Here is a 135,721-nt window from a genome sequence, read left to right on the forward strand (position 1 = left end):
AAAACAATTTCCTCGCTGGAAGCCTGCAGGTTTTTCAAACCACTCTGGAATTTCGGATCCCCCTCAAAATCATACGAATCAAACCGAGTGTAAACGGCATCCATTCCACAGGTAGAATGTTTACTTTCATTAAGCAAAATATTTATTGAGAATATATACGTTGATACAGCATACTACAACAAATGTATCTATCACTTCCATGTTTTTCTCGTAAAAGTGACGAAGAAGAGTACAACCAATACGACAAATGTATAGACTGCACCCCCAGTGGACAATGGAAGTATGTTTCTTCAGTTTTTGTCGATATTATAATTTTTTCAGAGGAAAGTTTGAAACATGCTTATGAACGTTATCTAATAAATGTTTCGTAATGCTTATTGCGTTTGTGCAAATATATGTGTTTGGATGTGGTTAGGCCGTTGAATATGATATGATGGTGATGAAAGCCATCACCAAGAGACCATAGAATTTAGAGGTAATTATAAATGCAGCTAGAAGGTGTTTTTGAATCGTAAAAACGGAACGGCTGTATTTTAGCATGAGATTGTACGTGTTCTGCCCTCGTTGGCCCCTGAGCCATGGTAGGGTAATAGTTAGTGTCAGCCAGGCCATTGCGGGTGATATTGAGATGGGTTCAATTTATTTGTGTGTGTGTGGGTTCTGTCAGTATAGATAAACATTTGTTTTGGGTTTGGTGCATAATTTAATTCCTAGTGTGCTTGGATAGATATAGGCATGTCATGGTAACGGCCTTTCGGTAGGTGGCAGCAGTTGTAGTTCCGGTTTTCAATTGCATTTTGAACAGTAAAGTGCAGTTTCACTCCTTCTTTAACGGCCTTGGTGGGTGGCGTCAGATGTTACGGTTTTCAATTGCATTTGGAACAGTGAAGTGCGGTTTCACGCATTCAGAATTGTTTTCCTGTTATTTCAGACAGTAACGAAATTAGCGGACAATAATAATTTGCTTGACAATATGTCCTGTATCTGTTGGTCAATTCAAGTGAATGGGCAAGCAGTTTTTCATTATCTTACTGATAAAGGCAAGCTAGTTGAAAAGTGGATATTTACCATCCATATAAAAGGCGAAGTCAGGTCTGTCTGAGATCGGATCTCCCGCTTCAAATTCAATCATAGGACTCCAGTACAAAGGTATAGCATGACATGGATTTCAAGAGAGATCGGTCTAATTCATAAAAGGCAAATGGAATGGATTTGGAAAGTGGGCTGAACGGGCTTTGAAATAGGGGAGCGGGGAGAAAGAAACGCCCCAGCATTCACTAAGATATTGTCCTCATTATCACAGTAAGAAATTATTGCGGGGACAAATTGGCCTTATGAATATTGAGGGAGACTTATTTGGGCTGATTATTACTAGGCTGGTATCGGGAAGAATTTACGAGTCATCACAGTCCGAGACCAAGTCAAGACCGAGTACAAATGCAACCGAGACCGATACAAGACCTGAGACACTCAAAAAGTGGTCTCGAAACCGGCCTCGAGTACTACAGCTCTGCATGTCAGTATAATGAACGGAATGGATAAATCATTTAAGTCAGGGGTGTCAAACCAGTTCCATGGAGGGCCGAGTGTCTGCAGGTTTTTGGTTTTTCCTTTAAATTGGTTCCCAGTTCAGACCTAAACAACCAGGTGAGGGTTGAAACGAACCAATTAGTGACCTAATTAATCAAGTACAAGGTGAGAGCGAAAACCTGCAGACACTCGGCCCTCCACGGAACCGGTTTGACACCTCTGATTTAAGTGTATCCATTTGTGTTATTTCTATGCATTTAAATATCCATACCCAACCTTAGATGGAAATACTATTGAAAAAATAGGGGTATCTGAGCACATTTTACGCAAACTGTCCAAAAGAAACCTTTGTGAGAAGGTTGTGAGTATCTTCTTTAATCTCATTTAATAACCAAGATTCAAATTGATAACTTGAGAAACTTGGGTCGACCTGTTTGAAGAAATGTCCGCATAAAAGACAACAAATGTATTTAGCAAGTACCAAATTAAATATATATTTATATAATATATTACACACACATAATATACAACAAATATCTTTCTTAGGTATCCAACTATCAATATCAACCAACATGCTTACCTCAAACCTCTTCCATTTCACAATGATGGAGCCACTGTTCTCCTGGGAACTTAGAATGCTTTAGAAATGTTTCTTTTTTAACATTCCCTAGATCTATTCCTTGACACAACTACCACAGGTCAACTGAGAGATTTTTGGACTTCATGGCTTGGTTTTGGCTCTGATACGTACTTTTGAGAGATATGCAATTGTGCCACTGGTGGACTCCAATCAAGGTCTATAGACTTATCAATGATGATCAAAAGACTCCAGATGTATCTGAGCTCAATTTGGAATGTGATGACAAAGGGTCTGAATACTTAAGTACATGAGATGTTACATTTTTATCTTCAATAAATTGGCACACATTTCTCAAAGTGTTTTTGCTTTGTTATTAGGGGATTTGTGTGTAGATTGATGGCAGAACAATTATAAATTAAGTCTATGAAATCACAAAAAGTGTAGGAAGTGAAGAGGTCTGAATACTTTCCAAAGGTAATGTATATTCAGGGTTTTTTATTTCTCATGGAGAAGAGAGAGTGGGGAAAGATGAAGAGTTATTTGCTGATAGAAGAGTGGGCAGGATTGGCAGCGGTGGACTGCCAGTCCACCATAGGTCCATAGGACCTTCCTACAAATGTACTCTGCTGGATTGGTATTTTTGTGAAGAACATTATGAGGGATGTGGTTTGTTATAACCTATATGCCAAGGTTGTGGGTTCCACTACTAGAAGATAAAAGGTAATTTGAGCTTATAAGAAAAGGGAAGGTTCGTGGTAAGCTGATATTTGACACTGTGGTATGGTTGAGTGACACTGCCCATGGACAACGCCAGCTGCCAGCCACACCTCAGAGTGGCACCGTATGACCTCTGGGTCCCAGAGTGGAATCCAACATCTTCCAATATCTAAAATGATGGCCCACTGGTTGTGAAAGTCCAATCACAAGTTGTGAAAACGTTAATTTGAACAGACTTCATCTGTGGTCTGTTGATTGTATCCTTGTGTAGGTTATCTGAGAGAAAATAGCCACAGGGACATGACAGCCTTGAAACCCTTGGACAAGCCAAATATAGAACAGTGCACTTTTCGCATTCTGATCATATTCCTACAATATAAACGTCAGAAGGTTTCCCCTCAGGAACTAATTGGACTGTAAAACCAATGGTATAGCCATCTCTATCAATGGCTGTCAGTCCTGACTTATTTTGCCAGAAGACCATTGGTCATCACCATCTGTAGAAAGTCACCTAGGCTTCATCATGCACTGCCATTGGAAATTCTATTTCAAAACCTACTATAACCATATATAACCATAGATTTCCTCCTACCTAAGACAAATAAGTACACTATTGTGTATTACTTTGGAACCACTAAATAGCATAAAATATGAAAATATATTCCTAAATTATTTTAAATTAATTAAAAACTATTAATGATAACATAAATATTGAAAGTGCTATTGTGTTATTAATAAAACAATATGACACTTCAAATATTTTTCATATTATCATTAATAGACTTGGAATAAATTAGGACTATATTTGTAAGTGTACTAAAATACTACTTCCAATCATGTATTATGAATAACACATTACCAGACCACAGACTGAACATTTATTAGCGGGAAGACATGAGCACCGCTTTCATTACATCAGGAGTTTGAAAATAAAGGCCAGAAATGCATTCAGACAGACACACCAGTGCTCCAAAAGTCGAGTAGCTACTATGTTCAATTTCCATTTCCTAGGAGCCAAACACCGCATAGACAACCAGTAAAGAATGTTTGAATATAAAGTATTCAACATTCTGTCTCATTAAAGTCTTTTTTATTTCAAATGTATTATTCGTGTTGTGTCCATGGTAAAGGTCTGCTGTTTAGTCATGGGGCATTGGGTGATCTCTGTAAGAACTCTTTAAGCAGTCCGTTGGCAGGTCTGATGTCAACAATGGTTTTACCAGGAGAGGTGAAAGTCAGTTAGGCAGGTAGGGATGAACGGCGAGGCTTCCCTGACTGCATAAGGACCTGTGATCTCATTAGCTGCTTAGTGTTATTTCCCCTTCAATTGTTTGCCTGTGACAGAATTAACAAGTGGCCTCACCCCTTCTGAGAACCATGTGTCTGTGGCTGAGGTTGGTCTCAAGTTAAATTGTCACGTGGAATTTGTACTTACCCACACGTCTTGAATGCAGATCTGCCCTGAAGGCTGTGCCCTCTATTTTTCAACCATTCACATGTATTTCTGCCCTCAAGGCATGTTTAGGTAAAACCTCCCACTACCTGTTGACTTTGCTCCTAGGGCCAGGTCATGACTTTGAGACACTAGTCATATAGGCTCACCAAAACCAGAGTGATGACAGATGGCAACACAGCTCTAATACATTAACAGTATGTACAGGGCAACGTTTAATTGGTAACATACACCTTACAGCAGATGTTGACATGGGTGCAGCAAAGTGTGTTTGAAGGCCTAAACAATGTGGTAGATCAAATCCTGTAACATGTAAAACTGTGTCCACATATAAAAAGTCCACACGGGTACAATAAAACCTTATGCAAAAACAAATCAAATGGATTAACCAAATGGGGCCAGTGCAAGTAGCACTGTGGAAAATACAAAAATGTCCTGTGTTCAGAACTAGTGTTCAGAACCAGTGTCAGGTCAGCGCGCATAAAGGACCCGGGGTGTGTGTGTCCCCGGAATATACCACCAAACCCCTGAATATACCACCAAACCCCTGAAGATAACATCAAACCCCTGAAGATAACATCAAACCCCTGCACTGTATCCACAAATCTGCAGCAGCCTGGTCTTGACACCCTTCCGCTCTGTGCCCTATACTGTCCTCCAGTTAAAGCGTTCCTCTACTACATCCATATCATAACTCTTTGTCCTGCCTCCCGCGTTGGCTGCGTCACCCCCAGGGGAGGCTGAACTAACCCTGCACGTGACCCCACCGGAGGGACCAGCGGTGTGCCTCCGATGACTTGTTGGGCTGACATCACCATCCTCCAGGGAGATACGGCCTGATGGTACGGTTCTGTAGAAATGTCTGAGAGTTCTCAGGAACGTGGAACATTTCCCTAGTGGCCTGAGGCCGAAGAGGAACCAGCTTCTCCATTTGTTGATGCGGCTGGACCGTTTCTGATCTTCAGTGATGTGCGCACACAGAGAAACTTTGTGAGCGCGCCTCACTGAGGGGGCCAAGCTTTTGGCCCTCCACAGCACCCCTATTGAGGAGTAGGTGCTCATGGATAATAGCAATTACAGTGCAGCATTGAATACTACACTTTTTTAAAAATATGCCAATATATTTATTTAGTCTATATAACGTCGTAAAGTTGAAAAGTATAATGGGCTGAACATTTTGTAACGTGCATCTATTTTGAACAAGGACATCCTACAGACTGACTGGCCAAAAATGCATCTGCTCAAGTAACTGTAATGACTCCTTGACTACTTTCCTGTATCCATCCTTCCTGGCGACTTAATGCATAGTTTCAAAACACAGGCCTTGATTCTCCGTGTCCGTGGTAATCTTCATCAGCTGTCTAGTGGTGTCACATGACTGCCTCCACCCCCAAACTCACAGTTGGGAGTTGGGCTCTCCTGACCCACCACCATTTACAGCTGAGAGGTATCTATGTCGCTGTAGCTTGGTCGGGGTCAAGCTGTTTTGTTGGGAGGAGCGAGAGGATCGGGCAAAGCAGAAGGACAAGGACCTTGAACTGCTGCAGTCGTAATTCCCATCCTAAGAGAGAGAAACAAAGGGACAGAGAGGTTGAGGGGCAGTGTAACAACAGACTGTAATCCAGTAAGCATAGGTGTGGGAGGCTCAGTACAAACGAGAACAATGTGTTCAATTAGTGCATCCTTAGTGCAAACCAAGCAAGCTAACCTGTATTGCATGTGTGTGGACAGACATAAGCCACTGGTCAGCAACAAAAATATAAGGGATGTACATTGTGTGTGTCCTGTGTTGGGTTGGCCTGCAGTACACACCTCCAATGTGACGTCACTCTCCAGGCTCAGGTCTCCCCTGACAGCCTGGTTCAAGCCCTGAGCCTGACTGGGGTAGTTGTCCTCCTTGGGGCCGTTCACTGCTTCTTCCCTCTGCTTCATGAACCTCTGGTTCACAATCCTGGTGACACTGTCGTTCCTGTATGTGGGGGCAGCGGGGGGGTTTGACGGCACTCTCTCCTGGGTTTTATTAGTCGCAATGCACTTCCCCTTCTGCCCCACGGCTGTTTTCGGCTTGTCTGCCCGACCACTCATTTTGCGCAGGAACTCAGTAACTAGGCCGTAGCGGTTGGCACCAGAAGGTTTGCTGGTGGGTTTAGTGTTGTTTCCTCCACCACCCAATTCACTGTTCATTGCGCTGTGGTGAATAAGGCCTGGGCCAGCTCTGGGATGTGTAGGCTGGGCCCAGGGTGACCTAGACGGACCCCGATGGGACAGGCCCCACAGAACACGCTCCCTACTGGCCGTGGCAGAGGACGCCGTTAAGGAGTTTAAGCTAGTGGCGTTGGAGACGGTTGTGGTGATACCAGACGCGGAGGAGGAGAGAGAGGAGGAGGGGGAGATGGAAGAGGGCGAAGCGGACGCAGAGTGCCGGCGGTACAGCTTTGGGGACGTGGATCCTGACTTGGGCCTGTCTGTCCGACCTGGCAGCCTGTCCAGGGAGGTCGAGATCTGCTGAGCGCGGGCAGAAAGACGCAGAGGGGAGACTCTCACTGCACTTACGCAGTTGGGCCCGTCCGTCTGTAGGCCCACACTAACCATCTGCGGGTACAGCCGAGTCTGAGTCCCCGAGTGGGCCACGTTGACCGTCCACCCCCTGCTCACAGCCCCCCTGCCCTTCCTCCTCCCTGGCGAACTGGAGTGAACCGCCTGACGTAAGCTAGCCGTCATCTCCTTCATATCGTCGCTCAAGTTAGCGGAGAGCCTCAGACATAGTGGAGTGAGAGAGCTCCGGGATGTATTAAGCCCGGCGGAGATTACACCGGCTGTAGGACTCCTGTCTGCGTTGGTGCCGTGCCTCAGATGAGCCAGATGGAGCCGCCGCGCGGACGGGGGACTGCAGTAGACGCGGAGGACAGTCTTTTCAGGAGCAGTGTGGCTCCTTTCCAGGGACAACTGGTCTAAATCCAGATTAGGGAAGCTGAGAGGCATGATGGGGTGGTCCCACGTCTTAAAGGGATCATCTTGGTCCAGTTGAGCAGCCTCTTTGTTTAGGTAACACCAGTTCTTCGTCTTGGACCTTAATGTAGTGCGGTCTGGTATGCTTTTATTTCCTGTCTGTGAGAAAATTTAAGTATCTTCAGATTACGCACAGAAACACAGTGAAAACAGCTGTGTAAAGAAATAAATCTGATCTCCTCAATTCAAAGTCTCACTGGGCCTAGCAACACCACAGACTAGAAGCTAGCTGGTAATCTGATATTTCTGTCCATCCCCTGGCAACAGCTGAAATATTTGCTATTGGCCTTTTTCATTTAAATTTCCATAGCATTTGCCAGCAAAATAATCTTCTATACATTAAAAAGTAATCACCACAGAATGTGTGAACGCAAAGCCATATCCCAAATGTGACCACTGCCAACCTGATTTAAGTTATCATTCAACATTTCATGGAAAACCCCTGTTCGGAATAACAGAATGTGACTGGAAATGTAGCCTACTAATTGTTTTTGACCAACGACACCCAAACCACAAGCCTAGCAATTATAGTGAGTCATGAGTTTCGTGCACTTTCTTATCAAATCCCTGAGATCCACATTGCATTCTAACTTCTTCTTCCCCGAACACTGGTCTTTTTTATCACCCTCTTACTCCCCCCTTCTCTCTCAGTTTTTTATTCTCTTTCTTGCTCACTTTCTCCCACTCAAATATTCCCTCTTGGTGTCTGTAAATCAGTGGACGTACGTGCTAGTCCTGCTTTTGGCAGTAGCCCCCAGAAGAGCTTAGCCCAAATACTGTTTCCCGGCCTGATCTCATAAGGCCTGTATTGCAGGAAGGCCAGGGGGAAGCCCCTGCAGATAGAAGCCACTACTGCTGAATAACCAAACCCTTCTGAACACAATACAGGGCAGATAGACATGGGTATCTGGCAGCTGAAAGGAACCAGATATAATGGAGAGGGGAATAAAGAACAGAAAATGCCTCCCTTACCCCAGGAGCTTCCTTCTGTGACTCCCTGGGGCTGCTATGCTGCTCCGGACAGCTCTCTACACCACTCTTATCCGCTACGCCATCAATCTGAGATTTCAAGAGAAAGTGTTGGGCGGTGTTGCCTTTTCAAAATGATATATCGGATCCACGCTCTCAGTATATAAAACAGTATATACACCTCATTGTGAGGGACAATGTAGGCCTAGTAGAAATACTAACTCACGTAAAAGGACAGTCACTTCGTTGGACGAGGCCATAATGCGACAGAGGTATGATCTCACCTTGCTGATTAAGACCTTCAAGTCTGATGTCCATGAGCCTGTGGCACCTTGTCCTCCCATACAGTCCTCTGAGTCCCGCAGCACTGAGCCCAGATACTGCAACAATCCGTGTAGCATAGCTACTGTCACAGGATCTCTGCTCTGCCACAAACAAACAACGAAACTACTGTAAAACACACATACATTTAGGATACCAGGATTATTTGCTGAGAGGGATTCATTAAAACGTTCAGCTGCAGTATTTTGCGATGCATTTTCCTCTCTGTTCTCCTCCCTTTATACCTCCTCGCCCTCCAGGCCTGGTGTCTTCCTCAGACAGCCCTGGTGAAGGACCCAGAGCACCTTCAGCGTGAGCTGCATCATTGGGTCGCTGCAGCTGCCGAGGCGGTCGGACCATCCCAGTCGTTCCTTCGCTGCCGTTTGCAGGCCTCTGGCGGTTTCCTGCCTGGCTGAGGCCTCTGTGTTGGCCTGTGTGTCCCTATAAACCGGGGACGGGATGGCTGTGGGACCCCCTTCAACCCTCGGCTCCCTTCCTGCTGTCACCAGGCTTTCCACCCTGTCAATTAAAGCCAGCAGCATGGCCCTTAGAAGCTCCAGGGCCTCAGACAGGTGGCCCTGCATCAGTGTATCCAGGGGCAGAGACTGGGCTTTACCCTGCGGGTAGGACTTCACACGGGGAAGCTGGGTGGATGAGGCCGGGGAGCTGTGGCCCGTGTTTGCTGGTGACGTAAGAAGCTGGATAGCGGAGGTCACAAGGCAGGCGTGATCTCGAATGGCAAGGAGGGATTCATGTTCTTTCATGTTCAGTCCACTGGCAGCACTGATTCTTCGTGTATCACTCTGCTGGATGCTGTGGGGTTCTGGTTCCCCAGCTACAGGCCCGTCTCCAGGTGTCTGTCTGAGGGGTCCCTGCCTCTCAGACGGGGATAGGTCGTTGCAGTGTATTTTCATCGCCTCCACCTGGGGCCGGTCAGTTACGCCTCTCCTCTGTCCCTCACTCGCCCCCTCTGTAGTTTGAGTGCATTCCATTGTCACACCCCTTTCACCTTTCTCTACATCCCCAACATGGGACGCTGGTAGATCTCCTTTTACTGGCACCTCCTGCAGTGACTCTTCTTCCTCCTCTCCTACCGTTTCACTGTTCCTCATCTCACTCCTCATGTCACTCCTCATGTCACTCCTCATGTCAGTCATCTCAGCGCGGAGGCCACGGTTCTCTACCTCCAGCTCTACTATGCGACGACTAAGCAGCGTTGCTTCCTCCTCCACCAGCCGCAGGTGAACCTTGACCTCTGCTTCCCTGGTATGTGAGGACTTGGCAGTGCCCTCAGGAAACTGAGCGGCATCTACATCTCCATAGGCAGAGCGGTATTTTGCCAGCTCTTCACGCATGCTTTCGCTTTCTGATATAATCTTGGTCAGCTTCTTACACATGAGAGCTGATTCCTCCTTCGCGAAATGGAGCTGGCACTTCAGATCAGCACTGTCATCCTGAGAATCACATAAATATTAACAGTACTGCTAGTTATGTGCCAAATCCAATACTTACTGGTATTAACATATTTAAAATGTACCTGGCGAGGCAGCTTCCTCTCAACCTTACTGGTTTGTGACCTGACATTTTTCCTCTTCAGAGAACTCTAAAAACATGACAGAGAAGGGAGTATGGGTTTAAATGTCATCCAGGAATAATTCACCGTCCTTCTCTCCTCTCTCTCTTTGTTTGTCACTAGTAAACTGATATTATAATGGACATTTTATAGGACTTTTTTCTCTATTTTCTAAATGTATTTTTCATTCCTTGTACTATATATTTGCATTGGAGAGATAAAAGTGTTAAAAAGACCATCACTTGGAAAGTTCTATTAGTGAAGCACTTCCTGTACGACTCAGTGTGTTTGCTGTTTTGAGCATGATAGGAATGTCGGCTGGTGTCACAGTGTCAGCCTCTGTCTGGGCTCTGTCTGATGGCAGGCCTAAGTTAAAATGACTGAAAATAAGGTGATGGGAATTATTAATAAATATCTGCAGCCTACCTGTCAATCTGTACATTAACAAACCTTCACGCAATGAAAACATTTGAATCACCAGTATGATTCAGTATTTTGCATAGAAAGAAAAATAATGTAATGTATTGAGTAATAACACAGCTCCATAAGCAAGGCAGGAAAACAGACAGCCAAGTTGCAGTAACCCTGTGCTTGAAGTCATTTTCCTTCAATGTTGACTAGGTTCCCTGCTACTAGTCTGTACAGATTAGGTCCTTTAAGTGGATTTTCCAGTCAGGATCAGAGGGACTAGCAGCTGTCTCAGATGAGCAGACTAGGCTGGGTTGACGCCAAAACACAGAATCCTGGATTAAACTAAAGCACGTGTGGCTATTCACTGACAGTATGCCAGTATGTCAGAACCTAAACCAGGCTTTTAGATGCTGCAATACAGTACAGTCCTCCTAACCCAGATTTTTACATACTCAATAGAACCAGGGGAGGGAGGGAGAACCATTGATCTATTTTTGTCTGTCTTTCTCTCAGTAGTCTCCGGTGAGAAGAATGTCAGCTGTGCTCCCAACGTTGAGCGCACCACATGCCACACCACTCTGCCCTGGTTCTGTCTTGTAGTCAGCTGCTAGCCATGCCCTTAAACCTCAGTCCAGCACAGCCATCGGATCCAGTCAGGGTCATCTGTCATATCGCTCCAGTGTCACAGAAGAAATGATGGGGGAGTATCTGCTTAATGTGCGGCAGCTGAATGTATACAGTAGCACATGGAAAGTGCGTCTAGAATTGTGTGGGCGAGTGGAGGGCTAAGAAAGCCTCATCTGAATGGTGGTGGGTTAAACAAATTGTTTTTTGTGGATGATTTTGTGTTAAAGTAGTACCTCTCTGGCTTTCTCAATCTCTGCCTGCAGAACTTGCTTTGTCACCTCCATCTCCTGCTGCCTCTCCCGCAGCCTTTCATTCTCCCACTCCAAACGGGAGTTCTTCTGCTGCACCGACTCCAACTCATTGTGCAGGCGTAGGGACACATTCTTTGCTACCTATGAATGGACAAACATTACAAAGCACTGACTTATGACTGTATAACGGTCTACAAAACACTTGTCATTAGGGTTAAATTCTTTAGTTATTAATTAGTAGAGCATATACATTTCCATGACATTTTCTAATTTATGCTTTGATGTAATAAGGGGGATGATACACCTAGGGCAATATAGAGTCGTTGTCTCCAATAGGTTGACCCCTGACCAATGGCAACCTAGGGAAAGTCCCCAATGGGCATTTGAAATGTGTTTAGCACATTAAAAGAACCCATGTGTAACACAAACACTCATGTGAGATATTTTGGTAGGAATACATGCAAGGAGAACATCTCTATATTAGAAACATTTGAAAGACGCAAAGAGACAAGGGGAGGGGGTAGCCAAGGGTATTAAATGATCTGCAATATTACTGGTGGGCATTCTGTTACCACACACAGCTCGGCAACCTCCAACCGAGAAATGAGCCCACATACCAGGACATTTTCCACAGATCCCGGCTCGCTCAAATCACGATGAGGCTGGTGGATAATTGGGTTTGTCTTTAATGTGTCTTTAATGTTTTCGTTTTCCAAGTCCTCGTGGCTACAACAATAAATCCCAAACATTGTTTGCCGAACAAAACCAAAAACACACTCAGTCATGGATGCATTAAACATAAAGAAACATTTTGAAGCACATCTGAAGCAGATGGAACGGTAAGTGTGGCCACATAATGTAGTTAAATCAGTGAAATTACAGTCAGTGTGCATATTTCAAGGCTCAGTCGTAGGATGTGAGTAATGCAGTTTCTCTGAAACTTGCTGAAGTAATGAGGCAGTCGAATGGAATTTCATCCAGCCAGTCATTGTGTTTTTTTACATTGACTGGAATCCTAATGATTCAGTCAACCTTGCTGATTACACATCGGGGGGACTGGGGTTGGGGGCCAGTCCTGTATAATCCCTATGAACCAGGAGAATGCTGCCATTCATTCATGAGCATTCCACACACACAAACACCATGCGCGCGCACACACACACACACACACACACACACAGAGAAATGCCTCACCTTGACGTCATGCTCTAGGGAGCGGACCAGTTCCCCGTCCACCTGGCCAGTCTGGGCCACTCGGAGGCTGCGGCGCTCTGCCTTACGGAGCCGGTACTGCAGGATGCGACAGGTCTTGTTGGCCTGCTCCAGCTGCAAACGCAGCTCCTGCAGTTGGAACATCTCGTCCTCCAGGAACAGGTCACGCATCTCCAGCATCTCACAGCGCATCTCCTCCATCTCATCCTGGACAGGAAGACCAACAGTCATGGACCTCATCTCCATCATCGTCAGGCCAGGGAGGCACATCACATCCATTGTTCCAGTGCCTTAATAACAGGCCCGTGGTGGTTGAGCTTAATGACTACTGCCCAGTACACTCACTTAGGTCACTCTGAAGAGTTTAAGTGGCCCCATCGCAGTTTTCATTGCACCCCAACCAAGCAACGTGCGACCCCATTGCCACAACACTGCCCTATCTCAGTCGGACAAGAAGACACCTATGTGACGACGCAGTTCATCAACTACAGTTTGGCTTTCTATAAAACACACAAAGCTTGTCAGGAGGTGGGGAACCTGGGGCAGGACTGACAGCGTTAAGCAACCAAGCCCAGTTGGTAAGGGCAGGTGACATCACCTCCATCACACTGACCCTCCACACAGAGCAACCCCAACGGTACGTACTCAGCCCGCTCTTGTGCTCCCTGTTCAGTGGTTGGTAATTAATCTGTGGTTGGTAATTTAAATATATAACCACAGCTTTAAACAGGGAAACTAACTGCATATCTTCACTGCACTCTATCTAAACCATATTGCCCTTCTATGCACTGACAAACCATCTCATTAACACACCCTTATTATTGACCCAATCAATCAGACACACGTTTCTTACACACTTTGTCTCTCAGACACACACTCAACATATACACTCTCGCACACACACACAAATAGAGAGACAACCACACAACACGTACAAATTCACCTATGCGCATACACATTCAGTCCACACTGCAGTCACATGCAGGTCTACATTGTAAATGCTTTGTTTAGATCCTGTTAAGACATTTGTATTATAATTTTGTACATTTGGAATTTGAAGTTGTGTGGATTTTTGTTGTATGTATTCAACCAATACACTTTGAATAGTCACGTGTGTACACTAATTTATGTTGACACAGCCAATTACGGAAAGTAACCTAATCTGCTCTTCAAAAGAAAGTTGTCTACCTGCTCCGACAGCAAGTCGCGTAGTTGCCAGCGATGTTTCAACACTTTTCTATATGTGGCAATGCGCGAAATAATAGAACTCATACGTTATGACATGCCAGTTTAATAAATAATCTTACTTTCAAATATTCATTTTCAGATCTCAAATCCTCGTTTTCTCTGACTAGTTCTTCGTGTGTCTCGTCTACCAGCTCCACAGCCAGGTCAGAAAAAGCCTGTGATGCTCCGCTAAAGTTCTGCGAGGGGAGGGAAGCGAGTGAGGACTCTCCGCACCCAGGAAAGTGGTTTCCATCCCCACCAGAATGCATGAAGGAATTGTTCTGTGATATTCGTATAAAAGGGTTGCCTCCAATAGGCTTACTTTTTTCTGATACAGTGTTTTGAGCATTCACACTTGACATTTCGCTTTTGGCCTCTCTGTCTCGACCAGTCTCGCTACTCGGAGAGTCCGCAGAATGTTGGTTTCCTTCCGATGCAGTCGCAAATCCTTCCATGCTGTCAGAAATTTCTGAACTGCTGTCTGAAGTTGATAGCTTTCCTGACGCACATCCCGAGTCCTTGCTTAAATCTTCTGAAACATTGCTGGCGTCAGATAGTTTCCTCAGAGTGCTTCGATTGTTTTGGCTCTCTGTGACTGATAAAGAACACTTTCCTGTGCGCTTCGCCTTCTCTTGTTTCATTTCCCTCCCTTTACTCACGATGCGTCGGATAGTCCCAGATGACCTGGATGAGACTGGGGCATCTTTGGGTGGCGTATTGGATGTAGTTCGATTCTTCTTCATGCTAGCACCCTGCACCTTAGGTTGTCTATGTCCCCGGTGTGTCTGTTTTGGCACCTGATTATCACCATCTCTGCTGTTCATTTCTTGTCCGTTTTCTCCAGTGCAAATGTATCCCGCTTAATCAACACATACAATCAGTAATGCTTCGAGTTATGCAAATTGAGATATAACACAATTGTCACAACTTTTTGTATACGCGCAAAATCTGAAATACTAGATCGCATGGACTGGGTTTCTCTCCTCCCGCAGCTGGTGAATGTGCTGTTTCATTGCTTGACTTAGCCCGGCCGAGATTTTATTTAAGCACACCCCGCCCACCTTAACATTGGCCTATGCACTGTGGCTAATTATGGCGTGCGTGATGGTATTGCAGGCAGCTTTGAGCATCATTCGTCCTACACTAATGCTCTCCTTAGTTACCGAACAGTGGATATGAAATGTCTACACACCCCTTGTGATGAGACAAAGATAAATCATGTCAGAACTTTTTCCACCTTTAATGTGACCTATAATGTGAACAATTCAATTGAAAAACTAACTGAAATCTTTCAGGGGTAAAAATAAAAAGCAATAACCTGGTAGCATATGTGTGCACACCCTCTTATAACTGGGGATGTGGCTGTGTTCAGAATGAACCAACCATATTCAAACTCATGTTAAATAGAAGTCATTACATATGAACAAAAATATGAACAAACAAAGTTCATATTACAGTACCAGAACACACAAACAAAATTTACATTCACTCACTTAATATTTGTCAACTGTGCTCAAAGTGTGAAGTTATAAGAGCTAGGATATTATTAACAAAGGGTACCACTGTAATGATATTCTGCTGATATTTGTAGATGTTTGAGGAACAAGTAATGAAGCTATTTATTGTAGTGAATAAAATAGCAGGTATGGTTGTGCAAAGTAACATTCTAACAATGTCTAGAGGTTATTTGTAAGCAAAATAATATATAGCTTTTTCCAGAAAGTGGTAAGATCTAATGGTAGAAATTGGTGCTCTCATCCTTGAATGTAAATGTCTCTGGTGGTTTGGATATCAGTTCGTCACGCCTCGTGACAAAAGCTGTAAAACATTAATATATAAAAACAACATTGTGTAAAATCAACATCTTAAAATATATAAAATATTTATTTTGTGTGACATGTCATGCCTTTTGAACACACACAAATAAGTACGTCATTTTAATATCTGAGAAACCTGCGTTTTTATGTGGAAATTATACTTTTTTCACGGGTAGTGTTTACTAAAGCCCGTGAATAAATTGTTATACTCCCATGTTGTTTTTTTGTTAAATGACGCCCTCACGTGGCCCAAATAGATAAATACCGTTGCACCACTGCCACTTGAAGGCACTTATCAGCTACTGCTGGGCATTTCATTATTAGTGACGTGATTTATTATAGCACATATAAATAATAACCGTTAACTTAAGCCTTTTTCGGTGCCTTGTTGTCCGGGTGGCACTGTAGTCGACTCTCGTGGATTCGTGGTTCACTATTATCCAATTGGATACAATGATAGGACGCGCAATACATTCTAATGTGCTAAAATGTATCCAATCAGTTACATTTGTCCTTTACAGTCTTATTTTGTTCAACTTACTTCCCAAATAGGCCTATATGGGCCACTGTTTACTGAATGCGTGCTTTTATTAGGAAATATTGAATGTATGTACATTCTTAAGACTTCCACAAAATCGACGAATTTCTTCATATCTACTTAGAAATGAATGTAAGATAGTATACACTTGTTCTATCCATTATTTGTATGTCGTGCCCTTTACTTGCGGTCTATGATAGGACTAGAAACAGAGATTTCAATTGGCTGACTGACCTATCAGTAGCATCACCCTTGCTGTCCAATTCCGCCCCCTAGTTTTCTTGAAGTTGAATGTCCTTTTCGTTGTTGTTTATTTTCCGCAGAGCAACACGCCTGGGACCTTTAAAACACTGGTAAATCCCAATTAATACTTTTGTTTTGACTGTTGAGTTGCTAGCTGATGATTCCTAGCCATGTAAATATGTGATCCATTACCAACGAACTTATAGTGTGCGGCTGTCGCAAAGTCAAAGAGAAGCTAGGGAAGCGGGAGGCAATAGTTGGCTACGTTAACTTAACTGGATCCAGTAAGTAGCGCCTGGTTTTGCATGTCATCGTCAGAGATCGACAAGCAGTGGTACTGTAGGTCGCAAAGATTTGTAAACAGATTTTCTGATTTCTATAGTTTTAATCTTCTTTTAATTAATGTGTAACATTTTATGAATTAGCGCTTGGGACTAACGGATGAGAATTGAGTGTGTATTTTCGTTTCAAAGTTTGATTCATGGATGGAGGCTGAACCATGGATATTACCAGAGCAAGATGAGTTGTCGATGACATTACACAATTCTGCTGTCACAATGAACAGCGAGGAAGAATTCTACGATGCTGAGACAGGTCCGTGTATTCATTAGAAAATGAGTAAAACATTTTAAAAAATGGTCATGTTTGTGTGTGACTGTTTTTCAGGGAGTTTAACCTACTGTTTATATGTGATGTTTTTGTTTTCTCTCAGGCTTGGAATCAGGTGATGACTTATCTGATGTTAGTTTTAAAGATGCCCTAGTGAATGACTGTAAGGATTCATCAAACGCCATCAGACCACAAGATAATGGAGTGTGGGAGCGAAGGTAAGGATGCATCGGAGAGAGATTCTCTTCTTCATAAACTGTTCCCACATGAAGCCTGCAGCACGTTTTTATTAGGTGCGCTTGCCAAAGCGTGACTCTAGATTTCTTTTATAGTCTCATTATTAGCTGTTCCGGACAAAGGCAAAGAACAACTCTAGATTTCTCTCATTCTTCTTCTTAATTTTTTTTAAATTCAAATTCTTTCCAGAGGCATGTTGTAACTAAAAAGTAATCTTAATTGCAAGTAGGTTGTTGTAGCTTAGAACCCTAAAAGAAATGTATATGCTGTATCATCACAGTTGGTGTTCACTGTTAATCGCTTTTATGTATTGATTGTTGTTTTTGGTTCAGGAAAACCCTGCCTGCTCCAATGATCTCTAGAAGTGATTACAGTGTATGGGGCATACTGAAGAAATGTGTTGGCATGGTAAGAATGTAGACCAAAAAAACTTAGCTTTACAGATGCATCAATAATTCAGACAATAGTTATCAACAGATGTTCTGTTTTGTAACATTTAACAAGACATTAATTGAATGTTGATTGATAGTTTGTTCTTTGTTGCGTTTTCTAAAGGATCTGTCCAAGATAACGATGCCCATCGTGTTCAATGAGCCCCTGAGTTTCCTTCAGAGAATGTCAGAGTATATGCAGCACACTCATCTCATCCACAAAGCCTGCACCCTGTCAGACTCCATAGACCGCATGCAGGTAAGCCTGTTGGATACACTTACACACTCATAACTCATGTTGTACTTAATCTTACAGAGAAGTATGAAAAAGAGGCTCAAGCAATGAATAGTTTAGCTTTTCTCTTGTGTTATTTCTCTCTGCCAGGTGGTAGCTGCTTTCGCTGTTTCTTCTGTGGCATCTCAGTTGGACAGAACTGGAAAACCATTTAACCCTCTGCTGGGAGAGACCTATGAACTTACACGGTACTGTCCGCCATCTTCAAAAGATTAATCATACTGTTCCTTTTTCTGAAAACGTTTGGTTGACTTCAATTGATTTCAGATAATAGTTTAACCAGAATCTATTTGGATAATGAATTTATTGTTTAGGTGTCAGTTATACTTTTTAATTAGGTTTTTCCATCTTAGTGAGGATGAGGGGTACAGATTTATCACTGAACAAGTGAGCCACCACCCACCTATTAGTGCCTTCCATGCCCAGTCTCTGAAGCAGGAGTTTGAGTTCCACGGTTCCATCCATCCCAAACTTAAGTTCTGGGGCAAGAGTGTGGAGGCTGAGCCTAAAGGCACTATGACACTGGAGCTGCTCAAGTGAGTGTATGTTAGAAAGTGTATGTATGTTGTCTGTGTGAACTCAAATGCAATGGACAAATAAAACCTCAAATGCAATGGACAAATGTATATGTCTGGCTAAATGGACATGCCCACAAGTCAGCATAATTTACATTTCTAGAACTATGTGGCTTTACTAGAGTACTCAGTATTGAGGACACAAGCGTTTGTAAATGGTAAAAATATTATGAACATAAAATATTTTGTTCTTTTAATTAACAAGTGGTAGATTAAGGGGCTGTATATGATTGGAATGCTTACAAATTGCTTGGGCCATTTCAAACAACAAGACGATAACATTTCATAAAACATGAGCGACACACAGGCACCATTGTCAGTTACCCTATGAGATAAAACTGCATTTCTCTGTGACCAAGAGAACGTGGACTTGCTTCAATTCTGCTAAATTATTTAGTTTAGTATATTTTTATGTTTAGAACTGCAGATATCCCTAGACACCAGAGATGCAACCACCGTTGCAGGCGCTAAGGTCTTTCACATCAGTTCCTCTGAGCCAGAGCACATGTATTCTCTCCCCTGATAGGCCAGGAAATCTGAGCTGGCACTCCCAATGCAAACCACGTCACAGATTTCACACACTTCATCCTAGCTTCTCACAGACAGCATGGAGGTCAATGGGAAGACAGAGCTGCTTCAGTAAGTATGCAGGAATTGATGTTATGCCACTCGTGCAGCCCGACACTCAGGGATGTTAGTCGGAACTGGTCCAGAACTGTCGCTAAGGTCCCAAAACTGTTTAACCCATAACTGAAGTGTTATGTAATTTCTCAGATGCTCGATTATGTTCTGGTTACATATGTATTAAGACACAGGTTTCAATCTTGATCCAAGAGGGGAAAAGAGTCTGAGGGATTTTGTCAGGTCTTCACTGAAGTGGAAACGGCGGCAGATACTAGACCCTCCATTGAATGCGTGTTAAGAGACGAGATCAGAATGAAGATCTCCAAACATGCTCTTTCCAAGTTGCTTGCTGTCAAAATTGAAATGAGGAAAAAGTTTGTCAAACTTACCTGAACTGATACCTCTCGTTATCTAAAGCTGTGTCCTGACAGACCAATGTTTGATTAACATCTGTGTACTAAGCGCGCACATGGGCCTTCTTTCTCATTTCCACAACTTGGGACTTGTTTAACAACTTGTTTTGTTCCAGACATAAAGAGGCATATACATGGACAAACCCTTTCTGCTGTGTACATAACATCATCATGGGCAAGCTCTGGATTGAGCAGTACGGAACTGTGGAAATAGAAAATCACCAGTAAGACAACAAAAACCAAACCGTTGTTCTTTGTTCTCAACAAATATAATTTATTTGTAGGTAGTAGTACGTTAATCCTCTCCCCCCTGCATCTAATGACTGGTCAGCACAGGGGACAGGTGTGTGTTGAACTTCAAGCCCTGTGGCCTGTTCGGTAAAGAACTTCACAAAGTGGAGGGGCATATTCAAGATAAGAGGTAACCGACATATATAGAGTCATGCTTTATCAGCCATAATGATCGTACAATAAGGAATTTGTTATGGCATACTAATGTTAGCTTTTATTAAGCCTTCCGTCAGCACTGACATATCATTACTGCTGCTTGTTTTAAGTTGTGTCTCACTGTCGCTGGTCCTTAATGTCGTTTGGAACAGTAAGAAGAAGCGCCGTGTGCTCTATGGAAAGTGGACAGAATGTATGTACAGTGTGGATCCTAAGATGTATGAAGCCAGCAAGAATAAGGGAGATGCTAAGATAAAGACACAGGTGAGCACTTTGCAAAGTCTACACACGCCTACAACATTGTTAGGATACTTGACTTCCCAGAGTCCTGAACCTGGTGATGAGCTTGGAGGGTGCATCCTGTCAAGTTTGGCATGCTGTTTTTTGTCTTCCGTGGGACTATGACCGCGACCACACTGGGTTCAGGTAGGGTCGTCATGCAAGCTCCATGTAGTTTCTGTTCAGGCACCTCGAAAAAAATAGATGTTGTGGAGGCATGATGCAGAGGCATTGTTGGGCAGATCCCAGCTAGGTTTTCCATTATAATTTGTAATGGACTGTAGACCCTGCCAAGTGTCGAGCATAGCACTCTACAGCAGTGTTTTGAAATGACAAGTTGTTGCTAAAAGTGTTGCGTGAGTGCAGTCTGTAGTTGGCAGTAGGTTCATGCGTACAGTTTTTGTTTGCAGCAGCAATGTGCTGGAGAAGAGACTGAGGGTGGACCAGAGGTTCAAGAGACTGTTGCTGTGATACCAGGAAGTGCCTTACTATGGAGAATAGCCCCACGACCTCCAGATTCAGAACAGGTAACACACAAAGAGGGAGCCTTAAAGGACATGGTGTTTTTATTTCCTGTGTACTTAATTAACCTGGAGGCTGATCCTTGCTCACTCTGGTATAGATGTATAACTTCACCCGCTTCACCATGACTCTGAATGAGCTGGAACCTGGCATGGAGAGGCTTCTGGCCCCCACAGACTGCCGTTTGAGACCTGATATCAGAGCCATGGAGAATGGAGACCTTGGTAACGACTCGCCTTGAAATGCACACGCACTTTAACAACAACATTCAAGAATAATGTACATACATTAAGGAGCCTTTTTTCTTTTTAACTGAAAGGGGTTTTTCTGTTTTGCAGACACAGCACATGTAGAGAAGGACAGGTTAGAGGAAAAACAGAGAGTGGGACGCAAGGAACGTTCAAATGCGGAAGAAGAGTGGCTAACTAGGCGAGGATACTATGCAATCATAAGTATTTGCCTAGAAATGTGGATCTCTAAGTATTTTAATGAAGTCATTTCTCAAGCATTTTTCTGTACAATCTTTTACAGGTGGTTTCAGTTGGGATCAAACCATCACACAGGAGCCCAGGACTGGCTATACAAGGGGAAATACTTTGATAGGAATTATACTAACTGTCCTAACATTTACTGATGGGTTAAGAGGGACTAAAGGGACTGTCAGGTTTACCATCGGTGATGTCACCAGACCACCCACCCCTCACCTCTCCCCGCTGATGTGACTGTTTACCCTTATCATTTATAATGAATTGATGTAGGCCTGTTTATGTTCATTTTTAGCACTGAGGCAATTGAGAAATTAATGTCTGACAGATTGGTTTTCATTTTTTGAGTGAGAGGGGAAAATTTGAGCAACTGACAAAAAGACAATTTAAGAAACTATTCAGATTTTGATATCCTTTTACACATGTCAATCTTCTGATATCCCTGGCTTATTAACTGGAAGAATCCCATCTATTTCTGATGGTTCTATTTATTACTATTACCCATAGTTTAAAAGACTATATCCAGTACTGACAATATGTGGTGGTAGGCATTGTTCAGCATTGTTCTGGGGCCAGTTTTCCAAGTTATTTACCTGATATTTAATACAGTCTGTTTTTGAGGTAAAAAGGTGAATTCGGGACAAATGGTCACATGGATGGGGCTCACCTAATAGTCAGGTTAATTTCTATGGTAATGTATGACCTACCACTAACGCGCGCAGAGGCTGGAATTAAATTATTGGGATTTCCTCCCTCTTATAAAGATTGTGTCCACATCACATTCATTTGGTCAAGACTGATCAAGTGCTTTATTAATCTAATATCTGTGAATTAAACAGTTTAATATTCAAATATCACATGGGCAGTGGCACAGTGGTCTAAGTGACTGAGGCAAGGTTCAGCCAAGAGGGTGCGCCCAGTCCGATCAATAAAAGTCGCTGTGCATTGATACCAAAGTACTTCAGAGATAAGTTATAAAATTCAACATTGCCAATTTCACTCAAATTTGTAAGATAACCTTTTCATTTTGACTTTGGCACAAAATAAAATATGTCTAACAAAACAGTTGAGAGTTTATAATTTTCTCTAAGGAGTTTGGCATTTTGCTTGCCACTTGTGCACTTGCAACCAGCAATGCAGAAAAGCAATATCTACTGTCATATGTGGGATGAAGCCTGAGCTGCTGAAATAAGCAAGCCAATAAAGAAAATGTATTGATTGATCTAGCCGGATCTAGCTCTATTTGTAGTATACCCTGTGGATTTGGCCCATTGGATAAATAAATGAATAATTAAATAGAACGGAAAAATCATTGACTTGAATGAGGACTTGTGTTCTACCCATTCTAGTTTATGAAGGGGTTCTGTTACCCACAGATATTTTACCTGTACATGTGTTTTATGTATAAGTTCTATGCTAGCAATATTTCAGTCGGTGGCTGGTGACGTCTGTTGATGAGTGCACTGTCTGTGCATGTGTGACTATAATAATGCTGAACTAGATAAGGGTTTTGTTCATAAGTGCAAACCCATGTACATTCAAAATGTTAGGGTTCACCTACACTACTTCTGTTATTACGTGAATATTCACTGAAATGATGAGTCGTAATCCCCATAAATCCTATCGACAAAACTTGAAGTGGTTCTTTTCATTATTTTTTTCCATTAATCACTAATGGGCGTTTAGCCCCAAACATGATCACCACAAAAAAACAATTGCTGTAAAAAAGTATGATTATTTGTATGATTACTAAGTTGATTACTTAGCCTAAGGCCGCCTCCCTATTGAGATATCAAAAATCAGTTAGAGGTCTGACTTTATCACATCACATGACCATGTTTTTTTGTGATTGTTAATGGTATTTCTGACTGTACAATCGAGCAAATTAGAGATGTTAGGTGGCATGTGCAACTGAATTGCAGGGATTGCAGCAATGAGGTCTCCGAGGTAGACGTACATGTAAAAGTTGAAGATGGGGTAAAAAAAAAATCCTGGGCCTGCTGGTGTGGGAATGAAGAGACGAGTACCACCTGCCTCATGGCAGGAGGGCAAACAGTTTGTGGCATGGGTGTGAAGGGTCTCTGGTGATGCCACACACCCTACGCAGACACCGCTTGCACTTGAGGTCTACGATGGCTGGGAACTGGCCACCAGTTATGTGCTGGGTGGTTTTTACCACCCATTGCAGGGACTTCCGGTTGGCCTCGGAGCAATCACCAAACCACACTGTGGAACAGTTTGTCAGAATGCTCTCAATTATGCAGTGGTAGAGGTTCACAAGTATCTTTGAAGGGTAATGGATTATGAAGTAAAATAAATGGCTACTGTTGACAGATAATTTTTTTTAGGAAAGGGTTGTTTTTTCCAGCTACTGGGGTAAGATACACCCCCCGCCCCCCATGGGGTTTATTGCCCCCCGGGAATCAAATCCCAATAGAAGATAATGCCTTAGGGTTTAAAGGATATTTTTTTTTACCCCACTTACATTTTTCTTACACGCCATGGGGGGGTGTCTTACCCCAATGGTCGACTTGCCCCAAGTTAACCTACCATATTTACCTACGTTAAGGTATAAAAGTATACCTGGTCACGATAATTTGCAAAGAAACTATTTTAAATCAGTTGTCGACGTATAATTGTACGTTTGTATATTGTGAGTGAAAAAACTGTCTAAGTTCATTTTAATTTCGATTTTAAGTTTACTGTAAAACATAATCTATAGAAAACTGGAAGGAACTGTAAAATAGTTGTTTTCCAATTCTAATGGATGCTTATAATAACAAAAACAAAATCGTGTCTTTAAAGGAGTAGAAATGACACAATTTCTAACCAATCCTTGTCGTGCAATGGTGGTAATCAGCCAATCACAATTAAGTCTTTGAGAATAGGCTAGTATCACCCTCCTATCGGATTGTTGTTTCCGCTGCTGCATTCTGATTACAAAACCATCTGTGTATCTTCTGTTTTAAAGCTAAGTAAGTTATTGTTGTATTTTCTCTATTTGGCACTATTAGCTAAGACTGTAGCAAGTTTACGATATGTTGAATTCTGCATATTGCCATTTAACGTTAGCTGTCTCCATTGACATTGGTTGTTGAAATAGCTAGATTTACAAGCTGATTCACTGGCTAGCTAGTAAAGCAGCTAGCTGCAAGCCTGCTAATGTTTGTGTCACACACTATATTTCCCTCCTGATCTCATTATTTTCACAACACCAGATTGTCATCATGTCAGGAGCTCTGTTTCCCAGTCTGGTGTCGGGGTCCCGCGGCTCCTCGAGCAAATTTCTGGTTGAGTTTCGTGCGGGGAAGATGACAATGAAGGGCAGCACAGTGACTCCAGACAAGCGCAAGGGGCAAGTCTACGTTCAGCAGACGGATGACTCGCTTATTCATTTCTGTTGGAAGGATCGGACCTCTGGGAACGTAGATGATGTCAGTTTCACTTTACTGTTGATGCTAAAACTGTGCCTCGATATGTCTTACCCTCAGGATGTATATTGATGTTGCGAACTAACCTTTCTGTTAAATATGGATGTTCCTATTCAGGACCTTATCATCTTCCCAGATGATTGTGAGTTCAAGAGAGTCAACCAGTGCACTACCGGTCGAGTGTTTGTACTGAAGTTCAAGGCTGGATCGAAGAGGCTGTTCTTCTGGATGCAGGTGTGTATGGCAATATGATGAACATTTCTCCTGCCTCCATTCTATTTTCAGATTTTTCATGGCAACTTTTAATGATGTCTGGGAAATAACCTTTCACCAAGGGTGGGTAGAGTACTGAAAATCTGTAGGAAACATGATTTAGGAAAGTACAAACGCAAACTGAATTTTTTGTTTGAATAGGCATGTTTTCCAGAGCCCATAGGAATGCAGAATAGAAAAACTAAATAAATTGCAAAATTTAATACTGTATTTTTATTATTAATCTGTGTTGCAAATAAGATTCTTGCAAATTAAGGCCATCATACATGTTACTGGAAAAAAATCTCTCATCTTGTGTAGTAATGCTCAGTACATCTTGTCAATCAAATATTTGTTGTTAGTAAGTCAGGTCTTGGGTGGAATTACTGACTGCATTGCAACTAAGACACCTGGTTAGCAGCAATTGCTTTCAACTAAAATCTAGCTAGCTAGACTGGGTATGTTGCTGCTAACTGAAGTGCATTACTAAATAATAAAATTCAAGTCAAGCCCAATGAACCATTAATACAAATATACTAACAAGTTGTAGTGTTATTATATATTGTAGGTTAGCTAGAATATTACATTATCATTAGGATATATTACATGTCATTATACTGTAATTGTGCTTAAAAAAAATTAAGACAGCTATAATTTTGGATTTAGCTGGCTAAGTAGCCCAAACCGTTTCTCTAACCTTACCGCTAAGCACTTGCGGAGCTATGATGAGTTTTTGAAAGCATAGATGGTTGCGTCTTTGGGAATAAAAAGACAACATTTAATGATGACTGTGTTGTCTATTTTAAATTTAAATCGAAACATGTCGTGCAACTGTGGCCAGGGATTGGAATTTCCCTCGTCTGCGTCCTCCAATTGACAACTTTCCATGTCGGTGTCTGTCATTTCATTAGCTACGTATTTTTTTTGACAAACGACTGAAGACTAAATTGTTACGAAAGAGTAGATGAAATGTAACGGAGTAGAGTACGATTTATTTAAATATAAATACTTGAGTAAGAGTAAAGAGTACAGCCCCCAGAAAGTCCTGATGTTCTGGATCCAAGCATTCAGAATCTTTCTGCTTATGTTTTTGCAAAATGTTATTGCCTTAAAGAGCATTATAAATCTGCTATAGTTGTGCCACTTTTAAACTCTCTGTCCTTAAAAAAGTCCTTGAAACATGTTAGTGGGCAACTGAAGGAGTTTTTAGAAGAATGCCCTTAGTAAATTTCAGTGTGGTTTATTAAATAGGCACAGTAATACCAGGACTATCAGGAAAATGACCACGGATATCCAGGAGGCACCTGATTCTAAACCACATTGTGGATCTTTGTTGATAGCTTTTCTTAGGCATTTGACAAAAAGTGAGTAGTTTTGATGACACTGGCAAAAATAGGCACATGTATGACATAATGGCCAATTTACTTTTTTTTGGGCTTGATGGTACCACTTTACCAGTGACCAGACATTCTGGACTGCATCTTTAATTTATAATTTATTTAAAATTGATTTCTACATAATATATTGACAAAGATATATATTTTTTTTTAATGTGTGCCAATTTATTGAGAAAAAAAACTGAGTACTTCTTCAGTACTGACCCATTCTTCAGTACTTTGTTCAAGCACCTTTGACAACAGTCACAGCTTGAGTCTTCTTGGGTATAGTCTCAGTGGTAATTTACAATAAATTGTCAGACATTTTTAAATGTGTGTTTTTGTTTTGTCACAGGGTATTGTGTGTAGATTGATGGCCCCAAAAAATTATTTAATCAACTATAAATTAAACCTTTAACACAACAAAATGTGGGGAAAGTGAAGGGGTATGAATACTTTTCGAAAGGCACTGTAAAAAAGGGCTGTCATTCCTACATACACTGATGAGCCAAAACATTATGATCACTCACAGGTGAAGTGAATAACATTGATCATCTCCAAACAAGGGCACATGTCAATGCCTGGGGAGATTAGATGGTAAACAAACAATCAGTTATCGCAGTCAATGTGTTGGATGCAGGAGAAATGGGCAGGAGTAAATTCCTGAGTGACAGGGGTCAAATTGTTATGGCCCGAAAGATTGGGTCAGAGCATCTCTGAAACGACAAGGCTTGTGGAGTGCTCCCAGTTACCAGGGCTTGGTACCTACCGACAGTTGTCCGAGGAGGGACAAACCAGCAACCGGGTGTTGGGTGCCAAAGGATTGAAGGATCTGCTGCTAATGTCTTGGTGCCAGATACCACAGGACACATTCACGGTCTTGTAGAATCCATGCCTTGGCGGTTCAGCGTTGTTTTGTTGGCACGAAGAGGACCAACAGCATATTAGGCAGGTGGTCAGAATGTTTTGGCTCATCAGTGTAGTTCACGGTTCATGAATGTAAATGCACTCCAATTAAAGCTGACAATCTGTACTTTGACCTCTTAGCCATTTTTCTCATTTAAAATCCAATATGTACAGAGCCAAAACAACAGAACCTGTTGCCCTGTTCAAATACTAATGGACTGCACTGTATATGCAGATTACACCATCATCTATAGCACTGGTCCCACATTACATTGATCATTTATCATGCTGCAGGAAGCATTTATTGTTGTCCAACCTTTTTTTTTTAGCCTAGATTGGTCTTCTATTCAGTATACTAATCAGGATCTGCTACTCAGTTCAGATTGACACTTTGGGAAACAACCATTAGAGTTGTCTTCATATGGTTACTTGGGATTTCACCTTCCCCTTTTTTTGCAGAAGGTGGTAATATTATCAACAGCTGATTTGTATCAGGAAAAATTAGAATGCTAAATAACTGGGTATTTTTTGTTTTAGGAGCCCAAGAGCGACAAGGACGAGGAGTACTGTCGTAAAGTGAATGAGTATCTGAACAACCCTCCCATGCCTGGAGCCCTGGGCAGTGGAGGCAGCAGTGGCCATGAACTGTCTTCTCTAGGGGGTAAATATTATAAAAAGATGCACTGCACCATGGAGACACACACACATACACACAAAACAATGGTCCCTTGTTGTGTTGACACAGAAATATGGCTATTGTTTTTGCCAGTGCATTCTCTGGAGATGTTAGTTTCCCTCTCAGCCTCTCCACTGTGCACGATCTGTCCATCTGAATGATTTGCTTTCTTCTCCCTGTCCTAGGAGAGGGGGGACTGCAGAGTCTCCTTGGCAACATGAGTCACAACCAGCTCATGCAGCTTATTGGACCCACTGGACTGGGAGGCCTTGGTAAGTGGATGTTGTTAAGTGTACCGGGCCGCTGTCTGTACTGGCTGCCGTCTGTTTGTTTTTTTGCCCCCACGGCAATTTGCTTACAACAGCAGATAGCTGGATTAACTGGGAGACAAATCTATCCGCTCTCTATTACCATTGTGCATCTGTCTGTGCTCCCTGTCTTCCTGAATGTGTCTGTAGGTGGTCTTGGGGCTCTAGCTGGTCCGGGTCTGGCCAGCCTGCTGAGTAGTGCAGGTCCCGCAGCTGGCAACTCCTCTTCAAGGTTTTTGCGCACCGACCACATACTTACTACACAAAGTATTTGCCAACTTTTACACATTGTCCCAGATTATTAGATATACCACCCCAGTGAACTGAATGGCTATCCCCCGTCCCTCTCAGTCCATCTCAATCTCCTGCTGTCACCCCCACCTCCACCTCCGCCACCACCCGGCTGGGTTCCTCCCAGGTCCCGACCACACCCATCACCCCGTCGGCGACAAGTGCCGCGTCCCCCATGGCCTCGCCCACCACCCCCGTTGGGCCCTCCCTGGCGGCCGGGGCAGTGAGCCCCGCCCAGCCCATCCAGCTGAGTGACCTGCAGAGCATCCTGGCAACCATGAACGTACCGGCGGGCGCTCAGGGAGGTGAGCAACTTAACATTATAGAACGTCCAGCGGTTTACCTCAGAGAAACAAGTCTTAACATGTTTTACAGTAAAAAATAAATAAAAGTAAGGCCTGGCATCAGTAGACTGACGGTGAAGTTGAGAATGTAGCCGTCTGATATTTAATATGCATGACTTCTCTCTCTCCACAGTGGACCTGACCAGTGTCGTAACCCCCGAGATCATGGCGCCTATCCTGGCAAACGCTGAGGTCCAGGAGAGGCTGCTGCCCTTCCTGCCGTCAGGAGAATCCCTTCCTCAGAGCACCGACGAGCTCCACAACACACTCAGCTCCCCCCAGTTCCAGCAGGTATAGGAGCAATCCCTCCCTCTCGATCACACCGTCGTTGCTTTCAGGTCACTATTAGTGCGATAGTGAGCTTGGTCTCTGTCCGTAGCCACTGCTCGAGTGCACTCGATTTACTACTGATTGTCTAATGTAAGACGTAAAGCAGTGGTTATTTCCTACTTTTAGGCGATGAGTCTGTTCAGCAGTGCCTTGGCGTCAGGGCAGTTGGGACCTCTGATGAACCAGTTCGGCCTGCCAACGGAGGCTGTTGACGCGGCTAACAAAGGCGGTCAGTGTCCTGGTTTTAAGAGCCTTTTGTTTTCCCATTGGGTTTGTGAAAACAAGAACGTGTTCCCGTCCATGTGCAGACTTCCCTGTTTTATCTATCGTTTAGAATAACAGTTCCATTATAATGGCTCTGCTGGTTTTATGTACTTCGAGAAGTTGCAGTTTAATTGTGCTATATTCCAGACGTTGAGGCTTTTGCTAAAGCCATGGAGACGGACAGCAAGTCGGACCACGAAGATGACGACACCAAAGACAAGAAGGATGATGACGAAGATATGAGTTTAGATTAGGACTTGTGTCCGAAATCTGTTTTAATTATTGTATTTTATTTACTGGCTGTGATTTTATTTTGTGCTTAAGCTGTGGACCATTTCCCTCTGCATTTTGTCCTCAAATATTTAAAAGGCATGTATTAGCCACCTGTCCCACCTAGTGTGTTCATGTCTCAGAGCTTGATGTTTTTGTTGATACAGTAACAGTACTGACAAATGCGAGTGCTGACGTGACCTGTAGCTTGCTGAGAAATAAATACTAGTCACAGTCTTAATGGTCAGAAAATATATTTCAAAAACATTTGATAATTTAAGAAAAACAACTTTTACAAAATTGACACCATCCAAATGAGCACAGTTGGAACAGGTCTACCATTAAACATGAGGTAAATTTACCATACATTTACAAAACAGGGATATCAATTCACACCACAGTGAAATAAGTAATTCACTGAATTATGGTACAAAACATTATCCAAGATTGCTCAGAACAATAACCTTCACATAACACTTGACAGGAGATACAACAATATATTATGCAGAGTCTACAATTTTTCTTGATATTCAGAGGTAAGGTCCAACAACACCCGAAAGCAACAGGACAGTGAATTACAACAGGGAATAAGACAGATACATTGTGGTTTTAGGCACTTACTGTATGTTTAGTGGCATCATCAAACACTCGAGAAATATACAATTATTGTAAATAGGAAAAACTACATTTTAGAACATAGACAAATGTAGTGATACAAATAACGTTCACCCTAAATCCATGGAAAAAGAAAGCTTTAATTCTGAAATATTTCCTGAGAACTTAAAAGCACTGGCTCAAAGAAGATCCAGTACATTAAAACATGGTGGTGAGAGCATTATTGCCAATCCTATTGCAAATCCTGGTTGCTAGTGGATACAGGACTGAAATTATTAAAATTGTTAGTCTCTCACACACACACACACAATAAATAAAATCACTGAAATCCATCTAATTTCAGAAATTCTTAACAATTGATAGAGAACAAATATTATTCTACAGTAGAGTTAAATGGCACTCCCAAAACTCTCTAAACTCAGGCATACAATCAAGTCCAAAATCACAATCATATTAACAATTGATGTGTCATTTTCACAGTGAATTAAGCAATAGTAATATTGACACAAGCAATAAAGAGCAACGATACGAATGCCAGGCACCATTTACATGAATTCTTTTTCTGTACCTTTGGATGGAGATATACTTCAGAGCAGTTAAAATATTCAGAACGGATTTTGCAAACATTAACATCACAACAAATACAATAACATTTGTATCACATTGTACCTCATCAGGCCTCTCTTTTAAAGAGTTTTTAAGTTCAGAATTATTTCCACAGGTAAAAATAGAATAAGCAGCAACTAACTGCTGTGACATTTCTTATCAGAGTGCGGGAGTCACGTGTTTTGACTGTCCAGTCTTAGAGTTGGATTTCCTGTCTCTCTACCCCGAGTCTACCTACCCATTTAAAAAAACTGTATAAATAAAGCAGAAACACTTAAAAAACAAAATGCCATTTTCAAGCAGTTTACCCGTAGAACCTTTTTTCTGTTTAAGATTTCAGTTGGCATTTCCTCTGCATCAACTCCCAAATCCTCAATAATACCGTATCTGTCATGTTCACACCAAAATGGGAATAGCTGGTCCTGTTCTACCAACTGTCCCCTAAACCCCTACCACAAAAATGATATTCATTTCTAATGAATATTATCAGGGCCCAGTTTTTCAGAAATTATCCATATGGATTTCAGCTATTGGAAACAATGACGTAAAGAAATAAAGAGGACAAACTTTTAATGGTTAATCCAACTAGACAAAATGTCGATGCAGAAACATCCAAAGCGGCCATTTCTCTGGGCCACATCCAGGCCTGTCCTAACCCTGCTGTACCAGCCTGCGGTAGTGTGGCATGACCTTGCTGTCAGGGAGGTACAGCCCCATCTCCAAGGCAACCAGAACAGGAAACTCCAATGGAATCAACTCCCGACGGTTTATGCGAAAACGCTCCTCCAGCTTCTGCTCAACAATGGGTGTGTGTGGAGGGGAGGGGGGGAGGGGTTAAGCAGCAGGATGCAGAATTCCTTTAATAACGGCCAATGCTGTGATTATACACCTTTCAATACAGAAAGCATTTTCAACTGTACACCATACCGAAATGGTTGGAATGAGTAACATGATTCTATGCACTACTTATTTTTGTTCTGGATGAAGTAATCTTCAAGATAACTCAAACATTACATGCAAAATAAATTGACTCACATCAATCAGCTGTCGCACCTCCTGCTTCTTCAGGTCACTGCTGATCTTGGCGGCCAGCAGGACGCAGGCTGCAGACACCAGCTTCCTGTTCTGCTTGTTCAGACGACCTTGCAGCACCAGCTTCTCAAAGTACACAAAGGCCATGGCCACTGTGACAGGCTGCAAACTGCACTCTTCTCCCACTGAACGCATCTCCCGCTTTAGGCTGTCAGACAGGAAGGCAGTTATATATTACACATGAAGCTGCACAGCAGGTAAATATTCAGGATGTGCTTATATAAAGGCATGTTTAGAGACGATAGAAAAGGCGAGTTTCAGAGATCGACAGAGAAAAAAGGAAAAAGTAGGAATTGCTGATCTTGACTGGTATCTGTGCTCATGTCTGCACCTTCTTATCTTGCTGAGGGTCAGTTTGATATAGGGAAACTTCTCCTTGAACGTTTCATTCATGTCCTTTTTCAGGTCTGATGGCTTGACATACTCAATAACCGTTGCCTGGAAGACAGGGGACATTATGATACGTTATGACACAAAGATAATTGGTAGGTTTTTTTGTAATACATTTTGTCACTGTAAAAGATCATAACCGTGGACTGTCAGTGTGGCACATATCCTAGTTACTAGTCCTGTCGTAAGTTGTGTGTAACATGTAGACTGTTAAATCAATGCCCACCACATATGATGAGAATATAAGAACTCTCTTGTGTCTCCCACAAGGCCACTGTGGGTCACTGAGTAGGTAGGGATCATAATCTGACAGGTCTTCAATACCTGCAAACAAAATGTGTTCTATTAAAAACAAAAAGAGGAGACAAACAGCAATCATTGTAGAGACAATTAGCAGTGTGGTTTTCTCATTCAAGTGAAGCGGAACATACTGGGGTCCGGTCCCACTGTGCTGTTGAGTCGAGGTGGCATGGTGAAGTTCTTCTGGCCGTTGCCTCGGTAACGGGACAGCGGGGTCTGTGTTGTGCTGGGATCCTGTGCGCCACTGGTCTTAGGTCTCACCAGGGCATTTGTGGGAAAAAGGAACTGGGCGTATGATACAGTCTAAAGAGGAAAGAGATACGTTAAGAAAACGCAGGGCAGACAGGACGGGGAGACCGACGGGATCCCCTTACCTTTCCATATTGGCCTAGCTCCACCTCCAGACCCTCCAGGCCGGGGAAAAGCTCAGAGCCAACTCCAGAAGACAGCCGTTGTCTGTGAGCCTCCTGCTTTGGGTCACTGGGAGGGCAGGAAGAGATACTACTCATGTCACAATCATAAAGCCTGTCCCCATAACAACTCCTTTCCTGAGAGCGATACAGGACACACCAGAGGACGGGTGGGACATATTGTGAGAGAGACAGGCGGGCTCTAGTTGGTTTGGGCTTGGTGTCTGTACCTGAGGTGAATACTCTCTCCATAGGGCAGCACTGAGAAAACAGCACATAGAGACCGCTTGGCACAAATCAGCATGATCCTGCAGGACATAGATAGCAAGTACAGGCACACAGAACATATGCAGGGTCAGTCTACGCAAACTACAGCCAGTCACACACTAGTAAACAGATTATTTCTACAGCCAGTCACACACTAGTAAACAGATTATTACTACAGCCAGTCACACACTAGTAAACAGATTATTACTACAGCCAGTCACACACTAGTAAACAGATTATTACTACAGCCAGTCACACACTACTCAACAGGTAATTCTTCAATTGCAGAGGCATTTGTCGTTTTCTTTCATTGTTTATGAATGATAAAACATAAGTGTCCTATTCTGCATGAATTAATTATACAGTGGATATAAAAAGTCTACACACCCCTGTAAAAATGCCAGGTTCTTGTGATGTAAAAAAATTTGACAAATATAAATCATGTCAGAACTTTTTCCACCTTTAAATGTAACCTATAACATGAACAATTCAAGTGAAAAACAAACTGAAATCTTCAAGGGGGAAAAATAAAATACTCACAATAACCTGGTTGCACAAGTGTGCACACCCTTAAACTAATACTTTGTAGAAGCACCTTTTGATTTTATTACAGCACTATCTTTTGGGGTAGGAGTCTATTAGCACTTTCTAACGGACACCTGAAGGTTTTGTGCCAAAATTGCCTGGTATTTACATCTTCTTCTGCTTCATCCGGGGCCGGGTCGCGGGGGCAGCAGTCTAAGCAGGGATGCCCAGACTTCCCTCTCCCCAGACACTTCCTCCAGCTCTTCCGGGGGGACACCGAGGCGTTCCCAGGCCAGCCGGGAGACATTGTCCCTCCAGCGTGTCCTAGGTCTTCCCCGGGGTCTCCTCCCGGTGGGACGGGACCGGAACACCTTCCCAGGAAGGCGTTCCGGAGGCATCCAAAACAGATGCCCAAGCCACCTCAGCTGACCCCTCTCGATGTGGAGGAGCAGCGGCTCTACTCTGAGCTCCTCCCGGGTGACCGAGCTTCTCACCCTCTCTCTAAGGGATCACCCAGCGGAGAAAGCTCATTTCGGCCGCCTGTTCCCGGGAACTTGTCCTTTCGGTCATGACACAAAGCTCATGACCATAGGTGAGAGTAGGAACGTAGATTGACCGGTAAATCGAGAGCTTTGCCTTGCGGCTCAGCTCTTTCTTCACCACGACAGACCGATACATCGACCGCATTACTGCAGAAGCTGCACCAATCCGTCTGTCAATCTCCCGTTCCATCCTTCCCTCACTCGTGAACAAGACCCCTAGATACTTAAACTCCTCCACTTGAGGCAGGCACTCTCCACCAAACCTGAAGTGGGCAAACCACACTTTTCCGACTGAGGACCAGGGCTTGGATGTTTTTCTTTATAAGAAAAGGCTTCCGTCCTGCCACCCTACCCCATTAATATGAAGAATACGGGAGATTGTTGTCACATGTAGCACACAGCCAGTACTTGCCAGAAATTCCTACAGTTCCTTTAATGTTGCGGTAGGCCTCTTGGAAGCCTCCCTGAACAGTTTTCTTCTTGTCTTTTCATACATTTTGGAGGGACGTCCAGTTCTTGGTAATGTCTCTGTTGTGCCATATTTTCTCCACCTGATGATGACTGTCTTCACTTTGTTCCATGGTATATCTAATGCTTTGGAAATTCTTTTGTACCCTTCTCTTGACTGATATCTTTCAACAATGAGATCCCTCTGATGCTTTGGAAGCTCTCTGTGGACCATGGCTTTTGCTCTGAGATGCAACTAAGAAAATTTCAGGAAAATCCTACTAGAACAGCTGAACTTTGTGATTAATCAGTCACTTTAAATGATGGCACGTGTTTAATGACTTCTTTTTAACATGAGTTTGAATGTTTTTGGTTAATTCTGAACACAGCCACATCCCCAGTTACAAGAGGATGTGCACACTTATGCAACCAGGTTTTTGTAAGGTTTTTATTTTTCATTTTCCCCTCTCAAAGATTTCAGTTTGTTTTTCAATTGAATTGTTCACATTATAGATCACATTAAAAAGTGGAGAATTTTTTTTTTCCATAATAAAAACCTGGCATTTTCACAGGGGTGTGTAGACTTTTTATATCCACTGTATATTACAGACTCATAGAAATAAAATGGCTTTTAAATTACAGATATTAATTATACATAATTTTTACCTACAATCATATAAAAAAAGCACAACCCCAGAAAAGTTGTATTTTCTTTTACATATTTTCACGTACGGATATGTAATCTTCCCTTCAACACTACTGACAAATAAAGGAAACTTAATTTAACAAACGACACTGATATGTTATACGGCAATCATTTAGTCATCAAAAATCTACAGAAGTGCAATACCATAGTACACCCCTATCTTTAATAGCTGGTGTTGCTGTCCATCAGTCTCTTACATCAACTGGGGGGAATTTTAGCCCACTATTCATGACGGACAGGCAGACAGGATAATATTTAGAATGGACTTTGAGGCTGTTCTGTTGTAGCTTTGCTTGTGTGTTTTGGATCATTGTCCTGTTGCTAGATCCATGTTTGGTTCAGGTTCAGCTTTCTAACAAATTGCCTCACATTTTTCTCAAGAATGCTTTGGTACAATATGGAATTCATGGTTGACCAAACGCTAGCAAGATCGTCAGGCCCTGAGGAAGTAAAGCAACCTAAAGCCATATACCATGTTCCAATACCATGATAATTTATAGCTGGCATGAGGACGTTCTTTTCATAGGCAGTGTTTCATTATTATTGGCCCTTGACCTTGACTTTAACATTCAGATGTCCGGACTGAACCAAATCATACATTAGGTGTCTATAACTGGATCTGATTTGATCCAATCCGGCTGGTTGGGGATTTTGCAAATGTCTACATGGTTGATGGATGTGGGTTGAATGTTTGCTTATATATTTCTTCAACACAAAAGTCATGGGTGTTGCACAGTACTTGCCTTGGGCCTGGCTACAGAGAAATACATTAAGAGAGATAAATGGCTTTTGACAATGGTGATTGTAAAAAGAAAAATAATCCCTTTTGGTGATTTATCTAATAATGCTGACAGCTGTTTACGTGAGCAGTTTCTGAAATCAAGTGTTGTTTTATAAACCATGTTGAAAACGTTTATAGCATACGCAACAACTAGTAAGACCAGTTACTCAGCAGAGAATGGGAAAAAGTTGCAAATTCACTGTGTTCACTTAGACAAATGTTTGTTTTTTTATGTATTTGCTACATAAAATTTAGCAAATACATAACTAATTATGTATGTTACTAATTAAATGTTACTAATTAAACTGGTTGGACAATGTTATCCAAAATGTTAAAGCTAATTAAGTAGTTTATTTGGAATCGGAAGATGTTTACAAATAAATATTGTATTACATTATAACAATTATATTTCTTATTTAAAAATGCCACTGCAACTCAAGAACCACCAAAACTACAGCCATCTACAGCATCAGTACCACACCGATTAGTATAACAAATATATTAGCAAGACACAAACACTGTGGTATAACGGTAACAACGCTACTTCAATGTTAATATACACAGCAACACCTGCCAGTCTTGTGAAGTTGACAGGCGAAAATGTATTTGCTCTACATGACAAATATAGAAGAACAATGTGACCAGGGGAAAAACTAGAAACAGTTAGGCCTACAAACACAGCGTAGACAACCAACGCAGCCTGTTAGAAAACAACTCAAACTACAGAGGAGGCTCAATACATCCGTAAACTGCCACCCAGTCAGCCGGCACTTACATCCATCTACAGACAGGCACGAAGGCTACCATTCACACCAGTCAACAACAAACAGCCCAGCAGCCTCTCTTTGGAAATTGCCACATTACAGTTACAGCTTGGGCCAAGACTTGGTAAAGAAATGCTTCTCTCACCTGGGGGGTGTTATATCAATCTTAAATCCCAGGTTAGACTTCCTCCCCCTCTTAAACCATTTTAGTAATTAACCTTGTACATAATTACTTAAACAGTTGGTAGGCTTTAGATCAAATACATTTAAGCAAAGCCAGGATTATTGAGTAACTAGTCACCGTCAGAACCTTTGAATTAGAGCTGACTTTTTCATAATCTTGTACTTCCTGTGTAATGTTAATGGAGCACCAACATGGCTGTAATGACATGTATTTTAAATGCATCGTGATGCAGAACTCTCCCCAACCCTGCTTTCTAAACACGTGACTCTGGATATCACTGGACATATCACTAGACATATTGTAACACACCAGCAACATGGGACACTGTAGGTGCAGTTTGCACTCGTTCAACAAAACACATGACTCGCGTGAGAAACAAGTATGTGGTCTGGAGTACAAGACAGAGAGAGAGACCAAGAGATAAAGACAGATACAGAAAGAGAGAGAGATAAGACTGAGACAGAGAGACAAAGACAGGGAGACAAAGACTGGGAGACAAAGACAGAAACCACGAGTGCTTTATTGTTATTGAGAGAAAAATGTATATATCTACAGGACAACTCTTTGGTGCTTCGATTTTTTTTCCATGGATGACTAAATTCACTGTTGCAATCCATACCGTTCTGCTGTAAGTCATTCACCATTCAGTCCATACCGTTCTGCTGTAAGTCATTCACCATTTTACCTTGGTGCACTCCTTTGAAGAACATAAAAAATTTGAAACTTTCTATCAAAAACTGATGCAGAAAAATGTATCCATACTTTCGTTACTTCTAGACTAGATCACTGCAATGCACTTCAATTAGTGCTGCACACAGCTGCTAGAATCCTAACTAGAACAACGAAATTTTAACACATTACTCCTGTCCTAGCGTCCTTACACTGGCTGCCTGTTAGGGTTAGGGCTGATTTTAAGGTTTTACTCTTAGCATATATCAATAAATGGACTTGCTCCTACTTACCTTGCTGAAATGATCCAGTCATACATACCTACACGTAACCTACGATCGCAAGATGCAGGCCTTTTAATTATACTTAGAATTTCTAAACAAACAGCTGGCGGCAGGGCCTTTTCTCATAGAGCTCCACTACTGTGGAATGATCTGCCAATTAAGGTTAGAAATGCAAACTCAGTGCAAACTTTCAAGTGTCTACTAAAAACTCATCTCTACAGCACGGTTTATAAATAGGTGTAGCTTGGCCCGGGAGCGTGAAGGTGACCAGTAGGCTTGATACTGTCCACCCTTGCTGTCTTGCCAGGTGGGCTCTCGTCGCCACTGGGATGCCCTCCCTCCAATGCCTTTTGGGGGCGGAGTCACTGGCTTGTTGTTGACTCTCTGTTGTGCACTTGTGCAATTGGGCTATACGCTGCTGGCAATACTCAGCCCTCATTCAGGGGGGTTGCTGTTGGTGGGTGTCCCTTTGGTTAATGCCTGGCAATGTGGGTGGATTGATTTCCTGCCTGTTGGGCCCTGTCCGGGACCCCCCCCGTCTCAGTTCCAAGGTGTTACACTGCTATATTATTGTGGGGGGATATGAGGAATGCACATTCTAACTTTTCTCAGTCTCCTCCAGTTTAAAATGTTTGGAGGAGATGAGGTCCTGGTCCACACCTGCGGAGTACCTGGTTTGGGGGGACCGTTGCTGTCCCTGTCCTTGTCCACCTGGTCATACTTTTGACCTAGTCTAGAATCAAATAGACTCTGGATTTAGCCCAGAGAAATGTATTTATTATTCCAACTGGACTCTTAAATATCTAACCCGGCACTGCCAGAAGAGGACTGGTCACCCCTCTGAGCCTGGGTCCTCTCTAGGTTTCTTCCTAAAATTCAGCCTTCTTAGGGAGTTTTTCCTAGCCACTGAAATTCAACACTACTGTTGTTTGCTCCTTGGGGTTTAAGGCCGGGTGTCTCTGTAAAGCACTTTGTGACAACTGTTGTTGTAAAAAGGGCTTTATAAATAAATTTGATTGATTGAAATAAATGTGATCATTACTGATGTACCCGCAGGTCTTACAGCTAAAAGCCTTGCAGTGAGACTTACTACACTACTTAACTAATAATACACTAATTCACTACTTAACTAATAAAACACTAATGCCGTTGCAATCTTCTTTCATGTACTCATGTGGTCAGTAAAGATCCCATGGCACTTCATAGGAGTAGGGGCCCGTCGGCACTTCATAAGAGTAGGGGTGTTAACCCTAGTGTCCTGGCAAAATGTCCACACTGACCCTCATGCAATTATGGCCACCAAATTATATCAATACTGTTAAATTTCCTGTATGTGATGGAGGTGACTAAAATACCATTTAGATGTGTATTTTCCATCCCATTTTTGAGCCTAGAAGAACAATCTACTACTTAAACTCACCTGCTGCCTCTTGTGTCATACTGTCTCATACTTTTGATGAAATGGACCTTCTTGGCCACCCTTGCAGGTCCTGGAGAACCTGAAAGGTTCCGTGATCTAAGACAACATGGAGAACAGATCAAAAGAATAGTCAAATAAATGTTAACATTAGAAACTCTAATGCTAGGACCATACCTAACAGTCCGTTATTACGTTTTAGAACAGGTGAGGTCAAGTATTTATGGCAAGGAATAGAATAATACACGAGACGATGCTTTCTGGAACTACTGTGTCAGCACATACATAGTACTCGATTGGGGGGACCCATGGTAACCAAACAATTTCACTTTTACGACCAATGGCTAAAAATCCCGGAAGGCATCAACATCAACAAATGATTGTCTAAAACTTTCATTTCATTTAGCTAAAGTGCTGGACTGATTCATCGCTGTCTGCAGGACCTTAGCCTGGAATATGATTTGCTCAACAGCGCAACTGCCGTAAGACATTTTCTAATGACTTGGTTCTGTCTGTGGAGTTGACATTTCAGTAACGTAGACGAGACTACCTGTTGTATATATGCGGAAGTAGGCTAAATACAGCACCTTTAGGATATTTTCAGGCCTATCTGACTAACGTTGAACTGCCAATTGGTTACAGAAGCCAAAATCATTGATTAAAGTAACGTATAGTCAAATGAATCACTTGTTTTACCAAACTATAACAAAAATGTAACCTATGCACCTAGTTAATATTTCCCACCTTTGTCGTGTAGGCCTATCCCCCGGCACGACATTCTGAGTCTGGTGCACTGATGGGGATTTGGCACTAGGATTGAAGGTCTGAGGTCCAAAGGTGGGGGAAAGAGGGGTATCTGATGGTACTGCTGTGTCTACACCCTCAATAAACACCTCACTGCATCCCACAGCAGCATAAGAGCCCGTGTCCGTAGGCATGCTTAAATTAGGAGGCACTGGGCTCATTCGCCGGATCCGCGCCACTGTCGTAGCTGTGCCACTGGCCAAGGAGGGTGCCACATGGGGGAAGGTTCCGTAACAACTCGGTGAGACAGGAGGGTGACCAGTCGCATATACCCCGGCTGTTTCTCGACTTCGGAGCTCCGTAGCGTCCCGTTGGTTTCCATTGCTGAGATGATACAAAGGCCGTCCGTCTAGAGAGATGTTGTTTAGGAACAAAAGAGCCGCTTGTCTCCGTCGTGAATCTTTGCCTTTTCTGAGGTGTTCTTTGTGTGTTTTGGCAGTATCACCGCTTGAACACTGACGACCACAAGCAGCAGTCGCCATTCTAACATAATGGAATAATAGTACGAATTTAGAAGTGAATTTAGCCGGCAAGCACCCTCTGCAAAGTTATGTGCTGACACATCCGGTTTTCAGGGATTAAGTAATCTTCAACCGCTTTTCCGTTTACGTCTGAAACAAGATATTAGAACGTTGCTCAGGCGTTACTTTAACACCTACTACGTCAGATTAGCCGGAGGTCATCCACGCCCACCAAGATGGTTGTAGACAGCATTATGTAAACAAGTACATATTATTCGTAGATTGCCTGTGAATATTGATAAAAACAAAATGTACATGATATATATATATGGTATATAGAGAAAGTGTATACATTGTAGGTCTATGTGTGTAGGTGTGAGTATGTACACACACACACACAATGCATCATATTGGATATTATATACATTAGGCCCTTGCACTGATTTAATTTAATCAGCAAAACGTTGGATATCTTTGGAAATCTTGTACTCTAAAAATTCTAAAATATTTTCTATCATGATAAAGTACCATTTCTGGAGTTTTCATTTCTTAGAAGTTTTTTATACAGGCATCAATCCAATAGGATTCTTTTGGGCTTTTATAGTAGCATTTCTGTAGAAACCATTCATATAAGATTATTAGACTTCCCTAACATGATTTAAATCAGGAAATGAAGATCCTATAGGAAGAACATAGGCACCCTCTTTATAATGGCTTGCTATAGTGTGAAGGTTGGTGTGGAGTTTTATTGGATTGCATTGTGCTGTAGGTTTTTAAGATTGTATGACATGGGATATGAGATGGGAGCATGCAGAAAGCGGATAGAAAGTGAAGCACTTTCTGTTGAAAATGATCCTGTTTAAATGTTTACTGGTGTGGAGACAGCCTCACCTGGTCCAATCACCTGTGCCCCGGCCCAGGTGCCAGCTGCCAGCGGGGTGGTGTTTCATAATCCACTGATCTACTGGCACACAAGACAGGATTTAGCTGCTTACCACTAGGCAATCTAATCAGAACAATCTGTCACTTTAGTAGAAATATTCGATCTGTTTGTCTCTCGATCTCTGTCTCTAACACCCACCTTTAAAATATCTGCTGTATATGAATAACCTGTTATCTAGATTTCCACGTCCCACGTGTATCTTTTAGATAAGCTTGATTTTTTTACAGCTCTGGTTGCGTTTGTTAATGGAAATCCTATGTCGAAAGAATGCCTTTGTCATGAAGAAGGTAAACACATTGCTCTTTATTTTCCAAACAACAACAAAATGAAAGTCTTTGTTCTTTTCCCCCCGCATTGACCAGCAACAGTCTGGCATGGCCAGTTTAAGGCTTTTTATTCTGGTATGTGTGTTTGAGGTACAGCCCAGTGAAACCGGTTTGGTTTGATGGATGAATCCAGACACCACGGTGGTAAACCCTGGTGCTCTATGCACACTCAACAGTTAGCACCTACCAGCACCTGTTGCTTGGCTGTGTGCAGAATGGAGATAGTAAATTCATCTTGGTACTGACAGGAACAATTATTTAACCGGACAGCATTTAAGAACTAAAGCTTTGTCTTCTTTCTACAACACAATATCATATGAACCCCAAAGTACAACATACATAATACAAATGTGCACAAACACGCGCACTAACAAGCACGCACCTCATATACTAAGGCTCCCAGTTTCAACCTTGTTCCCAATTCTCAGCCATATTATTGTTCCGCGTTGTTCTAATGGAGAGTACACTCTCCATATTCAGCGTTGGGCTGATAGACACTTCTTTATTGAGCAATGGCTACCTAGATACACAAAGCACAATGTATCTTCATCACGAAGACTGAAAGATATCTAAACTACAGGGCATCCAGAGTCCACACAATTGAAAGTAAGACAAAATACTGAAATCCATGGTTCAGAAAACCTGCCCATTCCATATCCGTCCCACCACGTGTTTATTGTACTCCTGGAATGTCGTCATAATACCACATCAAGTGGAAACATAGTGTACTGAACATTCATCTCCATACATTATTTTCTATTTCTCCATTTATTTTAATTGTCCTGTGGATTTCAGACAATTTATTAAGGCTTTGAGATTACTTAAACATGCATAAATAGCTATGACAAATTATAAACAGTCGTAATATCTTCCATTATCATCTTCAGGTACTGATTCAGTAGCGCAGTAGATGGGTATGTATTAAGCAAACCCACATGACTTATATTGTTATTGGACATTATCATATTATATTAACCATAAGCTCTGTATTTAATTATACTGTCATAGGTATTCATAAATGTTTAGGTATTGTCTCTGATGGTATTTGCCTTGGCATGAAAGGACATTATTTTGAAGCACCTTCATTGAGTATGATTTCCCTCGGATTGAAAGCTAGCCACAAAGCCCCTCCTCCTTTAACTGTGGCCCTTTGCACATTCACTGATATCTAACCTCTGACCCCTGGCTCATACCCCTCCCTGTAACGTACCCCCTCATCTAAGAAATGATACTGACACCAAAATATCTATCCTGGTCGCCTGCTCAGGCCGCATCAGACACTGTGGATTTCTGTCCCCAGATGTTTCATGTGAAAACCTCAGCCCCCTTTCCCCCTCTCTTGGTGGGTGTGGCCCTGACCCTTCACAACAGCCACGGGGGCCTGAGCGAAACTGACCCCCAAGGAGCTCGTCAGCCGTTTGCCTCGGTGGGTCCTTGTCGGCTGGCTCGCAGCCGGTCGAGTGACAGCTTTGTCTGCAGTTCACACTGTGGTTTCGTATTCCATCACCTCTGTAGGTGAGCCCAGACAGCGGTACTGGATCCTTGGTGTGACCGGAGCAGCTCCCTCAAGAACCAGGATGGTTTTGCGCAGCCGGCGGTCGATGAAGTGGGCATCCCAGGCAGGATACTTCTTCCTCGGCAAGTCTATACGGATAAGCGGCCCCCCTGTCCTGGGGGCAAGGGGGGGCAGAGTGGCTTTGGCTCCTCTTTTAAGTGTCCGTACCAGGAAGACGTCTGCATTAGTCCCTCCCATTTGCTCCCGGTCTCCCCCTTTAGTTCTCTGCAAGGTTCTGGGGGGGCTGGCCACTACGTCGGGAGGAAGGGAGGAGGCTGGGGAAAGGCAAGACTCCACTGTTACCTCCTCTGGCACCCCCCACCCCCACCCTGAGATAGGACCATCAGGGTGCAGCAAGCAGTAGTAGACAAACATGAAGAAGGTGCCCAGAGCATAGCTACTGGCCACCATGCACACTACGACCAGGGCAGTGAAGTCCGAGGTCTTTGGGCCCCGATACAGGTACCAGAATGTGGTGAGCGCCACGTTCTCAACAAATACCACCACACTGTAGACGAGCATACGGCAGCGGGTGCGACCCTCCCTTACGCTGAACCAGCAGAAAACGTACACAATGCCGACCATCATGTTATAGATGATCTCTTCCCATTTGGACATGCAGAAGTCCGTTTCACCCTGAATGATCCAGAATGTCATGAGACACCAGTGGGCCACGATGAAGATGCCGAAGTAAAGCTGGAACACCGAGGCGAACAGGGCAAACGCCATCGTACGGGCCCCGATGGTGAACAGGTGCCACAGGATTTGAACAATGACTGCCTTGTAGGACATGGGCAGCTTGTCGTCCCGGGAGTCCCGCAGAACCTTCTGATAGGAGGCGATCATCCATGACAGGGAAACCAGAGAGGCCGAGGCTGAGAGGCCTGGAGGGAGAGAGACGTGGAGGTACGGAGAGACACAATATGAGAGAGAGAAATTAGGATGGAGCAGGACTGAGAGACTGAAAGAATGATGCTGATTCTAATGTAGAACAAAAGATCCCATTGTTGGTTAAGGGATGCTTTAAGGGGACTGACATTCGACATTCCTCCAGTTGGGAACACTACGCTGGAATGTGTTTCAGCTTGTCCCTTTGTTTCATATTTAGGACATGATATGGGGGCATGTATGAGGGTGACAGCACGGATGAAGGATTACCAAGGTATAGAAACAGCATTATTACAGTATGGCTTCAAGTATATAATGTGTTGACACGATTACTGAGTGGTTAGTTAAAGCAAAGGGATGTGTCAATGTAACAGGTAGGCTGTCATGGTGGATTGTTCTGGGGATTTTGGTGCTGATGCCAAAAGTGGCTCTATGGTCCGGTCAGTGTTTATACTGGGACCCACCCTGCAGCGGGAGAACCTGGCTGGCCTGGATCATGATGCTGAGCTGCAGGACCAGCTGTGGGGCGCTCTTCAGGAAGGACTCCAGCAGACGCAGCATGCTGATGTCAGCACTCTCAAACATCATGCGCCAGTAGAAGTGACGGCACTCATGGTCCCCGCGCCAGCGACTCTGCACCCCCAAGTACAGGGCATGGACATACCTGTAGAACATGAGATGAGATCAACCAGGTGGGAGGATGGGGACAGAGAAGGAAAGGCATTATATTTATTAAAATGTTATCTGCATTTTAACATCTCCGGCAAGCAAAATAGTCTCTTTAATCTGTTTCATTCACTTGCCAGCGCCATGTTATCAGGACAGATGGCTCATTGCAACCTCAGTCTAGCTTCATTCTCGCAACTGAATGTCCGACTCTGGTTTAGGAACAGTGGGTGGTCAGCTATCTTGGGAAATGATGTCCCTACGTTTTTCTGTTGTCCACTTGGGAAATATACCGGATATAATTGGTGTGTAGAAGATCTTTGCAGCAGCTGCATTTTTTTTGTAAATAACATCCTCTGATAGATATACGTAAAATGTATAATATGGAAAAGACGATGTATTTGCTAAGATTGACGGAATTTGAGTTTGAGGACAGAAATAATAAATTTCATAATGCGTGGATATTGCTTAACTGATTGAATGTTTTGAAGTGAATCATGTTCATATTAGAATCCTGCACACAGAGGCTGTTAAATAACAAACAATATATATGTGTAATTGTTTATATATAATTTTTTAATATATACATACTTTTATATATACTTCACATTTGCTATTTCCATCAATATATAAAATAAATATAAAATTCAATAAAAATGTAAAGTCAAAAAAAGAAAATCCAACTGGAGATAGCCTGGGAGCTGTCACTCCATTCGGCCAGAAAAACTGGAAATGGTTTGTCGTCTCTTGGAAGAGCGCCACTTAGTGTGAATTCGGTCTGGTTACTTCATCCTTTCCTCCAGGCTACAGAAGTGATCGCTTTGACAATATAACATGATACTTTATCATCTGGCTTCAACCTCTCTGAATGTATTGAAATACAGTGACTGTTTTTGTCATGCATCATTACCTCTGACTGCTTATGTGAAGAAGGGAAAAAAAGTATTTCTCTATGATGGTGTAACAGAAGCTATAAGTGTCTGGGTGATGTTTCAAGGCAGGACAGGACAAAACAGAGACCTACACTACAATATCTCAATGAGCCCATTGAACCAGGAAGGAGTTAGTATAACCCTTTTTGTTCTCGTTTTCTCTGCCTGGGGTCATATACACAGCACCCACAGAAATGCATGCTATGGTTATACAATACCCAGTGATTATTACTCTCCTTCAAGTGATCCAAAGCATCCTGCTATGTCATTTCTATCTCATATCATCTAAGCCGACTCAAATGTAATGACAGCTTGTTTTACTAAACCAGAAATAGCACAATCAGCCTCTACTTCTGTCTATGCCGGTTTACCTGTACCATGCATATCACTGTCAGCTCATTCCTGAATTAACACCTGAAGGTAAAACATAGTGGTAATCCTCTTTAATGCGGAGACCGGTCAGTCCTAGTGCAGCTACACACAGTGGAGCACACACACAACAGCTTTAATGGCATTACTGCTAATACCTCTTTGCCTCAGAGACTTTCAATAGACTCCCCAGGCAGGACTGTATCATACAACCCAAGCCATGATCGGCCATTAAGAATGTCAACCTTACCCATGGAGTAATCTGAAGATAAGGTGGAATAACAGAGATCTGATATTAGGGGGCAAAAAATAAGTGGCATTATGGTTGTCTATTCAATTGGTCGGCCAGAACATGAACTACTGCAAAAACCCTTTTCGAAGGGAAAGTGAAGGAGCTAAAGGTTAATTCCTCAAAGGTAATTGGCACACTGTTGCCTAGTTATGAAGAAAAAAATATCCCCCAAGTGAACAATGAGATGAAGGAGGTAGATAGAGAGCTGTGTGCGGGGAAAGGAAAGACGGGGGGATAATCTCAATTTTGTCCTCCTTACGTTCTCTCCTCACCTACGTCTCCAAATCTATTGGAGGATGAGGTCAGCAGGGAGGGACCTCTGGCTTTCTCATCTAATGGGTTTTGAAAAGGGAAGAGACAGGACGTGAGGAGTACACAACTGAGAATGAGTTATTTGCCTCAGAGGTCCATATCACTGGATGCTGTAAATATAATTAGCTTATCTCGCTTCCCACCAGAGTCAAATCTATAGCAGCTTCCTGCCAGGCACCAACTGGAGCCTATGCAAACCAACCATCACAAACTATGTACTAAAGTACTGTTTACTGTGGCAGAGAATACATGACCCTAACAACCAATAGATCTGAACTTAGATAAGGGTTACATCATTCAAACATTTCTAAATATTTTGTACATGCAAGCATGCCAGGAAATTCGTACAATAGTAAACCATGACCGATTTCAAATCCTAACACCACAGATCATGCAGAAGGCCCGGACACTTTTTAACTCAAACGATAGAAGACAAAGGGGATTTTGGCGTGTTCATAGGGCGATTGGTCTGGATGAGTAGACGATTTTCCCCGGGAGATTATTGACCTAGAAGCTCGTGAGGGGGGAGGAGCCTCGAACTCCCTTCTTTATGAAACGTTAGAACAATACAAAAGACAAATCGACATAGTATGAATATAGTAAACCTTCTCTGGATGAGTTTAGTTTTTCCAAGGAAAAAGCTGTAATCACAAAATCCGTTTAACAATTATCATCAAGATTTAGCTGTAACAGAAGCACACATTTCTGTTACACCTATATTCATTTTTAATATTACTTCAATCGACACATGTTGAACTATCACAAAAACAGTTACAGTTAGCTTAGTGGGACTTTTACAATGTTTCGATTAGCCTACCATAGCGGAAGCATGTCACAAACACGCACGCGTCTACACACACACACGCCAGTATCAGCCTCCGTGTATGACTGATCTTACCTCCAGACCTGTGCTAGCTGGAATATGTGAATGAAGCATTGAAAGAGCCACATAAAGGCTCTGCAGCAGCCCCGGGCGCCTCCCATAGTGGCCGTTGTAGGCAATGCCCCCCCGGCCTCAGCACCGCAGCCAGCGCCCCGCTGGTCGCTGTCCTTGGTACTGAAATGGCTATCCGCCCCCGATGCAGCGACCACCGCGGCTGCGGCTGTGCTACTGTCGTTGGTATCCGAATAATCATAGGCGAACCACCTAAAACTCAGCACCTGAACCACCACAGACGGAACGATCACGAAGACTAGCGTCAATGCAAACCACCAGTAGTTCCGCCTGAGGTAGTAGTCCGCGGCCAGCCACAGGTCTGAGGCCCCGTCCGAAAAGAACACCAAAAGCGCACATAGCGTCCAGCTGCAGTCGAGGAGCGAGTAGCGTTTCCTAGCAGGGTGGCAGTGAGGCGAACGTTGATCTGAACCAGGCAGGCACTCGGGCAGGATGTCATTTCGCAACGAGACGGGTGCACCATCAGATTTAGCGGCCATGTTTGTTGTAGAGAAGAGAGTGGGTAAAAGGAGATGGGAAAATGATGGAAGGGGGGAGGGGTCCCGTATGTGTGTGAATGCATGCGTGTGTGGGTGAGAAAGGGAGGGAGGAACAGCGAGGGTAGGTGATAAAGCAAAAACGATATTTCACAATAACTACAGAGCAAAATGCGTCTACCATATGACAGAAAATAACAGTTATATATGAGTCTTCTAGATCATTATGAGATTATTTAGTTTTTTAAGGCGGCATTTGACTGGGCAGAGGAGCCATGCTTTAAACAGTTGGACGTTCTATCAGTGGTGAACCGAACAGTGCTGAGACAGCCCTTTTCACAGCACATAGCAGATGTTAACATGTCAATTCCAAGAGCTTTAAGTACTGCATACAATTAATTGTCTGAAAGGTCTCTCGTCCTGTGCTGGAAATATCACTGTCACTGGAAATATGTTCAATTCTCATGGGCATTGGGCTTGATGTAGGAGGTATAGGCCTACAATACCTGACTCGAGACTGCATGGGGGCAGTGCATGCATTCTGTTTTAAGAGTCGAATTACTGACACCTATAGGCCTGATGATGGAAACGTGAAGTAATCTGAACATTTCAAAGTAAGTATCTTTTCATTCACTTTAACCGTGAATGAAAAGATACTTACCCACATTTCTGTTTCCCTTACCCTAACATCTATGAATCTTGTTTCCATTGAAATCTTTGGGAGCGTGTTTAAATTTCTTATTTCTTTTTTGTTCTTCAAGCTCTGTCAAGTATGTGGTCGTTGCTAGACTGCCATGTTCAAGTCTTCATAGATGAATCAAGCCAACTTCAGTAAAAACTACAGGCAACCGAGGAACCTAGAATGTTACATTTTTTATTATTCATATAAATCGTGAATTTCGCTTTCAGTTTATTTTGGGAAGCGGACTAAACTAGGTTTCCTTCCTCCCAAGCTACTAAGTTAAGAAGTTCACTGTATAAAGACGAATACTTTACCATCCTCAAAGGGATATTCACTGTTTGCTTTTTTATACATTTTTACCTGGACATTTGATCAAATGAAGGGCCTTACAGACCACTTTATATGTGTAATATACAGAGTGGTAACCATAAAAAGTATATTTTGACCCGTTTTATGGAACACTGAGCGAGTCCATGCAACTTATTTGATTTGTTACAGCAACTGCTCACTCCTGAACCTATTTAGGCTTGTCATGACAAATGTGTTAGTGACTCAAGATATTTCAACTTGTAATTTTGTATTCTTGTAAACTGACTAATTTCTCACATTGGTATTACATGATATTTTGTGAAGATTAGTGACACAAAATCTAATTTTAATCAGTTCTAAAATGTAGACTGCTCTATCACAACACAACGTGGATAAGGTCCAAGGGGTTTAAGACCTTCTGAAGATGTTTTACCACCACATCCTAGTAGCCAACAGTATGTAAATGTAAATGTACTATAAACAATAATATACAGAGGAGCCGCAGCTACATAATGAATGTGAAAGTGCAAGTGCATGTTCTTGGTTTTACTACGCGTTAGGATCAGAAGTCCCAACAAAGACAGTATAACCGTCGGGCTTAGGTTTAGTGTAAAAAGTAAACTGATTAGTGTTGGAGAAGGGTGTGATTTAGGTTTAGGCATTAAAGTGTAGGTTTAGTGTAAAACGTACAATTTTGGTTAGTGTTGGTGAAGGTGGTTCTTTAGGTTTAGGCATTAAAGGGTAGGTTTAGTGTAAAATGTACAATGTTGGTTAGTGTAGGTGAAGGGGATTCTTTAGGTTTAGGCATTAAAGAGTAGGTTTAGAGTTAGGGCAATGTTAAGTTTAAGCATAAAAGTTAAGTAAATAAGTGGTTCAGGAGTCTGCTGGACAGACTCGCTCCAGTACCACATCATGCAGTATGAGTGTAGTGGGAGGAAGCGTTACACGATATCAAGGCATTCTTCTGAGTCTGTAAATGTGATTAAATTTTTTTTTTTTCAATACATTTGCAAAACTTTCCAAACACATGCGTTTGCTTTGTCATTTTATTCTAAGGCTGTACCAAAAAAAAAAGCAAAGGGTACTGAACACTATCTGAATGCACTGCGAAGCATACTGAATACTATTGAAATGCTTGGCCCCCTGTGTTTTCCTTGAAGAGTAACGTTATTAAGAGATCAAGCTTAACTCTGCAGTTATCTTGACATCTGGTTTTCCCAACCTGTTGTTTGCCTAGTTGATCCAGTGGCAGTAAGAACCCCAGTTGTCCAGGCTTGAGAGCAGGGGGCAGACACGCAATCCCCAGATTGATCTTTTGGGTCTTGTGAGGAATCGTATGACAAGTAGGTGGATGTAAGGAGAAAAATATCAGCCTATAGTTTCACAGTAGAAGCGGTCATTGGACAAGACATTGGAGCAGAGAAAACCAAACAAAACAAGTGAGATCTCCCAGCTGGTGGCTGTTAGAAAGTTTAATTCATTTTAAATGTATACAGCTTTCATGGTCTTACTCTGTTGTTGTGACACAGCCTCGTCAGCTGACTACATCTCCCTTCGCTCTTTCTGCCTGTTGGTCAGCATTCATGGCCTGTCTGCATTTATGCTCCGTCAGACTGACCAACCCTCTGCTGTACTGGGTAGTCCCCTCATCGGCTAAGTATCAGACTTTTTGTTTGGGGCTGACAAAACCTGCTTTTCATTTCGCCAATTCCTGTAGACTCGTTAATCGGTCTCGTCTGCTACGTCAGCCATTGTCTAATATAACCATTTGTCTTTTGAATATGAGCTTTGGGTCATGACCGAAAGGACAAGATCCCGGATACAGGCGGCCGAAATGAGTTTTCTCCGCAGGGTGGCTGGGCGATCCCTTAGAGATAGGGTGAGAAGCTCGGTCACCCGGGAGGAGCTCAGAGTAGAGCCGCTGCTCCTCCACATCGAGAGGGGTCAGCTGAGGTGGCTTGGGCATCTTTTTCGGATGCCTCCGGAACGCCTTCCTGGGAAGGTGTTCCGGTCCCGTCCCACCGGGAGGAGACCCCGGGGAAGACCTAGGACACGCTGGAGGGACTATGTCTCCCGGCTGGCCTGGGAACGCCTCGGTGTCCCCCCGGAAGAGCTAGAGGAAGTGTCTGGGGAGAGGGAAGTCTGGGCATCCCTGCTTAGACTGCTGCCCCCGCGACCCGGCCCCGGATAAGCGGAAGAAGATGGATGGATGAATGTCTTTTGAATAATGTCAAATAAATTAATAGGTAAACTAGGTTTGAATTAAAAGGAGGAATAAAGTGTGTGTTCAGTTTCTGAAAAATTTAACAGCGCTAACAGGTTGCATTTCAGAAATGCTTGACTGAGAGCCAAATCCATTGAAATAGAAATAACCATCTTACTTTTATGCCAACATTAGGGCCAAAGATTTGTTCTTTTTGGTCATTAGATAAATGAAAATGCATTGACAAAAGATAATGAAAATGTACTAAAATTTAATCATTCATAAAAGCTGGAAAATCATGTGACTGAGTAACACAAGAAGCAATATTAGAGTTGGTTTAGTACAATATATTTTCAGCCTAAAGACATAGAAATCAAGTCTCTTCATTTCCCCATTCTATAAAATAAGAATTTTCCATAGCATCATTACGCACAAAAAAAAAGAAAAAGAATTAGAATATATTATGGGAAATATGAAAGACTTGTAGCTTCCCATATAAAACAAAGTCACTTAGGAAAGATGTTATTTGATGAATACAAGTCCTTAAAAGTAGTAGGAAAAAGAAGACATTGATGCATTGTTGTTGACAATTAGTGCAGCAGGGTATGTTAATAAGAAAGGTCAACATTTCCCATGATTTCATTTGCAAACATTAAGTCATTTGAGAATATTTGAAATCAAACAACCCAATTCCGTAAATCCAACATAATATGCATGGTCTCTTTTTGTTTTAAAGGATAATTTCCAAAACTTTGGGGAAGGCTCTTCATCACAAGACTGTCCCACTGACAAAATGACGAAAAAGAGGGGGAAAAAAAAGGTCTGGATTTCTTAATCCAAGAATAATTCTCTGGTATAAGAGCGGTGTAGTAGACAATGACTTGTTGGTCTTCTCAAACTTCTCCAAACCTAATTGAAAGGGCTTGGAATGCCGGCACGGTCCAACTGGGCAACAGTATTGTATTGCAGCTTCCTGTACAGACAGAGAGGGCATGTAAGTTCACCGGTACTTTGATTTACATTCCTTGGGAGGGCAGTTGTACATTGAATGTGTCTGCTTTCGAGAGAGACAGCAAACATCAATGAAAGTACATTAGATTCAGCCAAAGGCAACTAACGCCATTATGATCAATTAAATTCAGTAAAATAAAGAACTGTAATAAATAACACATTCAGGTTCCATTTCACACTTTAAATCCCACCAAAGTCAACTAACCTGGCTCAGAGCTGCTGCTAGTGGATGCCTTAGAGCAGCGTGCAATTTGTCTTCTTCTTTGCCTTCTTTACTGTCGGCGTTTTCCTATTGATCTGTCTGACCAGGTCGTAGAAAATCTAAAGCAGAGCAAAAGAGCAGCAGTTAAATACATGAACATTAACTCTGTTATAGGCTCTAGATCATCACACTTCTTTACAATATGCATTTCCTCCTTTTGCAATTCTTGCCAGCATGACAACATGGGAAGTTAAACGGTTTGCAAAACCCACTGTCTGGTATGCATTGCAGTTTTGGGGGTAACTGTTGGATTTCAGTGCAGCGTCAGAATGAAATGCCAGTCCCTATGTTTGGAGCTCACAATGTCCTTGATATTGTCTGTTGTGAAAAGATTATATCGGGACTCAAGTTCCCACTTTGACGCCGAATTTGTAACTGTGTGGAAGCTGGGAATTTACCAGTTGTTAAGTTAATATTACCAGCTGGCCGATGGCCAACAAGCTGCGTCAATCATAAACTAGAATTATTAAGAAATGTGAAATGTAGATTTATTAATTATAATTAGTTGCTCTTAAATTGTCAAAAATGATATTGGCAAGATAATTTCCTTTGTGGGTGACATCAGGAGTACCATGCAGAAGTTGTTTCTCAGGAAGACAGGTTTCCAGCTCATAATAACCAGTTGGAGGGCTGTTTTAGTAGATGTTTCCCAGTTCTATGTGGGGAATTCCTGCGTTATGAACAATGGCGCTGTCTCCTTCAGGCGCTCTTTCCCTCAGGGTGAGGTACACACTCATTACCATCGTAGTGATGGGGGTTATGGTAAGCTACTACTGGTTTCTTGAAACGGATGGAAGAAAGTTTTGCAGCATTGTGAACGGGCACATATCTGACAACAAAACTAGAAATACCTATTGATTGTGTCATTTCTACGGCCAGGTCGGAATCTATTGCCAGCCACGTCACGTTATTGCCATTTTGGGTTTGAGTCTTGCAGACGTCCATGTAAATGTGGCAACATTTGACGTGTTGGCAGCTGCACAAGCTATATTTATTGATCCTGGCAGGATACAGTTAACTCTGTTCGATGCAGATGTGATCTACTGGGAAGCCAAAACGTTCCCCAACTGGAAATCTCAACACAACGGTGGATCCTGCCATTCTGTTTTATTGACCCCAGCACTCAACTTCACATAGAACAAGCCCCCGACGGTGCCTTGCAAACAGTGGGGTTAAAATGCACCAACTAGGATGAACAACCTGTTAATGTGCTTAGGCTCCAGCTAGTTGTTGTAATGGAAAATGTTTTGAACTTAGATTTATTCAACAGACTTAGACCTTCAACCAAGACACAGCCTTCAGACATAGTGCTTTTATTGTGCAAATAAAAATGCATTCCTTCAGGGTCACAGCCCAGACCAATAAAAACACCCCTACATATCACAGGTGACTGGAAGTGGAAGAGGGGCTTACCTCGTTAACATTGATCTTTGATTTAGCCGAGGACTCTAGATAGGCACAGTTGTTCCATTGTCTGGCCAGGTTCTGACCCTGCTCCTTGCCCACTACACGTTCATCCTCCAGGTCACACTTGTTGCCTACGAGGATCATGGGGACCTGGTAACAGAGATGTCATTTTTTAAAACCAAAATAGAGACCATAATGTAAAGAGATACAATCCGGAACAGGGCCCAGAAAGATGACATATTAGTACCATGAATGTTCTGCTTGCCTAGCCCCAATGAATACCTGTTCCCATTCTTGATACGTAATGTGCAGGCTACACAAAAAACGGTCCATAATGCACCGAGGTGAACGCATTAGAACAATGGGCAAAAGCTTTTCTCAGGTGCTCATATCCAAAGGCCTATCCGTCTTTTGAATCTGCGCCCATGTTAGGCCACAAACAAACACATTCATTACCAACCAGCTTAGAATTACCCCAATTAGGCTCATGCATCCAACCTTAGGTGCCCGTCTGAGTAGCCCATCTATCCCTCGTCCGTTTTCCAAACAAGTAAGCAGAGCTCTGCTCAAGGTAGTTTGTTAGCTAACTTAGAAACGTGACTGAATTCTCGTTCACTATCGAACACCATAAAACCAGTTTAGAAACACCCGGCGACAAGGTTCATCCAATGTGGTGCACAAGTCTGCATTGAGAAGAGCTCCAGCACTATGGAGAGATTCAGGCTAGAGGCATGCAGTTTAAAGTGAATCCGTACCACAAAGGTTCTTTGAGACTACAAGGCCTGGCCAGCCTGCACTTTCAGTTGCAATAGGCAAATTAACACAGCGTAAAAACAGCGCAGCAAGATGCTACGAGATTTAAACAAACTTATTAAATACAAACGACACCAGTTTCTGCACACCGCAGCGCCACCATTTTCTAGCTGGTATTAGATGTAACCTTGGTTCGCCAGCCATCTCTCTTCTGGCCAAATGTCCACAAGCAGTTCAAGCCTGGGGACAAGATTAGAGGATGCAGCTGGCTGATCACAGATCCGTCGCACTTAACATTATGGTGGCTTCAAAACGTATTAGTTTCTCTGCATTTCTTTGTGTTGTAGACTGAATTCATAAAATTATGAAATATTTCTGCCATCAATCCTCCAGCCAACAATACTCCATATTTACATTATATTTCGACAAGGGTGCCAATCTGAAAAATAAGTGTGCACCAATCTGCGGTCACATTCCAAACTGATCCTATCCTTGGATGATCCAAGATATCTCTTAAACTTTATTAGAGTCCACCTGTGGCAATATCAAATAATTGGACATGATTTAGACACAGGCACACACGAGTCTATATAAGGACACACACTTCACAGTGCATGTTGGAGAAACCACCACCCCATGACATCCAAACAACTGTCCGTAGACCTCAGAGATCTTGGGAAGTTTATATTACTTTGTTTGGCCAGACAGACAGCTCAACAAATAGTTTTGATTGTTTCAAACTCCTTCCATTTCACAACGATGGAGCCAACTGTGCTGGGAACTTACAAGGCTATAGCAATGTTTTATATATACTTCACTTTAATGGGTAAGCGTGTCCAAAGTTGACTAGCATTGTGTATATGTACATACATGAAACAAACTGATATGTCTGGAGTTTGCTCAAAGGCCCTTAAAGGACTCGAAAAGCATGACAGAAAAGATTATCAGAGTCGAATGAACAGAGCAATATACTGGGAGGTCCTTGAAGAAAACCTGATTTAGGGCTGGGGTTTAAATTCATCTTTCAGCACAATAATGTCCCAAATCTCAGAGCCAAGACCACACTGGAATGGCTCCAGTAAAAGTATGTCCTTGAACAGCCAAGCCAAAGCCTGGACTTAAATCCCATTGAAGATCTATGGGGAAACCTGAAGACAGCAGTTCACATATTCTCCCCATCCAATCTGACAGAGCTTGAGAGGATGTACATGGAAGAATGAGACAAACTGCACAAACCCAGGGGTGCAAAGGAGGTAGAGGCATACCCCCTTACAAGAATACACAAGGATAAGCTGAGACTTAATCAACTATAAATTCAGTCAATAACAACAAAATACAGATGATGGGGTATGAATACTTTCCGCTGTATGTTTAGAAAAGGATACAAAGAATTCAAAGATATGAATCAGACAACTCTTCGTTTAAGTCTTTTGAACTTAAATTGTTAAGAGTGATTCATGAGCTCATTCATTCAGTCATTCTCATATGATAGAGAGAACCCAAAATATACGGTCATGCATTATTTATGGATAACAAATTCGAACTGTTGGAAGCAGGTTAACTGCAGTGACTGAGCCCTGATTAGCTACAATACTCACATCTTCGGTGTCCTTTACTCGTAGGATCTGCTCCCGAAGGTCCTGTAGATCATTAAAAGTGGACTGTGCTGTGATGGAGTATACAAGAGCAAAGCCTTGACCGTTTTTCATGTACAGGTCCCTCATCGCTGTGAACTGCTCCTGTAAAACAGCAAAGGAAAGAATCCATGACATACTGGCCATGATTTACTGCTATCAGACAATCTGTTACCGTAGCAACTTGGACATGGTCTACTTACTGTTCCAGCTGTGTCAAGGATCTCAAGCATGCACTGCTGGCTTTCCACTTCAACTTGCTGCGGGAACAGGGGGTAGTTTAGTAACATCTGACAAAGTGGTGGCAAGTGAGCTTTGAGTATCTTAAGGCCAGTTTACCTTTCTATACGAGTCTTCTATTGTGGGGTCATATTTTTCCACGAAGATTCCCTGTACAAATTGGACTGTCTAGAATAGAATAAACAAGCATTGAAAAACATGAATGTAGTGACATTTTCAACAATTATATACCGGCAGAATGACAAGGAAATAAAGAAGCATAGCATAACTCACCAGTGCAGATTTGCCAACACCTCCTGAGCCTAACACCACAAGCTTGTATTCACGCATGGTGGACTTACTTCACTAGACAGAATAAAAGTCTGCAAAACAAGATAGAAAAGGCCTACTTAGGTCACTATTTATGTACTTGTGCACACTGTCAACCAAAGATGAAACCTCAGTAATGCTTTTCAGCTTTTGTCAGATCTAGACGTTAATGCAATGGTTAATATCTCTCAGCTCATTCATCAGCTAATACTTAACTCCATTTCTTATAAATAGCTGAGCCTAAACAAAACTGCCTGGTTGCGTCGAATCTACTTCAACATTACATATTCAGGAAATGAAACAAGGCCATATTCCTATTTTAAAATGAGGAAACAAATAGAAGACCCAAAATAAATACAAATCTGCCCTTCGTAAGGTTGTGCACTACAGCTTCAACATTCGAGTGAGTGACAGTGAGCTGATGCTAACTGTCAAATGGCCTGGTCCCTGAGGAGTCGTTAGGTAACAGCCAGAGAGACACAAATAGGTTCATCTCATTAGCATGCCTATAGGAGCAGGCTGCGTGGGGTCTGGAGGCACCACCTCCATCAGCTTGGCAGTGACAAGTAGGGCTTGTCAAATTAGCACAGCACTACTAAACTCTTTAGCTGGTGTGCTGTTCTGTCTTGGAGGCAGCCATGGAAAACTGGAGGCAGTTGCCAAGAGAGGACCACGTTGGTAACAAGTCAAATGAACATGTCTCTCTAGGTCTAATAGGGTAAAAATATTTAAAATAATAATAATAATAATAATAATAATGTCATCCCCCATAAATAATGCATGCAAATTACCATTCATTACTATGGCATCCCTGTTGGAACAATGAAATGTAAATACCTGACCTACATTAGATAATTCACATACAATAAGTAACATTTTTAAAAATCTGGCCATGTAGACGTGACAGATCAACAGTTCTCTCTCTTTTATTGTGGAGGACAAATACCACCAGGACCAGGCCAAAGCTCCATGAGCAAATGCTTTTGTGCAGTGAAACAATCAAACTCCACTATCATCACGTACTAATCCAAACATGACAAATTGCAAGTGACAGCAGCACCACAAGTCTACATAGCAAAGATGGACGTTCCAAAAGTCCATTCAATTCTCAGGCTACCACAATACAGCCCTTCTTTCAGAAAAAAAGACCATAGTAACAATGTTATTATTAAACAAGATCAAATACCAGACTAAGAAAGGCAAGTGTGTTTGATTATTAAATTAGACCCATTCTAGAAGCAAAAACAACAGCTGTAGTAAGAATGCTTAACAAAGAGTGTGCCACAAAGATTTGGGAAAGGCATTTAATTTATATCTGATATGCTATAGCCTTTAGTTGAACCGAATGGAGATAACACATCTGGAGTAGCGGTTAAACAAATAAATGCCTTTAGAAGTACACATGGTCTATCTTAGAATTCCTGAAAAGCACAGCTGATATGGAGAGTGGTTCCATGTTGACAGCCCCTTGATAAATTCACCATGCCAACTTCACCATGGCACAGTCAGCACACTAGTTCTTGATATCTCATATAGTTAGTGAGGGTTCAGACTCAGTATTTCTCAACACAATAGACAACGGTCAGATTAGATGGAAAAATAGCGGTCTACATTTATTTTTTCTAAAGCTCTGTTATAGCTTAGGCTCTGCAGTTAATTTTTCAGCCATAAAAGCAACTCTCAGGACAGAACCTACTGTGTACTAGGCTGGAAGTGACAACTCCCCACTACATCTGGTGAGGAAAGGCCAGCAGTTCCCAGGACACACTGACGTCTGTGGGCAGGTGTAGAGGTTATGGTGGGAGCCAAAGAAGCTAGGCTTCTCCAGAGAATATTCCCAAACCTAGGGTAAAGAAATGTTACATTTCAGCTTATTGTGAATAATCATAGGCATTAATATTTAAGCGCTTTGACAGCGGGAGGAACTGTCCAACACATCATGAACCAACTAATGAGTCTGGACAGAAACATGGTCTCAGAATTGTTGTTTGCATAAAAGGCTAATGAATGTATACAATAGAAGAGAACCCCCTACAGAACATGCCAATAAATTGGCAGCAAAGGGTACTATTTGGTACTGTTTAGTCAGATTTTTGCTATAGGTTTGGGATGCTATTTACGGCTGACAACTAACTTCCCTTTTGGCCACCAGAAAATCTAATGATTCTGGTCATCTATAAAAAGGTTGACTGAGTTTTGGGGAGATGTTCAAACTTTTAGAATTTCAAAAGGGGAAATTTCAAGTTGCTACATCCATTTTCAGTGAGTGCGAACATAGGCTACACACTACCCATTACTGGGTGAGTCAGTTCCTCTGGGAAGTATTTCAATCCGTTCCTAATATAGAGTTCATGGACGTCATATGCTAAAATATTATGACTGTTTCTTATTTGTAGGCCTAACTTACATTTTGTTTTAGTCTCAAGCTACTGTCAATATTCTGATGTTTCCAGACTTGTGAGGTCTTACAGAATTGCATGAAATGGGTTTATAAAAATACCAACATATTATTTAAATATTCTTAAAGCTGAGGTTTAGCTGCTTTACCACTCTGTGCTGATTATGTTGGGTCTATTTCAACGTTTGTTTAATGTCGCTCAGATTGCCCGGTTCTGTGAAAGCACTGGTCAATAGGTCAAATAACATTCTAAGAGTGGGGTTTCTTGGTCACATGTATCCCTTGTTGAGTTTAATAATTGTGATTTCACATATTTACACTTAAATGTCTGAGTATTTTTACTGGCCCAGTCATCTTTTTCTCATCTCTGGCCATATTGCAATTTCTGCCAACGCTCCAGGTTAAAACCAATCATTATATCATGAATGGTCAGTCCTACAATCCATTACTTTGTCTATGACCGAGTTTAAAAATTTCGTTAGCATCTCTTTTTTACCCAAAACATGAATTGTTTGAACTCCTGTTTAACCACAGATGTAGTTGTCCAAATTGCAACCTAGGTAATTCTTCAAATACAGAAGATAATCCTGCTGCTTAATTTGTTGTTTTTTTATAGCCTCTGAATGGTACGTCAGTCATGTGTGCCAAAAAGAAAACACCAGCCTTCCTGATGATTTTGATAGACTGTTTCAGCAAGTCAAAAGTTCACGTAGTATACGTGAATCGTAATCTACCGTGGCCAGCTAGCTAGTCTGTAAATAGTTAACTTTACCGCTATTATTAGCTAACAAGCAACCCATTTTTTAAAGTCACCTAAGAACCTCGTCTCTGGAGTAACTTGGATAACATTTGCTATCTACACATCACTCAACTTGCAATGTGGTTATGAAATGTTAAATGGTTTAACGCCAACTAGCTTATGACTTGGATAGCCAATACAGCTAACTAAACTTAACGGTGGAAAGTGCTTTAGTTAGCTAACATACGCAAACACAAACTTAACGTTAAGGCTAATGTTAGCTACTGTAGCTATTCTGTCTAGGCGAGACAAGTAGGTAGCGTTCACCTCGGGTTAGTTAATCAATTGTGAACTATCTAGCTATTTGGTTAAATAAGGCATGCCAACTAGGTAACGTTCGTCGTTACACTAGAACACAGCCAACTCCATTTGGCTTGTTATGCTAGTTGGCTAACATCGTTAGCCTCCCTTCCATCCGGCCTATACTTTCGCTGTAACTAGCCTGCTGCTACTTAGCTAGCTGTCCTATCTGACATATTTTCAGTATTCTATATATCCATATTTTAGCATTAAGTAACCGTTAACTGTTGTTAGGATCACATATAATAATTACTCACTGTGTTATGTTTTCTCCGCTGCTTCAGTGCCAGGAGTAGCTGACTTCAATGAACCTTTCGTTCGGCACTGCGAACGTCACTCCCTAGCCTAAACGACTGCTACGTTTGGTTACTCCCTAGCTAACCTCTCCCACCATAAATGGCAACGGACGATGTAGTTTCAAGGCGTCTTGACTTTCCACAATGCTGTAGTTGTCACTGAAACCATACAGATAATCAGAGCATAGCAACCATGTACTGAAAGTGAAAATAAAAGATTAAACGTGTATTTACATGATCTTCACATTAAACTAAGGATTGTGACAATAACTACAACAAAATAGCCTATCAAGTTGATCTACTGCCTTTCAACGTGTGTTCGAATAATGAAGGAATGCTGGAGTGCAATTATACAGTATAGCATACTTTCCACTGGAGTTCTCAGAAATAAGCCTTCTACTTGTTCAGAGGAAACAGATGTAGGGGAAACAGTAGGGAAACATTCGCAGCGGTCTTCAGCTATAACACTCACACACAAACACTCAAGTGAAGACTGGCAATTTTAGTATAATAAAAAACAGATTTTACCTAACATTAAACCTAACACAGTCCTTAACACCAAGTCAGTTTAAGCTTTTGGTTACGGTCAAATATCCTCACTTCACATTATTTATAATATCAGATAGTAAACCAAGAACACACACAAACAAAATAATGGTTGCCAACATGTAGTTTAGAGGCACTGCACATAAGAACACCATCAATGTGTTGACTGTGTTGTGACAACACAATTTTTAGACCATAATTGTTTGATCCTGTTAAGGTCTTTCTTGATTTAGTGTGAGGAGGGAGTAGAAAGCTTTGTTATCAACTACCATTCTGTATTCCCCAAAACAAGTGTCCTCTTCACCTTGAAAGATTGAGGGAGAAAAAAAGAGAAGGAAAATGGGTTGAGTTTTATTTTTTCACTCCGTTGGAGCATATCCTAATTCATTTTGTCTGATAGTCGGCATTACATTCTTTTTTAAATGATAAGAAAGCATAAACAAATATTTACCTGTGCTATATCTATAGAATTGGATAATTCAGCTGACGGAAGTGCTAAAGAACTCACATCACAAAAACATTATCATAACTGCATTATGATACTTTAGTTTGAGTGACATTGATCATTTCCTAAGTTATACACTGTGTACAGTCATGGCGCAACACACAGACAGTCTAGGGACAACTCCCACAACACTGTGTAAGTGGATGTTTACAAAACCTGAATGAGAGTGAAAATAACGACTGGTTCATCTCAGCCAAACCCATGGTTTGGAATGAAAAAGAGTAGACTACAGTTAATTACCTGGGCTATTAATCAGAATCCCAGAGGACGCCCAGGTTTTTGTAACAGGTACGTTTTTGTATGCCACATTTGAAGTGAGCACAATAAAAATGTACAGAGGATTATATACATATTATTATAAGATTATAAGAAATGTATAACATATTAAGATAACACATTTGACAATAAAACTAATTATTGAAGCTATTTCAAGTATGGAGGACACATTGTTTCAGTGGTATCCTTTCTGTCAATCACAGGAGCAGTTGCAAACAGTGAGGTCACCAATTGCACTGTATACAAATATTATCTAAAGTTATGACTTCATATCTAGGTGCTCCAATTTGGATCACAACATAAAACTTGATAAAAGAGAGTGAAAACATTTTATCATAAGAACAACTGATAGGGTAAACATTAAATAAAAAATATTTTGGAGGAAAGTTTGCCAGAAGTTTATTCAATATAATTTGCAGTATGTAGTGTTCTCTCCCACAAAGAAACGAACAATCAACAAATTCAATTGTTTGCAATTGTAATAAACCACAACAAATCACAAACAAAACATTCAAAATTGCACCAGAGCATTGACAACAGAGCAGAGCATTGACAACTTGGCAAGTAAAGGAGAATCTTCAGATAAAAGTAAATGTTCAGAAATATTAGTTATAATAAATAATTGACATTTTTAGTAGTGAGCAAGCATTTTTCTTACTATGCTGATTTTTGATGGACCTTGACTCACATTGGTTGAGCACTCTCTGCTCCCTCTTTACATTCTTATTTTAAAAATTATATGTTTTACCATAGACACAAATGCTGTTATTGCCACTACATTATTCTCCAGTGAGCAGCACCATACAGAGTGGCTCAAGGCTGTATTCTGTCTTAAAAAATGAAGATTAAAATATAAGCTCATTGCAACATTTCAGAAAGGTGTGCTAATTTTGGTAATTTTGTTCAATCAAAAGCCTCCATAAGGCAGACAGAAGCATCAAACACAGATGGAATATTCCACAATTGTTCTTCTGGAGAAATGAAACCCAGCAGCATACCACAATGCATTCCACTGCTATGCTAAGCAAACTTTCATGGGAGTCCAGATTCCGCTGTAAGTTGTATTGAAGTCCAGCAGGAGGCACTCTGTTCTAGGACTAAGGACACCTTAATGGCCCAGGGCATGAGTTTGTGTCAGTGTCCTAGGGTGCTGTCTTTTGGATGGGATTTGAAACAGGTCCTAACTCTATGTGGGCATTATTTTGCGCTAGGTGTGTTATTCCAGATTCCCTGGGTGAGTTTCCAATCTATCCATGATACCTTGCCTGGATAACCAAATTCTCCTCAAGGAGTTTGGATCTGAGAATCTACAAGATGATTTCTAGATTGTAAAAACAGTTAAATGTTCTGTTTGTTCCCAGAAACGGACTTTCGGACTGTTTCAATGAACCAACTGGTTCAGCATCAACATTTACAAACATTTTCATTGGCTTCTGACCGGTTAGAGATATTTCAATCACAGATTTTTGTAAGACAACCTTTATTCTGACATCCCCAAACGACTACAGTGAAAGCAGTCTCACACTATAATATGTAGCAAATGATGTGGCAGAGCTCATCGAATATACTGGCCTCCTGATCATCTCCCTCCATGACTTCACCAGTAGATTGGTGTTCCCTACATATGTTCTCTTAATTTGAATTGCAGGCTTTATTGTATTTATTAGGAGTTCTTTTTGCCTCCTTTTCAGTATTTCTCTGTGTGTCATCCTGGACACTTCTCTCTCAGGATATACTCATTCCCTGTGAAATGTTTGCAACAGACAAGGGGTCTCTTGCCAGTTCTAGGAAAGTCTATCATACATTCAGGGTGCAAGCAGCTAGTATGTAGCCTGGGTACCAGTTTCTTTAGCTGGCATTCTCCTCCTGGCCATTCCTTGCCAGAATCATAGAGTATAAGGAGTGGAACTTTAGCTAAAATGACCCGGTACTTAGGCCAGCTGATATCCCAGTGGACTAATTTACAGTAATTGTCCTGTAATACACATGAACCAGAGTATGAACATAAACACACTCAACTATAACATTCACACCGGAAAACTCTTTAAAAAAACATCAACCAAAAGTCCTTGTTCATTGCGCTTATAACGACCTAACTGTCTGCAATGTGTAGGCTAAGCAGTTCCTTCCAGTTGCTCTTCCCCTTTTTACTTCTTTTCCCCATGCACCTCCCTATTCTCTCCACCTCTTAGCAGGACAAAGCCTCACATGAAAGAGCAAGACATCCAACAGGCCAGTGGCCATCCTCCAATAGTAAAAAAGAACAGAGGAATTATTCTTACATAATACTGTATCTTCAATGCAATGTCCAAATATGGGAATATCAGGAGTACAGGAGGGCAAGATTCAGCTAAGCGATATATTAGCAAGCAGTGTGGACTAAGGTGGCTTCACCACCAACACCACCTTCTGGCTCAAAGCACCAACTGCACTAGATATCTCCATATTCCTCGCAGCAACAACAGGCAGGGCTTCACCCAAATTTACTACGGTAAACCAAATGCTGTTTTTGAATCAAATCCACCCTCTTCTTGGTATGATCCACTGGTCATTACTGAAGTAGTTTTGGAACATCAACCTGCAAGAGAGAGAACGATTCAGATTATATTTATTCACCATTATTATCCCCAACAGTAAATAAAATGTTGCCATTAACTTATATTATACAGATTCAATCAAAATGTCATGTCATTGTTCTCATACTGTTGGCTGCTCACCAAAATGTTCACATTGACATTGGCCTGATATTATTACCATGCTGCTTCTACCAGCTACTTCTACTCCGATTCTGTTCTAACCTTTTTTAGAGCTTTCATTGTGCTGTTGCGAATGGAGTCCAGAAATTGATCCCTAGTATTCCTTTCTCTTTGGTGTGAAGTCTGACCATTGAGTTTCCTCTGTGAAGCAGGTATGAGGGCTTTCCTTAGACTCTCCAACACTGGGGCAGGGGGAGGAGGTGGAGGTGTTGCTGGTCCAGATCTGGCAGCTTTAGGAGCCCGACGTTCTGGAGACCCGGGAAAAGATCCAACATCGTCTGCCTTAGATGGAGGTGGTGTAGACTCTGGTCTAGATCTGCAACACCAAGCTTTAGGGTTTAGCTTTCCCACCACCTTGGGACTTGCTTTGTCCACAGCTGGGGGGCTCGCCTTGTGTAAGGGTTCAGGTAAGGGTTTAGAGGGGGCCAAAAAAGGTGATGTTTTCAGGAGGTTTCCTATCCTCCTATTGTCACCAACCAACTTGGGTTGGGGTTGAGATGAAGGCACACGTGGGAGTCTTTCCAAAGGCAATGTCTTCTTATTTGCGTCGGCCTGTGGTTGTGTTGTTGGACGCAAAGGCTGTGCCTGCTGCCGGACCAGTTTCTTCGCCTCCAGTCGACGTTGCCGCTGCAGGTCCATATTCCGACTCAGGATGTTCGTCATGGTCATCCTTGGGCCGGCCAGCTCAAAGCCGTAGCCCAGCTTCAGCAACGTGTTGTTGGCCCTCAACGCATTGGCCATCTCCATCTCAGTCTTGCCTCCACAAATGTGCCGCTGGTTGTGGAAGCGCAGTTCAGTCACAGTGGCATTTCTCTCTAAGGCGCGTACCACAGCCATAATCCCCTTCCCAGTGAGGAGGTTGGAGTCGAGGATGACGCTGGTCAGGGATGTGTTGTGCCGCAGAGTGTCAGCAATGGCATAGGCCACGTGGTCGTCAGCCCGGGTGTTGGCTAAAGCAAACGTCTTGACATGCCTGTTGTGCTGCAGTGCTTCCGCAAACTGGATGAGGGTGAGGGTCTTGATCACGTCCGAGTTGTTGACATTGAGCTCAGTGACTGACGGGTTGTCATTTTTAACCTGCTCAAGGAGCTCGTCGAACATACTGGCCTCCTCGTCTTCGTCGTCTCCACCAATGAGTTCCCCAGGAGATCGGTCTTCCCTAAAGCTGTTCTCTTGGTTTAAATTGCAGGCTTTACTGTATTTGTTAGAAGTAATTTTTGCCTCTTTTTCACTGTTTCTCTGTGTGTCATCCTGGAAACTACCTTGTTTCCTGTGTGATTTGGTGTTTTCTCTCTCTTTTTCCTTCTCAGCACCCCTGACTTCATTCTGTTTTTCCTCTACTTCAGACAACATTCCTCTTATCTTGCTATTACACAGTTTTTTAGGTTTCTCTTTACTCTTGTCTTTCTCAGTGTGCCCTTGAAGCTTTGAAATCATATCCTTAGTTTTAGAGTCAGTATTTTTTCTAAAAGGTTTCTCCTCCTTTTTTTTTACATCCTCTTTTCTAGTTTTAAATTTTGAAATGAGAGCGATTGTTTTGTTACTACCCTGATCCTTTCTTGTCCCATCATTTTTATCCTTTACTTCGACCTGTGCTTCACTTCTTTTTTCAACAATCTTATCTTTTTCATGGCCCTCGTCCTCACTTTGTCCTGACCTATTATGTGGTTTTTCCTCATTTCCCTCTGTAGTCTCTCCCTCACCCTTCAGGTTCTTGCTCTCTGGTGTTTCCTCTTTGTCCTTGGTTTTGTCTTTTTTCGCCTTGGTTATGTCTTCTTTCTCCTTGGTTATGTCTTCTTTAGGGGACTCTAGAGCAGAGAAGTGTAGGTCCAAGACATCTTGGTCATCCTGGTCATCTGACTTGAAGTAGAAGAAACTATCACAGCTCTTTCCCATCTTCTTCAGGCGTTCCCACTTTACTCTTTCAGTTGTTGGCTCCTTCAGTAGGAGATACATAGAAAATATAGTTTAATGAATCATATAAATATGCAGGATCAGATCATTTATTATGCATTACACAATGTAATCTGCATTGTATGACTTTTTCAGTTAGAAACACTTTCTGAAAGCCTCTGGAATGTTGATATCCATAAATTAAGACAGAGCTTGAATAAAACCATTAGAACATTGCCTCTACTTGCACTCTTTGTTTGTTCTGGTAAAACAAAATTTTCCATATACTGTAGCAATCAGGGTTTTTGCATCCCCTCAGGGCGATTTGTTGGTAGGCATCTGCAAGCCTCTGTATAAGTGACTGTGGCAGATGTTTCCTTAAAAGGCAGTATGGGTCAGAGCGAAGAGCCTTCTGCTCTGGAATTTCATTAGTCTTAGAACTGGAATCATGGTGCCTGCATTATCCAGACCAGATTCACTTTTCTATGAGCCAGTCTGTTACTCTGTCACCAAAACCAAAACCTAGTCCAGATCCAACAGACTTTGTGAGAAAAAAACTTTGCAAATGTATACATTACATACCCTAAAGCTTTGTGGAGTGGATTCATAAGTCTTAATAAAAACTTTGACAAATCCTGCAATGCATACATTGCACTGTACAGTATAGTGGTAAATATATTTGTCCAGACAACAGATAGATCCCAGGATAACAGTTATAACAATGACATGCTCCCATCATAAATGTATTCCCTAAAATAAACAATCAGATTCCATTTCAAACCATGGAATATTTACTTAAATACATACTCTGACTCAATATCAAACCAGGATGTATGTTTATTTATTTATTTTTTAAACATGCAACATTTTCCTTGGTACGAAATAATAAAAACCCTTGTCCTAGTCTTGTTTGTGTATGGAAAAACATGTTGTGAAGATGACCTAGGGTAATTTATCTTCAGGGCTTTGGGACACATTTGTTTATAAGAAAACTATTGCTGCTTAGCAACTCAGAGTGATGAAGCCCAAGAGTGTAAGTGACATTTTGCCTGTTAACGCAGAGTCTTCCATACAGTTGCTCTGGATTCTTTTCAAACAACTTGAGTTGTCAATAACCTATTCATGCAGTTGTTTCAACATAGCTCGTTTTCTTACTTGCCACCTTTTGGAATCTGCATCCAACAGCTGAGTGTCAATTTATTCTGTGTCTAAAGATGAACTGACTGTCTATGTTTATTTTCATGATTACATGGGAATCATCATCTCAAATGAAAAAACGACACTGTATTGCATTAAATTAGATTACATTAGACATACCAAATGGAATATATCTATCTTTGTCAAATACCATCCAATTATTATTTATTTCTGTTCAGAATGGTCATTAATAGACGTTATATTAGTGGGTGAACCGTTCTCTACAATAATATTTTAAACCCTCATCCCCCGAATTATCCCTCGAGTTGAATCCTGAAATCAATGCTGCAGGTCTACCAATCCAGGTTGACAGGGTCCTAAATGATATTGTTGAATAAGCTGTATAAATGGGGTCAAATTCTCCATTGACACCATTGCTACTTAATGGGATCGCTTCAGGTTCAACCAGCTAAATTCATTGTATATATTTTTTGAGGTTACAAACTTCCCAGTTAAGAGTGACATTGGCATTAGCAGAAACAGTGTCTTCATACCTCAAAGGACAGCTCCCTTTGAATGAGTTTCTTAGTTTCGCGCTCACAGAAGTCAAGCATCGCCCCCCTATTGTATTTTAATGACGGCTGCTTGTCTGTTTGGTTCCTCTGCCGGAGACCGACTGGCACAGTCGGATCCGGGTCAATGACGCTGATTTCGCTCTGCAGCTCTTCCACCTCGGACGGTGTCAAAGCGGCTAACAGGTTGTCGATGTCGGAGTCCTCTTCGCTGTCTGCTTGTCGTTGATTGCGCACTTTCATCCCAGACATTGTTTCCGACGAAAAGGTCCTGCTGCGCTAAACGACGGGTAATTGGCACAGAAGGTCTCCAAAAGACGTGAGATTATTATTGTTTTGCTACACCAACCTCAGGTTCATTGACCTCTCCAGTCGATTTTTGAAAATGCGCTTTCAGACAGTTGGAATAGTTCGAACAAGAGGGTACTTGGGGAGGGTTCTGGCCTATCAGGACGACTGCTTAGACCGCCTCTTTGAAGAACTGTTTAGCTCCATGCCCAATTTGAGATCAGAGCACTGGACCAAACCTCAGAGTCTATCTTGACATGGCACAATGCAAATATGAATGTATATTCAGTATAGTGCTATACCTTTTCTCGTACATGTCATCGAGAGAATATTCAAATGGTGTGGCTATGATCTCCATGCAAATTAAACTCACATTACTTCTTTTGATTAACACCACACGAGGACATCTAGTGGACCAAATTAAAAACGGCCCTTAGATATTTAAACAAAAGGTTTTTATTCCACAATATAAACGGCAATGTCTTAAACGACCCCTCTCAATTCCTTCCCAAAGTAACCCACCCAAGCACATACTGTATACTGCCGCCAAAACAGTTATTCCTGTCTGCTACAGGGCTCGCCCACAACTGTGTAGCCCACAGCCTGTACACGCTCTGTTTCTGTACATCAAACCTCTGCTGAAGCACCACCAACACAGTTCAGAGACCAAGCCATTGAATTCATTTCAGACAAACATTATTGCTCAGATAAATAAACCTAATCTACCCAAAATTCAGAATAATTATATTATTCAGATGCAAGTACTAAGCACTGGGTTTTCCAAAAAATACAGTTCTCTCTATTACATTATTTATTATTTTCTTTAATGGGGGAGGAGGAAAACCTTAACCCACACCCGCTTTCTCTGGTTTTGCATGCAAGGAAGTTCCATGATAATATACTGTAATATATCCTTGGATGTTTGCAGGGTGCCTTAGTGTTTCACTCCTTTGCACCACCAATGCAGTGAAAACCCATGCAGCACACTGACTCCACATCAGGTCACAACCACAAACAAGTTCAAAGGAGGAAAGAAAAAGATGTAAAAAATACAAAAATGTAACCAAACAGTATAGCTCTGGACAACAATCCGATAGAGAAGATTAGCACCGTTGTTACAAAGGGTCCGGGGGAAAGGAGGGGCTTGGTTGTGGGAGCGTGAGGGCAGGTTCTGTGACACATCCTGACTTGTGTTGCTGAGATTCTTCCAGCTTTCCTTCCGAAACTCTCCCTCCGATCTCTCTTGACTTCTTCAGCAGCCCTTCCTTACTGTACAGCTGACACACACATAGTCCTCCTTCTCAGCCAGCTCGGCCGTCACACCCACACAGACCTGGTGGAACCACTGGTTACAGCTGCCATCACACTGGACCCAGTCCACCTGAAATCAATCAAAACCCTACTAAGTAAATAGCAAATAAATAAACATAAACACCAGCCAGATAAGAAACATTCAAGGCATTTTTCATTCTCTACAACAAACCGCCAAGCATTATTTCACCCTCTCCTTGGTTTGATCTCTTAAAACTCTACAAGTCAGTCCAAGAGGCCTTGTGTATAATCAATACATTATTGCTCGTCTCACGCTATTAGATTTGTTCCCATATTATCTAATTATGTCAGTGGGTGATACATCAAAGAAGCAATATCAACCTCATCTCCTTCTGGCTGCTGACATCCTTCTGCAGGACACACGGCCATCTCCTCTTCAGAGTCATCTGAGTGAGAGACGTCGGAGCGGGGAGATGAGGATGTAGACGCCGCCCTGCGTTCCAGGTTTTTCTCCATGTTCATTTTCTGTCTCTTGTTCTGGAGCTTCTTGGCCTTGTCCCTGTGCTCTGCCTCCAGAGCCCCCCTCTCCAGACGCCGCTTGGCCTTCTTCTCCGCTCCGCTAACTACTTCCTTTTTCAAGCCGTCCTGACAGGATTTCAAACATAACATAGTATTAAAGCTTCATTTTCAACAGTGACTGTAATAAACCAAATGGTTTTACAGGTCAATCACACAAATCCATGCCGTACAATTGATCCGACAAACCTCCTTTTGTGGGGAGTTTCTTCCCTGAGAATGGCACTGCTTGAGTGTTTGTTTTTCACGGTCCAGGGTGGGGTCGTCTTGTGGTGACGTCTGTCTGCTGGTGTGGTGCCTTCTTAGCCCGTTCAATAACACGTGGTAGAGCCGTGTGACTTCTGGCAGGGATACCTGCAGTAAGAGGCCTTCCACCATCAGCTCCTCCAACTCCACACTCAAACCTGAGACAGCGCAGGATGTCAGGGTTGTCAATAGGAAATACAATACAGTTCTTAGCTACCTGCTCTGGTTGCTGGAATATATAGAGTGCATTTCAAACACAAAAACAACGTAGCTAATCAGTAAAATAACCTCTAGTCCAGTTGATGAGCAAACTATTGTAAAATACTGCTATAGTAAAAAAGAACTGACCCTGCAGGGGAATGCATCTTTGCTCGGTGTAGAAAACCATCTGATTATGGCTTGTCTTGTTCCACTCCAGCGTCAAACACGGTGGCGGTAGTTTCTGGAAAAAAGAAAAAAAGAATTAATCTAGTCATTAATCAATATAATTATGTTTTAATTCTAAATTCTATCACTGAAGAATGGATAGACATCTAAAATGTTTGGACTCACCTTTCCATCTGGAGATGGCGGTGTTGCACAGCTCTTCTCCAGGTCCGGTAGGCCGTAGGAGGCAGAGAGCTGCCGTGCCCGGTGTTGCCAGTTCACTGTCCTTTCAACCAAATAGTTAAGGGCATCGCCTTCTGGCAGACGCACCCGCGTTCGCTGCAGTTCCGCCAGCAGGCCCAGGGCCGCGTCCAGGGGAGGCTTCGCCGAGCGCTGGCAACGTGGACACAACCAGGCCTGGGCGGGACGCGCGTCTAAAGGTGCCCTGACACACACGCTGTGGAAAGCATCCCGGCAGAGCTCACACTGTAACATGGCTCCCATCGGGGGCTTCTGGCACACACACACCTTCAGGTCCATGCAGTCGGCCGTGGGGAGCAGCTTGGACTCGTTAGCTGCCCGGAGGTAGGAGAGGGCCTCCATCTCCCTTAACCGCACCTCCCTCAGGGTTGCAAGCTGGTAAATAAAAGCAATTCAGATGTCAATGCCAGCCACGTCCAACATGACCTGCACATCTAATTCTGGTGACCTGGTACGGTGGGTCTGATTGACACCAAGCCCAGTGACCTAATCGTAGACTTCAGCTCCAAAGGCTTTCCCATTGGTGACCAAAGAATTGAACAGGTGGGGAAATAAGAGTACCTTGGTACCACAGCTTATGAGCAAAGTGAAGTGAAAGGGAGAGCACCTAGTTTAGACTGAACACACAGAGTAGGTTAAAAAATGCGGAAGTGGTCGGCATTCTGGACCACTCCAGTTTTGCTTCAGTACCACTCGGCCAGGAACTCTGGGCATGCTCTTCCCAAATGTGGACTAGTAGGAGGGGGAGGATTGTGTAAACACTTGATTTGGGGGGAGGATTTGCAGAAATTGCTTTTTTCTTAATTAATGACACTATGGTTTACTGCAGGCAAAAAGGTCTGGTAGATCAAGAGCAGGATGTTTTCATCATGGAGGATTCAGGGTGAAATATACAACTGAACATAAAAATAAATGCACTGTGAGCGAAGAGTGGGTTTACCAACCTCTAGACTCGCTCACATCCTCAGCTTGGAACAACAGTCAATAATAACAAGCTTTAGAGCAAACTGTGGCTACGTTCTATTTATGCCAATCGAGATTGTACTTCCTGCAAACAGTAAGACTAAATGTATTCCAATCTGTTTCACAATCCTTTTTCCAGATGTTTAAATGAGGTTGTCCGGTTTATCTCCTACACATGGGCCAGTCAGAAAACCCCAGAAGGTATTGTGCCAGTGGTGAAATAAGTTATAGGTAGATACAGTAGCAAAAGGCCATCTAAGGATTTTACAAAGAGTGCATGTAAAAATCTAACTAAGTAGAAGTTTGACGGTTGACACACCAACAGAACAGCCAATATACAGTACTACCACTGAGGGCGCAGACTCTGATCGATATCTCCCAAACCATGTATTAAATCTCACAATAAATCTCTTCTACATGCACTGTTTAGCTGTCATTGGGAATTTTGTGGTTTATATGTGGACTATATATCTTTATCTAATCCGTCTTGACACAATATAAAGGTATTCATTTCAACATGCATTCTGTAGAAAAAAAAAAATATATATTCTGTTGAGTCAAGCACAGACTCAACAAGTACAGTAGGTCTACCTACAGCAGATGCAGACTCATGGCTCTCAGACAGGGCTTTTTCCAAATCACTGACACAGTGGAGCTTCATCATGTTCTTGCTGTGGCGAGAGGCATCTTTAGATTTTCTGGATTTCCTTTTTGGGGACCCTGTTCCAACTTCACATCTTGGACACAAAACCTGTGGAAAGAACAAGTTAAAGATTTTGGTGACTCCATTTCTGGGAAATAAACTGCTATATTGTCCACCGATCAGAGCTGCAGCCACTACAAAATTACCTCAAGCAGAGAAAAGTGGGAGTTATTCATGAGGAAGGTTTTAGCTGCAGACTCTTTCCAGGCATGCACCTCTGACAACAGGGACTCTAGCTGCTTTAGAGGGTCCAGGTGGACTGGGATGGCTTGTCCTCGTGTCACCATATCGGAGAAGTCGTTAAACAGTGGAATGGAATCTTCACCCTGAAAGAGCAACCAGAACCCAAAGTAGTACATAAAGTGCACAAAACATGAGCAGTCCTTCCTGCAAGTGTTGTTTCGACCTCCTTTGACAACCTCTGTGTGAAGACATGATGTTTTGTTCTTCCATACCTGGAGTGCTTCAGCTTCCTGAAGCCACTCTCTGGCCTTACTGATGGAGTCCCTCAGCAGAAGACAGTTGGGGAGGTGAGCGGGGATCTGCGCTACGTTCTCCGCGGCTTCAGAGAGGGCTTGTATAGAGAGGGGAGGCCTGGTGGAGAAGAAATCACAACAGTTAAGTCAGAAGACTGGTCAGTCACCAGTATAAGGGGGCCCAGTTATCCAGCTGCCAGGAAGCATAAATAATTTATCAATCAGTATGGATTATGGAGACATTTTTTAGGTGTGGATTATTCATAAATATATGAATGTACTATAAGGAAAAAAACGTAGACAATTTTCACCTCAATCTGTTGCTACTCACACCATCTTTCAATGTAAATTAAAGTTCAATCTTTTGATCTTTCTAATCTTAGCAGACATCACTGTTGTGGTGGTTGTGAACCATGCAATGTTTTCTTCAGATAACTGATGGATAATTTAGTTTAAGCAGATTTATATAGACATCTCTACTGTCCCCTTGAAACCAGTTGTACACTTTAAAACCATTGCATAGGCTACATATACAGTTTCTGTGGTATGGGAGTTTGCACAACTCTAATATAAAGAAATTGTTCAACAAACTGATAATGAAATCATAAAGAATCATAAACAAAACTATCCAGCAGTCTTCAATGAGATAAAGAGAACAGTATTTCTCACCAAATTAAGCTCTAAAATGACTAGAAAGAAAAACTGCATGAACTCTAGCTCTAGAAAGATGCAGACAATTAAAACTGGACTGGAAAAGACTCAAAGTTAAACCGTGGATATGTGGAGCGCACAGAATAGATGCACATTCCTTGGAGAGCCATGCCATTAAAAAGCTGAAAACGGTGGTGACAGTGGTTATTAAAAGCACTGGGTACCAATGGGATGAAGGCAGAACTAGATATGCATGCTCACTTTTTGAAGATCTTGTTGAATATTCTAGCAGCAGCATTTTGCACTAGCTGGAATTCAAATGAAGCAAAATCAGGGACACTGACATGGTTCTGCTAATGTACAAATCAGTAATCTAGTCACCAATGTAAATTGTTGTACATTAGTTAAGTAAAACCTCTCCAGCTTGAACACAAGTGCTAGGACTACCAGTTTGGCTAAGAGTAGAGACAGTTCAGTAAAAATAATTATTTTTAGAGACCGACAGTTGAACCTCTAAGAGGACACAATTATTGTAAATTCAAGTGAAAATGAGCCAGAACAACACAGATCAGATGAGCATAGACGACGATTTAAATGTGTCACCAATAACTACATGTAGGCCTACTGTCTTTAGAATTGGATTCCCTGGTGTACAGCACATCCCTGGTGTACAGATCAAGATTACAGCTGTAGAAGAGAGACTGAAACTATCACAAAATGCCCTCACCTGGCCTTAAGCATCCTGCTGGCCTTGTCCTCCCAGTGTTCAGACACCGTGAGCAGCTCCTGCAGGCTGGCCATGGCCTTCTCCACACAGGGGTGAGGGGTCAGACCCACGCCCTGGTCTATCAGCCTCCGCATGGTCTCCAGGTTCAGGCTGGAGGGATGGGCTTTGGCCTCCTGCACCCCCTCCATCCAGCGGGCTTGTTCAAGCCTCTGTCGGAGGAGCGGAAGTTCCGGGAGCTCCACGTCAAAGTCAAAGCTAACGTCCAGAAGTCTATGGATCTCCGCTGTCCCAGGGATCTCCGCAGCCAGAAACTTCTCACTGTGCTGCTGGAAGTCTTCAATGCGATTCAAGAGCTCCTGAGATTAAAAACACCATTCATACAATGAACCAGATTCTACACTGATCGATAATTTAGATGTTATATTCAGGTTCAATACTATTATCTTGAGAGCAATTCTCTATGATCTCTGATTTTTTTAAACACTAGCATGTTTAAGCTGATCAATTCCAACTGTATTCCCTAACAGCTGATAGTGAGATCAAGCGTATATCCTCACAGCAGTGCGGGGACAAAACTCATATGCTCCACCACGCACCTTTATCGAAAATAAAAAATAAGTTTCCATCCTCCAGGGATGTCCATGTGCATTCTTGGTGCAGGGTGTTCCACCTTCATTCGCATTTTAATATGCATTTCCAAATCTGACTTGTTCTGGGTCTGCTGGAAATCTAAGTTGTTTAGTGTCTCAGTCTCTTTGCGTGTCGCTGGCACTCAAAACAGGCACACCTGAACACAGGCGCCGCATGAGAAACCATGACCCTAAAAGTCTGGTTGCAATCCGCTCTGATCGCAAGACACAAGGCATCTTCAAAAAAAACAAACACATTTTGGATATTCTGTTTGGATAACTCCTATCAGCCATTTCCTGTGTGTGCCATTGTATACCGCTCTGGAAAAAATGAGGAGACCACTGCACCTTTTTCTTTCCTTTCCAAAAATGTTGAAAAAGTTTTGAGTGAGTAGCAGAAGCGTTCAATTTGTATTGGTCTCTTAATTTTAACCCTTCTGTTCCTCAAAACCTTCCTTTTCAACTTTTTTGGAAAGGAAAGAAAAAGGTGCAGTGGTCTCTTAATTTGTTCTGGAGCTGTACATGCAAATATGTATGTATTATTATTATTATGACAATACTGTCTTTGGCAGGCCTGGTATTACCGATTACACAGTCATGTCTAGATGTTATGGTGGGTGTGGCCCAGCTTCACTGACGCATGTCCAGTGTCTTTCTCTATAGATATGTGTGTCATACAATTCTGTGGAAACACAACCGCGCCTTATTTCTTTTCAATGAAGGTATGAGGCGGAGCCTATGACTGTGAAGGCTCTATTGTCCTTTCATTTCCTAACACCTGCAATATAAAGCCATGATATCAATTGCGTGGCATGTTCAGTATTTACAGTACCTTTAATTTGGGGGCTTGAGGAAGGCTGCAGTGGAGGTTGTAAAGCTGCCGGACAAATGACCTGAGCTCCTGGACAGTCAGCTGGCTCTGAGTCCTGCCCCCACCACACCGAAACCTACAGGAGACAATCATTACAACAACAGAAATCAAACGGGATCAGCGAAACTCTTCCTCTCACTGTGTTAGGTGTTATGGGCACCTGGTTTGCTTCTTTCCATTGAGTAGTTGTTGGGCCACTGAGGAGCACTTCTCCGCGTCCTGGGTGACGACGCGGAGCTGTCGCAGCAGGTCATTGTCAGGAAACATCTTGGCATCTGATTCGTCAATGAGGGAACGCAGGACTGACAGGCCTGGAGGGAAAAACAGTCAAACGCAATGAATGTCAACCGATGGACTCAAGACTCATCACTTAAGGGCAGCGTTGCAAACCCAGATTACGACCTATTTCTGGATTTAAAAAATATTTTTTAGAGGACACAATACAGACAGGCTAAGTTAACTTACTTTTTTTCTTGTCCAGCTTGGCGTCTAGAGTCTCTGTGACTTGGGAGGCCCATTCATCATAGGCCCCAGCTCGCTGCTTCACTGCGTTCATCATAGGATACAGATCATCCAGTGTAAATCTATAACTGGGAGAAGAACACGAAGAAATATCAGTTAGTTCATATCCAAAGGAGAGGACATGAGGACACCAGGAACACAAAAGTGGAATAAAAGGAGCTGGTGTGATTCCTTATTTCCCAGTTTAGGAAAGTTTAGTAAACTAAAAGACCAGGTAAAGGGAGTTCATAACTAACCATTGATCAATTAAATAAAAAGGGTGAAAAATAATCTATTAATGTCTCTGATTAGTTAGTAACTCCATGTACCTGGTCATCTAACTATTAATTAGGAACATCCCAAAACTGGTGTACACAGAGATGGAAGCCGTGAGTTAAAGGTGGAGAAAATGCACACCTGTTTAGGCGAGGTGCTGGCTGGTGGAGTGAAATTATTCTACAGAATAAGGAAGCTGCACACGGATGTGCTCCAATGCAATAATTTAATACCAATGTTTGGACAGACAAGCTGTCTTCTTCAGGGTATCATGGAAAACAGAGCATTATGACTCACTTCAGTGTGTACTTGGTGACGGAGCAGAGCATTATGACTCCCTTCAGTGTGTAGTTGGGGACGGGGCAGAGCATTATGACTCCCTTCATTGTGTAGTTGGGGACGGGGCAGAGCATTATGACTCCCTTCAGTGTGTAGTTGGGGACGGGGCAGAGCATTATGACTCCCTTCAGTGTGTAGTTGGTGACGGGGCAGAGCATTATGACTCCCTTCAGTGTGTAGTTGGTGACGGGGCAGAGCATTATGACTCCCTTCAGTGTGTAGTTGGGGACGGGGCAGAGCATTATGACTCCCTTCACTGTGTAGTTGGTGACGGGGCAGAGCATTATGACTCCCTTCACTGTGTAGTTGGTGACGAGGCAGAGCATTATGACTCCCTTCACTGTGTAGTTGGTGACGAGGCAGAGCATTATGACTCCCTTCAGTGTGTAGTTGGTGACGGGGCAGGGCATTATGACTCCCTTCAGTGTGTAGTTGGTGACGGGGCAGAGCATTATGACTCCCTTCACTGTGTAGTTGGTGACGAGGCAGAGCATTATGACTCCCTTCACTGTGTAGTTGGTGACGAGGCAGAGCATTATGACTCCCTTCAGTGTGTAGTTGGTGACGGGGCAGGGCATTATGACTCCCTTCAGTGTGTAGTTGGAGACGGGGCAGGGCATTATGACTCCCTTCAGTGTGTAGTTGGTGACGGGGCAGAGCATTATGACTCCCTTCAGTGTGTAGTTGGTGACGGGGCAGAGCATTATGACTCCCTTCAGTGTGTAGTTGGTGACGGGGCAGAGCATTATGACTCACTTCAGTGTGTAGTTGGTGACGGGGCAGAGCATTATGACTCACTTCAGTGTGTAGTTGGTGACGGGGCAGAGCATTATGACTCACTTCAGTGTGTAGTTGGTGACGGGGCAGAGCATTATGACTCACTTCAGTGTGTAGTTGGTGACGGGGCAGGGGCAGAGGTCCTGGATGTGGTGGAGACAGACCAGCTGGCCTGGGCGGCAGGGACATGTGATGGCAGACAGGTAACAGGTGGTCCTACACTTGGCACACTGCCGCTCATCATCCTGCAGGAGGTCGTATTCTGCCTGCTCACAACGTAACACTCCCTGGGAGAGACAGAGGAAAACCGCACCCTGAGGTTTAACTGGAGACCCCAGAGAGGGGAGGGCGAGACTGTTGCTCTTCCTAATTAGACAGAACCATGTCTCATTAGCGTTTGATTAGCAACTAAATGCATTCATCAAAATGGTGTTTTTCTAGTGTTCAGGTTCAGGTTATAAATATACTATGTTGTGAAAATTAAAGCACTGACATTATATTCCCGTAAAAATCGAGTAGTTCAAAATGGACAAAATATGGATTCACTAAGAATAAACAATATTTTATATTTGAATGTCTGCGTTCCTTACCATCTTGTGGACTTTATCTCGTAGTTCCCGCTCCTCTCTGATCATATCCTTCATATCCTTCTGGATAGCTGACGCCAGGACCACGTCTAAACTGTCGGCTTTGGAGGCCATCTTGCAGATCATCTCATCATGGGAGAAAACACAGTAGCGATGCAGCAGTCTGTAGTGCTCCACACACTGGCGGCCCAATGGCATCTGAGATTGACCAAGAACACAGTCCACTTTAACCACACTTTCACGTTATCCACCCACACAATGTTTCAATGAGGAGCATATGTACCAGAGGACATGCTTAGCTCAGTCCTCTTCAGTAAAACAATGAAATGGTGCTTGAAAACAATGAGTATTGGAGGAAGCACTGGTTCAGTAAGTAAAAGGAAGTGTAATCCCAAAGCAACAAGTTCAAAGTTATTGTTACCCAGTCCACGGTGCAGAAGTTGACAGCCTCAGCAAAGTTGAAGCCCTGGTTAAACCCGCTGTGGTAGGCCCTGGGGAAGGTGATGACAAACTCACCAGCGCACTGGTTGGTTCTGTAAATCTGGGGACAAAGGAAAGATCCGTTTCAACAAGATTTTTCTCTGTTGCTATAATGACATATCTAATACGCAATGCTCTGTACTCTATACATGGGTGCCAGGCTAGTTACACTGAGAAGAAGACTGACCGGTACTCCATAGGACATGAGGGTGTTGGGGTTCATAATGGTGACCAGCTGGTGGAGCAGGTCAGGCTGGACCTTAAACAGCTCTGGGGTCAATTTTTTCATCACGGCCTCAAGCTGCTCTGCAGCAAAGCCAGGTGCTCCATACCATGTCTTCGGCTCCCCCCTTTCAAAAACAGAAAACTAATCACAGGGCTTGATCCGGAACAACATGCAAATCAGGTATTCAAAGCACTATACAATATTACCCTGACACCGTACAGAACATCTAGCAAAACAATATATGAAAATAATATACAAAAAAAGATGTGAAAACAACATGGCAATGACAACAGGCAAGGCTGCACTTTTTCCAACTGTTTGTTGAGTGCATGACAAACATCAGTACCAGTGCAGGTAGTTGATGGAGTAGCTCCAGTGGTCCTCGATGTGCCAGCAGAAGGAGGAGAAACACATGCCCACATAAAGCCAGGGTAAAGTCATGCCACAGATGTCGGCTGTGACATGGGTCAACACCGAAGGCTCCATCATCGCCATGTTGTTAAGGTTCCAGCCACACTTCAGGTATTTCTGCAAGAGAGGGGGAAAAAACTGCAGATTAATTTATTTTCGGATTCACTGTGTCACCTCCCGCCACGGCAGGCAGTGAGATCCAACGCCCTTCTCTCTCTATCATTTGGACTTTTTTTGTTATTGCCCTAATCTGTGTTTCTCATCACTGTCCTTATTTAAGTTCCTCTTTCCCTAGTGTTTCTTGTTGACTCATTATTTTGATTCTGTTTGCTTCCGTTTTCGTGGTGGTGGTTGTTTTTGGAACTTCTCAGTTATTTTATTAAACGTCCTCCGTTCTCCCCGCACCTACACCCTGCCTCAGACCTACAGCGTTACCGATGGTGCAATGACAAGACAGAAAGACATTTGTATCTTCTTATTTCTATGCTTTCAATTTTTTCTGTAATGTACTGACTTGGTTTGGTTAGTTTCATTTAAACACAGCTACGTACCTCATCCTTTTCTGCAACCTTAAATCTTCCATTCCTGATGGGGAATCCGCTCCCAAACTCCTTTGAGGCAATATCTGCTCCGTACTCAACCGTGACATCCTCCTCAATGGTGCTCACCAAGCGCCAGAACTCCTTCTCCACCAACTCTGTGGGAACCATCTGAAACAAACACAAGGAAACGCTAAAACAGTCAATTACATTCGACAGGTGACGGGGTCAATTGCAACACTTTCTAAATCTTCCTTGACATGTTTGACTTACATGAACAGGCATGTTGAAGTAATCCGATTTAAACGAGTCCGCCATGTCTCCAAAAGCCCGCAGAGAATAGTCACTGTAAGCTTGTTCAAAGCCGAAGGCTTCGGGGGGTTTGCTGCACTCCTGTAAAAAGAAAATACTTTGAAATCGTTCCTCGATAACAATTTGGACAAAACACAGTAAATATGAACTTGACTCTATTTAGGAAAAAATGCTTGGATTAACGTTTTGTACAATAGTAGCAAACGTTCACAGCTGGGCAGATTTATATCACACACACAAAGGTGACAGTATATACTGTCAAGCCTGAACGTGGTTTAATGTGTAATGAAGTGAGTAGATGTCAGTACTTACTTGAGCCAGGCACTTCGGGCATCTCCAATCTCCTTTGGGGATGTCGTTTAAAGGGGGTATGAGACAGAAGGTGTGGTAACTGTCATCACAGCCATCACACAGCAGAAGACGATCCTCATCACTACCGCTGCCACACACCAGACACACATACAGATCCACCTACAGATCAGGAGAAATACATGTTCCAGGTGCTCGTCTTCACTTACGTTAATAACCAAGCAAAACAAAAATGTAACAAATGGATCCGCCACTTGAACTACATAACATATTTAAAAATAAACGAAGGGACTACAATTTACAAACTTTTGGGATGCCATTTGTTGAAACGACCGATACCCTGTAGAAAAATGTTACTTACTACACTCACTGCAGGGGGTGGGACATCAAGACCCGTCTTTTTCTTGTACCGAGACTTGCTTTTCTCAGTCTCGCTCATCGGTTCGATTGGTTCTTCTTTCACTAGGATGGGAATTTCTTTTTCTATAAAAAATAATACAAGTGCGCATAATGAAGAACACAAGATGATATAACATGAATAATAGGGCTGAGAATCGCCAGGGACCTTACAATATGATATTATCACAACACTGGTGTGCCGATGTGATACGTGTCAGGAGTCAATACTGTGATTATATCGTGATACAATGTTCCAAATATATTGCTTACTATAGACCACTGGTTGTAAATGTTAGGTCGGGCGTAGCTACATGAGATATGAAACTTCATAATGATAACTGCAAACCTGTTCCCATTGCTATGCTGTTACTATGCTGTGTGGCAGTTGCGAACTTTGCAGGGAATGTAACTTCCCCTGTTAATTTGCATAGTCAGACAATATTCTGACTATGCAAGAATAGCTTCACAACTAGATGGATTAATAAGTGATTACTGGATGGAAAGAATACTACTGAATGATTATAATGTAATGACAAAATACTGAATCATAACTATATAAATTTACTACATAAATGAATACATTATTTTGCAATTGACTAATGCGTAGGGAACTCCAGAAGCCTGTTGAGGTTGACAATTAAAAATGTTTATTACTATTTTATGAGTGTCATGATGAAGATGTTCCCAATTCAACACAGTACATCCCCTCCCTACAAACCAGCTGGTGCAAAAAGTATAACTGCTAGGTCTGAAAACGTTTTTCTTTTTTTATGTTGGACAGAGTTACGACACAGTTACGACCAACGGGTACAACCAGCCCCATATTTCTGTTGCAAAGTGCCAAAAGAGAGCCAAGAGAAAATTTGTTTTGATCAGTCATGCTGAAAATAAATTGGGTCCCTGTTGAAAAAGAACATGCTACAAGCTATAAAGAACAGGAAGATACAGTTGGGTAGGGGTACAGCAAATTAGTGCAAAACATATCGCAACGCTGTCAAGAGTGTAAAATACAGTCTAATGTAAAAAGATTCTATCCTGATACGCAAAAATCGATATTCCTCCAAATAAGTCACTCACTCATGGTGTGTCATATTTCACAGCCCAAATGTCTAACAATTATTCCAACATATACGCTTAAAACACAAGACTTGTCGGAAAGCATGGCTTGATTGTAATTAGTATACAACTAAATGATGTTGAAGAGATATAATATTATGTGTTAACTCTTATGTGGCGGAAGTAAAGCCGTATTGGTACCGACCTGGCTCGGGTTTGGCAACAAAAGATCCCATCCTCCTCCTCAGGTTTGGTCTATTGTTCTCACAGGGTTCAGCTCCAACTTCAGTCTTCACACAATTGGACTGTGGATGGACAAGTAGATTGTAACGAACACCAGTTATGTTAAAAACTATACACACAAAGGAGAAACACTATGTGCCTCATTGAACTCATTAATAATTGAGAGAACAGCCATAAGGCTTTAGGCAAGTTGCGTTCAATTTGTCTTATGCAACCCCTCCACTTTGTTATTTAAGAATTTAATTAGCACAGAGTATAGTAGATGGTTACAGGCTAATGCAATTGGAATTACTGGTTTCGAGAGGAGTTCTTCTGACAAGTGTGTGAGGCCCTGGTCGACAAGAGCATCCACCTCAGTTCTCATTCGCTTTGCTCTGCGGGCACTGTTGCAGCAGGACTCGGCTGGTTGGACAAACTGCTGCCTCTCGGCCAGGTCATGGGGTTTGTACTCCTTGTCACTTGTGTCAGCCAGCAGGGTTGGCTTCTGTTCGAACTGCAGGCATCGGCACCATAGCACAGGACATAGAGACTTAATTTATAATGCACTGTTAAACAATTCATACGGAAAATCAAGTCAAATTTACAAATGTTAAAGAAATGTACAAAACACGGAAAAGAAAAGCCACGGCAAACACATATGTCTATGAAAGCAAGGGCCCAAGCCATGTCAACAACGCACAGATAAAACATAATGAGATCATTTCAAACAAAGAGTGGTTGTATGCAGCCTAACATATTTGTCCATAATATTTCATGCACATGTCAACCAGCCATTCTTAGATAATATCTATGAGGCAGACCTACCGTGTCGAGTTCAGAAGAAGACACTAAACGCATCAGCTTTGAAGCCAGCTCTGGTGTCTACAGCAAAAGAGAGCTTGAAAAGTTAAAAACAAAGTGCTAACATACAGTACTGTGCAAAATTCTTAGACCACCTGAAATTGTTTTTATGTTCTTATCTGGGCAGTAAGGATTTATATGCTCATAAAAACAATATATAACATCAGAATAAATACAAATGAACATTAACCCAAAAAAGTAACAAGAATGTATTGTGTTGGCCAAAAGACAACTGATATCTTGGTTGTTTAAAAAAAATACAAAATATCCATATTTCTGCATCTGATGAACAGTACTTCCCTCACTTCCTTGCAGGACAGAAATCTAGTTAAGTGCTTGCTCAGCATTTGGCAGAGTCATCTGGCACCTAAGTACACACTTTGAACAGGAGAAGTAGTCTTACAAGAAAGAATCTTTAATTTACTTGCAAAAACATTATCTGTCAGCATGAAAATGGCCCTGAACACTTAGCAAAGATGATCAAGACCTACTTGGAGTAAAAGTCTCCCTCACAGTAACACTCACAGTGTTAGAGGGGCCACCTTAGACCCCCAACCTCAACATAATCAAAGCTGTGTGGAATCACTTAGACAAGGAAAAGAACAAAAAGCAGCCAAATTAAAGAAAAAATGAAATACTTAGAGCAATGGCTTTAAAGATGCCCTCAGGTTGCCCTCACAGTCCTATACATTTAGTGTATAGAATTTCCCAGCAGAGTTCTACACATTTATTATTGACAATTATCCTAATAAGACATTAGATTAGCATATTTCCAAAACATCAGCAGTAATACAATGGTTGAACTGTGCTTAACGTGCCTACAGATCAGCGAAATAAGTGCTTTACACAGCATTAGCTAGTGCATAAAGCTCTGAGTGAAAAGTGAACAAGCAGACAGACAGAAAGACAGACAAATCATGAGTGTTGTGGAATCCATCCAACTTACTAGGTTGGCTCCACTCTGGAAGAGGTTGTAGGGGTAGAGGATTCGCTCATAGTGTGACCGTAGGTGGGAGCCCACAGCCTTGCCAGGAGCAAAGCCCATCTTAAGTGCAATTGCAGTCCATCGTCTGTCACGGCAGACAATATCAAATCCACCCTCATCTGCAACATTCTGAAATAAAATATGTGAAGTTAAGAATGTCACTGCTATTTCTGATGGATTATTGTACATTTATAGTACTTTGAAAAAACGCTAAACGCCCAACCTTGTTGAGTTGATAAAGGTCCAAAATCTTTCTTTCAACATGAGGAATCTTCAGAGAATACCCCTGCAACTCCCAGAACTTCGCAATCTTGTCCAAGAAGTTAAGCTTGACTCTGGTCTGTGCCTAGGAAAAGGAAAGATATGTGAAATCATGGAGGCGATAATCAGGCTCCTGACTAAGAAATGTGAAGCAACAAAAGATATTGTGCACTGAAGATGCCATCTGACTGACTCCTGTCCAAGTAACCTTTCACCTTCCTTTCACAAAGCTTTTAAAGGTGTTGATTATTTACAGTGGTCAAAAAAACTTCAGGGCACATCAACTACAGAACAGCATTGTAAGAGTGCCTGAACAATCAGTAAATTCCCCACTATAGGGCTAGGCCTCAAAGGGGTTAAAGGACTATGTACATATGATGCATAATATCAAGGGTATTGCACATAGAAACTAATCTCTAGAGGCTACACATCATTCAAAGTTACCTCCTTACCTCTAGTTCATTGAGCCTCTGTATCCGAGGAGTGAAGTGCAGTTTGTCAACATCACATGCAAATGGAGGCTGCCAATCCTACAAGGATACCACAACAAAATATCCTTATTTGAATGTGCCTTCCATGGTACTATTCCATGTAATGTAATAGTCATACATTTATTTTGCAGCTTAAACAATTACACAAACTGCACCACATGCACCCAGTACAATGGGAACATCTTACAATAAACCAGTCATAGCCTAATATTGGACACCTGTCAGTAACAGATGTTTAGACTGCTAGTCTTAGTCTTAATATGGGTCTACTGTTGTCAGTGTTTTTGTTGTCAAAATCAACAAAAACACTTTACATTGCCATCAGATCTCCCCAAAAAATTTGGTTTTATGTAAAATAGGTAAGAGTATTTATTTGAAAAATAGGTATTAAAGTCATGCAGTTCATTTCACACACACACAGACATACAAACATATATATATTTATTTTATATTTCTTATGTCAGGGTTCAAATATGAGCATTCAAGGTGATCATTTACTACAATTCCCCAGTAACATTTTAACAGACCAACAAAATGGGCAGATGGAACTCAACAGCTTGGACTTCCCACAAAGCCAACATGGAGGACAACACCCAAGAAATGGTTGGGCCTACTGAGTGAACATCCCACTGATTGCACAAGGATATATCCATCCATCCATCTATTCAATTACTTATCACAAATTTTCGACAACATCCGATATTCAAGGATAGTTACAAAATATTAGGGTAAATACAGCAGGGAAAATACCTTTTTTTGTGTGTGTTTGCGACTTTTTTTTTGCTTTAACAAATGTCAACAGACATTTTAAAAGTTAGATATTTGTTTTAAATTTTAGGCTACTCCAAACTGGAGTGTAATAAATACGAATTATCCTTGGTTTTGAGGGGGAAGTTAGTAAGGCTGTTACAACTTAGAGATAACAGACATAAAACATTCACAGTATACAAGATCAACCGTCTCTGTGAGGTTAGCTACAAAACTCATCTGGAAATACCAGTGACAATATTAACAAATACAATGTCAAAAATACATGGCCAAACGTGCTATTATTTGGATCTTCAATAGTAGACAAATGGTATGCGTATGTAGTTAGCTAGCTATGCTAGCTATTGTTTTCTCGCTTGACGACAGAAACAGCTATGTAGCTAGCTAGCAAATTCAGCAAGCGCTAGGCTAATAAATTCCCACCTGTCAGTCTAGAACCTTGCATTCGGGACCAATGTTGTCAGTCCACACGTCGTAAACAGATTTAACTAGTTTATTATTCTTTTGCAAACCAGTAACAACTAACGTTAGTATTTTTCGGTAAACTGACATACTTTACTCTCGGCCATTGATTGACTTCGACATTGGATCACCAGAGAGGTAGCTAGATAATAATACTAGTGGCGAGTTTGACACCTACTGTACCGCATTTACGAAAGAAATATCTCACGACTCGTTTAAGTCAACTCGAAAGGATCATTGCACGACTCATTCAACTGAACTAGTATGCTCTCCTACCCTACATAGCCGGTTTCGTTTTCAATTAAGCGCAAAAAAAGACACCATTTTTACTTTTAACAACTTAAATGAATGTTAACTAACGTTGTTTGTTGCTACACAAAGTCACTCCGCTTGTGATCTAATGTTAACGTTATTACAATTAGATAGTTAACGTTAATATATGTAGTTCGCTACATAAACATTTTAATGATACACAAAAGAATCAACAAAGCCTTCATCCGCCATCTTGAAAAGGTCCCTTTAAACCCCCCTGTGTTTGTGGTTGATGTCAGTCTTCTTGTTGTTAAAATGGGTTTAAAGAATCTGTACAACTATCCAGCAGCTTGTTCACACTCACCGGAGGCGGGCGGACCTTACAAATTCCCGTTTTTTCGGCAATTGGACGGATTTTATTTATAAAAGCAAAAGGATCGGCGAATTCCTCCCAGCTTGGTTCGAAGACCGGGCACTCCGGAGGCGGCTTGAACTCGTCCGGCCGAGGCTGGGTCATCGTCGTGGTCCAATCTTTGATCTCAGACCACACAGGTAGACTGGTCACAACAGTGTCACCTTGTTAGGGTCTGGTCCGGAGGTTTAACCTTCTAATGTTCAAATGTCAGGATCTCTTGAAGTCAATCGGGATCAACATACGAGGCAGCTTAGTCAAACACATATACACACACACACACACAGTGAAAAGAGTGTGACTACCTCCGCCTAAAAAAGTAGATACCATCGTTTTTGTAAAAGCTCTTTTCATATTTACAAATCAATTATTTGACCTTAGATCCATCCCACTGCATGGTAGACAATCAATATAAAGCAAATTGTTTATTAGTTATATAGAAATATATACATACATGCTGTTGATACATTAACATATAAACGTGTAAGTACATAGTACTAGTTTTTCCACACTCTTTTCTTGTTACATCTAGTCTCTGAATTGCGCAGAATTATAAAAACCTAATGTTGGAAAAGATGGAGGATACTAAGTGACTTAGCTTGCTGAAGAGCACAACAAAATATTAGTTTTAAATTTGACCACAATAAAAACCATCACAATTAAATCGTATTGCTGATTTTCACAAGCTATCGGCTATATATAGGACTACTCAGGATTGAATGAACCAGACTGGAAAGCAGAGTGAAGTAGCCCATACTGCATGAGAGGCATATGGTACATTTAAACCTACATCTTCAATATCATTTATGGTAAAACATCCTTATCTAACATGATATCGTCTCATTAGCAAGCAAAATGTGTAATTTTGCAAAACGATCAAATTAAATTTCTGAGCGTTCAATCTTTAAAATGCTGTTCATTGTATCCTCGGTTAGCGCGGATGGATATTTTCAGGTGACACCTTCACCGCTGCCGGAACTTGTTCTTTAAATAGCCCCGATGGAGTATTTTGATAGGATGTGTCCGTTGAGAAGTGGTGAGTGAAGTGTTTGTAATCATGCATGATACATTAGTTGGAGGATAATCACAAATTATCTTTCTTTAGTAGCCCATGTTCTGCAATGTCATGATTCATGGCCCAGTAGCAAGTAATAAGCAACTCACTCATTGAAACTGATATAACAGATCTATTATCATTCTGTCAAGTCATATACTGTTTGTTATCTAAACAGAATCCCTTAATAAATTATTACTGTAACAATGGAGGACGTGTGGGTAATGTTATCTATTACTAGCCCAGCTGTTACATTTCAAAGAAATATGTTGAGAGAAAATGTCTAGCACAATATTGTACTCAGACATGTTTTAATCAGAAGCTGAAAACAATTGTAAAACCTGGAATTGACATATTAAACAGGACATTAATAAAGAAAAAGTGCAACTGGATGTCCATTCAGTTTTTATAACATGTTTTGGTTCAAGGTAGGCAGCTACATTTATTTTATTTAGCAGTATGTTCTTATTGAAAATGTACAGAAGCGTTCCAAAACTTACAGGAGCTATTAAGTGCATTTCTCTAGAGCACATGGACAGATACCTTTTACCTTATTGGCTTAGGGATGCAAACCAGCAACCCTTTGGTTACTTGCCCAACTGTCTAGCTGCTAGGCTATCTGCCACCCAACAATGAACTCATACAAGAAAGAATACAAAGAAAAGCAAATGAAATATTTTGACAGACAGATAGGACATTATTAATCAGTTATTAATATTCCTCGCCCACTTCATCATCATCAGATTCTGTGCTTGTTCTTCCCAGCTCTTCATAATCCTTCTCAAGACAAGCAAGGTCTTCTCTAGCCTCAGAAAATTCTCCCTCCTCCATGCCCTCACCTACATACCAGTGCACAAATGCACGTTTGGCATACATGAGGTCAAACTTGTGGTCCAAACGGGCCCAAGCTTCTGCAATGGCAGTGGTGTTGCTCAGCATGCACACAGCTCTTTGGACTTTGGCTAGATCACCTCCAGGTACAGCTGTCGGTGGCTGATAATTGATCCCAACCTGATTAGATGGGAAAGGAAAAGAAACAAATGACCCTTTAGACTCATAAATAATGAGATAGAGATATAGATATATATAAAAACTCATTTACATATTGGATTTTATCCATCTTGCTTACCTTGAAACCAGTGGGGCACCAGTCCACAAACTGGATAGAACGTTTGGTCTTGATATTTTGAATCGCGGCATTCACATCTTTGGGTACCACATCTCCACGATAAAGCATACAGCAAGCCATGTACATGCCATGACGAGGGTCACACTTGACCATTTGATTGGCTGGCTCGAAGCAGGCAGTGGTGATCTCAGAGACAGTCAGCTGCTCATGGTAGGCTTTCTCAGCTGAGATGATGGGTGCGTAGGTGACCAGGGGAAAATGAATGCGAGGGAATGGGACTAAATTGGTCTGGAACTCTGTGAGGTCCACATTTAAAGCGCCATCAAACCGTAGGGAGGCAGTGATGGAGGAGACAATCTGACCAATCAATCTGTTGAGGTTGGTGTACGATGGCCGTTCAACATCTAAATTGCGGCGACAGATGTCGTAGATAGCCTCATTGTCCACCATGAAAGCACAGTCAGAGTGATCCAGGGTGGTGTGAGTGGTCAGAATGGAATTATAGGGCTCTACTACAGCTGTGGACACTTGGGGAGCTGGGTAGATGGCAAACTCAAGCTTGGACTTCTTTCCATAGTCAACGGACAGGCGCTCCATCAGCAGAGAGGTGAAACCAGAGCCAGTGCCACCTCCGAAGCTGTGGAAGATGAGGAATCCTTGCAGCCCAGTGCACTGGTCAGTCTAAGGAGAAGAAGAATTAAATAGGGAGGTAAAAAAAATGTAATGGCCTCAGGCTCTTAGACCAATTATTACTCCCTAATGACAGAGTACTTGACTGTATATCATTTCATACTCTTTCAACCTGGCCACCAGTGGGAATCAAATGCATAACCCTGGTGTTTTAAGAGCCACGCTCAACCAGCATAGTGCCCGAGCCAAGCAGGAGCTAAGACCAGAATCAGGTCTCAGATACCTACCATTTTCCGGACACGCTCCAGGACCCCGTCAATGATCTCCTTCCCCACGGTGTAGTGCCCACGGGCGTAGTTGTTGGCTGCATCTTCCTTTCCAGAGATGAGCTGCTCTGGATGGTAGAGCTGCCGGTACATACCTGTCCTGACCTCGTCTGGGGCCAAACAGCATCAAAATAATCAACTGGAAATGTAATCTAAATTATCACACAGTGATCTCAATTAATTGTTGATTTGCTATTCATTCCCAATTCTATGCTTAGACGATGTGAAGCCTTTGAAGCTGTGCCTGCATCCATTCCCAACTTAATATAAAATGAAAGATTATAACATCAGTATACCAGTATCGATATAATAATATACAGTAGGAACACTTGTCAAAATGCTACAACAGAGTTTGTTTTAATTAAAGCCACACTACTTACCTGACATACTGTACTGCTCCTCAGCAGCCACACTATGTTATGTAACATTATATTACTATATAAAAACAGGCAGCTACTTGTCTGCACATTAGAACAACATTATATTGTGTTGGGCTGTCATTCTTTATTCATTCCTATTACTTACTTTAGTGAAAGGTTGTGTTTCACTAAAAATCTACATTTAACATTATTTAATCATCTCCTCTTCTATTTTATCAATATTCTACACCACCACTTACCAATTACAGCGGGCTAGGTCCCCAAACACATACGCTTTCCTGAGCCATGCTCACTGAAGAAAGTGTAAAAGGGTCATCATTGCCACCACCAAAGGTCTTGTCGCTTGGATACCATGCTCCATCCAGCACAGGTCCCCGCCCGCATGCATTCCCAATTAGCACTCCTGCCAGGCCCATGACACGGATGTGTTCACACCACATGTGTAATCACACTCGAAAAATGGAAAAGGGGTGGAAGAAAAGAGGAAAATAAAAAGAAAAGGTTATGGATTAGTGCTTACCGACCACTGTTGGCTCCAGGTCCACAAATATTGCTCTGGGAACATGGCGGCCAGAACTTCCGGTGTTGAAAAAGGTGTTGAAGGGATCAGTTCGGGAATTAGGGCCCTGGTCCTGTTCGTTGAATACCCCGTCAGGTTGCACACCGTGTTCCAAGCAGAAGAGTTCCCAGCATGCATTGCCCGTCTGAACGCCTGCCTGGCCCACATGGATGGAGATGCACTCTCTCTGTGGGCAAAAATAACTACAGTTTGACTGCTACCTGTTCCTCAAGCAGTGGAAAATACTTCAACAGCAAAGCCCACCTCAAACAGATCTTGTAAATCTGATTACGTCAACAAATAAATGTACAAGGAATTAAACTAGCCTGACATGTAGGATTTATTAATAACAACATTCCTGTGTGCCATCCTTTCTCCCCTGGCTGGTTGTTACACCTCAGTAAGCACCATCATAACTCAAAGGGGCTGAATTAAAAGTCGATATAAAAGGGCAAACCTCCTACAGACTAATCTTGGGAAAGCAATCACTGTATATATTTGAAACATAGTTCATGTAATTAGAGGTGATTCTAAAAGTATAGCAATACAGCAGACCCTTAAGCTCATTAACTCAAATCTGGGAAGGAGGAATTTATTTCACAGCCACTGTGCATCAGGTTTGTTTTGTTGGTTGCTTTTTCAGAGCAAGCACTCTGACATGTCAAGACTGATTTGATTCCTGTTATTTTAGGCCAGGACTACACGCAATCTGTCTATACATTTCAAGAAAACATACAGACATTTTAGCAAGTCCAGATTTGTAGTCTTAGCTCTGGATCCACTGAATCCATTCACAATGGGAAGGAATTATTAGTTCTCACAAGGTGGTAATCAACTGACATTTTAAATTAAAGTAACATCCGTGAAATGCAACACAGAAATTCCGTGTAACACGGCACACTCCGTCACAAAAAAACGACCATATCAGGAACATGAAGTAACGTATCTGTATGACGATCACACGAAAGGGGTTTGGCATGCTTCCTTTACTTTTGAATGGCTGATTCTTGCGAAAGCAAATGGTAGTCATGCAAAGGCCTATAGGCCATGTAGCATACATTTCCTTTAATGAACACAAAGAATAGTAAGTAACTGTATACCTTTTTATTACTTTCCAAGACTCCTGCATTAAAATTGGAAAAGTATGCATATTGTTCAAAAAAAGACTTTTACATTTGAAGGTTGAAAACCTCGTGAAAGTAAGTCAAGCATGTGATCCAACCAACTACGTATAGCTAAAACCACCTACCTAACCACTTATCTATCCATCCGCTCACCAGGTTTGGTTTCTTGGAACCCTCTTTAACGTACGGTATACATTCCGCACATGCTGTATTACAACTATATTATTGTAAGAACATAATAAAGTATCCAATGAACTTCCGTATTAACGAATACATGGATACGGGTGGAGCACAGCCGAGGCTAGGCAAAACAAATTTTTTTCAACAGCGCTCAAATCGTCGAGTTAATGAAGATCAACAGTCTAGATGAACACTATCTTTGTCCATAAGTGTGCAAAATATTAAAAATAACATAAACAATGTTACTTAATGTACTTCTCGCATTTAGCTAAACTATGTTAAAAGTTTGTAGGCTACACATACCATTTCACCCTCGTCCAAAAATGCAGATAATTAAAGACACGTAAAAAAGTTTTGGGAAAGTAATTCTCAGCAAAAGGGCGCAAAAAGTTCTCTCCAGCTCCGTTGACTAAGACGAGTTACGTATCTTCGCCAACACAGCAACGTCAGGCACCAGTCGCATGCAAGGGGTGTTTTATAGTCCGGGTCTGTGCCGTACTTTAAGCACACCGCCCTCCACCACACTGAAATACCTAAGAACTCGAGGAGAATCTTCATTGGATACCTGCTTGTAGTGACGTGCACGATTATCAAAAAAAAACAAAAACACATTTCTAACTCTAAATATTTTTTTGTGAACATCACTTATTATTTATATGACGCTGTTGTGCATTTTTAGTGTAGCCCTATGGAACTGAACCAGGGCATTGCCTTACTGTAAGCCGTTATCAAGAATTGTGAAATTATCAATTCCCTTAGGAAACGCATCCCTAACCTTCCAATAAGACCGTTATTCTGCATGTTGGAGGGTCAACCCGCTGGGAGCCAGGTCACTGAGAATGCAACCAAGAATGCAAAGACGTTGAGACTGTTGTTTTTTCGGTTACTATTTAATGAAGCTGCCAGTTGATCTGTTTCTCAAACTAGAAACTCTAATGTATTTGTCCTCTTGCACTGGGCCCTCCCACTCCTCTTTCTCTTATTTTGGTTAAAGCCAATTTGTGCTGTTCTGTGAAGGGAATATATCTGTACAAGATTTTAAGTGTCTTGGCAATTTCTCGCATTGGAATAGACTGATAAGTTTCAGAATTTTTTGTTTGGTTTCTGGACATTTTGAGCCTGTAATCGAACCCACAATTGCTGATGCTCTAGATCAGAGGAGGGCAAACTTTGGCTCGATGGCCACATCTGTTTTTAATTTTTTATTAAACGGAGGGCCACACATTTGTTTTTGGGTGACCAGATTCAATAGGGTGATGTACGGGACAGTCAGGGTGCGTGTGCCTGTGATTTTTGCTGATAATGGGCCTCTGTATGCCTTTGTTGATATTCCATTACAAATCAGCCGTTTCCAGCTACATTGATCATTTGCAAAATTAACAATTTCTACACTGTATTTCTGATCAATTTGTTCAATGGACAAAAACTTTTATTTTCTTTAGAAAACTAGGACATTTCTAAGTGACCCCAAACTTTAAAACGGTAGTGTACATTTTACATTGATTTAAATGGCAAGTGTACTCCCTGCAAATTTTTTCCTATCACATTATTCTCAGACTACAAACACAAGAACTGGTTCTCCAGGGCTGTACGTTACATGGTTCTGTGGCATTCCCTGGTCACGTCATCCGTGTCATTGAGGACTACCCCCTTGAGCTATCTGGAGAGCATGCCAAATATCGGTAGCAGATGGCCACATCCTACGAGCTGGAGCTACATCCAACACTTCTCTTCCCTAACCGGCTTCATGAGATGTCCAGTGGAAAATCTTTAAATCAATTCATGATCCAGAATAGCACTTCAACGGACTGCATCAGACTGTTAGGTCTGTCCCCTCTCCAGCACTCTAGGTTGTCTCTTCAACTGAAATAATTAGAGTGATCTGCCTGCTGTGGTGTACTTTTTAATGAACATTCTCTTAACTGAATGCACACTCCTGGGAGGGGTTGGGGGACAATGCTCATCAAGCTCCTTATCATATTTCTATTGGAACATGCTATACAAAATTCCCTAACTACAAATGACAGGAGGGCAAAACTTACCTCTTTGAAAACAGTGTCTAAACCACCAAACCTCTCAGATCACAACCTATTAACTTTCTCAGAGACTGGAACATTAGGGTAAACTAGTCCACATAGACCAGACCCTCTTCCTACCAGACTGTAACTTTTTTTCTTTTTACTTAGGCTTCTTTTTATTATGATGTACTCTTCAATGTTACTTGGTATGAACCTTGCTCTAATACCTCTAGAACCAGAACAAGCTTTTGAGCATGTAGCATGGCTTCTTAACTTAATTCTTTTAGACTTTTGCCACTGCTTTTCACTCCCAAACCTTGTTTCAAACAAGGGATGTCATCATACCAGAATTTCGAACGTTATTATGATTAAAAAAAATTCTGATAAATTACATATGTTCCGATATCACCTCAGAAGGCAGGGGTGAACTTTTGTCTGCTACTGATGTAGTCCATCTGTTCATAATGCTGTACCGCATTTCAGATTTTTATCAATACCACCTGATAACAATTACTAATAAAGCATAATGCATTTATTTTTAAGGAAAAAATACACATTGAGAATTTTAAATACCACCTGTACGTGGGTTTGTTCAATAAAAATATATTTCTAACTGAAAAATCTCATCAATTGCACCCAATTTTCTCAAAATGATGTATAGTTAATCTGTTTTACTTTGTGTGCACAGCTTGTCAGACTTCCTACTTCTGACCAGTATTTGAAGCCATCCTTAATTATGGCAGTAAGTGAAATATACAGTAAAAAGTATAAATAACAAATATTTATTCACTTTCCAAGTAGCAACAAAAGAATGGTCAGAATTGTTTTTATTTGCCTGGATGAAGTCAAGTCTTCATAGCTTACAAAACCTTTGCAGATCAGACCACTATGCTGGAATTCTAGGTAGTTTATTAGCATATATGTGAGTGGTTCAATAGAGGGGTCTGTTTTTAATTTTTTAAAGCCAAACAAGTAAAGGTTAAACTAACCCAGAATATGCAATACTATTTTTGTTTGCAATTTGATAATAAGGTGTCTTATAGATGTCAATGTCCAGTTGCAGTTCCTCCATTGTTTTTCCGACGATGTTTGTTTCCATGAAATATCCATCCGCTCATTGAAACAGGTGGGTGTCCACACAAAACGGACGCAGACTACACTGATACTCACCTGTCTCAAGATGGTGGCATACACATTGTAGGGGAATTTAAAAGAAAACATTTTAATAGCGGAGCATTTTCTAAATGAAATAACTGGAAATCTGTCCGAATTCCAAACAGAGTTGGTTGAATATTGTTGCTCAAAACTACTGTACCTAGCAAATGCAACAATCTTGATTGGAAGCCATTCACAGAGCTTTGCTAATAGTAGCTACTGTAAATTCCAGAAGGTAAACAGCCATTAGGCAGTGTAATGCATGGCAAAATAATTGTCAACTAACTGGTTCTTGATGAGAAGTATGTTACACAATTGACAGTTGTGTAACATACTTTTAGGACTGAATTGAAAATGAATCAAGTGCTGCAGAGGACTGGTTAGTAGGAAAGTATCCTGGTATGTATTACGCTACTTATGCAGAGACTGTTGCAGGGGAGAGAAAGACTGACGAGATGACGAAACACCAGAAGATTCGTGCATTCCAGAATTCAAACAAACCTATGGTGCGCTTAACCCCCAAAAACATTTCAAAATGAGTTTCATGTTCACTGAAAATAATGACGGTGTCAGTTGGTTTCTTTCTAAAAGCACTTTATACAGAAACGATTACAAAATCTACAAAGGGTTTAGTATGACTGATTGAAAACCTGGGAAACGCTAAATAATCATCATACTTCATGACAACAACAATCACCACAGCCCTAATGGGGCATCATGGATGTTCAGGTCAATGGGGCCACAACGGCATAAGGCATATAGCAGCAGCAGACTGGAGTCTTGTGTTTCTTCTACTCCATTGGTTGTAACAGAAGTAGAGAAATATATTGCACTTTCAAAGACGAGTCAAAAATGTATGTCACAGGTAACCACGGCAACAGGTACCACTAAGAGTGTCATGCGATCGAATGCACTGGGATGGATGTCTTCTTGGCAGCCACTACTGTCGATGAAACAAATCTGTCTTACAATCCCTGTTTCAAATATAAAGGGGTTATCCACCAGACGTAATGAAGCTCAAATGAGAAAGTCTAATAAAGACATCAATGAATCAAGAGACTTAAGTATGACATGCACAAATAGCATACTAGTCCTCAAGTGAATGAATCCACTGTTGCTCCATGGTATTGGCACATTAATATCAGATTTAGGTTGCGGACTAGCTGCCTGCCCTCCTCTTCAGCTTCACCTGGCCTTTGAGGTAAATTTCACTTCTCTCGAAGGACACACACTCCTGCATCGCAGCGCTGTGTGGCCATGGAGGTAACCACCTCCCAGCTATCAACTACAGGGTCATAACACTCGATACTGCTCAGAAGGGAGTTGCCATCATACCTGGAGAGGAAATAATGGCACAGGGGAAGATGAACAACACATCATTGCTTCATTCAATCAACCTGTCCCATCCTCATCATCAACGACCTGACCAAAATTTGTAACATTAGCGAAAATGCTTAGTTAGCTAGTTATCTAGTAAGTTGCTAAGGTCATACATTCGCCATTTCTGCAACACCCATTGTAAATGCTTGAGGTCTCAACTTACCAATTTCTCCTTTAATAACTTCTCTATGCTCAAAGACGTATTTCAGGGACCAATATATTATGCGTAAATGTGTGACAGTCATATTTGTATGATATGTTACATTAAGGTACATTACATGTTACAAATGAGCAAAAAACATATATGTTATTAATTTACAAAAATGTATGCTGTCACTAATTATACTGATGGTTATGGTTTCACAGTACTGGGGTTTAGGTTAGAAAAATGTTTTTGCCTCTCAATGGATTCAATCCCTCTCTCCTCTCGAAAGCAATAAACACAAAAGTCGGATAAGGGCTGTCCAGGCTTACCCAGCTATGGCATAGAGCCGTCCCCGGAGGACCGTAGCTCCAACGTAGCAGCGGGGCGTGGTCATGCTGGCGACCGTGGTCCAATAGTCTGTCCTAATGTTATAAACCTCCACAGAGTCGAGGTGCGCGGTTCCATCAAAGCCTCCCACCACATAAATGTGGTCGTTGAGCAGGGCTACGCCAGCCCCTGTAACAGCAACAGGCCCTTCAGACGTACTAACCACAGCCACACCGCACATCATCCACACACAGTACCCTTCTGCTGAAACACTTTGGAGTAATAACCTGAGCGTTTGGTGGCCATGGGGGTAACATTCGTCCAGTGTCCTGTGTGTGGGTCATACCGTTCCACCGAATTGAGGATATTCAATCCGTCATACCCACCTGAAAGAAATTGTATAGATACATAAAAATCTAATAAAAGAGGCTGTATACAACAAACCAACTCCAACATCTCTAACACCCACCGAGACAGTAGATGAGTCCACTAGCCACCACCAGGCCAGCCCCCTCCCTGGCTGTCTGCATGTCCCCAAGCATGCTCCACTGGTCAATATTCGGGTCATATCGCTCCATGCTGGTGTGTCGCCGGCTACCGTCAAAGCCTCCAGCGACGTAGATCATATCTGGGTCATCAGAAGTGGGAAAACATATGTAAGGAAGCAACTTTTTGACAGTCTGCATTTAAAAAGAGCACTGGGTTTTTTAGCACTTCAGGACAGTCAAACTCACTTCAGTGCTATTTGTTTTTGTAAACCCTATGACAATGAGGGCTGTCAATCAGAGAAGATCCAGTACCTCCGAGTGTTGTCGCCCCGGCAAGGCCACGCCGTACATTCATAGTGGCAACTGTGTACCAGACACCATCCTCGTCTGCCGTGTAGTCCAAGCACTCCACTGAGCTAAGCCGCGATCGACCATCATAGCCGCCGATCACATACACTCGATCATTGAGAGACACGGTAGCCACATATCGTCTTTTCCTAGCAATATTCTGTGAAAGAAGGCTTTGGATAAGTTAAAGGGTCCTCGATCTACCTCGCCTAAAGTCTGTGCAATTGATAAGTAGCATTTGAGGAATGCATGAAAGCTCTTGAGAAAGGTAGCATTCTACAGTAAAGCTCTCGTCATTGTACTGCTGCTAGTTACCATCAGCACACAAAACTAGCTCGTAACTTTCATCAAACTGGATGCATCCTCATTGCCAAAACCCCAAACTCTAACTGAGATTATACACCAGGTGCTATGAATCCCGACTGGCTTCATAGCACCCGGTTTATCACTTTTTATGGATTTCATTGCTTTTTTAACTGGTTTAAAATAGCAATAAGGCATCTTAGGGGTTTCGTGATATACTACCAATATACCACAGCTTCGAGCTGTGTCCAGGCACTCCACTATGCGTTCTGCCAAAGAACAGCTTTTAGCTGCGGTATACTGTCCACACACTGAGACAGCATTCACTACTTACGGGTAAAAAGCTCCACTCCTGAGTTTTAGGATCATATTTCTCAACAATATCTATAGGGGACTGTTGACTGCCAAATCCTCCAATCACCAACAGGATCTCCTTAGCACCTTGAAAGAGAAACGGTAGATCAAGAAAAAGGGCTATCAAGTCATGTATCCCTGTTAACAAGGGGGAAAAAATCCCCACCAAAAAAAGACAGTACTCCACCTAATCTGGCCTGGGTGCGTGGTCCCTGCATCTCACTCCTCAGCTCGGGTCTAAGGTGGAACTTCTTGGCCTCATCCACAAGGTCTCGACAGGAAAGACTGCATCGAATGAGGGGCTGGAACACATCACATGTATTTTACCAACATGATAAAAACACATACAGCCCATAAAGGTTTGTTCCTCTCCTCAGCACTAAATTGAAAGAGGATTTTAACGTAGGAAATAGGCACTAATTAATGTCTGGGAAATATTTCCTCTTCTCAATACTAAATTGAAAGGTTTTACCACAGGACTAGTGCTTAACTCGTGTCTGGAAAACATTTCCTCTGCTCAACACTAAATTGAAAGAGGATTTCAGCTCATCACTAGGCTTACTTCATGTCTGAGAAGGTCTGTGTTTTACAAAGAAAAACTATTATGAGCAAGGCAAAAAGCAAGAAAACTATGTACACCATGTGACAGTGGCAATGCGTGGTCTAGCTGCCTCACCTCTGAGTCAATGACGTCTGTGATATAGCGCGGAGTGAGCAAAGGCATCCTTACATGCTCCAGCATCTCCGATAAATATGGCTCCCTCTCTTTCCTGTTGTGTTTAACCCAATTCAACACTGCCTCAAATACAGGCTCCTCTGAGTCCACCTGTATGCAAAGACAACATGTACTCACAACCACACAAACTGACACCAACCTTAAACATTCCTACAATAATTACACTAATACCAGAGTAGACTGACAGGACAGTTCTAATGGTTTACAGGTCACATGGTTTCTAAAATATGGTGAAATTATCAGAAATATTTGGACTCCACAATTCTATATTTCACTATTAATATATCAGAACCATTGTTTTTGATTCAGAACCTGGCACTGATAAAAGGTAATTGACAACATTTCTGACAACCAGTATTTTCTTGCAGTTCCTTTGGCCAATATAACTGGAATCACGTGCATCTTTTAGCCATAATAAGATCCACAAGATTGTGTTTGTGATCATTGTTCTGCTGAAAGACCCATTAACTTTGACGAAGACCCAGCTTTCTGACACTGGTTTTGAAATTGTGCTTAGAGATTCTTTGGTATTGTACTACTTTCTCAAATTCAAGAGGCAGAGGCAGTACAGCAACCCCAAAAATTCACTGAACTTTATCTATGTTTAAGTGCTACGTTTTAGTAAATCATTCAAATTGTTTGGTTTTGTTCAACTGCAAACCAAGGAAATACATATGAGGATACTAAGAAATGTTAGAATTTCAACTGTTTTCTAGAATAAATTGCGCATTATATGAATAAAGTGCCATTATCCATCATTTCAGCCATGATAGTAGGGCTGATAGTTACATCAGAAGCCCAATTTCATGGTCTACTGGTATATTGCAGTTCTAGGTGACACAGTCTCGTTACAAAAATAAAAATTCAAAATAATTTGAATAAATATATAAAGAATAAATACAGTGACATGGTCACAATTATGTTTTGCTGCGGCAAGATATGTACAGTACTGGAAATGTTCAAGCAAATTCAAAGAGATCAGCATATGTACATTCTATTCAAATTTACAATTTAACTAAATTTGGTAAAACAATAAATTGTTGTTCTCGTACCAGTAATAACACCATAACTACACTAGTAACAACAATGTATTAACACATTGTTACTTATTAATGAAGCACAGAAAATGAGTTGTAATTACAAAAGAAGAACAGGGACTTTGCTTATTACACATACGTAATAAAAAACACTTAACTCCATTAACATGTATTCACAAATGCTATTTCATGACTTTTGTACAGTGCAAGAAGAAAAACATTACTTTTGCAATCACAGCAGGTATGATGGCAAAAGTACTTATTTTGCCTACCTGGATTTCATCACATTTAACTAGTTTTTCAACCTCACTCTGGCTGAGCAGCATAAACTCCTCATGTTGAACCACCTCAGGGAAGTGCTTCTGGGAGAAAAGCTCAGCAGCCTGCATCAGGTCAAGGCAATTGTGGGTCTCAGCAAAGTCCCGGATGCCCAAGCAATTTGTGGGATCAAGCTGACAATCCAGAAAATCACAACATGCTCTTTTCACTCCTGTGGAACGCAAACAATGAAAATGCACACGTTTCACTCAAAATATCATATGATATAACCTTTCAATAAAATCATTTGAATGAAAATGTCAAATAAATCCTAATTGTGGAAGATGCCTTCCACAATTATTGGGCATGAATACATTTAGTATTTTGTGCACAATTCTATTAATTTAACAGAGATGTCTGCTACATTTGTTGAGGTGGAAGAATACATGGGAAGGGTGCACCAACAGGTTTTCAATGGGATTTAAGTCAGGGGACTGTGATGGCCTTTGTAAAGGCTTGATACTATGGTCAGTGAACCATTTTGGTGTTGATTTCAAGGTACACTTTGGATTGTTGTCCTGATGGAAGATACAACTACAACCCAGTTTTAGCCTCCTGGCTTCCTGGTTTTGATATGAATATAGTTTCTGTCCGGGATGCTTTCAAAGTCACAATTCAGTCACTTCAAACTGGTCAAACCTGTCTACCATTCCTCGTTTGAGACATGAACGCTTGTCTTACTGATCCTGAAGAAAGCTGCTTTTCCATTTCTCAATTCAACGAGTGAAATGCGTGGATTTTTAGCAACCAGGAAATTAAAATTACTTCTACATTGTCCACTTATGCCAGCCACAAAATCAAAACTGTGTTCCTCTTTTGACAGCAAACACGGGAAAGTATTTCCAAAACCTTTTGGTTTATTCAATGTCTATTCCACAGAGAAAAATACAGTGGATACAGTGTTGTGCATACAGAACACCTTGTGCAACGGTTGTCATTCTTTTTTAGATCTTACCTTTGAGCTGCAGTAGACATGCAGCAGGAAGCAGTTCCTGGACATTCTCTACTGTGACCAAGACTGTCTCAGTGTAAACAAAGTCAAGTAGGATCTCCATGGTGGAAGCAGTCAACCCCTGTATGTCTACAAAGGATTTCCCTTTCTCTGACAGCTTTAAAAACAACAGCAAAGAAAGACACATCAGCTTAAACGACTACAGCTGGTAGTCTTTCTTGCCAGACACAGGACTGTCAGTTGGTGTCGCATAGCTGTGAGACAAAACTAGAGTGTAAGAAATTAAAACTCCTTGCCAAAAACATACATGTTAAAAATAAAAGGTCGCTGTAGGATCACTTAAGAGGTTTTTCAAATTAAAACTCAGGGGGACCCATACACGTTATTTAACTTACTTAGGGTTTCCGTCAGTTTAAATTAGAAGAACGGCCAAAAGATCATCCAGGAAACTTTTCTTTTTAGAAGTCTGACTCTAAATGCTATATTACCAAAGGAAATCAATATCAGTTTTCTTTCAGCCTATAAAAATATCTATGAAAACATCGGAATCACACAGACAGCCAGACTTGTCTCTTTCCTGACAAAGAGAATCACCTGCCAAAGTATTTAGAAAGCTGACGATCAGTCATCATTGGCCTTTTGTGGAAGTTCTCTCAAAGTCTTGTGCTTACTGTTACCTCACTGGTGAACATGGCGCAGAAGTAGTCACTACAGGCTGCCAGGACAATGCGGTGTGCTGGAAAGTCAGTATTCTCTACTCTTAAAGTGATGTCGCAGAGTGTGTTGCTTTTGCGAAGTGCATTCATGGCATTGAGGATGGATTTAGCATGGGAGTTTGTCATGATGTCCTTGGGAGCCATGGTACTGTTCTTCACCAGAGTGTCTCAAAGTTAAAAAATCTGGTAAAAAGACAAGAAAATATATAAACATAGTTAAGAAACTAGTTAATGTAGAAATTATGAATATAATACATTATTTGAGATCTGAATCACAAGATTTGTCAGTTGTGAAAAACACTGTAGCACAGTGAACAACTAAAATAACTAGACCTGTGCCTGTCAAAAATAACATCCCTAGGTCACATCCTAAGAAAGGTCATATTCCGGATATTAAATTGTTGTCTTGACTCTGGTCACTAAACACAACACGAGATCAAGTAATGTATTTCAGACAAACGCAGGGAATTAACGCTGAGTTTGGATTACTTCTGGTTTTAATACACTCCCGGGTTCAAATCTCAAGACCTTATCCGATTGCGCTTTCAAGCACCTCGAAAGTCGTAGAAGAACTTGGTCAAATCATGACGTCAGTGATTCTTATATCAGAAAGCCTCCAGAAACTCTTCCAAATTATAACTGTTTTAAGACAGAGCTGTCTGAGGTCCCAGCTGTCCATACTTTAGTCGGAAATTACCGAGTTTCGAGTTTCAAGTGGTTATGAACGCGACATCAGACAACAGTACTTGCTTCAATCGCTCAGTTTTTCATTATCCAATTGGAGTCGATTTGGCGTTATTTATCAAACGACTTATGATAACCAAATAGCTAGCTATCAGCTATGCAAAAGAAGGCCAATCCAATAGCGCCTAACAGTGGCTATCCGATGTTAGCTCTGTGAACTTATGTTAGCCAACGTTTGCTAGGTGGCTTGAAAATACATTTAAAAAAATGCTTGTGTTAAGGTTTAATCTGAATATGACAAAATAGGCAACACGAATGGTAAACAGTTTTTAGCAATAATCACAAAAATACCCACCACCTACAGTAGCTACCCAGAGAATGATATAGCTAGTATTAGCAAACGACCAGCTAGCTATCTAGATTATTTGCTAGCTGGCACCAGACGTCCCAGTCACAGTGGAGGATGCCAAATGTGATCCATAATAGTTTTCCCTGCAACAATTTTTTTTTATGACTGATAGTAGCTGACTTCGACTAAGCAGTTATGTTTAAATAATACCGCAAAAAATGTCGGTAGCTCAATGAGTTAGGGTAGCCAAAGACAGTTAACTCGAAGACGCCCCCATTGTGTTTTGTTCCGGACGGGGCTACTCTGATCTGCCTATTGCACCCGCCCCGTCGTGGGGCTGCCCCATTGCTAGACATCTCACTGGCTCATTCTTTCTGGTTGGGGCGGGAGCAATATCCAGACAAGTCTGTTGTGTTTTGTAAGGGTTTACGTTCTACAACGTTCATATAGAAATAGTCTATGTATAGTATCATGCTTCTGAACAGAATAATTTGGAGTCATGTATTCTTTAGAATACTATCAACCTGCTTGAATCCTTTTACATGAAATTAGCTTTTAGTGACACAGGAGATTTTAATCAAGCAAACATAACCTCCTGAGACCCTCTGTCTGCATATGAGGACACTGTTTTAGGCTTCCTGCACCATGTACTTCATTCTGTTTAACTTAAACCTATTGTCCTTATTAGTGGACAGTTGTCTGCGCCATGCTTAGAAATTATACTTATCAGGTCCTACTCCCAAATACCTAAGAGAAATTAAAAATGCATACATTATCAAAGCTGAGATCTTAGGAAGATAAAGCACACACTACCAAAATATTACCAACACATACACTCCTATAGGGTGAAAACTTGGACCATACCACATATATTAAACTATTTTAAATTAAAAGCCATCCCTGAAATTCACAGAACTTCCCTGACCTAGTATCAACACGTAAATTGTTTGATCCTGTATTGCTCGACACGTCCACTAAATTAGTAATGAGTTCTAAACCCACCAATTCCAACAAAACTACTCCAAATAGCTACTTCCTGTGCTTGGTCAGCCAATGTTGAACATATTGCTCCCTATCCTCCGGATGTGTAACAAACTCACTAAAAATAACTGGACTTGCTTCTGACCTCAATTATGTTTTATAGACTCTGGATACAGCCCACATGCATTTATTAATTACTTATTCATTTGAACTCTTAAAATTATCACCCGGCACAGACAAAATAGGACTGGCCATCCCTCAGAACCTGGTTCCTCTCTAGGTTTCAGCCCCTATTAAGAACTTATTCCTAGCAACTGTTCATCAACACTGTTGTTACTTGCTCCTTGTGGTTTTAGGCTGGTTTGTAAAAGCTCTTTGTGACAACTGCTGATGTAAAAATGGCTTTATAAAAAAAAATGAATTTGATTTTGATCCCTCAATTTGACCAATCTGATCTCCCTGCCAAATAGTGTCTCTTGAGAGATCCATCCATATTTAAAAGTAAGAAGGTGGACAGACGAAGCACAATGCTAAAAGACTTCTTTGAGAAAAAAAACGAACAGAAAAAAAACGAACAGATATTCATTCACCCAGGACACCACTATGCAATTCTTAAATATTGTCAATACCGCTTATCTGGTTGGTATCAGAGTGTTGAGAGAGGGTTATGCCAATTCACAGATGCTTTTTGCTCTGGCCATTCAGCCTCTGACTCAAGCCATAATATCTTATGTAGGAAAACATGCGTTTAATACTAAAGACATTCTAAATTAAATGTCTCTATATTTTGATGACATTTTCCTCTATGCAACTGAACCTGAATCATACTTGGTGTGTTTGTTTAGTACTTTCTCTGAATATATAATCAATCGGAATAAAGTGCCAAACCCACATTTGTCAGTATTTCCCCAGACAAATGTAATATGTTCTATTTATTTATCTATCTAATATTTTATGTAATATTCTCATTTCAAATTCTTACTAAAATGTGTTGGTGTAGCACTGGGTTCAACTCTTACCCTACAAGGATGCTTTATTTATGCTGGTTTTCTGTTCTTCTCGTTTTTAACCCATTATGAATTTCACCCACCAGGTGTCCCAGATCAAAATAAGTTCCTGATGGATGAAACTGTCTTGGAAGTCCAGAGTTGAGTTTGAGTGGTGTAGCAAATAGATTGAAGGTCAACATACTTTTATATAAGCTTATGTATATTGTGTGGTAACAGTTTTTTGTAATAATTACGGACTGGGGGCGTCTTGGTTGATGACATCAGCACTGTTCGTTCCTATTTTTCCGTATCGGAACGTAAAACAGGAACTGAACCCAGCTCAAAGTGAGATGGAAACGTGTAATTCAGTCTCGTTCAGGCTACAACTTATTACAGAACGTATCAAACGTTCATGCAAACTGAACACACATCAAATTGGCCTCATTGGTTGTAGTTCCTAATTTACGAAAGGTTGTATGTGCCCATGGGAAATAGGGAACTGAGACAAGGTAAATACATCATTTGTTAAGGTTAAAAGTTCACAAGACGCCATTCGTTATTAGTCAGTCATATTTTACTCATAACACAATGCGTAGATCTTCTTAAGCAATGAAATAATTTCTCAGATTGAAATTCTGACTGTTGGGTATTCAAGAAAAATTTCACAATAGGCGGTTTCTCATTGCACTTAAACCATGGGGTTTTAACAAGCTTACATAGCCATGCACTGGTAACCCCACCTTTTTCTTAAATATCTTACATTTTTATTTTAAACCTAACCTTAACCACATGGTTAACGTAATGCCTAACGTAATGTTAACGTAATTTCATTAACACCAGAAATCGTTTTTGTTTCCAATTTTGGGTTTGTGGCTGGGTAATCTAACGTAGTGGCATATAATGTTATTTTGTCTGTATAGGTAGAGACGAATACATAATAGGCAAATGTCACGAAATGAGGGCGGGGATTAAAACCACCCAAGGACAGTCGTGATAAGGAGGAGCGTAAAAGCGTGTTTCCGGTAAGACTAGGCCGAGAGAGACAACAGTACGAATAGTAATCTATATATGTAGCTAGTGAAAAGTAAATAAAAATATATCAGCAACTGTTTACTTTGTTAGACAACGGCAACACATTTTTCTAAAGCTAAAAATAGATATCGATCAGTCGTCCGCCAAAGAGGGGGCTGTAGCAGGGCAATGGAAGCCGAGTTTCGGGAAATCGATGAACACGGGAGTTGGAACGCCATTTACCAGGTACGGTAGGTTCTGGGCAAATGAAGGTGGATATGAAGTTTCGAATTCTGTGTTGAGTAGTCTTCTAGATCGTAACATTATGGATCTACAACGACTTTAATACACGTGTCTCTCGAGATAAAGCATTATTTATGATGTACCAATTTGATACCCTTGCTAGACTACACTACTTCTATGTGTTTAAAATTGCCAGCTTCCTCTAATCTGACCGACCTGTGAAGCTTTCTAACAGACTCCACTATTTGTTACATTTATAACGTTTCCATCCACGTGGTGTATACATTGTATCTGATCATCGTTGTCACATTGAATGTGTGGCCTGATGTCGTCTTAGTTTGATGCAGTATAGGGAAATTATTGATTAGTTATAGTGTCAACAACATTTTTAAACCACAGACAAAAAATTCCAACTGCTGTTTGTGTGTATATATAAGTTCATTTAAATATATATTGTAATTACCCTGTTATTGTGTTGTAAAGGATAACTAATTTTAGGAAATTGTTTGCGCTCATCCAGAAACGTAAACATCTAGGCACTGGATGCACAGTTGCAGATCCTAATTATGATCCGGCTAGGGTGACACTCGTGGTAATAAAAAGAGCACCTTTGGGAGAATACCAGTGAGGGATCAACCATAGGAACAACGATTCGCCTCACAAAACTAACATTTCTCTTCCAGTCAGGAATTAAGATTTTATGTATTGCTGTTTTCTGTCCAGGAAATACGTCAGCAATCAAGTGAGCTGCCCTGCAAACTTGCCAAATTACCTGAAAACAAAACTCGGAATCGCTACCGAGATGTCAGCCCATGTAAGTTTAGTGTTTTTTTTCATTAATTAACTGAAATTCCCAATCCTAAGTGTAATTACAAATGCATAACATAAGAAAATGCAAAGAACACAGGAGGCTAAAATGTTGAATAATGATGATAACTCAGTTGATATGCTGTTCAGATCATATTTTGACGCCTATAATGTGAAAAATATTCTCTGGTCAAAATGGACACTGTTCTCATGTGCTTTGCACTGTGACTGTATCTGTAAAACCGTAGTCTTTGAAAGATGTCGTATATGGTCACAGATGGACGTTTCGTGGTCAGATGCCTCACTAACAATTCAGTATGCCAAAGTTTGACATTTGTCGTATCTTTTTTTAATCATCCGCCATGGTAACTAGACGCAGTAAAGCTGTTGTGGTTTCCTCTCCTGCCCCCCCCCAACACACATGCACGCACGTGCGTACACGCAAAGATGCAAACCTAAACCCTATGGGACTGACTGGTCACATGTCAACCAAGGTGTTGGTATGTTATGGTTTCCTGGTATGATGTAAATTGATCAGACTTTTTTCTTTTTTTTTTTAAATACCCCATATGCTGGTTGAACTATCATTTGCTTTACTCCCATTCCAACTCTTTTTTAATTTACATTAGGAGAATTGGATAGTATTTCCTGTTTGGTTTAGTAGATTAGAATATAGGAGAAGAAATAAACACTGCTGTGTTTCGGTCACAGATTGGCTTGTTGGATGCACTGCACAGCTGCACCATAGGCCCCTTGAGTTTGCAACTCTAAACACACGTCCCTAGGGGATACTGCATATTGCAAAAATATGATCTTTTTTTCTACATTGTTGTTCTTTTGTGCTCTGCAGTTGACCACAGTAGAATCTGCCTTCAACTGGGTACTAACAACTACATTAATGCAAGCCTAATTTCTGTAGAAGAGGCACAAAGAAGCTACATTCTTACTCAGGTTTGTACTCTTGACCTGTTTTTCCCCTCCTTGACTTATTTTTACTCTATAATATTCTGGAATTTGGAGACATGAATGCCTGTTGATATTGTGCCTATCTAAAGAAGGTAATACTTAACTTTAATCTTTGCTAGCTAGCGGAGACGGTCAGAGCTAACAATACATCCCCCGCTTTTCCCAAAGGGACCCCTTCCAAACACATGTGGTCACTTTTGGGAGATGGTGTGGGAACAGAGGACCATGGGAGTGGTGATGCTAAACCGTGTCATTGAGAAAGGATCTGTAAGTGTATCTGCTTTTGTTTTCAGTGGGAAATAGGGGCCATGGATAAATTCTGTCAATAACATAACAAAATGTGACAAAAGTGAGGAGGTTGAGTGAGGGTGACTTCAGAAAGTACTCAACCTCTTCACTTTTATCAAATTTTGTTGTGTTATAGACAGAATTGATCATTGATTAAATGTGTATTGTCAAAGGAGGACAATGCGACAGAGATTCTGTGTGTTTGTCAGTGTGTTCTCTGGCCCTGCATTGCATATATGGACAACTTGGGTTAATGGCTAATGACATTTTCAAACTTTACATTGGTTAACACGTAGTTGTACAGGACGCATTTGCCGGGCCAAGGTGCTGTGTAGCCCATAAATGGCATAGTAAGGACCAGAATCATGTCTAGAAATGTCAATTAATTGAAGAACGGAACTGAAGTCTCATGTACATTCCCTCCCATCATTGTTTTTACCTCAATGCCGATCAGTCTTCCAGTTCCGATCGATGAGAAGCACGATGCTCCCACCACCATCCCTCACATTAGCCATGGTATTAGTCAGGTGATGAGCGGCACCTTATTTTCACCAGATGTAGAGCTTGGCATTTGGGCCAAATAGGAAACTTTTGGTCTCTAAGACCAGTGAATGTTTAACCTCATGCTGTCAGTTCTTTAACTGACAGCATGTCATGCCTTTTAATTACTTTGCCCCTGGGAACTTTTAATGCTTTAGCAAAAAAAATATGCATTTCCTTCCCCAGATCTATGCCTCAATACAATTTTATCTCTGAGATCTACAGAGTTCCCCAGACATCGTGGCTTGGCTTTTGCTTAGACATGTATTTTGAAGTGTGGGACCTTATATAGGCACGTGTGCCTTTGTAAATCATGTCTGATCAATTTAATTTGACACAGTTGGAGTCCAATCATGTTCTAGAAACAACTCAATGATGATTAAAGGACACAGGATGCCTCTGAGTTCAATTTGAAGTGTCATGGCAACCAGCCTAAACCCTTATATCCATGAGATTTTTACTTTTACAATAAAGTGGTACACAGTTTTTTCACTGTGTTATTTTATGAAGATTGGTTGCAAAAAGTTTCTGTAGATGTTCTACAGATTATCAGTGCCATTTAACTATCTACAATCTTTAACCTTTACGCTAACCCTAAGCTTAGCAAGCTGTTGCTTTTCAACCGGTACTAATACAATATTTTGAACATCTACCGATGGAAATTGGAGCTCTCACATTAAAGTGTAACCAAAAGAAATAAATGTTATTTATTGTAAATTGATTGACAAAGTGTGGAGAAAGTGAAGAGGGTTAAATAATTTCTGAAGCCACTACAGCTTGTTCACATAAGGGATGTTTTTCTTCTTCCAATGTCAAAATATCAATATAACCTGTATTCAATGTCAGCATCCCTGTATACTTGTGTTTTTCAGGTGAAGTGTGCACAGTACTGGCCAAATAGAGAGGAGCGGGAGGCAGTCTTTGATGACACAAATTTCAAGCTTTCATTTGTTTCAGAAGATATAAAGTCCTACTACACTGTCCGTCAGTTGGAGCTGAAGAATCAGTCGGTGAGACTCTTCACAGCTTTCCATTAGGGTGGGAGGTAGCCTAAGTAGTTGGAGAATTTGGACAGGAACCGAAAGGTTGCCGTTTAGAATCCCAGATCCTTACACGTTGATATGTGGAACTCTTTGAGCAAGACCGTTAATCTTAATTCTCAGAGGGTGGCGCTGTACTTTGTATTATCATTACCCTTAGCAGCGGTCCAGGCTGTTCCAAGCCATGATCCACACTGTTCTGGAGCCGTTTTGGTTGCTTTATCTGTCAGGTCTATCATGGTATAAAATAATTTACCTGGAAGCTTGTCTGAGATTCCTGCAGTGTTGTTCTTGTTCATTCTTGTTGTGGTTGGGCAATGATGTAATCACTTTCTCTGTTCATTTCATTTTCTTTTCTTTTTGCTCATTTGATTAATTTGACTCCTTGTACAGACTCAAGAAACTAGAGAGATCCTACATTTTCACTACACCACCTGGCCTGACTTTGGGGTGCCCGAATCTCCAGCCTCCTTCCTCAACTTCCTGTTCCAGGTGCGGGAGTCTGGGTGCCTCAGCTCTGACCACGGGCCTGTGGTGGTACACTGCAGTGCAGGCATTGGCCGCTCTGGAACCTTCTGTCTCGTCGACACCTGCCTCTTACTGGTTGGTACTGGAATGGAATAAAAAAATGTAAAAAAAAAAAAAAAATGACATTGACTTTAAAAAGACGAAACCTTTTTGGTAATTTAGTGTGTAAGTCTTCAGATGACTAGGTGGATCCAACATTCAACTCAGTAGCACCGAATTGGTTCTTTGGAAAGGCAATGGAGTGTGTGGCCTCCTTCATAAGGTGTAGGGTTTTAGATGTTTTCTCAAGACAGACGGAGACTCTGCCGTCCTAGCCTCAAGGACAGAAGAGTTTTGACTGCGCCCATTGGCTGCTGCCTTCGGTGAGGTCTTGGGCGGCCAAGAGCACAGAAATGGCAGAACCAAGAGCCCGGGTAGTGATGTAGGGTTTGGGCATTGCCTAAAGGTAAGGAAGGGTAGCTCCCCTTGCTGCTCCGTAGGCCAGCACCGTGGTCTAGTAGTGGATGCTAACTTTAACTGGAAGCCAGAGAAGTGAAGAGAGGAGAAGGGTGACATGGGAAGGTGGAACACCAGACGGGCTGGTGTGGTGATTCACTCAAAATGAGAGATTATAACTTCATACCAGGTTATCAATGATTGTTTTCAGATGTCAATGCGCAAGGACCCGTCATCTGTGCGCATTCGCGACGTGCTGTTGGAGATGCGCCGCTATCGGATGGGCCTGATTCAGACACCGGACCAACTCAGATTTTCCTACCTCGCTGTCATCGAAGGTGCCAAGTACATCATGGGGGACACATCGTTGCAGGTAAATCCTCCACTTTGCTGCCGTGAAACAAAGTAGTATTGGAAAATACAGAAGGCTTGTACGTCTGATCGCCATTGAAACGTGAGGTGAGCTTAGGTGCAGCCAAAGTAATGGCTGCAGCTTGAGTGAAACTGGTGCAAACAGATTTGTACACTAGAATTGTATATATGGTTGCGGCCAAAGGTGTCCGTACCCTGAGCCTGTTCAGATAATGGACAATTTAAAAAAAGAACTGGGAAAGTTTACACCAGGAAGATGGGCCAGACTGCCAGTACACAGATGCAGGACGCTCATCCATGGCTGTAGGAAGCCAGTGATGGCAGTTATTTTGGCCAGATGCTGTGCTACAATATATTCAGTGCAGGGTGTCAGTTTTGCCAATGCCGTTGGTTTATTTTCTGATTTAGGAGCAAAGGTTCTGTAATATTAACTGCGGAGTAAAGAATTGTGGAGACCAAATACGTTGGTCAGTTTCAACAGACATTTAGAGGCAATATGAGTTCTTTGGGTGACAATACTTTTGGCCACAACTGTATTTACAATAGCAAAAGTGGTTTACAAAGGTGACCATGAATATAATGACAGCATGTTGGTTTAACTTATACTCACTGCTATTTTATTGCACATGTGCTGGGATTGTAATGGACAGATATTGTCACCACGTCATAATCCCTTTTGACAAAACCTGGATGGAGGTCTTTGCGTCATTTCAACGCAGATTTTTTCCATTAGGGAATTTTTTGATCTCCATTAAGTTCTCTTATGCAGGCTTATACCCCATCTGTGTTTTGATACTTGGTCAATCATGTCAGGACAACGTGACATTTGTCAACATTTGCATCAATGGTTTTTGTAAGCAATTTTCTTTTAATGCGGAAATATAATCATCATATAACTCTTATATTGATGGTATGCAGCTGTTACTGATAATTTATTGTATAAGCACTAGTCTACATCCTAAACTACTTTAAATGAAAGCTGTTGGGTTTTCTTTAATACCATGCACGTTTTTGTTGCTTGCTTGCTTGCTCTTAAATGGGCCTAAATAGTTCTTTCAAAAAGATTTGTTGTCTCTGTCTTCATGAATTATACAATTCATAAATAACATTTTTGTTGTCTTTCATACTTTTCCTTTTTGAGTCATTATCTTATGATGCAGCCTCTACATTTTAAAAGCTGAAGGATTGCTTATGATAAAAATAAAGCAATGGATAAATATTGGAGCTGACTTTGCTTTGATTTGCTAATAAGCTAATGTTTGATTAGGTTCAGAATGTTTCCTACAGAGGTCTGCATCTCTGGACTCTAATTTAATTGTATTTTAAATGCCTATTCTCAGTTATTTAGTCTACATAATTTCCATAATTATTGCATATTTTTTAAGAACACAACAATGCCACAGGTTTTTTTTTTAAAGCAAGAATTAATGCAGTAGCGATAATTATTCAGCGATCTTTTGGAAAGGCTCTTTTTAGAGAACGCTTGTTTCAGGACCTGCAGCCTATAGATATTAAGTAACCGCCTGCCCGCCTCCCATGTTTAGGAAAACATGGACACTTGTCAGCTGTACGCCCAACTACAATTTCACTCACTCTGACTAGGAAGGGGGAGGGAGCTGCATGAATAGCTAAACTGTTATTGGTTGAGAAAGTGGTTGATTGAGTGAATAAGCTGATTGAGTAAGCATGTCCAAATTTGGTCTCATGCTTGTAAAGTTTTGCCTGGGGGCGGGGGAGTTATTTTGTAAAGTAGCTGCTATTAACTCCTCACTGGCTACAATGTTGTTTGCTACTTTTTAAGAACTTAATAAATAATTACATAAGGCTAATCAGGTTGTTTAGTTCAGATTTGGGCAGCTGTTACCGGATGTAATTAATATATGGAGAAATGTCATAGCTATTCTAATCTCTTTAAAACCTTTGATTGTTCATATGTTCCTCACACCAATCCATACCTGTTTACTTTAAGGAGTCGTGGAAAGAGCTCTCCAACGAAGAGGACTACCCTCCAGAGGTCACACCTCCCCCGCCCAACCCCCGTCCTCCGGGTCCATCTGTCAACGGCACTGTTGAACCCATCTCCTTCTTTCCTGAGGAGGTTGTTTTGCAGAAAGATATCCATACTCTCAGGTATGTTGGTCCAGTGGACTGGAGACAATTTTCTGGGTTCAAATCAATCCAACCTGCTGCCTTGTCAGCAATAACTCTCTGTCATTCACCACTTTCCTGTCCAGGTATTTATGTGGCGTTGAACACGTCCCTGTTTCCTTTCCAAATGATTCTCCTCCATTGCAGTGCCCAACCAGAGACTGGACTGCGATGGAGGGGCGGTGGCGGGGATGGAGCTACCGCCCAGTCTGCTACGGTTCTCGCTGGTCAACCTGAAGGCCTGGCGGGAAGCAAAGAACCCGCTCCCACAGCCCCTGTGGAAACACACCAGCAGCATGACACAGAAACACATCAGAGGCTGGACCCGGACCAGACGACGAAGCTGGCTGCAGAAGACAACAGCCCAGATGCACAGAAGGCCTGGAGCCCCCTGCTGGCCAATGTTTGCCTCTGCACGGCCCTAGCCCTAGGTGCTTACGTCTGTTACCGGGCCTGTTTCCAATGTTCTCCCCCCCCCCCCCCCCCACCCTTCTCCCCGTTTAGCTCCTCCCTTTTCTCTTGTCAGTTTATTTTTTTTTCCCCGGAGGGGGAATTAGGCCGGCCAGCTGACCTTGTCTGCCTAGGTTTTCTCTGCTGGCTGGTAGAGTGGATTGTTTGGACGAATGGATTCAAACTCACTCATTTTCTTTAGAAATGCAGAGCAGGGGTGTGTGTGTGTGTGTGTGGAAGGAAGGGACTTAGCCTCACCACCCACCGCAGCTCCCCCGTCAACTTTCCGCTTGGATGCTCAGGGCCTCACTATTCAGGTGTCACATCCCATGTACAAGCGCTGATTTAAAAAGGAATGTGTGAACAAACATCTTTCTTTATAGACGTCAGTGTAGGAAGGTGTGTGGCCTGGCCTGTGTTCGGTGAGCCACTAGTTATCAAATGGCACACACAGGTGTTATTCCATTTTAGCCTTTGGAAATAACGTCCGTTATTGGCTATTCATCTTTCTCTTCCAAATGTTAATGTCTCATACAATTCTCCAAATGAAACAGTTGGTCAGGAGAGGGCTAGTTTTGTGGCAACCCCGACGTGCCAGTTTAATGAATTGCTGCGGAAATGTTGGTTAAAAGAAAACGACCAAACCTAAAATTAGGCAGTATTACACACAGGACTGAGCTGAAACGAATAGGGTGGCCACCATCTGAGGGGGTGGACTGCCCTCCCTCCCTTCCAGTAGATGAGGGGTGCGTGTGGTGGGTCATTTACAGGCCATTAGAGAGCTCTGTACCTCTGCCACTGTTCAGGGCCTTTTGGCTAGAGCTGTAGGATGCTGTGTGTGTGTGTGTGTGTGTGTCTCTGTGTGTGTGTGTGTGTGCGCGCGCGCGTGCGTGGAACAAGTGTTCAGTAATCTGCGGTCTTACTAGGAAACATTATAAGACTATAATATTCAGTGAGGCATTTTGGGAGTGTGTTTTAGATTTCCTGGTCTTTCACTCTGTCTCACCCTTCATTGCTTAACATTTTAAACAGGAGTGTGTAGTTGGTTATGTGCTTGGTATGAAAGTGTTGCATGTATGTATTGAGCTGTTCTGTTTGACCTAGATTCAGATGTTGCGTTCAGATGGGGACTGTTTGAAAGCAGCTCCAGCTAAAACTGATGTACATATTCCATGTATTATTATTTTTTTTTCTGGCACAAGTCTGCGCTATACTTTTTTTCTGTTGATTTCACAACATAATTTGTGTTGTCAGACTTATTACATATATTGTTCAGGGATAGCAACTTCTTTCTGTCACCAAATTGGATGACCAGTGCAGAGGCTTTTCATACTGAAGAAACAGTGAATGTGTAAGGGGGGGAAATGCTTCCGGTGACTAGAGCAGGCATCTGAACACAGGAGGCAGCATTAACACGCAATTGCCAGCCTCAGCTTTCTGTATGGAGACATAGACTGCAGCTAACCCTCTTCCTTCGCTAGCAATACCAATTCTTTTATATCGCCCTTCATTTCCCCTGGACCCATCCTGCCTGACTGGACAGGGAGTGTGGGACCTCAAACCAACCAAAAAAACAACCAACCAGCTAACACCAGCACAGGGATTAAAACACTGTTGTGAGCAATTGTTTTGTCACAGGTCTGGACTATCAATCTTTGTTCTTGGAGCTTTTTCCAGATAGACATTTTGCTGTTGTGAAAGAACAGGTTTTTCATGAGATTAGTTTAGATGCGAGCATTCAGTTTTCTCGGTGACTCAAAAATAATTTTGTTCTTCCTGAGTCCAAAGGCTGTACCAGAGACTGTGCAGAAAGGAGGCATCCGACATAGGGAGCGACCCCCTCTCCCATAATGCATTTATCTGGCAGGGCGTGGGCCACTACTCTCTGCTTATTGACGCTAGCCATGTGGAGGTCTTTAGCGGAAGGCTGGTTCATTCCTTTCTAGCCAGGGTGAGGAGGTTAGGAAGGAGTGGGAGGCTAACATGGCCTGCGAAGTCCCTCCCTCCAGCCAGAAAATGAAAGCAGATGAGAGGTGTCTTACTGGGGCACTCCTCCACAGAGGGTCGACCCTGCCCCAGTCAAAATAAATGCTGTGTCGGTCAGGTGCTTTCTGTACTTTTGCTGCACTTTTTCTCTAGAATGTATGAAGTCCTATTAATGGACACGTCCGCCCCCTTTTTTCAGGTTTCATTGTGATGTACTTTTTTCTGTATTGGCCAAGTTATGTAACTCACAGTACTTACCTGGACAGCCTTGTTTGCCCGGATGTACATGTTTTTCCTCTACTTATGCTCACAAACATTTTTTATTTACATCCATCATCGTATTCATTTTTTAATAAAAATATTTCTGCTTTGTTCTGGTTTCTGGAACATATATTTTTTATTTTCAGACAATTTTAATCCGAGCTCTGTTAATAAAATGTTTACACAGAGTAAGTTTGGTCTCTGTGCTTTCATGTAATTCCATCTTATGTGTGATGTAATGATCATATTGACAACAAATGACAAAAGGATTATGAAAGGTCAGTGAAGACATACCAAGACAATATTACTCTAACAGGCATCTCATGATGTAGCAAGAGCATTGATGAGAGTGGGAGTCTCCGACATTAAGCTGTGTTGTTTGTGAACTAACGTTGTGTGGCATAAAGTGATATGATTTAAAACTGGACCTCTCTTCAGTCACATACTGACACGCTAAAATCCTTTTAACGTCAGCCGTTGTAACAGTGTGCTGAATTGATCAGTAAAGCTTAATAAGAAATGCAATTTTCATTGACAAATATTTCATCCTGTGATGAACGCAGTGGACTACGTGTCTACAGCGCATTTCAAAAGCAGAGGTTGAGATTGCCACAAGGGGGCTCCTTGGTGCATACAAATAGCCTGTGGTTCAATGCAAACAGACAAGTTGAGGATTAATTGTGTCATCAAAAAGTCTTATGACTCATACCTGGGCACATGTTGTACAGTACAGCCCACGCTTTCCTGTTAACTGGAACTGTGCTCATCAATAATGAGTTTGTATGCACAAATGCATCCTTTTATATTAAGCCACTGTTATGCTTTACATTTTGAATGTCATGTTTAGAATCTTCTTTTCAGTCCAAACCAATGATCGGACAGAAACTGTGTCAACAATAATTGTGTTCTGTCTTCTCTTTTCCTGCATGGATAAATACAGACATAAAAAAAACATACATATCCAGGAACAGGCATACAACATCACAGTCTTTGGATTGGCTTAATGTATTGTCATAAATAAAGTATATGTAATAGTAAAGCCTACTGAGCATAAGTGTATGACTTTTTGAAAAAGGTCAAAAACGTTGGCTACTAAGTATATGGTGATTGTATGGCTAGTGGACCACCTCACTGTGCCATATAATTTCCTGTTTGTCCTCTTCAGTGTTTGTGTTTGAAATTAAAGAGATATTCAGGAGTGTCACCTTTCAGTTAAAGCAAATCAGTGTGGACAACGATTATATTGACTCTGCTTAAGGACTCTGCTCTCTGGTATTCCATTAAACCATCAGCTCAGTTCTTGGACTTTTCGTTAATGTTATGTACAGAGGCATAGGAGGGGTACTGCCTCTTATTGGGCAGGTTTCATAATCCTGCACTAATAAAATCAAGCACAGAGGACCAGGCCTAGGCTTAATGTGTGTTGGTGAAACCAGCTCCAAACAGAGTAACATAGCACTGATCTCATTATTTTAATAACCTTGTTTGTCAAATAAACTGAGGTTTGTCACCCTCCTAATGTGTATTGCCATGTTATGCTAACTTCCCAGACTTGTCCACTTGATACTCAAACCATGAGTTATTTTTCTTCATGCACTGAAGAAGGTTGATAGAAAACATGGTTCTGGTATTACCTTTCTTATTGGGACAGGAATCTAGCAGGAATCAAACTTGAATCTTATTCTGGTTGACTCTACAATCAATGATTCACAGTGCCTTACATCTGTGTTTAAATCATAGTGGTTATAACAAAACTAAATCAATATGGATTGAGTTTTTTTTCCTAAAACAATATCCATAGTACATTCTGATATGAATTGAGTTGTGTGGTGAGTTGCTTGGACATGTTCATATGGCAATGTAATTAATGGCAAGTGACGACTCAGCAAAATTTGAAAACCAAGTTTCTTTGTAAAAAAAGGGGTTAAGGGGAACCACCAGATGCAGATAAAGAGTGAATATTAAATAGTTGAACTACCCTTTAAACTGTATAAGGCAGTTGGATTAGGCAACAGTAATAGTTATTCCTGGGAAAAGCTAGGGTTGAGAGAGAATGTTGTGCATGTTTGTGAGACAGTGAGATTGGGGCATACATGCCTCATAGGAATGCAACTAAAGAGTGAGTAATAGCACTCCCAAACCACACACTTCTGATGACGCCAAGGACAGGATGGAACAGGCTCTAGTGATCGGGAAAACACTGCTAAGGCGTGGTCAGAGACAGGAAGTGGGCTTAAAGTCATAGCTGCCCCATTCGGTACAAAGTTTACTTTGCATATATTTACAGTGCTTGTAAACGTTTATAAAGGTCTTTATAATGATTTTGATAAAAGAACAGAACAGGCAACAGCGAAACATTTTAATATTTGACAGCCTAATATTCAATAGATATTTAATGGATCCGAAAAAGAATAGCCCCTAAACCTAAATCTAAAAGTATCCTCTGTTCCTGACAGTTTAGAGCAAGACTAGGACAGGCTCCAGCCTTTGCGAACCCGAGAGCTACTATTTTTTTTATTTCAAATCAGTTTTCGCATTCCTCCCTTCTCTTCTACCCTACAACTTCCCTGTGTCCACACTACCCCTGCCTCCCCCTTATTCAAAACCAAATTGAAGTCCTTACTCATTCAAGGGTATTTCTTTTTGAATAATAGTGAAGACATCAAAACTATCAAATTACAGGTATGGAATCATGTAGCAACCAACAAAAGTGTTAAACATATCAAATTACTTTTGACCCAGCCACGACCTCTCTTCAATGCTCTTACTGAGGGAAGGAGGTTGCTGGCCAAGATCTCGCAATACATGGCCCCATCCATCCTCCCCTCAATATGGTGCAGTCGTCCTGTCCCTTTTGCAGAAAAGAATGATGTTTCCACCTCCTTGCTTCACGGTTGGGATGGTGTTCTTGGGGTTGTACTCATCCTTCTTCTTCCTCCAAACACGGCGAGTGGAGTTGAGACAAAAAAGCTCTATTTTTGTCTCATCAGACCATATGACCTTCTCCCATTCCTCCTCTGGATCATCCAGATGGTCAGTGGCATACTTCAGATGGGCCTGGACATGCGCTGGCTTGAGCAGGGGGACCTTGCGTGCGCTGCAGGATTTTAATCCATGACGGCATGGTGTGTTACTAATGGTTTTCTTTGAGACTGTGGTCCCAGCTCTCTTCAGGTCATTGACCAGGTCCTGCTGTGTAGTTCTTTGCTGATCCCTTACCTTCCTCATGATCATTGATGCCCCACGAGGTAAGATCTTGCATGGAGCCCCAGACCGAAGGAGATTGACCGTCATCTTGAACTTCTTCCATTTTCTAATAATTGCGCTAACAGTTGTTGCCTTCTAACCACGTCTGTTGTCATGTAGCCCACCCCAGCCTTGTGCAGGTCAAAAGTTTTATCCTTGATGTCCTTACACAGCTCTCTGGTCTTGGCCATTGTGGAGAGGTTGGAGTCTGTTTGATTGAGTGTGTGGACAGGTGTCTTTTATACAGGTAACAAGTTCAAACAGGTGCAGTTAATACAGGTAAGGAGTGGAGAACAGGAGGGCTTCTTAAAGAAAAACTAACAGGTCTGTGAGAGCTGGAATTCTTCCTGGTTGGTAAGTGATCAAATACTTATGTCATGCAATAAAATGCAAATTCATTCTTTAAAAATCATACAATGTGATTTTCTGGATTTTTGTTTTAGATTCCCTCACTCACAGTTGAATAGTTCCTATGACAAAAATGACAGACTTCTACATGCTTTGTAAGTAAGAAAACCTGCAAAATTGGCAGTGTATCAAATACTTGTTCTCCCCACTGTATATATAGCACCAGTCAAAATTTTGGACACAAGTGAATAGGTGTGTCCAAACCTTTGACTACTACTAATTAAATATATATTTTCAGACATTTTAGGTTTATCGTATGGAGACATTGTGAATGATTCAAGCCCATATTGTAGCAGTGCATGTTTCTGGTATTTATTATGCTTTATTGGACAGCAAAGTTTTTGCACAGTTTTTGCGGATAGACCAGTGTTTGGACTCGAACCCGGAGGCACCAGAGGCAGCAGCTTAAACCACTGGCTCACGTTAAGGAACATGTCTGTCTCTTTTAGTAGCCCATCTAACCAGAGGAAAGTTCAAGTCTACAGATGGTTTTCTAGTCTACTGCTGCAGCTAATTTAATTGCAATCATTAGTAATTACACAAAACCATAGGTACCAGTGATTTACTTACTCATGATATACATCTGCCAAGTAAGCCTGCTTTGTAGTTTTTAGAATTTGTTTTAGAGAAACACTCTTAAGTGCTTGTGATGGGCCTGTTGGAGACCCCTGAGATGGGTTCCCAGTAGGTGGCAGTATAAAGGTCCTTGAGCAACTATGTGGTGCCTAAGAGATGAAGACTGCAGCTGAACCCTTCTCAAAATGAATGTGAAAATGAAAATTCTCCCTGACTCTACCATACGATCCCATTAATGTTTTCAGCAAAAAAAATTATACTATAAAAAATTATTGCTAAGTTGCATTGGAGTCTGAAAGAGTAAATTGTCCTAATTTTCATAAATGTTGTTTGCTGTAAACATTGTTGCTGAATGCTAATAACATTTATTTGCCTTGTACTTGGTCAGTAGATCAATAGAGTTAGGCATAGGGCCGACATTTTAAACGTAATTGACATTGACAGCTATTGCTTCTTTGCTTAACCTCTTCTGGTGACTCTGCTATCAGTACTTATCAGAAAGCCAGTCAACTCTGCTCTACAGGCTCTTCCAATGTATGCTCTGAGTTTATTCATTAACTTGAAGCCTCCCAATGACCAGCGAGCCTTCAGAGGCCCTCGGGGGGGTGGGGGGGGGTGGGGTCTTCTATTTTTGTACAACAGAGCCCGCTTGCAGCCAAGCGGGGTTCTGGAAATTCCAAAACCAAAACTGAGAATTCCTCAATGGACTATACAGGGCTTGAGTCACCAGAACCAAATGGAAGACAGTCATTTGGTCACATACACAGTGCCTGGTGATTAATCATGCATTCGTTACTGAATGAAAGATCCATTCACTTTCATTATCAGTCCATCTAAGAACATACAATACATGCCCATCGATCTTTTACATTACTGAATGTGGAAAATATAGTTAAGGGTGTACTGACTCACACTAAGCCTGTCTCACTATATAAAAAAACACTGTTATAAGCTTATTTGCTATCCCAACCACCACAACATTTATGATGATGGTGATCTCTTTAGTGACGTTTGTTATGATACCAACCTGTGAGCATAAGTTCTACTTCCTGTTCCTGTCCCTGGGCGCTGATGGCGTGGACACCCCGTCACGCTCCAACCTGCTGCGGCTGAGAGATGTCACATGTGGTCTAGCTTGGTGTTAAGAGGCTCCGTTCGGGCATGTAGGTCACAGCAGCTCGCTCTGTGTATAAACACACGTCCTCCTGAGTCGTTGGAGCTGGTGCTCCCCCCCCCCCCCCCCAAATGAATGCGCTCTGCATCTCCCGCTTCCTTCCTCTGGCCCAGTGCTCGTCGAACATGGCAACGACCTATGACGTTGACAACAAGGCGATAATGTAAACAAACCTCACCGACCTGACCTCCCCAGACATCCTGTAGCACAACAGTCAACACTGATGTATCGCTTTCATACTGAGGAATGCTTTCATTATGTAAATACGTACAATTTGTTTGTCACTTGTGCAATAGCAATTTTTTTATATCCACATGTAGACATTTGCCCAGAAAGTACCTACTGCACTGTATGAACAGTCAACATTTTCATTTAGGAGCATTTTACAGACTAGTGTAAAATCGCCATTATGGGGTGAAAGGTTAAAACAAATGTGAGATTTGTCATATTTTGTATGATGTGGGTTGTGTGCTCGTCCATTCAAACAATGTGTGTCAACACACCCATTTCCTGGTAGTCTGTGTGGGCTGGCTCACCTGGATGTGGATAAGTCAGACATTGTATAGGTGACATGGAAACAATGTTATTGCGCAACTGACAGTGCTTGGGCAGTAGCACAACGGAGCTAACTACCAGCACCATTGTTACCGACTGTGATACCGACTGTGACACAAAAGTATATTTGCTCGAAAGTAATGTGGAGTTATTTTCGCCAAAAATACATTCCTCCAACTGTTTAACATTGGTTTTGTTCCTGACTGTGAAGCAAAATTGACATTTCTTAGATCTTTTTCCTCTTTTAAGGGACAGCTTTCTCTTTTCTTACTGTCTGTCTAACATCCTTTAAAATCATGTCAAAAGGAAAGAGGACCTTTGGTTTAGCACTCTGTAATCTAGGATTTTTTTAGGGTGCATATTAAGGAACTGATGACTTGATGTATCTAATTCAACATGATTAAGGATTTATCAAAACGTACTCGGTTTTCACCAATGAGTTACAGAAAGGTTACGTTTTTCGGTCGGAATTATTCTTTGGAAATAGCAACTGAGTTTACAGATGAAAAATCCTCTTCTGGTTTGTTAAGGCACCCCTTCCTTCACCTATGACATTATAAGGACTGACAGGAGGCCCGGTATTTCTAACACATTCTCTATCTGTTCAGGAAGGAAAAGATGCCATATCTTGCTGCATGTGGGCTTATTGTAAGTGCCATTATAAGTAGTCAGACGCCACAGGAGCGGTTAATTTCCATCACGTGAGTTGATGGCAGTTGTTTCTGCCCCTGCCTGCATATTGCCAATGGCTGGTTCCCTTGCAACACCAGTCAAACACATGCATCATTCCATTTTTACAGTATGATATAACATTGCAGTACAGTACCAGTCAAAGGCTTGGACACACACAACAATTACTTTGCCGATTGTAACCTATTTTAGTAAAATGTACTCACTTACTTAGTTGCGTGGTGGTCCTATCTGGCTATCTTAAGGTGAGTGCATTAACTGTAAGTCACTTTCGCAAAGAGCTTCTGCTAAATTATTGAAATATCAAACGTAAAATCGAGAAAGTGATCAGGGTTATTGTACAGCAGCCGTGGGGTACCACACAGTTATTGGTTGGCAGGCATATTTGACCACTGCATACAAACTCTAATATGACAGTGTAACCTTAAGTTAACTAAATGACACCAACTACATGGTTGCTTTGTCACTGGCCAGTGTTTCCTTGTGCAAGAGCAGGATGGCCTTCTCTTTCACAAGACCTTCACAAGACCCATAATACTTGCTCCGCAGTGACCACAAGTCTCTGCTGCTGCACGTCAGTTGTGCTTCTTTGCAGTCATCCAGAGTCAAATAGGAGAAGTAGAGATGTTGAAATCTGGGTTCACTCCAAGCCAGATCATCTACCGGCCCTTTACGGTATCTCAGCAGGTCTGAATTCCCGTAGAAAGCCCAACAGTCCGGATATCCGCTATCATATTAGGGTCATTTCTATCTTGGTTAAGGATTAGCTAGATTTACTAACTTTCCTGAATGAAATAGAACTTAGTTATTTGGTTCCGAGTTGTCAACTATTACAAAAATGATCTTATCAGATGCAGCAATGTCCTGCGTGGCCTTGTACTGTAGTGTAGAGATGTTTGAACCTTTCACCTCTAAATAAGTGAATACAAATTTGACATAGAGTACATCCTCAAAATGGAAAAGATATTGTTGTTCTTTAATAATAATAACACCATAAAAACAACCTTGATGTGTAACCCTTGAATGATAGCAGACCGTTGCCAAGCCTCTTTGCCATATCTTTAGTAAAAGCATAAAAGAAAATGTTTCCACAGGAACGGAAGGAAGCTAAAGTAATTCCACTACCTCAAAATGGTAAAATCACCCTTTGCTCTAACAGCCATCAAATCAGTTGGCCCTATGTTCTCGCTTAAGTGATGGAGATATATATTGAAGTTGGAGTTATATTTCACCAAATACAAAGTTATATTTACAATTAACTATCAAATGACAGCATGCATATACATATTTTATGGTACTAAGTTAATGAAATGGATAAAATAAATGGATAATACCATGATATCTACAGCTGTATTATTACATTTGTAATGGTTATGATCATAAATTATTATTGAAAAATGTAGCCAAGGGTTGTGCACTGGTCTAAGCCACTGCCTCAAGGTCACATTTACAGCTGCACCATCGGCCCACTGCTCTTTCAGCAAACCCCCCCCCCCTCTCCCTAACTTCTCCCACAATCCCAACCCATTGAAGCATGAAAACATACACTTGCTGACAGAAATGTTCGCACCCTTGCACTACTAAAGAATGAAGTAGAAAACTAAAAACCTTATGGTTTCGTCACATAATCGTTTACATTTCCAAATTGCGGAATTAATTTGTTCAACTGTAAATTAACTTCATTATAGTCTCATCTCATCTTCATCCGCTTCATTACTTCATTATAGTAATTCAGAAAAGAAAAAATACTGCGTGGACAACATTTTTGGCACCCAATACCTATATACCTATAATTTACTTGCACATTTTTCAGCAAAGATAACTGCAGTTAAATGTTTGTCTCAACGATCAGTAATCTTCCCGCACTTCTCTACTGGCAACCTGGCCAATTTTTGTTGCAGGAAACCACTCCAGTTCTGCAATTTTTGAGGAGTGCCTTCGCCCAACTGTTGATTTCTGCTGTTGCCATATGTTTTCTGAGGGATTTAGATCTTGACTCATTGCTGTCTATGCCAGAACGGTTCAGCATTTCTTTAGTCATTGTTGATATATCTTTGATGTGTTTGGGCTTATTATTCTGCTAGAAGATACACAACCATCAACAAACACCAAGTTTCTGAACGCTAAGTTGAACATTGCCCCCAAAAAACACAATCAGCTGATATATCACACACTCATGTGCCCCAGTACCAGTGGCAGCAAAGCAGCCCCACAGCGTTATGGAACCACCCACACATTTGAATAGGTAGGTAGACTGTTCTTGGTACAGGGAGCAGAATTTTCTGGTTTGTCTTTCTCAAACCATGTTGAGTAGCAATTTAAATTCTGTATTTACCTACAACTCACACATGAGTTAAATAACCAAGATGAGGTGTAAAATAAGTAAACAAGATCATCTACATGTTTTTAAATAAGGTGTAATGTCAGTTTTGGGATTTTTTCTTGTAATGGGTTGTTCTGACACAAATCAAACAACATGTTGTTTCTTTCTCAAGTTCTACTATGAAATTGGTCATTATTGAAATCTAGACCAACTTGTGTTAATATTTCTGGCTGCAAATGTATTGTTGATTAATTTTTTTAAGTTGGAGAATTAAGTTGGAGAATTACCGACAGAATTGGAGAATTTGCCACTTCCAAAAAGATAGATTGACAGTTTATATGCTCATGACTTCGCACTCTACATTCCAGCACACAAAGCCAGTGAGCTCACTAAGCATTTACAAGCAATGCCAGAATAGGTGACAAACAACAAACAGGTCCTACAGCTAAAAGGAACAGCATTGTCTTTGGTTCAAAACACTCTCTGATAACTAAACCTTATGGTGTGCATGAAGGGTGAGAGCGCTGACAAAGTTGTTGTGAAGATCGGAAAACGTACCCTATCTGTTACAAAAAGATGTCCCGTATTTCTGATGAATAGATCACCTGTACTAATACTTCAGGCTCAGACTGTACAGGGAGGAACGCTGAAGAGGGACACACCAACAGAACCACAGAAATGACTTTTCCTTAGTTGTATTGTTTCTTTTTTTTTGATTGCGTGTCTTTAGTTGTTGAAATTGTTATTCTGTTTATATTTTTGTCTTTAACGTCTGTGTGTTGTAAACTGTAAAATGTTGCATGTGTTTGATATATAATTTTTTGTTGAGGTGAGACTAAGCATAACCTTGGCGTCAGCAATTGGAAATCTAAATAAACCCTTATGAACAATTAAGGTAAAGTGCTTTGCTCAAGGGCACAACAGGTTTTTTCGTTCACCTTGTTAGACCAGGCTTTTGAACTAGCAAATGTTTGGTTAAAATTTATAATTGTTGTGCAACTGTGTAAACATAGCAATTAAATGTGTCTTTCTAAAAACGTACATACTGGCTGCATGCTCTGTTTAATTTCATGAATATGATTTGGATATAGAAATGATATGTTGTTAAAAGGAATCACACCAATATCAATGTTTCAAGTGCCTTCAATGAAGCGTTTTCCAGGAAATCTCACATTGACCAGGTAGTGAAAGAAGAATTGGTATTAATTATCTATTTACATCTCACTCATAACAAACAACATAAGCATTGAACATATCTTGCGACTTTGAACACGGTGGACTTATGTCCTGTTTAACCTTTCACAATGTGGGAGTGCTCTGTTTGAATCGCTCTCCACCAGGAGATGTTAGGAGGACTATTGGTCTGCAGCAGCTATGATGCAATGTGGAGTTTTACAGACAGCAATGGCTCATTGACGGTAAAGACTGAAAAAGGGGGTAGGGCTTTGTTTTCCAGAAAAAATTTGATCCACTGTGGGAAATTCCCTGTCCTCTGTCTGAGCCAGGCGCTAGCAGCGATCAGGATAGTGTCCAGGAACTGCAGGGTGGGAGCTGCAGTGGGCAGGACTACGAGGTCCCCCCCCCCCCCCCCAAGTATCACGTTTGACCACTGAGTGTGTACATGTGTATTACTAGTGAGAACAAGAAGTCTTCACAAGCATAGCAACCTTAAACAAATCTGGCCCTGTGAGGACATTTGGCATGTCTTAACATGTCATAAAAAATATTAATAATTACACACTATTACCATATTACACACTGGACCAGAATTGATTTAGAATGGGAATACATTTTTGTCCACGATCAACGTGTATCTTGGAATGTGAACAATAACCCATCAGTTAACACTAATGATAGAACTGTCAGCTTGATTTTAAAGTGCCAATTTGTGATTCAGGCCTGTTATGCAGGGCACGCTTAAAGGGGTTATTATTGGGCTCATTATTGTGCATGCTAATACTCACTAACACTAATTTTGCACTAGTTTGGAAGACTAACCCAAACTAAATATACAGCGTTCACTTCTCTTTAGAAACCAATTATATTAGGCCACTGTATAGTGCAAAAATCGTGAACTATCGCTTAAAGTATTTACTCCTGCTACTAGTTTGTTTTATAAACCAATATGTTTGCTCATTTTTATTGGGTGTGACTTTTAATTCATGGATGGAACAGGATGGGGTTGTTGCAAAATACTCGGTTTCCATTTTAGGAAGTAGACTTGTGAAATCGAATATGTTCAAAACAATGTTGTTTCTTTTGTATGTGACACAAGGATGACAGTGGTAAAATGTCCTTGGAGCCTTTGTGTGAACTAACCAGGTCTCATCAAGAAATATGTAATTCACTAATGCACATACAATTATAAGTCTTCTTTTGAAAATGGCATCCTTTACAAACCTCCGCCCTGCATTCTTATAGATATGCTATTGTTCTTAGCACGGTGGGAGGGGTGAGGGGGTTTCATCCTTTCTGATAAACATGGTAACCCTTGAGGGGCAACCCCTCAGTAATATACACAATCAACTAGAGAAAGATTTCTTGGCTATCTTGTCTTATTGAGCAAACTGGACCATCATTGGACACGTAAACAAAGACAAACTGGACATTCAAAATTACTTCTCTTCAGATTGTCTCATCAGTCACTTGATATTTGAGGCTGGCAGGTTAAACATGTGGCAAAAAAAAACTGAGGTGGTGTGTTGAGGCAGAAGGTTAGTTGTTGATTAATCTGGTCGTGTGAGGCCTTGAACCCTTCTGTGGGTCAGTGGACCAACCAGACTATTGGCCAAGTTGTGTGCTTAAGATAATTCTGACATTTGCCAGTTGGACAAAAATGTCTGTTAGTCTACATGTCTTTCTTCATTAGTACACTTTTTGAGTATAAAATGTCTTACTGAAATCACATCGTATTAGTGGTAATTCTATTTACATCAAGGTTTTCAGTAACATTATGTATTATTTTGAATCATTAGATGAAATAACTCATCATTGTCCAAATAATTTGTCCAGTGGTATATAATGTGGTATATAATGTGACCCTATGTACACATTATCTTTCAGGACCAGTTTCACAGATACAGAGTAAGCCTAGTCCTGGACTAATAATAAATAAGTATACTTTCAGTTCAGGACTAAGCTTAAGTTTTTTCTGCAAAACTGGCCCTTGGAGTTAAACCTTGCATTCTTATAATGCGTATATGATATTTGTGTGTGAGAGAAATAACCCAGTCAGGAGATCATAAAAACAAACAACATACAAATGAATAATATCAAAGTATAAATCTGTTTAATTCAATAAAATATCAAGTACCATCAAACATTTGTACATGTTCATCACATTGAGATTATTTCTTCATTCATTGCCAATACTATTACAAAGTGTTGCATCATACCTCTGCAGTGGGCTACAACTCTTCCCTTGACAACCATTGCTCCAGATAAGGACATTTATTTTTAAATAACAGAATATTTATCAATTTTCAATAAAAAATGCAAAAACCTTAAGAAATACTGCACACACATTTTCTTTAAAAAAACAACAGAAAGGTGACCTGTCAAGAGTCAAGAATCATGAATGGCGGCGCATTGCATGCACCTTCTGTGATCAATCACAACTGTCCTTGTAAACTGTTGGTGGCTTTTCTCTACCGGTGTATAGCCTACTGCACATCTTGGAGCCACCTTCTCACATTCATGGCACCATGATAAATGTTCTTTTGCGCAGGACCAGATGAAGTTGCCTACCGGTTTCAAGTGAGAGGTGTTGGCACTCCGTAGGGGCTAACACTGACCGGTGGCAGAAAGCAAGTTACGCAGGGTCGCAAGCTCTCTTGATAGCTGCTCCACACGTTTTTGTAAACGATCATTCTCTGCAGCCAGTTCAAGCACTTTGTGTTGAGTCTCCATATTGCGCATTTTGGCTTTATCCCTGCTCTTTCTAACAGCAAGGTTGTTTCTCTCCCGCCTCTGCTTATATTCCTCACTGTCCTTGTCCAGTCGCTTCTTACCCTTGCCTCCGGACGACATGTTCCCATTCTGCGAAGGCGACCTGCCTTTACCTGACGGAGCAGGTGTCCCGGGTGGACTGGAGGATGACGAGGACGCCGTAGAAATGTTACCAAGACTCCCGCTTGGATTTGACTGGTAATGAAGATACCTCATGTCGTAGCCAGATGAACCGTTGTCCATTCTTGGCTCTTCTTGAGACTCGCCTCTTTCACTAGGTTTAAATTGGTTGTCAAGAAACTCTGGGCTGAACACAGTGTCCACACGTGTCTCCTGTAGTTCAGGATAACCCAGGACGTATTGGTCTCTAGGGTTGCCGTGGGGACTTGTCTCCCGCTCGTTAAGAGATATGTAGTTTCTGTAGTTTTGTTGTAATGACGAAAGTCTCTTTATCCTGCTTTCCTCGGCAAGGAAATCAGCAAAGATGTCTATCCCTCTCTGCTGAGTTTCGTTATGTGCTGCCAATTGTTGACAGTGCGCAGTAGTTGGATCTAAGTAGACGCTAAAATCTATCGCTTTCTCGTGTTCTGCTATGCCAAGCTCCGTCATCGAACCGTCAACCGGCTGCTTGCAAGTGCTGTTGTCGCTAATAGGACTGATAATACTGTTTCTACTCTGGAAAGCAAAGCAATCCCCGTCGTAGAAGCCGGCCACTTCCATGGATCTTAACACCCGCCGGATTGCGGGAACATCGAAATCAGGGGCAGAAGCCCGAGATATTAGCTAAGATCGTAGTGCGGGCGGAAATAACACTTGAAGTAGGCGATCTTGGCACACGACGGACTGTCACAGTGATAATACTGAATTATTGAAGAAAACAAGAAACGTAAAAGAGTAGGCTCTTACTTCACAGAGAGTTGATGCGTCACCTAAATGCTGATGTCTGTTGCAACAGTGAGAATCTAGGGACAGCTTATATACCATACCTATGAATAGGCGGAGCTTGTATTACGTTTCCCCAGTTGGGCAAATCTACTCTCCCTTGATGCTCTGAATTGTTATTTTAAGAGGTGGAACTTCGAAAATACAATTTCACAACTTGGCCTAGGCTACTATTAGCCTAGACCTGGGTTCAAATGCATGGGTATTTGAAACACATATTTCGAGTGTAGCATTTGTTAATATTTCTTCAATAATATGGCCCAATGGACCAGCTTGTTTACAAAGACATGATTTCAAATGCCCCTATGGTTTAAATGAATTGCATATTTCATTATGTGTGATTGAAAATACACATGCCAAAAAAGTGTTTTGAAATACATTAATCTTTTACTATTTATGTATTATACACACAATTCAAAACACGCATTTCAACTTATTTAAACCAGTTCTGCTGTAAGAATTTACTAATTATGCCATATACTATATAGTTTATACTATGCATTACATTCATTTCTGCACTCGATTTAAACACATTCTGTTCTAAATACACTAAATTGTAGGCTACATGGGGAACAAAATCAGAGGAGATGCAGTTTCTTCCAGTATTATTGGCACCTGCAAGAAATAAAATAATTCAGAAGCTATATTAGACATGATATAGTATATACACACTACTGTTAAAAAAAGTTTGGGTTCACTTGTTTTCCATTAGACAACTTACATTAAAAGAGTTTGAATAGGAAATTATAGCAAAATGAACAGGAAATAAGGTTAGAAATAATGATTTTTAATTGAAATAATAATAGTCCTTCAAACTTTGCTTTCATCAAAGAATCCTCCATTTGTAGCAAGTACAGTTTAACAGAAATGTGTTGAGATAATCTGAAGAGAGCATCTCCCACTAGTTGGTTTGGCTTAATGGGCTCTTCTTATGTACCATACGGTCAAGCTGCTCCCACAACAGGTCAGTAGGGGTTAAGTTCCAGTGACTGTGCTGTTCATTCCATTATAGACAGAATACCAGCTGACTGCTTCTTCCCTAAATAGTTCTTGCATAGTTTGGTGCTGCCCTGTTGCAGGAGGAAATTGGCTCTAATCAAACGCCATCCACAGGGTATGGTATGGCGTTGCAAAATTCCAGATCCCTTTTACCCTGTACAAATCTCCCCCTTTACCACCACCAAAGCTACCAGTTGAGGACCTGTGAGAGGTGTCTGTTTCTCAAACTACACACTCTAATGTATTTGTCCTCTTGCTCAGTTGTGCACCTGGGCCTCCCATTCCTCTTTCTATTCTGGTTTGAGCCAGTTTGCGCTGTTCTGTGAAGAACACAGCATTCTATGAGATCTTCAGTTGTTTGGCAATTACTCGCATGGAATAGCGTTAATTTCTCAGAATAAGAATAGACTGATACGTTTCAGAAGAAAATTATTTGTTTCTGGACGTTTTGAGCCTGTAATCAAATCCACAATTGCTGATGCTCCTGATCCTCTACTAGCCTAAAGAAGGCCAGTTCTATTACTTTTTTAATCATCACAAAAGTTTTTAGCTGTGCTAACATAATTGCGAAAGGGTCAATTAGCCTTTTAAAATGCAAACACAACGTGCTATTGGAACACAGGACTGATGGTTACGGATAATGGGCCATGTATTTTTATATCAGAACGTAAGAAATCTCAATCTCAATTTACACAATCGCACAGAAGATCAATACAATGGCTCAGACATATTTATTTAAGTAAATGTTTTCTTCTCTGTAAAGACTAATTTACACTCAATTAACAGATGGTCTTATCCAAAGTTCGGTAGAATAGTGAATGCATTCATAGTCAGGCTTTTTGGTAATAGCTCCCCGTGGGATTTAAACCCACTACCTTGGTGATGCTCTACCAACAGAGCTTAGTTATACTAGACCATAGTTGTCAAACCTGTAAATCTCACCATTATTTTCAATATTCCAACACACGTCACGCAAAATCACAGCCTCTGGATAACATCCTTTTTCTAAAATGTTTCATGAGATAGAAGAACACATTGGGAGGCATTCTACAACATTCAACCTCACAGAATCTTTTCAGATCCTTAATACTGTTTTTCTGTGCTTAAGGATCACCCTCTTTAAATGAGACCACAGGTTTTAATGTGGGTCTAGTCCAGAGACCGATGTGGCCACTGCATAATATGGATTTTGTGGTCAATTCCCAATTATTTTGTGGATGTTTCTGGCAGGAGGGTGACATTTGGTTGTGTTTGAATCTTTCAGATAGACTGCAAGCAAACAAAAGAAAATCAAGAAAATAAATGTTTAACTGACAACAAAATCAATATTCTGCATAGGCCATTCAACTCTACTGAAAAACTGTGGTTTATATTGAGGAGGGCAGTTCATAAGCGCAGATGGAGGATATCAAGTATTTCACAATATTCTTAATGGAGAAATGATCTAAACTCCCCCCCAAAGAATTCTCCAATCTCTTAAAGGTTTTGAGAAAAAGGTTCAGTATCATGATCTGAACAGTGAGCCTGCTGAAGTATTGAAAAAAGATGTACCAATAATTTCGACTACTATCCTTTTGAGAGTTTTTCTACTACTTATTAAATAATATATATGTTAAAGTATTTTGTTAGCTTGTCTAAAGTAACATCATTTTGACAATTTACTGTATGTGGCATGGTCTAGTATTTGAATTATTTTAAACAATGTTCTTTGCATGTTTTTAATTTAAATTGATGTAATGTGTTATACAACATTTAAATCCAATTTTACAATATTTCAGTGATAATGGATATTTAGTAGGCTACATTATCATGTGTATTAAAAAAGATATGGCTATCCACATGTAGGCATTGTTGATATATGATACAAAATGTCATATTGACAGATAAAGTAGATTTGAATACTTTTAAGAAGTCACATATTTTAGGGCACTCTGAAAATGTATTGCCTGGCATTTTGTAATCAAAACATATGGACCCAAAGTTGTCTACTGCAAATAGAGAAAAGGAACAATCATTCAGACTTGATTTTGGAAAATGATAGTCTACTCTGCCATCTAGCGCTAAAATACACCTATAAAATGTACCTTGCTGGTGTATTTTACTTAATTTGAGAAACTTACCCCAATAGATTTCCTCTAAATGCATTGCCTAACATTGTATCCCACAGAGTCAAAGCTTTGTATTGAAAATATGGAAAAGTAAAAATAATTTGGGAATTGAGGGTAACTGAGTTTGATAAACGACAATTAGTCTACTCTGCCATCTAGTGGTAACCATGGAATTATTCGTTTGTTTGGGTCATTCATCCCAATAGAATTCACTGAGATGATATATTAATATAATTGTATACATTTCACTTATTATCTCACATCTTGGAGATAATGTAAGATAGTTGAAACTATATTGCATTCCAGGGCACTTTTGTCACTTATTGTGCCCCAGCCACATTCCAGGGCACCTTAGTCACTTATCTCATTCCCAGAGACTTCCGCCCAATGTGCGGAGTAGAAAAAATACTTCATTAGGAAGGCAGACAAAGAGTTTCCCCCAAATGTAATCACTGTTGTACCTGAAAACATACCTTATAATCCTATCCATCATTGCTACACATTATTTGTTTGTTTTTTAAACCGTTGAAAAATGTATAAAAGCCATCAACTGACAAAACAATGTAACAGACGGAAAATAGTAATACCACAGATAACTAATCTACAGATAGAGGATCTACAGATAGTGGATGTAATGTTCATATTTGAAAGTCTCCACCCTAACAATTTAGATCTTTAAATTATAATCAGAAATACTTAAATAAAGAGATGAAAATCACTGTGGTGAACACATTTAGGAATGTGTAACCATGTAACACCTACCAGCAGAATATTGCTAAGTTGCATTCAGGTTGTTATAGGGTTAGGTGATAATTAGATGGATATTGTTTTTGAGTTCTTAAAAATAATTAAATAATGAAAATAACAAAATCGATGATCTGACGATATTGCTAATTTTGCTAATGATTTATTCATAGAAAGGATATTTAATTTGGGATGTAGTTATAATGC

General features: G+C 41.4%; 12 protein-coding genes across 28 annotated transcripts; 3 read left to right on the plus strand and 9 right to left on the minus strand.

Moving 5' to 3' along the window:
• Positions 1–3,691: 3,691 nt before the first annotated feature.
• On the minus strand, positions 3,692–14,969 carry LOC105022341 (protein SOGA1). 2 transcript variants are annotated; one of them, XM_010890624.3, is made up of 9 exons: positions 13,961–14,969; positions 12,636–12,860; positions 11,424–11,582; positions 10,117–10,182; positions 8,825–10,033; positions 8,543–8,683; positions 8,262–8,348; positions 6,093–7,388; positions 3,692–5,841 (listed from the first exon to the last, which is right to left on the minus strand). In XM_010890624.3, exons 1-9 carry the CDS (start codon positions 14,702–14,704, stop codon positions 5,677–5,679), a joined length of 4,092 nt encoding a protein of 1,363 aa, XP_010888926.3. In that variant the 5' UTR covers positions 14,705–14,969; the 3' UTR covers positions 3,692–5,676. The 2 variants fall into 2 exon arrangements, with proteins under 2 accessions (XP_010888926.3, XP_019907009.2); XM_020051450.2 differs by lacking the exon at positions 8,262–8,348.
• Positions 14,970–16,489: 1,520 nt separating this feature from the next.
• On the plus strand, positions 16,490–22,460 carry LOC105022339 (oxysterol-binding protein-related protein 2-like). 6 transcript variants are annotated; one of them, XM_020051349.1, is made up of 14 exons: positions 16,490–16,588; positions 16,952–17,072; positions 17,191–17,305; positions 17,657–17,732; positions 17,880–18,014; positions 18,111–18,238; positions 18,404–18,586; positions 19,779–19,886; positions 19,994–20,083; positions 20,262–20,373; positions 20,799–20,915; positions 21,011–21,134; positions 21,249–21,339; positions 21,442–22,460. In XM_020051349.1, exons 2-14 carry the CDS (start codon positions 16,964–16,966, stop codon positions 21,542–21,544), a joined length of 1,491 nt encoding a protein of 496 aa, XP_019906908.1. In that variant the 5' UTR covers positions 16,490–16,588; positions 16,952–16,963; the 3' UTR covers positions 21,545–22,460. The 6 variants fall into 6 exon arrangements, with proteins under 6 accessions (XP_019906908.1, XP_019906910.1, XP_010888923.1 ...); XM_020051351.1 differs by having other exon boundaries at positions 20,802–20,915; XM_010890621.2 differs by having other exon boundaries at positions 18,141–18,238.
• Positions 22,461–24,273: 1,813 nt separating this feature from the next.
• LOC105022338 (proteasomal ubiquitin receptor ADRM1) lies at positions 24,274–30,084 on the plus strand. Its single transcript, XM_010890620.3, has 10 exons — positions 24,274–24,370; positions 24,614–24,829; positions 24,944–25,060; positions 27,898–28,021; positions 28,222–28,308; positions 28,495–28,576; positions 28,696–28,940; positions 29,113–29,270; positions 29,436–29,538; positions 29,721–30,084. The coding sequence occupies exons 2-10, from the start codon at positions 24,623–24,625 to the stop codon at positions 29,825–29,827; spliced, it is 1,230 nt and encodes a 409-aa protein (XP_010888922.1). The 5' UTR covers positions 24,274–24,370; positions 24,614–24,622; the 3' UTR covers positions 29,828–30,084.
• LOC105022396 (CDK5 and ABL1 enzyme substrate 2-like) lies at positions 30,081–41,234 on the minus strand. Of its 2 annotated transcripts, XM_013136495.3 has the most exons (9): positions 40,587–41,234; positions 39,846–39,941; positions 33,487–33,564; positions 33,221–33,326; positions 32,978–33,149; positions 32,773–32,870; positions 32,488–32,594; positions 32,100–32,304; positions 30,081–31,856 (listed from the first exon to the last, which is right to left on the minus strand). In XM_013136495.3, the coding sequence occupies exons 1-9, from the start codon at positions 41,126–41,128 to the stop codon at positions 31,716–31,718; spliced, it is 1,545 nt and encodes a 514-aa protein (XP_012991949.3). In that variant the 5' UTR covers positions 41,129–41,234; the 3' UTR covers positions 30,081–31,715. The 2 variants fall into 2 exon arrangements, with proteins under 2 accessions (XP_012991949.3, XP_019907497.2); XM_020051938.2 differs by lacking the exon at positions 33,487–33,564.
• zgc:198371 (uncharacterized protein LOC497072 homolog) lies at positions 41,190–48,848 on the minus strand. 4 transcript variants are annotated; one of them, XR_004576602.1, is made up of 5 exons: positions 48,289–48,848; positions 45,284–45,483; positions 43,773–44,815; positions 41,999–42,068; positions 41,190–41,257 (listed from the first exon to the last, which is right to left on the minus strand). XR_004576602.1 is itself a non-coding variant. In XM_020051937.2 (3 exons), exons 1-3 carry the CDS (start codon positions 48,822–48,824, stop codon positions 43,857–43,859), a joined length of 1,695 nt encoding a protein of 564 aa, XP_019907496.1. In that variant the 5' UTR covers positions 48,825–48,848; the 3' UTR covers positions 42,078–43,856. The 4 variants fall into 4 exon arrangements, 1 of the variants encoding a protein (XP_019907496.1); XR_002197582.2 differs by lacking the exon at positions 41,190–41,257 and adding an exon at positions 41,320–41,393; XR_002197581.2 differs by lacking the exon at positions 41,190–41,257 and having other exon boundaries at positions 41,585–42,068.
• Positions 48,849–52,268: 3,420 nt separating this feature from the next.
• Positions 52,269–61,712, minus strand: LOC105022336 (RAP1B, member of RAS oncogene family). Of its 2 annotated transcripts, none has more exon segments than NM_001303951.1 (9): positions 52,269–52,988; positions 53,232–53,347; positions 54,702–54,845; positions 57,047–57,187; positions 57,286–57,342; positions 57,422–57,490; positions 57,596–57,684; positions 59,328–59,474; positions 61,386–61,517. In NM_001303951.1, coding segments are annotated over 6 exon segments (555 nt in total). In that variant the 5' UTR covers positions 57,653–57,684; positions 59,328–59,474; positions 61,386–61,517; the 3' UTR covers positions 52,269–52,988; positions 53,232–53,260.
• A 1,422-nt stretch (positions 61,713–63,134) lies between these two features.
• On the minus strand, positions 63,135–69,761 carry LOC105022335 (leiomodin-1). The gene is made up of 3 exons (XM_010890612.3): positions 69,092–69,761; positions 65,550–67,445; positions 63,135–65,329 (listed from the first exon to the last, which is right to left on the minus strand). Exons 1-3 carry the CDS (start codon positions 69,359–69,361, stop codon positions 65,303–65,305), a joined length of 2,193 nt encoding a protein of 730 aa, XP_010888914.2. The 5' UTR covers positions 69,362–69,761; the 3' UTR covers positions 63,135–65,302.
• A 76-nt stretch (positions 69,762–69,837) lies between these two features.
• On the minus strand, positions 69,838–88,344 carry kdm5bb (lysine (K)-specific demethylase 5Bb). 2 transcript variants are annotated; one of them, XM_029124336.2, is made up of 28 exons: positions 88,017–88,344; positions 86,132–86,209; positions 85,642–85,764; positions 85,380–85,547; positions 84,398–84,454; positions 83,946–84,086; positions 83,556–83,655; positions 82,257–82,378; positions 81,899–82,057; positions 81,548–81,667; positions 81,287–81,445; positions 80,671–80,852; positions 80,286–80,448; positions 80,040–80,159; positions 79,622–79,816; positions 79,137–79,318; positions 77,604–77,728; positions 77,299–77,449; positions 77,100–77,214; positions 75,639–75,994; positions 74,240–74,378; positions 73,931–74,110; positions 73,677–73,832; positions 72,044–72,493; positions 71,840–71,933; positions 71,435–71,649; positions 71,051–71,314; positions 69,838–70,778 (listed from the first exon to the last, which is right to left on the minus strand). In XM_029124336.2, the coding sequence occupies exons 1-28, from the start codon at positions 88,167–88,169 to the stop codon at positions 70,650–70,652; spliced, it is 4,596 nt and encodes a 1,531-aa protein (XP_028980169.2). In that variant the 5' UTR covers positions 88,170–88,344; the 3' UTR covers positions 69,838–70,649. The 2 variants fall into 2 exon arrangements, with proteins under 2 accessions (XP_028980169.2, XP_028980168.2); XM_029124335.2 differs by having other exon boundaries at positions 83,886–84,086.
• Positions 88,345–89,387: 1,043 nt separating this feature from the next.
• On the minus strand, positions 89,388–93,941 carry tuba5 (tubulin alpha 5). Of its 2 annotated transcripts, none has more exons than XM_010890609.3 (5): positions 93,750–93,941; positions 92,104–92,329; positions 91,165–91,313; positions 90,248–90,928; positions 89,388–90,129 (listed from the first exon to the last, which is right to left on the minus strand). In XM_010890609.3, the coding sequence occupies exons 1-5, from the start codon at positions 93,750–93,752 to the stop codon at positions 89,830–89,832; spliced, it is 1,359 nt and encodes a 452-aa protein (XP_010888911.1). In that variant the 5' UTR covers positions 93,753–93,941; the 3' UTR covers positions 89,388–89,829. The 2 variants fall into 2 exon arrangements, with proteins under 2 accessions (XP_010888911.1, XP_019907162.1); XM_020051603.1 differs by lacking the exon at positions 93,750–93,941 and adding an exon at positions 91,823–91,986 and having other exon boundaries at positions 92,104–92,195.
• A 2,335-nt stretch (positions 93,942–96,276) lies between these two features.
• Positions 96,277–106,776, minus strand: LOC105022332 (kelch-like protein 12). Of its 4 annotated transcripts, none has more exons than XM_020051602.3 (12): positions 106,757–106,776; positions 103,685–103,906; positions 103,011–103,164; positions 102,010–102,227; positions 100,641–100,790; positions 100,152–100,266; positions 99,945–100,051; positions 99,272–99,467; positions 98,941–99,099; positions 98,759–98,857; positions 98,474–98,660; positions 96,277–97,954 (listed from the first exon to the last, which is right to left on the minus strand). In XM_020051602.3, exons 2-12 carry the CDS (start codon positions 103,865–103,867, stop codon positions 97,828–97,830), a joined length of 1,695 nt encoding a protein of 564 aa, XP_019907161.1. In that variant the 5' UTR covers positions 103,868–103,906; positions 106,757–106,776; the 3' UTR covers positions 96,277–97,827. The 4 variants fall into 4 exon arrangements, with proteins under 4 accessions (XP_019907161.1, XP_010888908.1, XP_010888909.1 ...); XM_010890606.4 differs by lacking the exon at positions 106,757–106,776 and adding an exon at positions 104,763–105,065; XM_010890607.5 differs by lacking the exon at positions 106,757–106,776 and adding an exon at positions 104,967–105,048.
• Positions 106,777–107,700: 924 nt separating this feature from the next.
• Positions 107,701–118,854, plus strand: ptpn1 (protein tyrosine phosphatase non-receptor type 1). Its single transcript, XM_010890605.5, has 9 exons — positions 107,701–107,983; positions 108,704–108,794; positions 109,638–109,738; positions 109,922–110,020; positions 111,454–111,591; positions 112,015–112,224; positions 112,796–112,957; positions 114,926–115,086; positions 115,252–118,854. Exons 1-9 carry the CDS (start codon positions 107,927–107,929, stop codon positions 115,754–115,756), a joined length of 1,524 nt encoding a protein of 507 aa, XP_010888907.2. The 5' UTR covers positions 107,701–107,926; the 3' UTR covers positions 115,757–118,854.
• An 11,186-nt stretch (positions 118,855–130,040) lies between these two features.
• cebpb (CCAAT enhancer binding protein beta) lies at positions 130,041–131,690 on the minus strand. The gene has a single exon (XM_010890603.4). The coding sequence runs from the start codon at positions 131,439–131,441 to the stop codon at positions 130,557–130,559; it is 885 nt and encodes a 294-aa protein (XP_010888905.1). The 5' UTR covers positions 131,442–131,690; the 3' UTR covers positions 130,041–130,556.
• Between the last annotated feature and the right edge of the window lie 4,031 nt (positions 131,691–135,721).

This window comes from Esox lucius, chromosome 12 (genome assembly GCF_011004845.1).
Source record: "Esox lucius isolate fEsoLuc1 chromosome 12, fEsoLuc1.pri, whole genome shotgun sequence".
NCBI lineage: Eukaryota > Metazoa > Chordata > Actinopteri > Esociformes > Esocidae > Esox > Esox lucius.

Bases quoted from the DNA above. Each gene is read 5' to 3' on its own strand.
- LOC105022336 (XM_010890616.4), bottom strand. From the start codon at position 57,652: ATGCGTGAATACAAGCTTGTGGTGTTAGGCTCAGGAGGTGTTGGCAAA. The intron at 57,491-57,595 runs GTGAGTTATGCT...ATTCTATTCTAG, and splicing joins GTGTTGGCAAATCTGCACTG to ACAGTCCAATTTGTACAGGG. The intron at 54,846-57,046 runs GTGAGTATTGTA...CTCTGTTACCAG, and splicing joins GAGTAAAGGACACCGAAGAT to GTCCCCATGATCCTCGTAGG.
- LOC105022338 (XM_010890620.3), top strand. From the start codon at position 24,623: ATGTCAGGAGCTCTGTTTCCCAGTCTGGTGTCGGGGTCCCGCGGCTCC. The intron at 28,022-28,221 runs GTAAATATTATA...TCCCTGTCCTAG, and splicing joins TGAACTGTCTTCTCTAGGGG to GAGAGGGGGGACTGCAGAGT. The intron at 28,941-29,112 runs GTGAGCAACTTA...CTCTCTCCACAG, and splicing joins ACCGGCGGGCGCTCAGGGAG to TGGACCTGACCAGTGTCGTA.
- LOC105022335 (XM_010890612.3), bottom strand. From the start codon at position 69,361: ATGTCTGGGATGAAAGTGCGCAATCAACGACAAGCAGACAGCGAAGAG. The intron at 67,446-69,091 runs GTATGAAGACAC...CTCCTACTGAAG, and splicing joins AAAGGGAGCTGTCCTTTGAG to GAGCCAACAACTGAAAGAGT. The intron at 65,330-65,549 runs GTTAGAACAGAA...TCTCTCTTGCAG, and splicing joins CAATGAAAGCTCTAAAAAAG to GTTGATGTTCCAAAACTACT.
- LOC105022396 (XM_013136495.3), bottom strand. From the start codon at position 41,128: ATGGCGACTGCTGCTTGTGGTCGTCAGTGTTCAAGCGGTGATACTGCC. The intron at 33,150-33,220 runs GTAAGGGGATCC...TTTCCTCTTTAG, and splicing joins AGCTAGGCCAATATGGAAAG to ACTGTATCATACGCCCAGTT. The intron at 32,305-32,487 runs GTGCAGACATGA...CCTGTCTGACAG, and splicing joins ACCCTCAGCAAGATAAGAAG to CCTAAAGCGGGAGATGCGTT.
- LOC105022341 (XM_010890624.3), bottom strand. From the start codon at position 14,704: ATGAACAGCAGAGATGGTGATAATCAGGTGCCAAAACAGACACACCGG. The intron at 12,861-13,960 runs GTAAGATTATTT...CTTCCTGTCCAG, and splicing joins CTGAAAATGAATATTTGAAA to GATGAGATGGAGGAGATGCG. The intron at 10,034-10,116 runs GTACATTTTAAA...TGTGATTCTCAG, and splicing joins AGAGGAAGCTGCCTCGCCAG to GATGACAGTGCTGATCTGAA.
- ptpn1 (XM_010890605.5), top strand. From the start codon at position 107,927: ATGGAAGCCGAGTTTCGGGAAATCGATGAACACGGGAGTTGGAACGCC. The intron at 108,795-109,637 runs GTAAGTTTAGTG...TGTGCTCTGCAG, and splicing joins CTACCGAGATGTCAGCCCAT to TTGACCACAGTAGAATCTGC. The intron at 109,739-109,921 runs GTTTGTACTCTT...CTTTTCCCAAAG, and splicing joins GAAGCTACATTCTTACTCAG to GGACCCCTTCCAAACACATG.
- LOC105022339 (XM_020051349.1), top strand. From the start codon at position 16,964: ATGGAGGCTGAACCATGGATATTACCAGAGCAAGATGAGTTGTCGATG. The intron at 18,239-18,403 runs GTACTGTCCGCC...TTTCCATCTTAG, and splicing joins GAGACCTATGAACTTACACG to TGAGGATGAGGGGTACAGAT. The intron at 20,084-20,261 runs GTAACCGACATA...CGTTTGGAACAG, and splicing joins GGGCATATTCAAGATAAGAG to TAAGAAGAAGCGCCGTGTGC.
- cebpb (XM_010890603.4), bottom strand. From the start codon at position 131,441: ATGGAAGTGGCCGGCTTCTACGACGGGGATTGCTTTGCTTTCCAGAGT.
- kdm5bb (XM_029124335.2), bottom strand. From the start codon at position 88,169: ATGACCCAGCCTCGGCCGGACGAGTTCAAGCCGCCTCCGGAGTGCCCG. The intron at 74,111-74,239 runs GTATGGAAGAAC...TTGCTCTTTCAG, and splicing joins AGGAAGCTGAAGCACTCCAG to GGTGAAGATTCCATTCCACT. The intron at 70,779-71,050 runs GTTGATATTGCT...GATTGATTTCAG, and splicing joins AGCAGCCAGAAGGAGATGAG to GTGGACTGGGTCCAGTGTGA.
- tuba5 (XM_010890609.3), bottom strand. The intron at 91,314-92,103 runs GTAAGCACTAAT...GTTTGGCCCCAG, and splicing joins CCTGGAGCCAACAGTGGTCG to ACGAGGTCAGGACAGGTATG. The intron at 90,929-91,164 runs GTAGGTATCTGA...TCTTCTCCTTAG, and splicing joins TGGAGCGTGTCCGGAAAATG to ACTGACCAGTGCACTGGGCT.
- zgc:198371 (XM_020051937.2), bottom strand. From the start codon at position 48,824: ATGGCCGCTAAATCTGATGGTGCACCCGTCTCGTTGCGAAATGACATC. The intron at 45,484-48,288 runs GTAAGATCAGTC...CATGTTCTACAG, and splicing joins CAGCTAGCACAGGTCTGGAG to GTATGTCCATGCCCTGTACT. The intron at 44,816-45,283 runs GTGGGTCCCAGT...CTCTCCCTCCAG, and splicing joins CCAGGTTCTCCCGCTGCAGG to GCCTCTCAGCCTCGGCCTCT.
- LOC105022332 (XM_020051602.3), bottom strand. From the start codon at position 103,867: ATGGCTCCCAAGGACATCATGACAAACTCCCATGCTAAATCCATCCTC. The intron at 100,791-102,009 runs GTAGGCAAAATA...CTTTGCATACAG, and splicing joins TTAAATGTGATGAAATCCAG to GTGGACTCAGAGGAGCCTGT. The intron at 99,468-99,944 runs GTAAGTAGTGAA...CTTCTTTCACAG, and splicing joins AGGAGTGGAGCTTTTTACCC to AATATTGCTAGGAAAAGACG.